General features: G+C 40.9%; 1 protein-coding gene, 1 long non-coding RNA gene, 1 other non-coding gene and 1 pseudogene across 4 annotated transcripts; all 4 read left to right on the forward strand.

Annotated features, from left to right (window-relative positions):
• The first annotated feature begins 67,912 nt into the window (after positions 1-67,912).
• Positions 67,913-114,914, forward strand: KIF5B (kinesin family member 5B). Of its 2 annotated transcripts, none has more exons than XM_015099603.3 (26): positions 67,913-68,444; positions 75,338-75,425; positions 82,730-82,803; positions 83,793-83,897; positions 84,377-84,425; positions 84,937-84,992; positions 85,078-85,165; positions 85,305-85,429; positions 86,721-86,825; positions 87,070-87,215; positions 87,846-87,994; positions 88,408-88,601; positions 89,460-89,528; positions 93,450-93,656; positions 95,531-95,674; positions 102,418-102,606; positions 103,264-103,381; positions 104,105-104,166; positions 104,263-104,372; positions 105,392-105,493; positions 106,257-106,317; positions 106,427-106,498; positions 106,854-106,958; positions 108,021-108,237; positions 108,748-108,874; positions 112,454-114,914. In XM_015099603.3, the coding sequence occupies exons 1-26, from the start codon at positions 68,319-68,321 to the stop codon at positions 112,458-112,460; spliced, it is 2,895 nt and encodes a 964-aa protein (XP_014955089.1). In that variant the 5' UTR covers positions 67,913-68,318; the 3' UTR covers positions 112,461-114,914. The 2 variants fall into 2 exon arrangements, with proteins under 2 accessions (XP_014955089.1, XP_014955090.1); XM_015099604.3 differs by having other exon boundaries at positions 102,421-102,606.
• On the forward strand, positions 68,470-74,355 carry LOC132657622 (uncharacterized). The gene is made up of 2 exons (XR_009596046.1): positions 68,470-70,672; positions 71,650-74,355. It is a non-coding gene; the product is annotated as an uncharacterized LOC132657622 (long non-coding RNA).
• A 2,628-nt stretch (positions 114,915-117,542) lies between the features above and the next one.
• Positions 117,543-117,646, forward strand: LOC114117670 (U2 spliceosomal RNA; annotated as a pseudogene).
• A 3,173-nt stretch (positions 117,647-120,819) lies between these two features.
• On the forward strand, positions 120,820-120,929 carry LOC114117700 (U6 spliceosomal RNA). Its single transcript, XR_003591358.1, has one exon. It is a non-coding gene; the product is annotated as a U6 spliceosomal RNA (small nuclear RNA).
• Positions 120,930-121,896: the final 967 nt, after the last annotated feature.

Genomic DNA, 121,896 nt, shown 5'->3' on the forward strand with positions numbered 1-121,896 from the left:
GGAATCTTCCTCAGCCATTAAAAATAATGAAATAATGCCATTCGCAGCAGCACGGATGCTCCCAGAGGTTATCATACTATCTGAAATCAGACAAACACAAATATCATATGATATCACATGCGGAATCTTAAAAAAAATGATACAAATGAACTTATTTATAGAAATAGACTCACAGACATAGAAAACAAACTTAACAATTATCAAAGGGGATAACAGGAGGAGGAGAGATATAAGTTATGGGTTTGGAATTAACGTATACACGCTACAATATATAAAATAGTAAACAACAAGGACCTACTATTACTGCATTGTAAACAACTGTGGGTAGCTCAAATGGTATGAATCTGCTTGCAGTGTGGGAGACCTGGGTTCGGTCCGTGGGTCAGGAAGACCCCCTGGAGAAGGGCTTGGCAACCCACTCCAGGATTCTTGCCTGGAGAATCCCACGGATAGACGAACCTGGTGGGCTACAGCCCACGGGGTTGCAAAAGGTCAGACATGACTGAGCAACTAACACACACGGAGGAGCACAGGGAGCTATATTCAAGGTATCTTCTCAGTTCAGTTCAGTCGCTCAGTCGTGTCCAACTCTGCGACCCCATGGACTGCAGCACGCCAGGCTTCCCTCTCCATCACCAACTCCTGGAGCTTGAAGGTATCTCGTAATAATCTATAATGGAAAAGAAAAATGTACATATATAGATATATCTGAATCACTTTGCTGTTTACTTGAAACTAACACATTATAAGTTAACTATACTTCAATTAAAAACAACTAAAAAAGATGTGTGTACATAACAGCACACTAATAACAACACATTTCAAACACTATACAGAGTTACACGATGGACTGTGTCAGTACCTAGAGTGTTTCTATAAACCAACAGTACATGAAAGAGAGTAAAATTTTTAAAAAATGGAAACCACTTGATGGTAGGATCATGCAGCCGTGGCCCCATAACCCCGGTGATAATAGAATAAATTTGTATAGCATGTATGCACTTAAGAGAGGATGGCAGCATTGTAACTGAGTGTGTAACAGTCCAACTCCATTGCAACAGGAGAGGATTAGAGCCGTGTTGTGGAGGCTCGAACTTCATGCTGTGTCTAAGGAGAGCTGCAGAGTGGTTTTCAAGAAGCAACTTGATGACAGCAGTATTACGGGGAGTCTCGATGATCATTTGGATAAAGTTGAATGTGGCATAGAGATGGCTCCAGCATCCCCAGACCTGGAAACTGGCAGGAGATTGAGAGTGAACGATTCTCCATTTATACAGTAACAGTCTGAAATGTGTATTAATAAATAGTATCAAGCTTGACATTAATTCTGTTTCTGAAAATTGAGTAAACTTCTACTTTGGTATTCATCTTTTTATATATTTTTATTGAAAAGTACAGTTGAATTACAATGTTGTGTTAACGTCTGCTATACAGCAAAGTGATTCAGTTACACATATACATTTTTTCATGTTCTTTTCCATTATGGTTTATCACAGGATATTGAATGTTGTTCTCTGTGCCATGCCAGTAGGACCTTGCTTTCTTCTTATTATTTTTATGCTTATTTATCTGTCTGGCTGTGTTGGGTCTTAGTTGTGGCATGCAGGATCTTCACTGCATCGTGTGAGATCTTTCCTTGTGGTGCGTGAACTCTAGTTGTGAACTCTCGTGCTCCAGAGCTCATGGGCTTAGTTGACCTATAGCATGTGGGATCTTAGTTCCCTGACCAGGGATCAAACCTATGTCTGCACTGGGTGGCAGATTTTTAACCACTGGACCACCAGGGAAGTACAGAATCTTGTTGTTTTAACAGTCTTTCTGTTTAAGTGAAAATATCTCGGCTTTGCCTGGGATTATCACTAGAGGGCAACCTCATCCCACACAGTGGACATCTTTGGAGCCTGCCTGGTCTAGTGCAGCCCTGGGTCCAGCAACATCAGCCTCACCAGGGTGCTTATTAGAAGTACAAGTTCTGGGGCTCCCTTGAGGCCCACAGAATCAGAACCTGTTCCTTGACAAGCTCTCCAGTGACTGAAATGCACATCGGACCATGAGAAGTGCTGCCTGGGGCACACAGACCTCGCCCTCCTTCTTTGTGAATGACATGGCAGCCTTGGTCACTTGTTTGCTTTATCTTGCTCATCCCCACCCTGTTCCTCCATGTTTCCCTGTGGCCTCTATCCACTTTCGTTTTTAACCCACAGTGGCATGCCTGCATGCCTGAGTGCTCACTCCCTTCAGTCATGGCTGACTCTTTGCGACCCTGTGGACTGTAGCCCACCAGGCTCCTCTGTCCATGGGGTTCTCCAGGCAAGAATACTGGAGTGGGTTGTTGTACCCTCCTCCAGGGGATCTTCCCAACTCAGGAATCGAACCCAGGGCCTCCTGCATCTTCTGTATCACAGGCAGATTCTTTAGTGCTGAGCCACTGGGGAAGCCCCAAACAGTGGCATATGTCCATGGAAAGCAGGACAGGAGGAGGTTTAGGAGCTGATCCAGTGGAGCCCTCCCCAACCCCTGCCAGCTGCTCAGCCCTTTCCGAGGACCAGGGCTTTTTAAGGCCAACACAGAACAGCTGTCTCCACCTTCTTGCATTTCTGCAGGATGAGAAGATCCATTCTGTTTTTTATTTACCAAAACAGAAATAGACGACAGCTGCCTTTTAAAGTGTGTTGACCACGGAGGTCACATTTTAAAGTCGGATTTAGCTCTTGAAACCAGGCTGCCCAGAAAACCAAACAGCATCAACAGCCACCTCCCCGCCCCATTCTAAGTAAAGGGCAGGAAGGGAAGAAGGGAAGGGGTCTTTGGACTGGGTGGGACTGGATCTTGCGGAGCAGGAGCCTCTTCTTTGTCTCCACCAGGTACTGCCGGGTTTGGGGCAATATGGTAACTCTTGGCTCCATTTCTGCCTGTTATGCTAATGGCATCCTATCAGCCCACATCCATATTCCCTGACATCTTACTGCTCTGAAAGAGGCAGCCTCAGCTTACCCTTGACACAGGGAGAAGGGCTTGCAGTGAGGAGTGGACACAGCAGACTCTAGAGTCTTATCCCCTTCCCTCTATTAACATTTCAACTCCATTCTAAGAATCTAGTACAGCAATCCTCAAACTTTCTAGGGCATCAGAGTCCCCTAGAGGGCCTGTGAAAACACAGATTACTGGGCCCCACCTACAAAGTGATTTAGTGGAACCTGAGAAGGTGCATTTCTACCACGTTTCCTGGAGGCCATGGGAAGACAAACGTAGACAGCATATTAAAAAGCAGAGGCATCACTTTGCTGATAAAGGTCCATATAGTCAAAGCTATGATTTTTCCAGTAGTCATGTATGGATGTGAGAGCTGGACCATAAAGAAGGCTGAGCACGAAGAATCAATGCTTTTGAACTGTGGTGCTTGAGAAGACTCTTGAGAGTCCCTGGGACTGCAAGAAGATCAAACCAGTCAGTCCTACTGGAAATCAACCATGAATATTCATTGGAAGGACTGATGCTGCAGCTGAAGCTCCAATACTTTGGCCACCTGATAGAGCTGACTCATTGAAAAAGACCCTGATGCTGTGAAAGATTGAAGGCAGGAGAAGGGGGCGACAGAAGGTGAAATGGTTGGATGGCATCACTGACTCAATGGACATGAGTTTGAGCAAACTCTGGGAGATGGTAAAGGACAGGGAAGCTTGGCTTGCTGCAGTCCATGAGGTCACAAAGAGTTGGACACCACTTATGACTGAATTACAACAACCACGTTTCTAGATGATGTTGTTGCTGATTGGTGATAACATGTTGAACAGTATGAAGACGCTCTAAAGCATCATTTGTAAAAATATGTATTTATTTGGCTGCGATGGGTCTTAGCTGCAGCGCAAGGATCTTTGATCTTCATTGCAGGCTGCGGGATCTAGTTCCCTGACCAGGGATGGAACCTGAGGCCCCTGGACTGGGAGCACAGAGTCTTAGCCACTGGACCACCAGGGAAGTGCCTCTAAAGCACCTTAATGCACTACACCATGTTCCTGCAAAAAGTTGTGGAAGGCCTGGGGAACTCGAGTCGACGTTAGCCAGCAATTCTGGCTTTTGCTCCTCATTGAGAAGTCCATTTTAAACTGTGCATGGAACTGAATACAGACTACCTGATTTAGCCCAACTCCACCAAAATATGACCTGATTTAGCCCAGCTCCATCAAAGGGCTGAATTAGTCTCTGGATTTTGGTCTCGTTTTGCAGGCAAATAGGCCTCCTGCTAAAGAACCCACCTCTTATCTCTCCCTCCAGAACTCACAAGGTGGGACTACTGGGCTGCCGCAAAGAATGCTGGGAAAATCCCCATGAGGTGAGGACATCAGTCATGGTCCTAAGGATACCAGAGACATCTTAACTTCAGCTTACAACTGTGAATGTTTCAGGTTACCCATAACCAGTAGCACAGTGTGACCCCAAGAACTCCTGATGGAAAGGTAATCAAGTGATCTGTGGCTTGCAACCCCCCGCAACATGATTATTTCACAGGATATATTCCTGCAAATGCAGTTAGCTCCTAAACATGATGTAAGCACTGTCGCCAGGTGATACTGAGGACACTGGGAGGTAAATAAACATTTAACTTTCAATAAGCAGTGATTACTCCTCCGACACAGAGTTACTTGCCAAGTACTGGCCAGGACACTGCTTTAGACAGTTTTCCTGCCTAACAGCTCATTGCTGCCCACATATTTACGTTTGCCATTATTCAGGACCCAAACAAATAGATTTATATTACTTTGACACATTAAGAGCCACCATGTCATACAGGTAGGGAGAACTCTAGAAATCTTTTAAGGTGTGAGTTTATCAGAGTAGTTTTTGAACCAAAAGTCTGCCATCTGGTGGAAGGAAGGATTAGTGCAGTCAAATGGGTTGCAAAGAAAAAAGTGAGAAGGGTTTTAAGGGCCTAGAGTGTGCCACGCATTGCAATTAGCAGTTTATTTCTTTGCACCATTCAGTCTTCTCCACTCTTCTTTGTTATGAATATGTTACTGCTATAACTCATTTTCATGAGCAGAGGATGAAAAGCAAAAGAGAAACTTCTCCTAAATTGTATATGTAGATAAAAGAAAAAGCAGAGAGAGACAGAATTAGGGAGTTCAAAGACTCACAGATGTAAGCACCTTTTTCCTTGACCATGTAAATTAAATAAAGTAACAGATATAAACAGGGATGTCCCTGGTGGTCCAGTGAGTGGTTAAGACCATGTGGGTTTGATCGCTGGTTGGTGAACTAAGATCCCACATGCCATGCAGCACAGCCAAAACAAAAAGAAAACAGCAACAAAAAGCAGATATAAACATTGTCTGGAACATAAGCATTTCCCACAGGGCAGCTACAATGATGATGTTGATGATTCTATAATCAGCTTCTTTAGGCAGAGACCACATTATATATGACTGTATCTCTACCTTCCTCACTTTAGTCTGAGCAAGACAGGTGTGTGTGTTCCCCTTGAGAACCCTCTGGCTGAAAGTTAGTCCTTCCCTGGGCTTCCTGGGTAGCTCAGTGGCAAAGAATCCATCTGCCAATGCAAGAGCAACAGGACATGTGGGTTTGATCCCTGGGTTGGGAAGATCCCCTGGAGAAGGAAATGACAACCCACTCTAGTGTTCTTGCCTGGGAAATCCTTGTGGACCGAGGAGCCTGGCAGGCTACAGCTCATTGTGTCACAAAGAGTCAGACACAACTGAGCATGCACACAATCCCTCCCTGACCACTTTCATTTTCAGCGGATGTTCAAAGGAAGGGTCTTTCCTCAAAGAGAAGTGCCCTTATTTTTCAGAAGAGATTTTTTGGAATCTTTTCCCCTAAACTCACTATTGCTATAGCTTCTCCTTCCAAATCAAAAACAGAAATTACATTACAATCTACCTCCCAATTATATATTTAGCTACTTTAGATGTGTAGATATTTGAGATGATCTCACCCATTTTCCTCGTTTTAAAAGTGGAGAGTGAGACCCGAGGCCATCTGTAAGGTCCCACAATTTATCAGTGGTCCCTGCCTCTGGGCCTCCAGCTTCATGCCCCGCCCTGTGCTCCACACAGCCTCCCCCGGATTCTAAGGCCTGTGATGGAGCTGCTGTCCCCGGCCTCTCACCCTGGTACAATCCCAGGGTTCTGCTGCGTCTTGATTTTTTATTGATGGATTTAAAATCTCTAGGGGTAAAATTATAAATGGACCTGGCAAATGCCCATCCTGGAAGCGAGGATCATAAATCCCTTTGACTAAATTTTTTTGGAACAGAGATTTTTTTTTTTAAAGGTATTTGGGAACGGCAAATTAAAGGAAAGAAGGAAGGAAAAATCTGGGGAAATGAAAGTCAGTTCGTTTACCTCAAGAGCTGGGAAAATAAGATATTGATTCTATAGTCACCTTGATAGAACAGCATGAAATGAAGGAGGCAGCATGTTCCCTCTTAGACAATATATCACGTTAAATTAACCAGATATTGTTGATAAGATTACAAAGGTACTACATAGAATCGCGTGTTAGATATTGTACATCTGTACATGGTGGATTTCAGAGAAGTGGAGACAATTCTCATTGCATGTCGCGTGGATTTCGGCAGTTGCCTCAACTCAGACCTAGATGGGAACTGCTTGTAAATAGATCATCCTATGGCAGCCCACTCCAGTATTCTTATCTGGAAAATCCCATGGACCACAGAGCCTGGTAGGTTACCATCCATGGGGTCGCAAAGAGTCGGACATGACTGAGCGACTTCACTAAGCACAAACCAGGAAGCCGCTCACCTCAGGGTTAGGTTAGTAAGTGACTGGCAGCAAGGAGGCCAGCTCCTTTCTGAGCTGGGCCCCCTAACACCATGTCTGTGGTCTCATGGACACAATGGGAGAAGTCACGCCTCTGTACCCCTGCCCCCCATCCTACAGGGACTGCCTGAGCAATGGCTGAGTGAAGTGTTCAGCTGGCATCTTGTTACCCTCAAGGGCTTGTCTCCTAGCAACCGTCTGGGCTCCTCCTCCTGCAGATCCCTGACGCGCTGGTGAGTGATCCCAGGTTGGGAAGGTGTTCTATGTATACATATATATTGGTTGCACTATGTCTCCATTGCTGAGCACAGTCTTTCTCTAGTTGCCGAGAGCAGGAGCTACTCGTTGCAGTGGCTTCTTCTGTTGCAGAGCATAAGCTCTGGGGAACACCAGCTTCAGTAGTTGTAGCACATGGACTCAGTTGTCCTGAGACATGTGGGACTAGGGATCGAACCCCTGTCCCTTGCCTTGGAAGCGGACTCTTAATCACTGGACCACCAGGGAAGCCTGGGGAAGGTTTTCCAGCTGCAGGGAGCATTGTTGGAACCTCTGCCATTCTCCAGCTGCGTTCTGCAGCCTGTCCCTGGCCCTCCTTCCTTGTTTCCTGTGTATGGTTCCCTCTGCAGGCTCTTCCTTCCAACTTCGGAGGGTACTTTCATCTTTCAAGGGGCGCTTTCATCTTTCAAGGGGCACTTCCCAATTCGGTGAGGCTCTTTTGCTAGGCTGTCTCTCTGGAGTCCCATCCCTGTGTATCCATCTCCTTGCAGGGAGTGTGTCCCCCTGTGTGTTGTGGGACCTCCCCCGACCCCAGAGTGCTGCGGGAGCAGTAGCCATAGGCATGAGCTGGGACTGTGATCTGACCACCCTCCAGCCCTCTGTGCTGGGTGGGCAGGTGGATGTCTCTGCTAAGGGGCCGTGATTTCGCCCCTTGAGGCTGAGGGTTTGGGGACTGATGCTGGTTATAGTTTCAACTCGGTTGGAATTGAAGCTACATTTTTCTAGAAGAAACATTTTTGGGCATTCGCTGGCAGTCCAGTGGTTAGGGGGCTTTCCAGGTAGTGCTAGTGGTAAAGAACCTGCCTACCAGGGCAGAGGATTTAAGAGATGTGAGTTTGATCCCTGGGTGGGGAAGATCCCCTGGAGATGGGAATGGCAACCCACTCCAGTATTCTTGCCTGGAGAATCTCGTGGACAGAGGAGCCTGGAGGGCTAAAGTCCATGGCGTCGCAAAGAGTCAGACATGGCTGAAGCGGCTTAGCACACACGCCAGTATTAGGACTCTGCGCTTTCACTGTCAAGGGCCTGGGTTCAGCCTGATCAGGTAACTAAGATCCCATAAGCTACACAGCCAAAAAAGACAAAGAAAGAAAAAAACCAAACATGTTTGAGGTTGTTTATGTTATGACCTACCTGAGACAAGTTGGCAGTTCACAACTATCAGGCCCTGGTAAGGATTTGTGGCTGTGGGTCACCACACAAAGATAGACGTAGGTGAGTTTGTTCTGTGAAACCACTCTGTATCAGGCAGATAGTTACAATGAAAGCAAATCTCAAAGAACTGTCACACCTACAAATATTTACTAGCGAGCTGGCAGAGCCTGGATGTGGAGCTTGTTCTGTAAGTTTCCTGAAGCGGCAGCTCTGCTGTTCTGTACCTTGCATGAAAGGTTTGGCTAAGTCAGGCCCCATGGTATCCTAGCAGAAGGATTGGGCAGACACAGTCAATACCGGTTGAGAGATGTCTCCAGAAGCCTGGACACAGGACTGTGTCTGGAACCTTGGGCTCCATTCCAGTGTATACAGCAGTGGGCTTATAGGGGCAGGAGGACCCCAGCCAGGCAGTGATGTTGGAAGCCAGCTCACAGGGCTTCATCCCACTCATTTCACTTAAATCAAGTCAGTTAATAAAACTCATCACTCCAGTGATCACATCCCTGCAATGATCAGAGAGAGAGAAAGCTAACCGAAGGGCCTAGAGTTTTTCACTCTGGAATGTGCATTTCTGATTAGTCTCTCATTCTAAGTAAGCACTCTCAATCAAAGCCTCATTTAAGAACGGTGAAGAGCAAAATTTACACACATACAACCCACCTTTGCTGAAGTGCACGCATGCTCAGTCACTCAGTCGTGTCCGATTCTTTTCTGACCCATGGACTGTAGCCCACCAGGCTCCTCTGTCCATGGAATCTTCCAGATGAGAATACTGGAGTGGGTTGCCATTTCCTCCTCCAGAGGAACTTCCTAAACCTGTGGCTCCTGCAGAAGTACTTAAAAGTTAAACTACGGACATATAACAGCTGACAGCCTTTCAAATGCCTTTTTAAATGTATTTTTATTGAAGTATAGTTGAATTACAATGTTGTGTTAATTACTGCTGTACAGCAGAAGCAACTTAGTTATACAGATACATTCTTACATATTAATTGCTATTATGGTTTATCACAGGTTGCTGAATATAGTTCCCTGTGCTTGACAGTAGGACCTCGTTGTTTATCCCAAATGCCTTTTTGGACATCCAAATCAGAATTTTTTAAAAAAGCCTTGTACACTTCATTCATATTGGTTAAATCTTGACATCAGTAGACTGTGATAAGTCATGCATGTAACAGGTTAGCACAGAGAGATATCCGTGGATGATCGAGTCCAATCATTGGCCCTCCATATTTGGGGTTCCACATCTGATTCAACTAACTGTGAATAGGGTAGCACTGCACTTACTATTGAAGAAAACCTGTGTGTAAGTGGACCCATGCAGTTCAAGGGTCAACTGTATTTCAACATAAAAAGTCTTTTCCCAAAGTGAACATAGGACACCATGATGACATGCGTGGAAGGCTACTTGGGATGTCTACTAGACATTCTTAAAAATGAGGGTATATCTTAATCAGGACTTTCTTGGCTGCAAGGGGCAGAAGTCTGAATTCAGCCAGTTCATACAAACGAGAAATATATTAGCTCACATAGCTTCATCACTTAGCTTTGCTTCTCTCTGTGAGGTGGTCTCATTTTATCCTAGAGTAGCCAGGCTTCCTTCTATCTTCCCTCTAAGATGGGGTAAAGAGCAACCATCTTAGAGCCCTAGATCCAAGGGGACAAGGGAGTCTGCCTGTCTCTCTGTCTATCTAAATACAACACCCCAGAAAAGGACCCTGATTTGCCTGGCCTCTCACGAGCCCATCCTGGGCCCATCACTGTTTTCGGGAGGTGGGCTAGAGTGACTGACAGCCTGCTTCACCCCCTCTCCATCCACAAAATGGGAGGGAAATGCTCTTAACAGAAGGGAGAAATGCTCGGTGTGCAAATACATGTTAGCTGTCCACTGCAGAGTGTCCACTTGCCCTATAGGGATTATAAAAGTGAAGTGGATGATATGGTTTTTAAAGGAGAGTGAGAGGGTCCCTAGACCTAATTCCATCCCACACCAGCAAGCAATTTGTGGATGCCAGCAGTGTGTCTGAGAATTCAGCTTAATTCTGACATCTTCTACCTGGATATAGATGTCACAGGTAAAGGGCTCAGTCCCACAAAACTGCCCCTCACTACAGATGCTGTTGCAATCCTGTATTTCTGATCCCCTTGTTATAAATAAGAGGTTCCCCACCCCCTGCCCTTTGGGTTCAATTAAATTGCTAGAATGGCTCATGAAACTCAGGAAAACCCACTTACTCCCTAGATTTCTGACTTACTGTAAAAGGATACTGGGGCTTCCCTGGTGGTCCAGTGGTTAAGACTTTCTGCTTCAAATGCAGGGAGCATGGGTTCTTTTCTGGTTGGGGAACTAAAATCCTACATGCCACACAGAACAGCCAAAAATAAAATAAAAAATAAAAGTTTATTGAAGAATACTAGTCAACAGCCAGATGAAGAGATGCATAGGGTGAAGTCCTGAACAAAAGAACCCCTGTCCTTGTGAAGCATGGGGCCAGCATGGTGGCACGTGGATGCGTTCTGACTCCCACATGTTTAAGCTCTCCCAGAAAAAAGGGTTGGAAAACTCTGGGTTTGGTTTTATTTTTAATGGAGACGTCATTATGTAGCCATGATTGACTAAACCCATTGGCCAATGGTGATGGATTCAACCTTCAGCCCCTCTCCCCTTCCTGGAAATCAAGGAAAATGCCAACCTGTAACTATAGGGTTGTGGTTCTCCTGGCAACAAGCCCCCATCCTTAGGTGCTTCCAAAAGTCACCACATTCACATATAACACCTCGATCACTCTCAATACTTAGGAAATTCCAAGAGTTTGAGGGGCTGTGGACAAAGACAAAACATAGATGCGAAATATATTTTTGTCATCTGAATGACCAAATATCTATATCTATATATAATTTTTCCAAATTTGCTGGCATATGGAGTGCAGCACTTTCACAGCATCATCTTTCAGGATTTGAAACAGCTCAATTGGAATTCCATCACCTGCACTAGCTTTGTTTGTAGTGATGCTTTCTAAGGCCCACTTGACTTCACATTCCAGGATGTCTGCTTCTAGATTAGTGATCACATCATCATGACTATCTGGGTTGTGAAGATCTTTTTTGTACAGTTCTTCCATGTATTCTTCTTAATATCTTCTGCTTCTGTTAGGTCCATACCATTTCTGTCCTTTATTGAGCCCATCTTTGCATGAAATGTTCCCTTGGTATCTCTAATTTTCTTGAAGAGATCTCTAGTCTTTCCCAATCTGTTATTTTCCTCTATTTCTTTGCATTGTTCACTGAAGAAGGCTTTCTTATCTCTTCATGCTATTCTTTGGAACTCTGCATTTAGATGCCTATATCTTTCCTTTTCTCGTTTCTTCTCTTCACAGCTATTTGTAAGGCCTCCCCAGACAGCCATTTTGCTTTTTTGCATTTCTTTTCCATGGGGGTGGTCTTGATCCAAATTTGGAAAACTCAGCAGTGGCCACAGGACTGGAAAAGGTCAGTTTTCATTCCAATTCCAAAGAAAGGCAATACCAAAGAATGTTCAAACTACCGCACAATTGCACTCATTTCACACGCTAGTAAAGTAATTTTCAAAATTCTCCAAGCCAGACTTCAGCAATACGTGAACCGTGAACTCCCTGATGTTCAAGCTGGTTTTAAAAAAGGCAGAGGAACCAGAGATCAAATTGCCAACATCCGCTGGATCATGGAAAAAGCAAGAGAGTTCTAGAAAAACATCTATTTCTGCTTTATTGACTATGCCAAAGCCTTTCACTGTGTGGATCACAATAAACTGTGGAAAATTCTGAGAGAGATGGGAATACAGACCACCTGACCTGCCTCTTGAGAAATCTGTATGCAGGTCAGGAAGCAACAGTTAGAACTGTACATGGAACAACACACTGGTTCCAAATAGGAAAAGGACTATGTCAAGGCTGTATATTGTCACCCTGCTTATTTAACTTCTATGCAGAGTACATCATGAGAAACGCTGGACTGGAAGAAACACAAGCTGGAATCAAGATTGCTGGGAGAAATATCAATAACCTCAGATATGTAGATGACACCACCCTTATGGCAGAAAGTGAAGAGGAGCTAAAAAGCCTCTTGATGAAAGTGAAAGAGGAGAGTGAAAAAGTTGGCTTAAAGCTCACCATTCAGAAAACGAAGATCATGGCATCTGGTCCCATCACTTCATGGGAAATAGATGGGGAAATAGTGGAAACAGTGTCAGACTTTATTTTTTTGGGCTCCAAAATCACTGCAGATGGTGACTGCAGCCATGAAATTAAAAGACGCCTACTCCTTGGAAGAAAAGTTATGACCAACCTAGATAGCATATTCAAAAGCAGAGACATTACTTTGCCGACTAAGGTCCGTCTAGTCAAGGCTATGGTTTTTCCTGTGGTCATGTATGGATGTGAGAGTTGGACTGTGAAGAAGGCTGAGCGCCAAAGAATTGATGTTTTTGAATTGTGGTGTTGGAGAAAACTCTTGAGAGTCCCTTGGACTGCAAGGAGATCCAACCAGTCCATTCTGAAGATCAACCCTGGGATTTCTCTGGAAGGAATGATGCTAAAGCTGAAGCTCCAGTACTTTGGCCACCTCATGAGAAGAGTTGACTCATTGGAAACAACTCTGATGCTGGGAGGGATTGGGGGCAGGAGGAGAAGGGGACGACCAAGGATGAGATAGCTGGATGGCATCACGGACTTGATGGATGTGAGTCTGAGTGAACTCCGGGAGATGGTGATGGACAGAGAGGCCTGGCGTGCTGCAATTCATGGGGTCGCAAAGAGTCGGACACAACTGAGCGACTGAACTGAACTGAACTGATATATAATTTTTTTTAATAAATCAAAATTGTGCAAAGAGAAAGACCACAGAAGACATGAGACAGTGCATAAAAGAGGCAGGAGGGTAAATATCAGAAACAGAGGAAGCAGCAGGGCTGGCTCCTTCAGGCCCAGGAAGGGAGCCTGTCCAGCTTTCATGGAGATATTTGAGATAAGAGTCCAAAGAGCTTCTTGGAATTTTAAAGAGTTGTTACAAATTCCCTTTTTGGAATTCAGAAACCCTAGCAAGTTGTAGGCAGAAGATAAATGGGAATGATTTAATTTATAGTTAGGGGAAAGACAAAGTGAAAACCATAGGAAACTGTTTTCAGCGTGTGGACCAGTCTGCAGATAACACAGAGCTAAGTGCAAGCCACATCAGATGGATTAACAGGCAGAGAAAAAGCAACAGCAAAAGGAATCGGATGGGAGGGGGTGGCATGAAGCAGACCTGTGTCACCAGAGGACACATGGTGAAGGCCATCGGGTGTGAGTTCAAATTTAATTCTTGAATCTCACCTGTTAATTGTGTCAGAGAAAGAAGATGTCCTGGACTATGGACCCCACAGCCTCTGAGAGGAGGCCAGGTCAACAACACTCCTGTTAGATGACTTGGTTGGAGGGTTCGACATACTTCCTGGAAACTCCCAGGTGTGCAGGGCTTCACTGTGAAGTGGTAGCTATAAACCGCCCCCACCTGCCTCAAACTATAACCAGCAGGATCAACAACTTCCTCTTCATTTTTGCTTTTCTTTCTTTCTTTCTTTTTTTTTACTGTGAACAACATGGAGTTTTTTGTTTTGTTTTGCTTTTTGTAAGGCTGAAGTTTACTTGTAAAAGAATGGACAACTAATAAGAGTATAAATTAAGGTACAAAAGTATTCATCTAGAATGAGAAAATAAATCACAATTGACAATTTTTTTTTAATTTTTTGAAGCTGCCAAATATCACTAACATTGCAAAATTCAGAAAAATAAAATATTTGTATTAGCTTACTGCCTGACTTACCACTCTGTTTTATCTACGTTTGATTGTGTCACCTTTGCTTCTACATACGACAATTTTTTGTTATTTTTTTCTGATTGTGGTAAAACTCACATAATATAAAACATTATTTTAATCATATTTAACTGTACATTTCAGTGGCATCAAGTACATTCACATTGCTGTGCATACATGCTCAGTCTTGTCCAACTCTCTGAGATCCCACCAGGCTCCTCTGTCCATGGGATTTCCCAGGCAAGAATACTGGAGTGGGTTGCCATTTCCTTCTCCAGGAGATCTTCCTGGCCAGGGATTGAACCCTTGTCTCCTGCATTGGCAGGCGGATTCTTTACCGCTGAGACACCAGAGAAGCCTTGTTGTGCATATGTGTTTGCAAATACAAGCATTAATAACAATCACCTGCCTTTGCTGTGTACCTGTGGGGCCAGGACTTTTCATCTCACTGGATCACTCGGGCAGCCCTCCGAAGGGGTCCTATTATTGTTGCCTACAGAGGAGGGCACTAGGGTAGAGAGCCAATATTCAAACATGGATGCCAGAGGCTGCATTCTCAGCTTCTTCCCCAAGGCTTTCTTCTGAAAGAAATTCTAGCTATTTTCCCCCAGTGCATGTGAGTCTGCTTTTTCACCAGTACACAACTGACACTTTAAAAAAAAAAAAAAAAGACATTTTATTATTTTATTTTTTTGTCTGTGCCACATAGCATGTGGGATCTTAGTTCCCCAACCAGGGATGGAACCCACACCCCCTGCTGTGGAAGTCCAGAGTCTTCACTACTGGACCACCAGGGCAGTCCCCACAATTGACAGTTTCTTGAGGCAGGGGGTAAATTAGGGAGAACTTAGCAACGCACTGGGATATTTTTGTACCAAGTAGAAACTAAAGTCCCAGCAATTCGCTGCTGGTTATCAAAACAGAGATGAACAGTCTGAGTCATGCAGTCATTTATTTCCATTTTGGCTTCAGCATGCATTGCTAAGTAATTTCAAAAGCGGGCCAGAGGCGTGGGAATGGCTTGAGTGATGTCATGATTAGGCAACACAATTCCCACCCTGGGAGGCTGAGGCCTGGATTCCAACCATTGGGCTTACCTCTTGCCACCCCTCCCCCCAGACACACCCATCCATCCAAGTTCAGATTAAGCAAGTTGCTCCCCGTTTTGTGGTTTTTATCTCCTAGTTGTGCAGCTGCCTGACATACTCTCTTTCAGGCCGAGTTGCCAATTTTCCACTCCTAACTCCAGAATTAAGACAAAGAATTAAAGAGTGAGTTGCCATTCCCTTCTCCAGGGGATCTTCCTGACCCAGGGATCGAACCAGGGTCTCCCATATTGCAGGCAGACGCTTTACTGCCTGAGCTACCAGGGAATCTACTTAACAGGTTTGCGGGGAGGATTAATGAGAGAAGGGGCGTGCCTCAGAGACCCTGCCCACAGGAAGCAGTAGAAGAGGTAGTTCTTGGTGGGGACGTTGGTCCCAATTACCTGCGTCAGAAATCCGTTACTACCAGTTTACTTGCCCGGGTGAATGGAGGAAGTGATTTGACCTTTCAGTGCCTGCATGCCTTTATCCAAAATGGAGTGGAAATGATAGTAATAGTAACTCTTCCTAAGGCTGTTGTAGGTATACAATGTGTGAAGCATCTAGAATCATCCTGAGCACATAGTATGTCCTTTATAAGTGTTTTCTACCTTTCTTTTAATAAGTGTCCAATAGATGGTTTGTAAGGATGTATTATTAGGGCAGATGGATTCCTTTTATGTAATTCTGCATGTTGTCTTTAACCCTACAGGTTAGCATTTTAACCTACAGATGGCTTCAGATAGGCATGGTCATCTTTGCTGGTATGTAGAATCAGTATATGGCTACTGGGTCTGAGTTCAGGGGGGAAAAAGATAAATAATATTTGGTGGTGGTTTACTCATTAAGTCATGTCCAACTCTTGCAAATGTAGCCCACCAGGTTCACCTGTTCGTGGAATCTAGCAGGCAGTACTGGAGTGGGTTGCCATTTCCTTCTCAAGACAGAAGGCAGAAAAAAAACATGAACTTTTAGCGTCAGATCAGTCTTCAGATCCTGTCCTTGTCCTTTTCCTGCTTTGTGATTTGGAGTCAATGATTTCTCAGCATTTATTCTCATCTACAGTACATTACAGTACAGAATTTAGCAACTGAACAACAATAGTACATGTACCTTCAGGGTTATCATGAGGCTTGATTGAGCCTATACACGTGAAGTATCTGGCACATGGTAGTTCCTCAGTAAAGCACTCCTGCCTTGGAAAGGACCTCAGACTGAAGATCTATCTCCCCCTGCTCAGTGATGCCTAACCTCACTTTTAACAGGAGGCAAGGTCTTTCACTCCATGTGAGACCATTAAAGAGGCAGACACCCCTTGCTGACAAGAATTCCCACTAAAGTGTGAACATCCGATGCAAGATCCTTTCCTGCTGTCAGATTTGACTGTAGCAGGAACAAAAGGACACTGATCTCAGGAAAGGGACGCAGGATCGAGTTTACGTCACGACTCAGTGCTTTCCTGCTCAGTGTTACTTGCTCTATAACACTATGATTTTTAATGTCTGCTGCTTGTGGAGTTGGCAAACTTTAAATCATCTATCTATTCTTTCTAAGTGTATGTCCCATGCAATATTTATAGCATACTAAGCTGGGAGGGATTGGGGGCAGGAGGAGACGGGGATGACAGAGGATGAGATGGCTGGAGGGCATCACCGACTCGATGGACATAAGTTTGAGTGAACTCCAGGAGTTGGTGATGGACAGGGAGGCCTGGCGTGCTGCGACTCATGGGGTCGCAAAGAGTCAGACATGACTGAGCGACTGAACTGAACTGAACTGAAAAAGTTTTTTTTTTAATTTGAAATTTCAGTTTAACAGGGTATCTTGTATTTTACCTGGCAACCCTAGTTCCTTGACCTGAAAGCTTTCCACTGGGATATCACCCAGACAGAAGGGCTAAAGACACCATCATGAAGCATCCTGAGTTGGAGAAACAGTCCCAGAGCCTTCCTAGCCCGCAAGCTTAAAGTGAACTTTGAGCTACACTACACTCAGGAGCATGTGGGCTGGGCCTGGCAACAGCCTGTGCCCATCTCCAGACCTGCTGCCCAAGGGAGTGGTTACCAGATGGAGTGAAGGGAGGAAGAGGAGGAAGGGGCAAGATGGGTCCTCACTCTGCTTTTTAAAATTTTTACCGGAGTATAGTTGCTATATAGTTACAATATTATGTTAGTTTCTGTGCTGTGCTTAGTCGTCAAGTCCTGTCCGACTCTTTGTGATCCCATGGACTGTAGCCGACCATGCTCTTCTGTCCATGGGGATTCTCCAGACAAGAATAGTGGAGTGGGTTGCCATGCCCTCCTCCAGGGGATCTTCCTAACCCAGTGATCTAACCCAGGTCTCCCGCACTGCAGTCAGATTCTTTGCCATCTGAGCCACCAGGGAAGCCCGTGAATACAGTACTGCAGTGGGTAGCCTATCCCTTCTCCGAGGAATCTTCTGACCCAGGAATCAAACTGGGGTCTCCTGCATTGCAAGCAGATTCTTTACCAGCTGAGCTACCAGGGAAGCCCACGTTAGTTTCCGCTGTACAGCAAAAGTGAATCAATTATACATATACGTGTATCTACTCTCTTTTAGATTCTTTTCCCATAGAGGTCATTACACAGTACTTTAATAGAGTTCCCTGTGTTATACAGTAAGTCCTTATTAGTTATGTATTAAGCTCTCATGTTAGTTTTTTATTGCTACAAATTATGACAAACACTACCCACTTATTATCACAATTTCTTTAAGTCACCTCTCCAGGTAGGCTTTACCAGATTCTCTGCTTAGGGTCTCAAGAATCTGAAATCAGAGTCAGCCAGCCTGGGCTCTTATCTGGAGGCCCTGTATCTTGTTCACCTGTCAGCCAGGGGCTATTCCCACTTTCTGGAGGCTCCCCCCACCCCCACCCCGCTTCACCAGCTCACCACCCTCTCCGAATCAAAGCCAGCACCAGTGCATCAAAGCCTCATCAAGCTTCCAACCAGTCTAACTTCTGCTGCATTTTTCTGAGTTTCTGCTTTCCTCTCATGCTAAAACTCATGGAATTACATTGGGCCCATCTAGGTAATTCAGGATAATCTCCTTATTTTAAGGTTGACTGATTAATAATATTAATTACATCTGCAAAGTCCCTCTTGCTGTATAATGTAGTACACAGGCATAACCCTGGGGACAGAGGTAATGGGGCCAAAATTCTGCCTACACCAACAGACTTTGAAAGTCGACGGCTCATCCTGGTTAGGGTTGGATGACCTCCCAAAGCTGAAGCAACTTCCTCGACATCAGGGGCGACAAGTGCTCACTTACCCACTTCTGGTCCAGTGCAAAATAATCAAGGTAGAACCAAAAGAATTCTGTTCTGATCCCAGCTCTGCACCTACCAGACAAAGTCAACTTAGACAAGGGGGCTGACGCCCTGCATCTACTGCAGCTTTCTCTGTCTGATGTAACAAACTGGAGGAAGAGTCTAGCTCTTGGCCAAGCACCCACATGTGGTTTTTAGGCCTGACCCTAGGCTCTACCTTCCAGGCCTCATGCATTGCCCCCTCCAAGGGAGCTGCAGTCAAGGACTTGCATGCCCCAGCCAGTCTTGCACTTACACTTGTCTGCGTTCCCACCCCTATCTAGAGGCATCTTTATTGAAGAGCTTCAGCAGATGTCTTCTTCAGGAGACAGCTAAGCCCTCTTAATGGAGGAATCTTGAACACAGCTTTACTCTGTGCTGACTTAGTATTCAGTACTCTTCCACACCTCCTACCCTCTGTCTGCCTGCCCCCATCCCAGTCCTGGGTCCATAAAGCTGCAGGCACCTTTTTCTCAGGGCTTCCCCAGTAGGGAGGAAGAGCTGCCACTCCTGACCCTTGCTTGGTGCTATTCAAGGGAAAAATGGGATAGCAGGAATTCCCTGATGGTCCAGTGGTTAAGAATCCACCTGCCAGTGCAAGGGAACCGGTTCCATCCTTGGTCCAATTCCGCAGGGCAACTAAGCTCATGCGCCACAATTACTGAGCCAGTGCTCTGCAACAAGAGAAGCCACTGCAATGAGAAGCCTATGCACCCCAATAAAGAGTAGCCCCCAGCTCGCTGCAACTAGAAAAAGCCTGAACATAGCAGTGAAGACCCAGTGAAGCCAAAAACAAAGAAACAGATAAAAATTTTAAAAAGAAAAGAAAATGGAACTGTAGGCACCAGCTTGCACCCCAGCTCAGTCTCTTGCTTCTACAATGGCAATAAATGGTCAGAGCCTTCACTCTGAAGGTCACTGTCATTGTCTTAATGGGTTGCTCCAATACCTCGAAGTTCAGCTGTCCAGCCCAGCCGAGCTCTTGATGACGCAGGTCAGCCCAGTGGCTCTAGGAGCAATGTGAGCTTCCTGGCTCACTCATTCACTTATTCAGTTACATTTATTTGGGGCTGTAATGGGTGGGGCCTTGGCGGGGTGCCAGGTATGCAGAGTCGAGTGAGATCCACTCCTTCTCTGGCAGGAAGGTTACACTGCCCTTGAGGCACGTGACCCATGAATGATGACACAGTGTAGTTAATTCTCCCATCAAGGATTTTATTGAAAGCCTCACTTCTCCTTTGAGATCTCACATAATCCTCAGAAAGACTCTTTTCAAAAGGTGTTTATGTATTTGTTTTTGGCTGCACGGGGTCTTCATCGCTGCACGTGGACTTTTCCCTAGTTGTGGCAAGTGGGGGTTGCTCTCTAGTTGCAGTGTGCCGGCTTCTCGCTGCAGAGGTTTCTCCTGTCGCGGAGCATGGGCTCCAGGCACGCAGGCTTCAGTAGTTGTGGTTCCCAGGCTCTAGAGCTGTGACTCACGGGCTTAGTTGCTCCTTGGCATGTGGGATCTTCCCTGACCAGGGATCCAAGCCCATGTCCCCTGCACTGGTAGATGGATTCTTCACCGCTGGACCACCAGAGAAGTCCAGAATAACTCTTTGAGATCAGTTCTATCATTATCTTTACCAATAAGTAAACCAAGGTTCAGACCATGAAATGTTTTGTTTGGGGTCTCACAGTCAGGCAGTGAGAGATCAGGCTTCAAGCTCAGGACCTCATTTAACCTGAGTGCCCTCTTTGCTTCATCCCAGGTGGATGTAAGTTCTACTGGGACACAGAGAGGGGACCGATTCTTCGTGGGGTTAAAGAAGGAGAGGAATGCTGTAATTCCGCAGTACTTTGGAAAAGTAGAGTGTTGTATGCGACGGTTGCTGCTGTATCATCGCAGTTTATGCTCAGTATCAATACTTTTTAAAAAATTGAAGTATAGTTGATTTATGACTCAGGTGTACAGCTACACACGCACATGTATTCTTTTTAGATCCTTCTCCACTGTGGGTTATCACAAGATATTGAATATAGTTCCCTGCGCTATACAGTGGGTCCTTGTTGTTTATTTATTTCACATATAGCAGTGTGTATCTCTAACCCCTGATTTATCCCTTCCCCACAGCCGTCTTCTTTGGTAACCAACATTTTCTTTTCTATGTCTGTGAGTCTATTTTTTTTCTTATAAATAAGTTCATTTGTAGTTTTTTATATTCTGAATATAAGATATCATATATTTGACTTTCTCTACCTTACTTCTAGGTGAGTGATCATACCATCGTGATTATCTGGGTTGCGAAGATCTTTTTTGTATAGTTCTTCTGTGTATTCTTGACAACTCTTCCTAATATCTTCTGCTTCTATTAGGTCCATACCATTTCTGTCATTTATTGTGCCCATCTTTGGATGAAATACAAAGATACCTTCCCTTGGTATTTATAATTTTCTTGAAGAGATCTCTAGTCTTTCCCATTCTGTTGTTTTCCTCTATTTCTTTGCACTGATCACTGAGGAAGGCTTTCTTATCTCTCCTTGCTATTCTTTGGAACTCTGCATTAAAATGGGTATATCTTTCCTTTTCTCCTTTGCTTTTCATTTCTCTTCCTTTCACAGCTATTTCTAAGGACTCCTTAAAGAGCCATTTTGCTTTTTTAAAATTTCTTTTTCTTGGGGACGGTCTTGATCCCTGTCTCCTATACAATGTCATGAACCTCCATCCACAGTTCTTCAGGCACTCTATCAGATCTAATCCCTTGAATCTATTTGTCACTTGCACTGTATAATCATAAGGGATTTGATTTAGATTATACCTGAATGGTATAGTGGTTTTCCCTACTGTCTTCAATTTAAGTCTGAATTTGGTAGTAAGGAGTTCATGATCTGAGCCATAGTCAGCTCCCGGTCTTGTTTTTGCTGACTATATAGAGCTTCTCCATCTTTCGCTGCAAAGAATATAATCAGTCTGATTTCGGTATTGACCATCTGATGATGTCCATGTGTAGAGTCTTCTCTTGTGTTGTTGGAAGAGGGTGTTTGCTATGACCAGTGTGTTCTCTCGGCAAAACTCTATCAGCCTTTACCCTGCTTCATTCTGTACTCCAAGGCCAAATTTGCCTGTTACTTTAGGTGTTTCTTGACTTCCTCCTTTTGTCTTCCAGGTCCCTATGATGAAAAGGATATCTTTTCTGGGTGTTAGTTCTAAGAAGGTCTTGCAGGTCTTCATAGAACCATTCAACTTCAGCTTCTTCAGCATTACTGCTTGGGGCATAGACTTGGATTACTGTTATATTGAATGCTTGGCCCTGGAAATGAACACAGATAATCTAACTGGTATGATTACTCACCCAGAGTCAGACATTCTGGGATGCGAAGTCAAGTGGGCCTTAGGAAGCATCACTATGAACAAAGCTAATGGAGGTGATAGAATTCCAGTTGAGCTATTTCAAATCCTGAAGGATGATGCTGTGAAAGTGCTGCAGTCAATATGTCAGCAAATTTGGAAAACTCAGCAGTGGTCACAGGACTGGAAAAGGTCAGTTTTCATTCCAATCCCAAAGAAAGGCAACACCAAGGAATGTTCAAACTATCACACAACTGCACTCATGTTACACACTAGTACAGTAATGCTCAAAATTCTCCAAGCCAGGCCTCAACAGTATGTGAACTGTGAACTTCCAGATGTTCAATCTAGATTTAGAAAAGGCAGAGGTACCAGAGATCAAATTTCCAACATCTGCTGGATCATCGAAAAAGCAAGCGAGTTCCAGAAAAACATCTATTTCTGCTTTCTTGACTATGCCAAAGACTTTCACTGTGTGGATCACAATAAACTGTGGAAAATTCTGAGAGAGATGGGAATACAGACCACCTGACCTGCCTCTTGAGAAATCTGCATGCAGGTCAGGAAGCAACAGTTAGAACTGGACATGGAACAACAGACTGGTTCCAAATAGGAAAAGGAGTACGTCAAGACTGGAAATTATCACCCTGCTTATTTAACTTCTATGCAGAGTACATCATGAGAAACACTGGGCTGGATGAAGCACAAGCTGAAATCAAGATTGCCGGGAGAAATATCAATGACCTCAGATATGCAGATGACACCACTCTTATGCCAGAAAGTGAAGAAGAACTAAAGAGCTTCTTGATGAAAGTGAAAGGGGAGAGTGAAAAAGTTGGCTTAAAGCTCAACATTCAGAAAATTAAGATCATGGCACCTGGTCCCATCACTTCATGGCAAATAGATGGGGAAATAGTGGAAACAGTGTCAGACTTTATTTTGGGAGGCTCCAAAATCACTGCAGATGGTGACTGCAGCCATGAAATTAAAAGACGCTTGCTTCTTGGAAGAAAAGTTATCACCAACCTAGACAGCATATTAATAAGCAGAGACATTACTTTACCAACAAAGGTCCATCTAGTCAAAGCTATGGTTTTTCCAGTAGTCGTGTATGGATGTGAGAGTTGGGCTATTTAGAAAGCTGAGTGTTGAAGAATTGATGCTTTTGAACTGTGGTGCTGGAGAAGACTCTTGAGAGTCCCTTGGACTACAAGGAGATCAAACCAGTCCATCCTAAAGGAAGTTCAGTTCAGTTCAGTCGCTCAGTCATGTCCGACTCTTTGCGACCCCAAGAATCGCAGCACACCAGGCCTACCTGTCAGCACCATCTCCCGGAGTTCACTCAGACTCACGTCCATCGAGTCCATGATGCCATCCAGCCATCTCATCCTCTGTCGTCCCCTTCTCCTCCTGCCCCCAATCCCTCCCAGCATCAGAGTTGTTTCCAATGAGTCAACTCTTCTCATGAGGTGGCCAAAGTACTGGAGCTTCAGCTTTAGCATCATTCCTTCCAGAGAAATCCCAGGGTTGATCTTCAGAATGGACTGGTTGGATCTCCTTGCAGTCCAAGGGACCCTCAAGAGTCTTCTCCAACACCACAGTTCAAACGCATCAATTCTTCGGCACTCAGCCTTCTTCACAGTCCAACTCTCACATCCATACATGACCACAGGAAAAACCATAGCCTTGACTAGGCAGACCTTAGTCAGCAAAGTAATGTCTCTGCTTTTGAATATGCTATCTAGGTTGGCCATAACTTTTCTTCCAAGGAGTAAGCGTCTTTTAATTTCATGGCTGCTGTCACCATCTGCAGTGATTTTGGAGCCCCAAAAAATAAAGTCTGACACTGTTTCCACTGTTTCCCATCTATTTCCCATGAAGTGATGGGACTGGAAGCCATGATCTTCGTTTTCTGAATGGTGAGCTTTAAGCCAACTTTTTCACTCTCCTCTTTCACTTTCATCAAGAGGCTTTTTAGTTCCTCTTCACTTTCTGCCATAAGGGTGGTGTCATGTACATATCTGAGGTTATTGATATTCTCCCGGCAATCTTGATTTCAGCTTGTGCTTCATCCAGCCCAGTGTTTCTCATGATGTACTCTGCATAGAAGTTAAATAAGCAGGGTGATAATTTCCAGTCTTGACGTACTCCTTTTCCTATTTGGAACCAGTCTGTTGTTCCATGTCCAGTTCTAACTGTTGCTTCCTGACCTGCATGCAGATTTCTCAAGAGGCAGGTCAGGTGGTCTGGTATTCCCATCTCTCTCAGAATTTTCCACAGTTTATTGTGATCCACACAGTGAAAGTCTTTGGCATAGTCAAGAAAGCAGAAATAGATGTTTTTCTGGAACTTGCTTGCTTTTTCGATGATCCAGTGGATGTTGGCAATTTGAACTCTGGTTCCTCTACTTTTTCTAAAACCAGCTTGAACATCAGGGAGTTCACAGTTCACGTATTGCTGAAGCCCGGCTTGGAGAATTTTAAGCATTACTTTACTAGCGTGTGAGATGAGTGCAATTGTGCGGTAGTTTGAGCATTCTTTGGCATTGCCTTTCTTTGGAATTGGAATGAAAACTGATCTTTTCCAGTCCTGTGACCACTGCTGAGTTTTCCAAATTTGCTGACATATTGAGTGCAGCACTTTCACAGCATCATCTTTCAGGATTTGAAACAGCTCAACTGGAATTCCATCACCTCCACTAGCTTTGTTCGTAGTGATGCTTTCTAAGGCCCACTTGACTTCACATTCCAAGATGTCTGGCTCTAGATTAGTGATCACATCATCATGATTATCTGGGTCGTGAAGATCTTTTTTGTACAGTTCTTCTGTGTATTCTTGCCACCTCTTCTTAATATCTTCTGCTTCTGTTAGGTCCATACCATTTCTGTCCTTTATCGAGCCCATCTTTGCATGAAATGTTCCCTTGGTATCTCTAATTTTCTTGAAGAGATCTCTAGTCTTTCCCATTCTGTTCTTTTCCTCTATTTCTTTGCATTGTTCACTGAAGAAGGCTTTCTTATCTCTTTGTGCTATTATTTGGAACTCTGCATTCAGATGCTCATATCTTTCCTTTTCTCCTTTGTTTTTCACCTCTCTTCTTTTTACAGCTATTTGTAAGGCCTCCCCAGACAGCCATTTTGCTTTTTTGCATTTCTTTTCCATGGGGATGGTCTTGATCCCTGTCTCCTGTACAATGTCACGAACCTCCGTCCATAGTTCATCAGGCGCTCTATCTATCAGATCTAGGCCCTTAAATCTATTTCTCACTTCCACTGTATAATCATAAGGGATTTGCTTTAGGTCATACCTGAATGGTCTAGCGGTTTTCCTATTTTCTTCAATTTAAGTCTGAATTTGGCAATAAGGAGTTCATGATCTGAGCCACAGTCAGCTCCTAGCCTTGTTTTTGTTGACTGTATAGAGCCTCTCTATCTTTGGCTGCAAAGAATATAATCAGTCTGATTTCGGTGTTGACCATCTGACGATGTCCATGTGTAGAGTCTTCTCTTGTGTTGTTGGAAGAGGGTGTTTGCTATGACCAGTGCATTTTCTTGGCAAAACTCTATTAGTCTTTGCCCTGCTTCATTCTACATTCCAAGGCCAAATTTGCCTGTTCCTCCAGGTGTTTCTTGACTTCCTACTTTTGCATTCCAGTCCCCTATAATGAAAAGGACATCTTTTTTGGGTGTTAGTTCTAAAAGGTCTTGTAGGTCTTCATAAAACCATTCAACTTCAGTTTCTTCAGCGTTACTGGTTGGGGCATAGACTTGGATAACTGTGATATTGAATGGTTTGCCTTGGAGATGAACAGAGATCATTCTGTCGTTTTTGAGACGGCATCCAAGTACTGCAGTTCGGACTCTTTTGTTGACCATGATGGCTACTGCATTTCTTCCGAGGGATTCCTGCCCGCAGTAGTAGATATAATGGTCATCTGAGTTAAATTCACCCATTCCAGTCCATTTTAGTTAGCTGATTCCTAGAATGTCGATGTTCACTCTTGCCATCTCTTGTTTGACCACTTCCAATTTGCCTTGATTCATGGACCTGACATTCCAGGTTCCTATGCAATATTGCTCTTTACAGCATTGGACCTTGCTTCTATCACCAGTCACATCCACAGCTGGGTATTGTTTTTGCTTTGGCTCCATCCCTTCATTCTTTCTGGAGTTATTTCTCCACTGATCTCCAGTAGCATATTGGGCACCTAATGACCTGGGGAGTTCCTCTTTTGGTATCCTCTCATTTTGCCTTTTTATACTGTTCATGGGGTTCTCAAGGCAAGAATACTGAAGTGGCTTGCCATTCCCTTCTCCAGTGGACCACATTCTGTCAGGCCTCTTCACCATGACCCGCCCGTCTTGGGTTGCCCCACAGGCATGGCTTGGTTTCATTGAGTTAGACAAGGCTATGGTCCTAGTGTGATTAGATTGACTAGTTTTCTGAGTATGGTTTCAGTGTGTCTGCCCTCTGATGCCCTCTTGCAACACGTACAATCTTACTTGGGTTTCTCTTACCCTGGGCGTGGGGTATCTCTTCACGGCTGCTCCAGCAAGGCACAGCTGCTGCTCCTTACCTTGGAGAAGGTTATCTCCTTACTGCCGCCGTTCCTGACCTTCAATGGGGATAGCTCCTCTAGGCCCTCCTGTGCCTGCGCAGCCACCCCTCCTCGGGTTGCTCCTCCAGGCCGCCACCCCTGACCTCGGATGTGGGGTGTCTCCTCCCGGCCGCCACTGACCTCGGACGCAGGGTAGCTCCTCTCCGCCGCGCTTAAGTGCGCTGGCTCGCAGCCGCAGTCCTGAATATTCATTGGAAGGACTGATGCTGAAGCTGAAACTGCAATACTTTGGCCACCTGATGCCAAGAACTGACTCATTTGAAAAGATCCTGATGCTGGGAAAGATTGAGGGCAGGAGGAGAAGGGGATGACAGAGGATTAGATGGTTAGATGGCCTCATCAAAGCAATGGACATAGTTTGAGTAAACTCCAGGAGTTCGCAATGGACCAGGAGGCCTGGCATGCTGCAGTCCATGGGGTCACAAAAAGTCGGACTTGACTGAGTAACTGAACTGAACTGAACTGAACCTTACTTCACTTAGTGTGATAACCTGTAGGTCCATCCTTGTTGCTCAAATGGCATTATTTCATCCTTTTTTTTTTTTATGGCTAAGGAATGTTCCATTGTATATTTGTACCACATCTTTATTCGTTCCCCTCCTTCCTCTGTTGATGGATACTCTCATGTCTTGGCTGTGTAAATAGTATTGCTATGAACATTGGAGTGCATGTATCTTTTTGTATTAGGGTTTTTGTCTCTTCCAGATATATGCCAAGTACTGGGATTGCAGGATCATATAGGAGCTCTATTTTTAGTTTTTTAAAGGAACCTCCCATGCTGTTCTCCAGGGCTTCTCTCGTGGCTCGGTGGTAAAGAATCTTCCTGCAATGCAGGAGATGGGGTTTGATGCCTTGGTTAAGAAGATCCCATGGAGGAAATCCCTGGAAGGAAATGGCAACCCACTCCAGTATTCTTGCCTGGAAAATTTCATGGACAGAGGAGCCTGGCAGGCTATAGTCCATAGGTTAGTAAAGAGTCAGACTCGACTGAGTGACTGAGCACGCATGCATACTGTTCTCCACAGTGACTACACCAGCTCCCATTCCTACCAACACTGTGGGAGGATTCATTGTTCTTCATACCCTGTCTAGCATGTGTTATCTGTGGAATTTTGACGATGGCCATTCTGACCAATGCGAGCACCTCACTGTAATTTTATTTGTATTTCTCCACTAATTAGTGAAGCTACTCTTAGTAGTTTTAATAAATAAGGTGAAATAAAAGGTCCAAGTCATCTCTAAGCCATCATGCAAAGACGCGCCTCCTCTCTGCAATGGAAAGTCCCCTGTGGTCTCTGTCACCAACCTCATCCTCAGTCACTTCTTTGGAGCCTGTGCCAATGACACCAATATTCAAAACAGTGGTGCAGGAATTCCCTGGTGGCCCAGTGGTTAAGACTCTGCACTTCCAATGCAGGGGGCGTGGGTTTGATCCCTGGTCAGGCATGCTGCAGTCCACGAGTTGGTAAAGAGTCTCACACAACTTAGTGACTGAACAACAACAGGGAACTAAGATCCTGCATGCCCTGTAGTGGCCCCACCCCCTAAAAAAGACAGTGCTGCACATGGCCTTCTCCAGGAGGGATTTTGGAAAGTCTGTTTATACGTAAAAACCCATTAAACACAATGACTTTCAAAAACGCTGCCCCTTCAATGAGGTCCTTTAAGGATCAGACTCCTCTCTGCACATAAAGCAATCCATTTATTTCATCTCACCCATTTGAAGGGAAATCGAAATGTGGGTGTTCGCAGAATTCAGGGTGACAATACAGGGCGCAGCCCTCAGAGTCAGGAGGAGGGCGGAAGCCAGCATGATGTAATCGTCTCCTCCCTAGAATATTTCCTCTCAGTTTCCAGTGAGGGTGAAGTTGTTGGCAAAAATTTCAGATAAGTGCTCTCCTTAGGATCCACTCACTGGTGCTGGAGAACGTGTTCGGGCAGAGACGGACGCCATGGGGCCCAGCCCTGGCATGCACCCTCAAAGGTGGCATCTTAGTCTCCTTTGTTTACCCCACCCAACTTCCCACCCTTCTTCCTTTCCAGACTGAAAAAGGCACAGTCCACACGGACTCCGGAGGCCCTGCCCCTTGGCTTTGCATCTGCCCGCAGAAACAGTCTGCAGCCACAGAGCAAATGCAATGTTCTTCTTTTTAATTTTTACTGGACTACAGTTGATTTATAATGTTGTGTTAGTTGCAAGTGTACAACAAAGTGAATCAGCCATGTTTATACATATGCCCACTCTTATTTTAGACTCTTTTCCCATATAAGTCATCACGGGATATTGAGTAGAGTTCCCTGTGCTGTACAGGAGGTCCTTATACAGTAATGTATAAGTCCTGTTACAGTCCTTTCCACAGTGTTCTGCAACCGCCATTTCCTGAAGAATAAATCCTGTCTTAATCTCTGAGCCTTCAGACAAGTATCTGAGGGAAGAACACACAGGTATGACCAAGAAACTAAATGTTATTGCTGTTTAATTGCTAAGTCGTGTCCCACTCTGGCAACCACATGGACTGTAGCTTGCCAGGCTCCTCTGTCCATGGGATTTCCCAGGCAAGAATACTGGAGTGGTTGCCATTTCCTTCTCCAGGGTCTTCTTCCCTATCCAGAGATTGAATTCAAGTCTCCTGCAGCGCAGGAGGATTCTTCACCGCTGAGCCACCAGAGAAGCCCTGTAGTAGTGTGTATATGTTAATTCCAACCTCCCAATCTAAACCATAAGTTTGTTTCCTACATCTGTGGCTCGATTTCTGTTTTGTAGATAAGTTTATTTGTACTGTCCCTTTTTTTTGGAAAAAAAAAAAAGCAGTTCCAATGTTCTTGTCTCAGGTCAGCTCAGATGGACCTAAATCAGCTGTCCCCGATGACCGCTTATGATATGCTTTTCCCTCTTAGATCTCTGTTCCTCCTGGACTGTAGAGCTTCAAAGTACAAACAAAAAAGACCGAATTTTAGTCTGCCAGGTTTGATGGTAGTCACACCATAACTTCACTCAACATCCACCTTCCTCGTTATCAGATCAGACTAGTACGTGCAATTTTTAAAAATAATTTTATTTATTATTTACTTTTGGTCTTGCTGGGTCTTTGTTAACTGTGAGTGAGCTTTCTGTAGTCACAGCACTCAGGCCTTCTCACTGCAGTGCCTTCTCTTGTTGCAGAGCCTGTGGGATCCTCCCAGATCAAGGGTCGAACCCGTGTCCCCAGCGTTGGCAGGCAGATTGTTAACCTCTGGGCCACCAGTGAAGCCGGCACGTGCATTTGTTATCTGGAACTTTATACAGTATTTTAAGTTTCCTGCAGAAGGGTTTGTTGCAGAGTGTGGTGCTGCTCTTGTTCGCTATTGAGTAGAAACAGCAATCATTGGAAACCCCGTTTATTTGCACTCCTTCTCTTAATAAGCATCTATTGAGCACCCACTGCATGCAGGGCCCTCTGCTGGACACCCATGGGGCACAGAGACACAGCCTCCATCTTTCCAGGACTTAGCATTTCCTACTGAGAGCAAGCAAAGCAGAGTACAGGAAGGAGCCTGGGGTCCTGAGTGATGTGTCCTATTGGTTCCGCAGAACTTAACACTGAACCACCAAACAAGGCTGATGCTGACACAGGTACCTCTTTAACCATTCTAGGGGCCAGGCCCTGGAAAGCCCCAGGGCTTTAGAGCTCGCAGGGGTTTGTCCTCTGGTGTCTGCCAAAGGCCAACATAGTACGTTTCAGGCTTATGGGCTCTTTGGGCCTTTGAGCCCTAATGCAGTCATTTTAAATTCATGAGATGCAAAGGAGAAACAGCTGGTTTTCCAGCCTCATCAGGCCAGCCTGAGCATTTGGGAAGAGATGGGAGGAATCACGCCTCAGTGGGGCTGAGAAAGTGATGATTCACCCTGAGCCATTAGGTAGGGCAGGAAACAGATGATTCCGGGCGGGGCCTGCCTCCCCTGGTGGACAGGTTGCCTTAGGAACTTGGCAAGAGTTTAACTGCAGCTCTCTCTCCTTCTTGGGTTCTTCCTGGGAATTTGGGGAATGAGAGTTGAGCAATAGGATGAGGTAAGCTAGATAAACAGGAAGAAACTGTGGGCTCAGCCATCCCCTCTAAGTGACAGCAAATCGGAACTGTGGAGCCTCTCAGGGAGGTGAGAGGAGAGGAGAGGGAACACAAGAGAGGAGGAACACAGGACACACAACCAGTCCTTTCTGCCCCGTTGGCTTGGGAGTTCAGAGCACCTGGTGAGAGCCCCGAAGTTGTTTCCCAGGAACCGCTGGCAGCCTGGTGAGACCCCCTTGTGTGAGCTCTGCTGGCTGGAACCTCGGCTTGGCCATGGTGACCTTAGCTGACTTCCATTCTCTGCATCTCAAACATCCTCATTTGTAAAATAAGGTTAGTAATATAAGCCAGGATTTCCCCGGTTGCTCAAGTGGTAAAAAATCCACCTGCCAATGCAGGAGACATAGTTTTCATCCCTGGTCCAGGAAGCTCCCACATGCCATGGAGCAACTAAGCCCACGTGCCCCAATTACTGAGTCTGTGCTCTAGGGCCCAGGAGCCGCACTGCTGAGCCCACGTGCCACAACCGCTGAAGTCGCACCTAGAGTCTGTGCTCTGCAACAAGAGAAGCCTCTGCAATGAGAAGCCTGCACTCCGAAACTAGAGAAAAAAACCTACACAGCAACAAAGACCCGGCACAGCCAAAAATAAATAAATTTTTAAAAATGGAACGTTGAGTGAACTTCAATAGGTGAAAAGATCTTTCTCTGACTATATTGAAAAATAATGATTTAAGAACTTGTTATGTTTGATGAAGAGGAAGTTTTCTCAGGTTAAAAATTACATCCATGTCTTTAGCTTTCTTCCAGGGTGTTCCAAACAATCTTTGATTTCTGCCAGCACTTTCTTGGATGTGGTTCACTTGTGAAACATCCTGGGTGAATAGTGATGAGCCTTTCACCCATATCAGTGACAAAAACTGACTCTCATCCAGAGCACGGAGCTGGATTCTAGACAGGGGCTTTAAAATTGACATGAAGAGAAAGTCAGTCCTCCGTGTCAACGCTCTTTAGTGAGAAATGAGTCAGTGCTCTTAACTGCCATTTTAAAACCTTTTTATCAGAATATAGTTGATTTACAATGTTGTGTTAGTTTCACATGTATAGCAGATAAATCAGTTATACATATACATAAATCCATCCTTTTTCAGATTCTGTTCCTATGCAGGTTGTTACAGAATATTGGGTAGATTTCTCTTCCCTGCCTTTGATGTTACATGTAACAGATCAATTTCAATGGTCCCTGAGTTACTGTAGTGACTTTAGAAAGGACATGGCGTGTTTGTTGACACTTTGCATTTTTAACATGTAAATACTTGGAACTATTGGCAACACTATACATAGGTAAAGAGCTTTTGTATTAGCTCTAGTTTTATGTTTTATATATATAACTACAGTTATGAGAAATCCCTACTTCAAAACAGAATATCAACTTGAATTTATTAAACAATATGTTCTTAATGCTTCCCTTTTATGTGAGTAGCAAGTACTTTCTATATCCACATTGCTTTTATTCACCATATTATAGGAATGAGATATATTGAGAGACTACCCAATATATACCCTTACACTATGCTACCAAGATATGTGTGTTGAAACGAACATGTATTGAATAAGAACGATTCCAATGAATGCAGGTAGTCCTAACCACTGAGCCGCCACGGAATTCCGTCCACCCCCAACACACTCTTTTATTTTTAGAATGATTCAATTCTTTCAGTTCAGTTCAGTCGCTCAGTCGTGTCCGACTCTTTGCGACCCCATGAATCACAGCACGCCAGGCCTCCCTGTCCATCACCATCTCCCGGAGTTCACTCAGACTCACGTCCATCGAGTCGGTGATGCCATCCAGCCATCTCATCCTCTGTCGTCCCCTTCTCCTCCTGCCCCCAATCCCTCCCAGCATCAGAGTTGTTTCCAATGAGTCAACTCTTCTCATGAGGTGGCCAAAGTACTGGAGCTTCAGCTTTAGCATTATTCCTTCCAAAGAAATCCCAGGGTTGATCTCCTTCAGAATGGACTGGTTGGATCTCCTTGCAGTCCAAGGGACCCTCAAGAGTCTTCTCCAACACCACAGTTCAAACGCATCAATTCTTCGGCACTCAGCCTTCTTCACAGTCCAACTCTCACATCCATACATGACCACTGGAAAAACCATAGCCTTGGCTAGGCGGACCTTAGTCGGCAAAGTAATGTCTCTGCTTTTGAATATACTGTCTAGGTTGGTCATAACTTTTCTTCCAAGGAGTAAGCATCTTTTAATTTCATGGCTGCAGTTCTTATCCAAGGACAAAACTGAGTTTCCTGCTATAGTGAGTAGTGAAAGCGGGCCTTTACAATCAACAGTCACATAGAAATTAAAGTGGGATTAAACGTTAAATGCCTTAGACAACAGACTATAAAATATAGGAATCTTGGACATCTTATTTATTATAACACAGGACTTACTAGATTAATTCTCAGATGAGGAAGGGTTCTAGTGGGCCAAGGAATAAAGGTATATTTGGCAACCCACCCTAGTATTCTTGCCTGGGAAATCCCATGCACAGAGGAGCCTGGTGGGCTACAGTCCATGAGGTGGCAAGAGTCAGAGATGACTTAGAGACTACACCACCACCACCCTTTAATTGCCCTTTCTGGCTATCTCTGTACTCCAGCTGTTAGAAAAGTTTTATTTCTTTGTATATCCCCTGTTTTCTTCCACTGGAAAAATATCTCCCTTTAACTGGTCATCAGAGGTACCCATGCAGGATGTGATGGAGACACCAAGCAACACACACAGAGTTCCTTCCCACAGGCGACTTAGGCTGTAGCTGGGGAGACAGTCCCACACGGATAAAGCGACGAGCAGAACGAAAGTGACTGAAAGCCACTCACCAGGCACCCAAAAAAAGCTAGTGTTTGACTTCAAGAAGGAAAGGGGAATAAAAAAATCTCAATGAGGATTCGTTGCAGGAAGAGGGACTCCTTCTGGGACCCGAGAGTGGGTTCTTGTCTGATACTCAGAGATGAATTTTACAAGGAGACACACATCCTGACAAAGCAAAAGACTTTATTGGGAAGGGGCATCTGGGGCAAAGCAACAGAGTGAGAGAACCCAGGAGGACTGCTCTGCCACATAGCTTGAAGTCTCAGCTTTTATGGTCACGGGGTTAGTTTCTAGGTGGTCTCTTGGCCAATCAGCTTGCTTGGCCCCTATCTGGTGGCTTGGGGTCCTTCCTGGTGGTACCTGTGTCTCTCAGCCAAGATGGATTCCAGCGGGAGGGTTTCTGGGAGGTTAGGGCAGGACACATTGTCTCCTCCCTTGTCCTTTTGCCCGCTCCCAAATTCTCCCAGTTAGTTTTCGGTGGCAGCACCACGTTCTTTATCAGGACTTCCTGATGTGAGACAACTCTTGCAAACGATTATCATCATGCCTGGCCAGGGCGGGCAGTTTCAGTCAACAGTTCCCTCACAGATTCACGATGTAAGACTAAAGGCTGGAAAATAACTGCGGAAAACCAGGCCAACATACTGAGCATCCTGGGAGAGTTTATCTGGCAATAATAGCTCATTTAGGCAAAAGCAGTCTGGTACACAGGCCACAAATGTGAGTTCTCCTGAAATGCCCTTGACAAAGCTCGTTATTGTACACATACTGGACAGGCTAGTGGCTCTTCAGTGGTACTAGGACCTACACATGGCAACCTGGATATGTTCTGGCTAGAAGAGACAGAGGAGTGTATATAGGGATCACCAACTCTGGAGTAACACAAGAATCTGAGGTCCGGTGCTTGGACCTGAATCAGATGGAGCTGGGTCATCAGGAGCTCATCCAAGCTCTTCTGTGGCCTTTGAAGCTGTGTCCTTTCATTTCATTAATTGCCTCTCAGAGAAAGCAGTGGGTAATGTTCGGTCAGGTCCAAGTAAGGACACTTCTTTGACCGTCAGCCTTGAGGGAAAAGTTGGATTAAACCTATGGTGGTTTTATATAGTACTTTTTGGGAGTTATATCTTGGCATTGTGAGTTGCATTCTTGATAAAGCCTATTCTCAAAAGCATGTTGCTGAGGTTGAGATGAAAGCAAGAAATAAAAGCCAAGGAACAGTTACGTTCTTAGGAAATGCCACCGGAGCTGAAGAATAAGAAACAAGAGTACGGCCTTGAGGACTTCCCTGGCAGTCCAGGAGTTAGCATTTCACCTTCCTGTTTAGGGGGTGCAGTTCCTCCCCAGGTCGGAGCTACGATCCCACATGCCAAAAGCCAAAGCATAAGACCAGAAACAACATTGTAACAAATTCAATAAAGATCCACATTTAAAAAAAAAAAGTGTGGCCTTGACAGATAGTTAAACCTTAGAGAATAAACAAGATGAAAATACTAAGTACACTGAAGAATTTTTTTCTAAATTCATGGCTATATGTTAATGAGATCAAATAGAAAATGACTCATGGTAAGATCTACAATAGCAGAGATAAGATACAAAAACATGTCTGAGAACTAAGGGGAGATTGTGTCTGCATGGCCACACAAACAGATTTGAAAGGTTAAAAATTCACACAAACAATTACTTTCTTCACTTATGCAAAGGCCCAGATTGCTGCCTTTCCCACTAAATTGGTGAATAGGAGCTTTGTCTCAAGGATCCTTGAGATTCAGCCTTTGTTGAGAATCCCTGGGGGATGGGGAGGAGCAAGTAGGGGCAAGAGAGGAAGTATAAGGTGGTTTAGAATACAAGATAATTTTTTTAATGGAACAGATTTTATTTTTCTCTTCTTTAAGGTTTCTAATCAGTTGACTTTATTCTTTCCATTACATTTTTAAAATTTTTATGTTGAAATACAGTTGATGTACAATGTTGTGTTAGTTTCAGATGTACAGCAAAGTGATTCAGTTATACACATACATGTATCCTTTTTCAGATTCTTTCCCCATATAGGTTATTACAGAGTATTGAGTAGAATTCTCTGTTATACAATAGGTCCTTGTTGATTATCTATTTTATGTATAATCAATTTTGGGGGGGAGCACGCCACACCACTTTTGGAATCTTAGTTCCTGGACCAGGGATAGAACTTAAGCCCTTGGCAGTGAAATCGAGAAGTCCTCATCACTGGACCACCAGAAAATTCCCCGAAAGACAAGATAATTCTTAATGCAACTAAGTACTTTTTCTTAGAGTCCCAGGATATGTCCCAAATTGTGGAGGCCTACCAAAGCACACTTTTCAGAAAGCATTGCTGGCTCTGTGTGACCCCTAAGCTGAGAGCTCTCTGTGCACTGCCCACCCTTCCTGTATTGGGGCTACTTGTCACTCTGCAGTCCAGGGTCCAAGGCCTTGAGTGATCATTGTGATCCTCTAGCCAGCTAAACATACCTGAAATGTGATTAAAGAGAAAAAAAGAAATAAAAAGACATCAGGATTCGGATTTCATTGTTGATTACTGAGAGAAAACAATGGTACTGGATTGGTTAGGAGTATGAGATCCCCAACTCAAACTAGCTAAAGCAACATGATAAAGTTATTTCAGGATCGATCTGTCATTTTTTTTTAGTCACTGAGTTGTGGCTAACTCTTTTACAACCCCATGGACTGTAGCGCACCAGGCTCCTCTGTCCATGGGGTTTCCCAGGCAAGAATACTGGAGTGGGTAGCCATTTCCTTCTCCAGTGGGTCTTCCCAACCCAGGGATCAAATCCACATCTCCCTCTTGGCAGGCAGATTCTTTACCACTGAGCCACCAAGGAAGCCCCTAGTTTGTCTTGGTGTCTAACAATTACAGTTAAATTGTGTCTTATCCCTAGAACCACACTTTCAATATCACGGTGCTTTGCAGAGAGAAAGTAAGCACTGTATAAACAAAACTGCAGTCAAAGGGACATTTATGTTTTAATTTGGTGGAGTTGGGTTTTTTTTTTGTTACTTTGGTTGAATTACAGTCCTCCACTATTCAGAAAAGAACAAAAAGGAGCAGCTTCCTGATCCACCTGATAAAAAGCTTTTGGGCGTAGACTCTCTTTCATCGTCCATGGTATTGACTCTAAGAGTCAAAACATTAGGTTTAAATAGAAAAGAATGTGTTGCAAAAAGGCAAACAAGGTTCTAATTTTTAAAAAATGAAACCTGAAAGCAGGACTTGAAAGAGAGTCTGAGTATAAAATTCTGTGTGTAAAGCATGTTTATTGAATTTGTACTCTTTATTTTTTGTCTGGGCAAGAAGCAGTCCAGACTTCTCTTCAGAACATGAGCTGTGACATCATCATTTTAGGTGGACTTTGCATTTTCTTCCCCCATTAATAAGCAGTCTTGTTTTCTGAATGGTTATGACTTATTTACATAGAGAAGAAGTTTTGCATAAACTTTCGCTTACCAAGATGGGCTTCTCAGGTGGCACAGTAGTAATGAATCTAAAGAATCCTCCTGCCAAGCAGGAGACGTAGAATATTTTTTAAAATAGCCTCAGAGTTTTAGCTCATGGATAGCCTATGAGAATATCTTTTTTTTAATCTTTAAAAATCCATCAAAAAGTAGGCATTTATTGAAACCTTGCTGTGTACTCAGCATTGTTCTAAGCACAGCAAGGAGCTAAGTGCCCGTGTTGGGAAATGGTTAGGAATGAGGTCAAGGATGCAGGTTGGGGCCAGATCATAGGTGATATTAAAACTCATAGCAGGGGAGTTTAAACTTTATTTGCTTGGAAATGGAGAGCCTTTGAAGATTTCGGAATTTTGAGATAGCAAAATGAACTTCAGCTTCTCCAGCAAATTAACACAGGATGGTGGCAATTTCATTCACCTCTCTTAACACCTAACTCCTAGGATGGTAGAGAGATGAAGTCAATGAGTGAGCATTCTATACAGACCTCAACTGTGATGATAAAAGTATAAAGATTAGTTTATAAAAACTTGCTTTTAAGAGTCAACTGATGATAATACACATATTCTGCAAAGCAAGGGATATATATGGGGTTGACCAGAAAGTTCATCTGGTTTTTCTGTAAGATTTATGGAAAAATTCAAATGAATTTTCTGGCCAACCCAATACATATAACTGTATTTCAACACTCAATAAGAGGTTTTAACTAAAGGCTTTAAAATCATAAAGTAGATCAATAAGAGCATCCCTGATGGCCAGGAGAGATGGAGTAAAAGAAATTAACTATGAAGACTTAGACATTAGACATTTTCTAAATATACTTTGGTGAAGGATAGGGAAGCCCGATGTGCTGCAGTCCATGGGTTCACAAGGAGCCAGTCATGACTGAGTGACGGAACTGAACTGAAATATACCTTTAAGTTTTTTAGTTATATAAGTCTTCACCAATATTTTAAGATGATGAAGGACAGGGAAGCCTGGCATGCTGCAGTCCATGGGGTGGCAAAGAATCAGACATGATCAAGCAACTGAACAACAATAACCGATCCTGTAAAAGCCAAGTATATCAACAAACACTATATAAGGGAAATTTATCTCTTGTTATTTTAAACTAAAGGGATTACAAAATAAACCTAAGGCCTCATTAGAGGTCAAGTTTTCACAAAGATAGACACATTGAGCTGTGGTTGGCAGAGATGCATGCGACAGAATTTTGAAACACTTGTAATCTATGAGTCAGTACTTCTGGAATGTTGGAGAAAAAAGAATGGTGGTAATCAATCCAAGAGGACAAAAAGGCATGTGCTCTGAGAGCCGTTCCAAGTCTATTTTAGCAAGTGCACATGTCTTCAAAATGAAAGATACTCTCCAAATGGTCTAATGGCATCTGGATCATATAGGGTTCTTTTAAAAGACTTAAAAAAAAAAAAAAAAGAGCCCTATATGATCCAGATGCAAAGATACTGCAATATCTTTATTGCAGTAAAACACACGACTCTAAATCACTGAAAAGGCAGAAGATAGCTCACAAACTATTTTTTTAAATGTTATTGAAGTATTGTTGATTTACAATGTTTTGTTACTTTCTGCTGCATAGCAAAGTAACTCAGTTAAGCATATATATATATATACATATATATACACGCATATATATTCTTTTTCATATTATTTTCCTTGATGAACTATCACGAGATACTAAATATAGTTCCCTGTGCTATACAGTAAGACCTTGTTGTTTATCCGTATATATGACTAATATATGCATATACTAGTTTGCATCTGCTAATCCAAACTTCCAGTCCATCCCTCTCCCACTCCCCCTCCTCTTGGCAACCATGTCTGTTCTCTATGTCTGTAACTCATAGGTGTATTCATTTGTGTCACTGTTCAGATTCCACATATACATAATATCATATGGTATTTTTCTTTTTCAGATTTACTTTGCTTAGCATGATAATCTCTAGGTCCATCCATGTTGCTGCCAATGGCATTGTTCTATTCATTTTAATGGCTGAGTAATAGTCCATTGTATGTATGTACCTCTCCTTTTTCATCCACTCATCTGTCATTGGACATTTAGGTTCTTTCCACGTCTTGGATATTGTAAACAGTGCTGCTATGAACATAAGGGTGCATGTATCTTTTTGAGTTAAAGTTTTGTTCGTGTATGTGCCCAGGAGTGGGATTGCTAGATCATATGGTAGCTCTGTTTTTAGTTTCTTGAGAAACCTCCATACTGTTTATCACATTGGTGCACCAACATACATTCCCACCAACAGTGTAGGAGGGTTCCCTTTTCTCCACATCCTCTCCAGCATTTATTATTTGTAGACTTTTTAATGATGGCCATTCTGACTCGTGTGAGGTAATACCTCATTTTGGTTTTGATTTGCATTTCTCTAATAATTAGCCATGTTGAGCATCTTTTCATGGAACACAAGCTATTTTTGAAGTTAGTAGAAGACTGTGTTTTGTTTGGTGGCTCACCAGAAGGATTCTTAAGACTCAGTGGCAGGTCACACTGGTGACTAAAATTTGCTACAGCAAAGGATGCTGAGCCAAAGCAGCAGGAAACAGGTGTGCATCCGTGTGTCCTGAGAGGTTCAGCACAAGCTTCTGATGTCATTCCTCGAAGGTCACACAGCATCACGTACAACCCGACAAGCCAGTCAGTAGAGCACAATCCATTTTTCCAAGTACCTGTAACTAAATTACCTACAGCTAACAGAAAGAAGATTCCAGGGGCCACATTCTGCCATGCTGGTCAAAGGTCACTCATGGCTCCTTTGGAGACATGGAGAGAGTAAGTGTACAGGCCTGCTGTGAGAACTCTTCCATCAGTGATGTTTTGAAAAGAACCAAAGGGAGGAAGCCTGCAAAAAATGTCTTACTCCTGAAAACATGCCTTATTCATCCACCACTCTGCCTTTCTCAAAGCTTCTCCCCCAGCAAGACTGTCCTCCACTTTCTCTCCTGTCCTTATTTCTAAATCCCACATATGTGCTCTTAAACTCCCAAGGCATTGGTTGATGACCCAGAGACCAAGTCCAGCTGGTCATTTGTGCACTCAGGACCAGCAACATAATTTGTGTGTTATTCAAAAGTTGTTAAGAATTTCAATATAGTGACAGGAACTTCCCTGGTGGTCCAGTGGCTAAGACTCTGAGCTTCCAATACAAGGGAGCCTGGGTTTGATCCCTGGTCAGGGAACTAGATCCCTTGTGCCACAACTAAGAGTTCGAATGCTGCAACAAAGATCCCACATTCTGCAACTGAGACCCAGTGCAATAAAAACATATTAAAGAAAAATACAGCATTAAACCAAGTGGCTTTTCCTAGCACAGAGCCCCAGGGAGCTACACTGGTTGCACACCCATGAAGCTCGTCCTAAGTGCAATGATTATCTCCTGGAGGTTGACCTCTCCCAAGAGACCAAGTTACTGATCAAAAGGTGTGGGGACTTCCCTGGTGGTCCAGTGGTTAAAACTCTGCGTTTCCACTGCAGCAGATGTGGGTTCAAGCCCTGTTTGGGGAACTCAGGTCCACATACCATGTAGCCCCTCAAAACAAAAAAGACTTGGTAAGCCTAGAGTCAGGTAGGAAATGGGGCATTGCCTGGAAGCTCTGCATGATGCATTAACTTAGGGCGGTGGGGGCTTTTGGTGCATGTTAAGACAGCTAAGGGGTGGTGGAGAGTAGGCTTGCCGAGAAGTCAGAGTACCCGTAATTCTGTTCTTCCCAAGAAGTGTGACCTTAGAAAGTCACTTAGTTTCCCAGCCTCCACTTCTTCCTCAATAAAACAGACTTGATAATGGCATTGACTTTATGGAGGCAATTGTGAATGTTGAAAGAGATAATGTACACGAAGGCATTTTGTAAACTAAAGTACTGTGCAAATGTTATTAGCCTTCTCTCTGGAGCTATTTCCATCTAGATAACGAATATTGGTGTATGATTTCCTCTTCCTTGGACAGTACTGGAGACATGCTGGCAAATAGTTTTCTTTTTTTTTCCTCTCTCTCACTCTCTCATTTTTTATTGCGTGTAATTGATTTACAATGTTATGTTAGCTTCAGGTGTACAGCAAAGTAATTCAATTTTACATATACATATATCTGTTCTTTTTCAGATTCTTTTCCCGTATAGATCATTACAGAATATTCAGTAGAGTTACCTGCACCATACAGTAGGTCCTTATTAGTTATCTATTTTATATATAGTGGTATGTATATGTCAATCCCAAACTTCCAATTTATCCTTCCCCCACTTCTGTCTCTGGTAACCGTATGATTGTTTTCTACATCTGTGACTCTATTTCTGTTTTGTAATTAAGTTCATTTGTACCATTTGCAAATACTTTTTTCTAACTATTTTTCCCCAGATAATAATGCTTCTGTCATTGCAGCATTACAACACAACCTTGTATTCTGTTTCCCCAAGTCACAAAATAAAGCTACAGTTATGGTGGATATTTCAGGGGAGACTGATACGTTCATATCATCCAGATTGAGTAACTCCTATTGATGGCTAGTCTTACGGACTTTTTTGTTCGAATGGACTTCCAATTCAGAGAATGTCATTGTGAGAACTCATCCCTAAATCATGGGTTTGTCACACTCTATAATACCTGTTGCTGCTGCTGCTGCTGCTGCTGCTAAGTCGCTTCAGTCATGTCCTACTCTGTGCGACCCCATAGACGGCAGCCCATCAGGCTCCACCGTCCCTGGGATTCTCCAGGCAAGAACATTGGAGTGGGTTGCCATTTCCTTCTCCAACGCATGAAAGTGAAGTTGCTCAATCGCGACCCCATGGACTGCAGCCCACCAGGCTCCTCCATCCATGGGATTTTCCTGGCAAGAGTACTGGAGTGGGGTGCCATTGCCTTCTCCCTATGTACAAAATACATTTTGTCCTTATTAATCCTTTAGCTTCTTAACTACTGCTCTGTACACATGAAGATCTTGATAAATTTTTGCTAAGTCAATGAATTAGTGAAGGAATAAATCCAAGAAAGAGATCACTATCTGGAGATACCAAAGGATTCAATGCTGAAACTTGTTTCTGAAACAAACATGATTTCTTTGATGTCTGAGATACTAGTTCTTCTGCACATGTTCGTGCTCAGTCGTGTCTTTCTCTTTGCGACCCCATGCACTGTAGCCCGCCAGCCTCCTCTGTCCACAGAGTTCTCTAGGCAAGAATGCTGGAGTGGGTTACCATTTCCTTCTCCAAGGGGTTTTCCTGATTCAGGGATTGAACCTGTGTCTCCTACGTGTCTCTGGCATTCCAGGCAATTTTTTTTCTTCCCACCACTGAGCCACCTGGGAATCCCACTAGTTCTACGTGTTCCCTGAAGACTTGGAGTGAATGGAAATACACCCCAGGCAGTTGGGGTATTGATCCCAGGAAAGATGCGGCACTAGTGAAAGCAGCTGCCTGAACTCCTGCTTTCCCCTGATGGGAAAATAGCTCCCACCTTGGGGTCCTGAGTCTGTTTCAGGGTGGCCTAAGGGGTCCTCCCCAGGCCAGATGTGGGTGCTGATCCCTCTAGGAAGGGCCTGTCTGGCTGTCTGTGGTCCTCTCACTTCCTGACTTTGCTTTTCATTTTCCATCTCCCCTTTCTTTTTCCTCCCACTATATAACAAACACACAATCAGGGCCACTGCTGATGGATCTGAGGCCAGATTCAAACAGTGAGTCATCGCAAGGGCTGACCCTGTTCTCATGGAACAACTGATGAGCTGAACTGGTCCTCATAGAAGTACCGCACTACAGCCTTGGCTCTGAAAGACTAGGCTAGCTTTTGGAGGTGGCCTAGAGGAAAGAAACAAATGGTTCTCCTCTCCAAACCTCTATTTCCTATACCTATTCGGGCCAGGAGTATCATAAAGACTTAATAAATGTGTTGACAAGCTGAGTAGCACTTTCTTCTCTGGGCAATTCACAGAAATGGAACTCATAGTTGAGAATGTGGCTGTGCTCTCAGTTAAGTCGCTTGGCCTGGATGTTGGGAAACTACCCAAGAAATGCCAACAGAAGTAAATTGCCTGCTCTGAAAATGGAAGCGTTCAGTTTATAATGTTATGAAAGAGACATGTGAATGATTCAGAGCACTCAGCCTTTGGATGATTTCAGTTCAGTTCAGTTCAGTTCAGTCGCTCAGTCGTGTCCGACTCTTTGTGACCCCATGAATCACAGTACACCAGGCCTCCCTGTCCATCACCAACTCTCGGAGTTCACTCATGGGAACTTATGTGCATCGAGTTGGTGATGCCTCTCACCCTCTGTCGTCCCCTTCTCCTGCCCCCAATCCCTCCCAGCATCAGGGTCTTTTCCAATGAGTCAACTCTTCTCATGAGGTGGCCAAAGTATTGGAGTTTCAGCCTCAGTATCAGTCCTTCCAATAAACATCCAGGACTGGTCTCCTTTAGGATGGACTGGTTGGATCTCCTTGCAGTCCATGGGACTCTCAAGAGTCTTCTCCAACATCACAGTTCAAAAGCATCAATTCTTCGGTGCTCAGCCTTCTTCACAGTCCAACTCTCACATCCATACATGACCACAGGAAAAACCATAGCCTTGACTAGACAGACCTTTGTTGGCAAAGTAGTATCTCTGCTTTTGAATATGCTATCTAGGTTGTCATAACTTTCTTTCCAAGGAGTAAGCGTCTTTTAATTTTATGGCTGCAGTCACCATCTGCAATGATTTTGGAGCCCAAAAAAATAAAGTCTGACACTGTTCCCACTGTTTTCCCATCTATTTCCCATGGATGATTTAAGAAACCCCAGATGATGATGACACAAAGCCCTTGAATGAGAATTGGGAGTCATCTGCAAAACCTTCGGGCAAGCTAAAATTTTCATGACTTGTGCTCCCAAGGTCCCTGGAAAACAAAGTGAAAATCATTTAAGCTTGGGTATTGTAACTCTGACAGCACTCACGATTTTGGAAATGATCTATAGCCCTAGAAAGTTCAGAATGCTTTAGTTATAGTACTAATAATTAAATAGAGTAATAAGTCAAAACAGATGATTCTGGAAGAGCTAATGTTCCCTAGGAGTGGTTTTGGTGAATTGAATTTCAGCAGTTAGAATGAGATTGTCCCTGTTGCAAAGGAGTGGCCTTTCTTAGCTATGCAAAGATGAAACTCGCTGTTGATAAGAAAAAGAGATTATAGTAACATATATTGAGATGGAAAAATCAGCATGAACTCTGGCTTTAAAAAGGCATATATTGTCACTAGAGAAGCCCCCATGTGCTGCAACGAAGACCTAGCACAGCCAAAACAATAACAAAAAATACATACATTTTCTAGTTCTTTCACAATTAACTTTGGCCCCACAACAATGGCATCATATTTATTTTCTTACTACAACTGTTGGTACCTAATATTATTCTCTACTATTAGAAGAAAAGAATCCTGGAGATACCTGATTCCATGTCTTGGGACAAGAAAAATCAGGATGGGTTTGGAACATCATGTTTTGCCAGAAAGCAAGAATGCTTTCAAGGAGGCTAGAAACAAAGCTAAAGGGCAAAGCAACTTGCTTTAAAGAGTCTCCCACTGTGAAAAGAGCCTCTGGAACAACACATGTTATTGTTAATGCAGTTAGGACAAGCTGAATCAAGAAAGACCATCCAGTTTAGGACACCCCCAAAGAAACAGCAACATAAACTATACAAAAGGTCATTGTAGTGCACTTTCAAAGGAATAGGTGGTTGCTTTTTATGGCTTGGCAAACAAGAAGAAAGGCAATTCTATGTTCAGAAGTACCTCCTTCACTCAGAGATAAATAAAGCTATTTCTTAGCAGCTCTAAGTGACACCTCACACTGACTGGTGGTGGCAATAGGGCAGAAGTGACCTGTTTCTCCTCTAGGTCAACTTGACGGGTCTTTAAGATAGTGGGAAAGCGCCAACCTTAGAGCAACTTGAAGGTGGATGCTGGAGAAAGAGGTGAGGCACATGAGGCTGGCGCAAGATATGGAGCGAAAGATCAGACCATCAGGTAATGCTGTAGGCGGAATCATGTCCCTCTCAAATCCTTATATGAAGCCCTAATCCCCAGGACATCACAGTGTGACCATATTTGGAGGTGATTAAGTTAAAATGCGGCCATGAAAGTGGGCCCATATCATATCTGGCTGGAGTTCTTATAAGAGGAAACGAGGACACACAGAGGGGCCCTGGGGGTGTGTGTACGCAGAGGAAAAGCTATGTGAAGACACATTGAGAAGGTGGCTGTCTGCAAGCCAAGAAGAGGGGCCCCAGAAGAAGCCAACCTGCTGACACCTTGCTCTTAAACTTTGAGTCTCCAGAACTGTGAGAAATAAGTCTCTGTTGTTTAAGCCTCCAGTCTGTGGTATTTGATTATCGCGGGAAACTAATACATGTAGGATTAGCTAACAGAGGGCTTCGAAGACCACAACACAGTTAAAAATGAAGATGTATCATTTCATTGATGATACCATTTTAAAAATAAAATTAAAAAGGAGAAATCTAGAAAAATGGCATAGATAATATTATTTGCAAAATAGAAATAGAGACACAGACACAGAGAACAAACCTATGGACACCAAGGTGTGAAGGGCTGGGTGGGTGGGATGAATCGGGAGACTGGGATTGACACATATGCACTATGGATACTGTGTGTAAAATAGATAACTAATGAGAACCTACTGTATAGGACACGGAACTCTATTCAATGCTCTCTGGTGACCTAGATGGGAAGGAAGTTCAGAAGGGAGGGGATAGGTGTATATTGGGTTTCCCTGGTGGCTCAGATGGTAAAGAATCTGCCTGCAGTGTAGGAGACCTGGGTTCAGTCCCTGCATTAGGAAGATCTCCTGCAGGAGGAAATGGAAATCCACTCCAATACTCTTGCCAGGGAAATCCCATAGACAGAAGAACCTGGCAGGCTACAGTCCATGGTGCCATGAAGACTCAGACATGACTGAAGCGGCTTAGCACAAATACACCTGCATAAAGGAAGATGTCTGCAAGGAAGCGGTTGCAGGAATCCAGGCAGGAACATGTGGGAATCAGAATGAAGAGCTCAGAGTTGAAATGGGTGACTTCGAATTGCACCAGAGAAAGAGGATGGCGATTTAAATAGTTCTCATTCTCTAACAGCACACATCCATTGTCTCTTTTAAACTTCCCAATCCCTGAGGAGGAGAGGGTGTCATCACTGCTTTCCAGAGAATCCACTCCAAGAAGTTAGGAAAACCCTAGGAGCCTGGAGAGAGGTCTCAGATGGGCTGCTGTCAGGTATCAGGACTTGTTTCCTGTTAGAATCCTTTCCATTGATTTTCCTGTCATATGATCTTCCTTGGTTATACTATTTTATATTGTAGAATGAGCTTTTGTATAAAATATAACAGGATTAGCTATCAGGCTAACTCTTCCATTTTAAAACTTATAGACTGTAAATCTCAGAGATGAACAGCAAACTGTTCATCAATCTCCAGACCTAGACAATACACCTCACAATCACATGAAGGGAAAAGAAACCCCAAACATTCCCAAGTCAGACGTTTGTAATGCCTTATTTTATTATTAATATTTGGCTTGCTGTGCAGCATGTGGGATCTTAGTTCCCTGACCAGGGATCAAACCCAGGTCCCCTGCATTGAAAGTTCAGAGTCTTAACCCCTGGACCTCTAGGGAACTCCTCATAATGGTTTATTTTTTAAAATGCCTGATTACTGAAGGCCGTAGGTTTCATGCTTCTCCGTATCCCCCATGGTGTCCAGCATCAGGCATTTTTCTTACCTGAAGTACAATTATTTCTTAGTTGATTGACCTTGACTAAAGTTTTTATTTATTTGATTTGGAAAAACATAAAGGCATTTCTCAAACTGGAGCAGACTTTAATAGTACCACAAAAGTAATTTTTTTAATTTGTAGATGCCACTGTAAGAAAGCTATGACAAACCTAGACAGCTTATTAAAAAGCAGAGACATTACTTTGTCAACATAACTTTGGCCATCTAGTCTAAGTTATGCCTTTTCCAGTAGTTGTGTATGGATGTGAGTTGGACTGTAAAGAAGGCTGAGCACCTAAGAATTCATGCTTTCAAACTTCGGTGTTAGAGAAGACTCTTGAGAGTCCCTTGGACTGCAAGGAAATCAAACCAGTCAATCCTAAAGGGAATCAACCCTGACTATTCATTGGAAGGACTGATGCTGAGGCTGAAGCTCCAATACTTTGTCCACCTGATGGGAAGAGTAGACTCATTGGAAAAGACCCTGATGCTGGGAAAGATAGAAGGCAGGAGGATAAGGGGATGACAGGAGACGAGACGGTTGGATGACATCACCTACACAATGGACACGAGTTTGAGCAAACTCTGGCAGATAGTGAAGGACAGGGAAGCCTGATATGCTGCAGTCCACAGGGTCACAAAGAGCTGGACACAACTGAGCGAATGAACTACAACTGTAAGAATGAACCATCTCATGGGAAATTCAGCTTATTCCTGTTCACCTGTAACTGTACACACAAGACTGAAGGGATGACTTCTTACATGAATGTAGAATGGCACCAACTGGATGTCTATTTATGCAAGCATTTATTATAAAGCCTGCTTTCCTTAATAGATGGGAGAGTGTCCCTTATTTACGGTGTTCCTGACACATTTAACCAGCTGTTGACAGAACGTGCTTGTTGCTACCTGATGACATGGGCATTTTGTATGTGATTTTGTTGAATTTTCTCAATAGCTCCAATGATACAAATCATTCTCATTGGGCAGATGAGTAACCATGAGAGCTGACTTATTAGAGATCATAAAGAAAGTAATTAACTTCATCCAATAGGAGTTTGAAACCAGGGCTAGGGACTCTCCTGGTGGCCCGGTGGTTAAGAATCCACCTTCCAATGCAGAGAACTTGGGTTCAATTCCTGGGCAACTAAGTCTTCATGCTGCAGCTAGAGAAACCCAAGCCATAGCTTCTGAGCCCTCACATTCCAGAGCCCCACACCACAGCTAGAAAGAATCCCTTGTGCCCCAGTGAGCCAGCACAACCAAATAAAAAAGAGAGAGAGAATGCCTGGGCTCTCTCCACTGACTAAAAATCAGGGGACCTCCCAGGAACCACTTATGGACCTGGAGACATTATTAAATCCTCCACTCCTCCTCCCCTTCCCCTTGACCCCCTAGAAAAAGACCCACATACATACTGTTTTCAGTGTCCCACTCACTGGATGATAACTGTAATTTCATATTTAGATTTTCTTTTTTGTTGTTTTTTTTAAATTAATTTTTATTGGAGTACAGTGATTCACAATGTTGTGTTAGCTTCTGCTGTACAGCAAAGTGAATCAGCTATACATATACACGGACCCACTCTTTTTTTAGATTCTTTTCCCATATAGGTCACCACAGAGCACTGAGTTCCCTGTGCTGTACAGTAGGTTCTCATTAGTTATCTATTTTATATATAGTAGTGTGTATATGTCAATCCAACTTTATTCTCCCCACGTCCCACATTTAGATTTTCTCTAAGTCATGAGTTAAAAACCAGCAGGCAACAGACGGAATCTGATCGAGTAACATATCTTGTTTAGCATGGTGATTTTTTAAAACTCGAGTTTGAATTTTTATACAACTTCCACTGGACCCTGTGGTCTCGGACTAGGTTGTTTTGCTCATCTGTGTTACATGTTAGAGGCAGCCCTATAGAATTTAAATTAAAACCGAGTCCCAGTTAAAGTGAAAATATGTCTGGGGTAGGCTAATACTTCCAACTGTTATTAATTCGTACCTTGTTGTGACTAAGTTTAAAATCCTCTACTGAGGAGAGGTTTTGAAGGGAGAAGTGAGGATGGCAGGGTGGGAAACCTCAGTTCTTCTGTACGTTTTTTTTTCTGTCTCTCCATCCTCTCTACATCTCAAAGTTCTCCTTTGTTTCTCTGTCTAAGTCTCAAGCACAAATTCCCAGTCAATAGTTTCCCGATAGGTAGCATTCATTTCTCTGAAAAATTAACCACAATAACTAGACAACAAGTGAACAGTATTCTGTAATAATCTGTGACTCAGCTATGCCCAGTGCCTCAACCTTTAATGTTCACTTCCTTTACACCAAAATAGGAATAGTCTGAGCCTCCAGCAGAAGTCCAGTATTCTTACTATTAATATTAACTTTTATTAATGACTTATTACGTACCGGGTACTTTCATACTAGTTTAAACAAGAACCCACGGACACACATACACATCTGCATGAATAGTCAATCATTTTCAAGGACAGAAAAGAGCAAAAGCACATTTAAGTAAGAAACTGAAAATGGATCAAGGCCACCTTCTTTTCAATGCAGTCAGGAAGCCCTGAAGGGGGCGCTCTCACCCACCACAGCTTACGGACCCCAGCCTTCTGACCCAGCTGCTCACCATCTGCAGCCAATGAAGAACCACCCAGCCCACCCCAACTTCCTCCTTCCCCAATAAGAGCAAGTCCCTCTCCAGTGTTTCCCCACTTGCCTGTGGTTCACCATTACTTTCCATTGCTTTGCTGGTCCCAAATTGTGATTCTCTGCTATTCTTGAATAAACTCATTTTGCTGGTTATTTTACCAGCATGGCTCTTTTGCCCAACATTACATGATCTTAGGCCTTACAAGATCTCTTAATTTAGAAAAGAAGAGAAGCTAAAGGCAAAGCAGAAAAGGAAAGATATACCCATTTGAATGCAGAATTCTAAAGAATAGCAAGGAGAGATAAGAAAGCCTTCCTCAGTGATCAAAGCAAAGAAATAGAGAAAAACAATACAATGGGAAAGACTAGAGATCTCTTCAAGAAAATTAGAGATACCAAGGGAACATTTCATGCAAAGATGGGCACAATAAAGGGCAGAAATGGTAAGGACCTAAGAGAAGCAGAAGATATTAAGAAGAGGTGGCAAAAATAAACAGAACTATACAAATAAGATCTCCATGACCCAGATAACCATGATGGTCTGATCACTAACCTAGAGCCGAACTTCCTGGAATGCGAAGTCAAGTGGGCCTTAGGAAGCATCACTACGAACAAAGCTAGTGGAGGTGATGGAATTGCAGTTGAGCTATTTCAAATCCTGAAAGATGATGCTGTGAAAGTGCTGCACTCAATATACCAGCAAATTTGGAAAACTCAGCAGTGGCATAGGACTGGAAAAGGTCAGTTTTCATTCCAATCCCAAAGAAAGGCAATGCCAAAGAATGCTCAAACTACTGCACAGTTGCCTTCATCTCATATGCTAGCAAAGTAATGCTCAAAATTCTCCAAACCAGGCTTCAACAGTATGTGAACCATGAACTTCCAGATGTTCAAGCTGGATTTAGGAAAGGCTGAGGAACTGTTGGATCGTTGAAAAAGCAAGAGAGTTCCAGAAAAACATCTATTTCTGCTTTATTGACTATGCCAAAGCCTTTGACTATGTGGATCACAACAAACTGTGGAAAATTCTTCAAGAGATGTGAATATCAGACCACCTTACCTGCCTCCTGAGAAATCGTGTGCAGGTCAAGAAGCAACAGTTAGAACCAGACATGAAACAACAGACTGGTTCCAAATTGGGAAAGGAGTACATCAAGGCTGTATATTGTCACCCTGCTTATTTAACTTATATGCAGATTACATCATGAGAAACGCTGGGCTGGAAGAAGCATAGCTGGAATCAAGATTGCCGGGAGAAATATCAATAACTTCAGATACACAGATGACACCACCCTTATGGCAGAAAATGAAGAGGAACTAAAGAGCCTCTCAATGAAAGTGAAAGAGGAGAGTGAAAAAGCTGGCTTAAAACACAACATTCAAAAAACTAAGATCATGGCATCCAGTCCCATCTCTCCATGGCAAATAGATGGGGAAACAGTGGAAACAGTGGCAGACTTTATTTTTAGGGGCTCCAAAATCGCTGCAGATGGTGACTGCAGCCATGAATTTAAAAGACACTTGGTCCTTGGAAGAAAAGGTATGACCAACCTAGACAGCATATTAAAAAGCAGAGACATTACTTTGCTGACAAAGGTCCATCTAGTCAAAGCTATGGTTTTTCCAGTAGTCGTGTATGAATGTGAGAGTTGGACTATAAACACAGCTGAGTACCGAAGAATTGATGCGTTTGAACTGTGGTGTTGGAGAAGACTCTTGAGAGTCCCTTGGACTGCAAGGAGATCCAACCAGTCCATCCTAAAGGAAATCAGTCCTGACTATTCATTGGAAGGACTGATGCTGAAACTCCAATACTTTGGCCACCTGATGTGAAGACCTGCCCTCATGGGAAAAGACCCTGATGCTGGGAAAGATTGAAGGCAGGAGGAGAAGGGGATGACAGAGGATGAGACGGTTGGATGGCATCACTGACTCGATGGACATGAGTTTGAGCAAGCTCCATGATTTGGTGATGGACAGGAATGCCTGGCACGCTGCAGTCCATGGGGTCACAAAGAGTTGGACACGACTGAGCGACTGAACTAAACATGATCTTAAAGAAATCATATTTCTTTATAGAAAATAATGGAAGAGGACTTCCCTGGTGATTGAGTGATTAAGACTCCATGCTTCCAATGCAGGGGGCATGGGTTCCTTCCCTGGTGGGGGAACTAACATTCCACATGGCCCAATCAAAAATTTTTTTGTAAAAAAGAAAAGAATGGAAGGACTCAGATTTGCAGGGATGTAATGCCCAGATGTGGGAAATACTACTCAGAACAGTGTAGTTCCTCATTATCTTGGATCTGTTTATTACAGAATAGGATCTTTCTTTACCAAAAAGTCTGTTCACATGTTTTTCTAAGAATAGAGGAACAAGAGAATAGTCTGCCCTCAGAGATAAGTTCACGCCTCCTCCTCTGGCAACATGAAACTGAATAATTGAAACTACAAATATCTCAGTTGTAAAGATCCCAGGGACTCAGATAGTCAGAGTAAAGTTATCTGAACTCCTCCCCTTCCAGATGATCTAGAATCAAGAGCCTGGGTTTGGGAGGAGCATAAGCTCTATTTACCTTGATCCAGCAAGACTTCAAGTTTCCAACTATTTGATTTTTCAGTCTTAATAGGAAATTACTTTGAATATCAAAATTTCTTAGACATATAATTGAACATTTCAGTTGTGATAACTGCAAAACTATAACCTTACTATATAAAATTATAATAATTTAAAAAGTGTAGTGTTGTATTTAGGGAATGGTGTATTGATGCCTGCAATTTATTTGGAAATACACCAAAGAAAAGATGGATCAATGGATAGTTGGATAGAGTAATGGACAGCTGGATGGATACATGATAAAGTATAGCAAAGCATCAGTGAATGTAGAATCTCCATGATAGCTATGCCCTTGTTCATTATACAGTTCTTTTGACTTTGCTGTAAGTTTAAAATTTTATTTTTATTTTTTAGAATTTGCTTTAAATTTAAAAAATTAAAACTGAAGGAATATACAAATAGATCAACAGAATGCTTAATCATAGAGAGCCCAGAAATATACCCAAGAGCATACAGGATCTTGGTATATGACAGTAGCAATATGCAGCAGTGGGGAATAATTAACTATTTAATAAATGGTCCTGTGAAAGGCAGTTGTCCATAAAAAATGGATCCCTACCTTGATTATCCCCATGGTCTAGTATTTTGCACTGAACTGCTTCAGGTCTTTTTTTTTTTTTTTTTTTCCTCTCTCTGTTGTAACTCCAGGGCCTGGTATCTACTAGGTGGAGAGTAAATCTTTGTTGAATGAAGACCTTGGTCCTGGGAGATATGCTGGAGGTTGGAGGATGTCTGTAATCCATTCTGTGCCCGAGGGTTGGAGCCAGGAAACTCAGGCTTGAGTCCACCCTCTTTTCTGTTCCCCATCAGCTGCGCTAAAGCAACTGTCACGTTGAGTCCAGATTGCAAATAAACACACAGCAATGAGTGATGCAAGGTTGCCCTGACTTCATTCCGTGACTGAAAGAGCTTCCTTGAAGATCTGCAGTGACAGACTGTTACTGGCTGTTTGCTCTTGCAGAGATTATTAAGGGCATTTCCCTGGTGGCGCAGTGGTAAAGAATCCACCTGCCACTGCAGGAGATGCAGGTTCGATCCCTGGGTGGGGAAGGTCCCCTGGAGAAGGAAATGGCAACCCTGTCCAGGATTCTTTTTAAAAAATTTTATTTATTTATTATTTTTGGTTGCACTGGGTCTTCGTTGCTGTGCAGGCTTTTTCTAGTTGCGGTGAGCAGGGGCTACTCTAGTTGAGATGCGCAGGCTTCTCCTGTTGTAGAGCATAGGATCTAGGTGCGCACGCTTCAACAGCTGCGGCTGCTGGACTTGGTTGCTCTGAGGCATGCGGAATTTTCCCGGACCAGGGATTGAACCCGTGTTCCCTGCACTGGCAGGCAGATTCTTATCCACTGTATCACCAGGAAAGTCCCCCAATCCAGTATTCTTGCCTGGGAAATCCCATGGGCAGAGGAGCCTGGTGGGCTACAGTCCATGGAGTCACAAAAGAGTTGGACATGACTTAGCAACTAAAGAACAACAGCAAGGTTATTAAAAGAGGGGACAGGGGACTAGGATTTGGGGTGGGAGTAAAGAGGCAATAATAATGTAGAAATATATGATGGACCTCAAGTTACAGATTATATGTACATACAACATATATCACAAATACATGTATCATAGATGTATGTATATATGTTCACATGTTACATATGTATGTGAGTTTGAGAGCATGTACGGTAGTGGGATTTCCCTGATGGTCCAGCAGCTGGGACTCTGCACTTCCACTGCAGGCGCAGCAGTTAGATCCCTGGCTGGGGAACAAAGACCTCGCCATGCAGTTCAGCCAAAAGATAATTTAAAAAAATTTTTTTAAAGCGAGAGATAGCAGAGAGTTCTATATGAGCTTGGCTAGATCTTGCACACCTTTTCCTTATAGGCCTAAAGTAGCAGAGCAAGTTATTTTACAGTGAGTCCAGTTTGGCAGAAAATACTTTGAACTACTTTCATCTATTGATTTGAAGATTCTGTAGTCAGGACACATGTTGTACTCTGATGCCAATAAGTCATGCGCTTGTTCTCAGCCCACCAATGGTAAAATGGAAAAGCTGCATGTGTAGTATTTCTCTGCCTTTTCATTATATTTTTTTAAACTTATTGTGTTTGAGGTCTCCTTTTCCCAGGCTTCAAGGAAAGTTGAATTCTTTCCTTGAAGAAGGTTGAATTCGTTCTTCCTTTCGGTTTCTGCCCTCCTAAGGTTGGTCCAGTAGTTTGTGTAAGCTTTGTATAGGGTGAGATTTGTGTTGAGTTTTTCTTTGTTTGTTTGTTTTTCCTCTAATGGGCAAGGCTGTGTGAGGTGATAATCCTGTCTGCTGATGATTTGGTTTGTATTTTTGTTTTGTTTGTTGTTTAGATGAGGCATCCTGCACAGAGTGCTACTGGTGGTTGGATGATGCCGGGTCTTGTATTCAAGGAAACTTGTATTCAAGTTTCCTTTGTGTGAGTTCTCACTATTTTATACTCCCTAGGGTCAGTTCTCTGGTAGTCTAGAGTCTTGATTTCTCCCTAGGATGTCCTCCAACACTGTGCTGATCTCTAGACCTGCTGTGGGGGCAGCTCAGATTCTAATCTGGTCCTACTCCTGTGTGTTCTTGCCTCCAACGTCCACAGCTATCAGAACTAATCGTTTCCTTTTGTGGGAGCTCTCAATGCCCTTTTATATATTCCATAGACACAGAGTCTGCCTAACTGATCTTGTGGATTTAACCTGCACTTCATAGCTGGTGGGAAGGTTTGGGTCTTCTTCCTTAGCCACACTGTCCTTGGGTTTCAATTGTGGCTCTGTTTCCACCTCTACATGTGGGTCGTCCACTGGGGTTTAGCTCGTGAGGCTGCCCTCGAGGACTTGGGTTTGCCCCTATGAGGGCCAGGTGTGGAGGTGGTGCAGCTGCTTGGGTCACAGGGGTTCTGGCAGCACCAGGTATTGAGCGGGGTTGGTAGCTAGGGCAGCAGGAAATATAGTGCTCTAGGAGGGTATGGCAACCAGTATTGGCCAATATGCTCCAGTGTTCTTGCCTGGAAAACCCCCCTCCCTGACAGAGAAGCCGGGCAGGCCACAGTCTATGGGGCTGCAAAGAGTCGGATATGACCGAAGTGACCCTGCACGCATAGACGCAAGACTTTTTTTGCCCGTGGCAGCTCTGCCACTGCATGTGAATTATAGATACCCTATTACGCTTTCCATTCTGACCTGCTAATTCAGTCAAAGTGTGTTTTGTTCCATTTTATGGCAAATGTTAGTATCTACATTTTGGTGTCATCTAACATTTTTACAAGTCTTCTAAATTTTTAGAGGAATAACTCAAATAAAAGTGCTTTGTAGACCTTTGATTTTCCTTAGGTATAACATAAGTTCACATGGAAACTTGGCAACTGTTCTCCGTATTTGAGTATCCTATAGACCGGGTATTACACTGACAACTAATATGAAAAATGCATGCTTCCATAAAAAGAATAGAGCCAATTTTGTGTTTGCTTAAGTCAACCAAATATATCAGCACGGTTACTCTTCCGTTTATTTTAATACATACATCCAAATAACCTTTATTTATTTATTTTTTTAATATATATATATTTTTTAATTTAAAAAATAAAAAAAAAATTAATTCTTTTCTTATTTTTTTTTTTTTTAAGTCGAACTTTCAATAGATCGCAGCCAAATAACCTTTAGAGTAAAGCTAAGAAGATGAAGAGTTGCCAACAAAAAAAAATGCTTAATGCCAGATTCCTCCTACCCAAAAAGCTTTGTTTTTACTATTGATTTGAATGAAACAGCCCATTTTCCTTCTAGTGGTTTCTTCATTTATCAATAGCTCTTTATCCTCGTGAGCGTGAGAACCACCAACTGCAAATGGGCTGAGTACAAACCACCTTTAGAAACTTTGAACAATCACATCCATTTTAATGTTGAATAAAAAGTTTGAAACCTAATAGGTTCATCTAGCCAGCAAGCCATTATACACTATTTTACTGCCAGTTTTCTTTAATTACCACTCATACATGATATATTTACAGTTCTGGGAAATTACACCCATACATGATATATTTACAGTTCCAGGATCTTGAAAAAGACCACAACTCTTATAAAGATTGTGTTTATACAGCTTTGCCATTGTAAGTTACTTGATCACTTTGCGTATTTGTACAGCTGAACCCCAGAGGTAGGACACTCCTGCAAAAGGCTTAACTGGAATAGACATGTTATACCATGGTTAGGATTAGGGTGAGAGATATGTCATTTTCTTGACTTAAAGATGTTCCTACATTACCTGTCTATACTGCTCTCCACCCGGGTGCCCTTTCCCAATAAAATCTCTTGCATTGTCAGCACATGTGCTCTTCGCACAATTCATTTCCGAGTGTTAGACAAGAGTCCAGTTTTGGGCCCTGGAAGGGATCCGCCTTCCTGCAACAAATGGCAACTCTGGTGGGATTCTTCTTCGCTGAGACTGACACCCTGACCACTCGGGGTACTCAGGGGCCAGCTTACCTGCCAATGGACCAGACCCAGCGGCCGCAACTGGGACCCTTTTTTCCCTGGTCTCCTGACATGGACAACTGGCCAGAGTGTCCCGACCGGTAAGGAACAAGAGACCTTATTGACCTCTCTCCCCTCCCCTCTCTTTTCCCTCTCCTTAACCCTTCCTATCCTTCCCTGTTTTTCTAGTTCCCCACTTCTGGACGCAGGAATCTGGTCGAAGGGCCCTCAGCCTGAGCTGAAGATTGGAGATTGATTACCTTCTATTGGCAGAGAACTCGAATTCTGGTTCTGGTCTGGTCTGATTTCTGGTAGGGCCGAGTTCCAGTCCTCCCTTCTCTGGAGGCCCAGGGAAAAGTCCCATAACGCCTGGGCATCTGAACGTGGCAGGAGACATCTGTAAGTCCACCCCTTTTGCCCCCCTCTCCCGCCTCCTCCCCCTTCTTTCAACCTGGCTTCCTTTCCTCCCTTGAAATCTTTGATGTTAGTACTTGGATCTGAAGTTCTGTGTCTCTATAGGAGGTTTTCTGAGAGACTGTACTCTTGTATTTAAGGGATTCCCTGGTGGTGCAGAGTTTAAAGCATCTGCCTGCAATGTGAGAGACCTGGGTTCGATCCCTGGGTCGGGAAGATCCCCTGGAGAAGGAAATGACAACCCACTCCAGTATTCTTGCCTGGAGAATCCCATGGACAGAGGAGCTTGGTAGGCTACAGTCCACAGGTCGCAAAGAGTTGGACACGACTGAGCGACTTCACTTTCACTTTCATGATAAAATATCAGATCCTTTGCATGGTAATTATCATACTTCAGGGCCTCCAAAATAAGAGAGAAAATTGCATTACCTTTCCAGATAGGCTCTGTCCTGACTTCTAGTCTTCTGGGGTGACAGTAAAAAACAGAACTGAAAGGCAGGTGGGCAGAAAGTGTCTGAACTCCAGGAAAGTATTCACTGAGAATGGATTTCGAGTTGTCTACCTTGCAGTTCCGCTATTCAGAGATTTGGTTTCTGTTGTGTTTTTGATAAAAGAGGAGTGCACGGAAAGGCATAGACTGACCATTCCTTACTGTATTTCTTTGCAGAAACAGACAGTATAAAGGCTTCCTAAGTGCCTTACAACATTGGTTTAGAGGATACTGTGATGCACCATTCAAGCTCCCAAGTTCCGCATTTTTGCCTGAGGCTGATGGCAGCTCACCATGTCTGTGGGAACTGCCCTGCACAGGGCAAGCTGCTTCATCTAAGATTAGGTTCCCTCTCCAGGGGCAGCCAGTATCCAATGATTGGCCCTCTATCTCAACAACTCCCATGGATGGCTCTAGAGACTGTCATACAAGGTTCAGAAAAGCAAACATCATACATTAATGCACACATGTGGAATCTAGGAAAATGGTACATATGAACTTATTTGCAAGGCAGAAACAGAGACACAGATGTGGAGAACAAATGTATGGACGCCAAGGGGGGAGGGGAGGGGGAGGTAGGGTGGATTGGGAGATGGGGATTTATACGCTACCGATACTATGTACAATAAAATAGGTAACTAATGAGAACCTACAGTAGAGCTCAGCAAACTCTACTCAGTGCTCTGTGGTGACTTAAATGGGAAAGAAATCTAAGGACGAGGGGATATATGTATGGTTGATTTACTTTGCTGTACAGCAGAAAATAACACAACATTGTAAGGCAACTATACTCCACTAACAAATAAATGTGTATGTGTGTGTTAGTTGCTCAGTCATATCCGACTCTTTGTGACCTACCAGGCTTCTCTGTCCATGGAATTCTGCAGGCAAGAATATTGGAGTGAATTGCCATTCCCTTCTCCAGAGGATCTTCCCGACCCAGGGATCGAACCCTCATCTCCTGCCTTGCAGGCAGATTCTTTACTGTTTGAGCTACAGGAAAGTCCTAATAAATAAATCAATACTTTTTTTAAAAAAACAACTCTGACAGGCCATGCCTACTCCAGAGCTTTCCCATAAAATCACTTGAGGCCTCTTTTGAGCCAGCAACACAGGTCAACTCTGCTTAACCCTTCCGTAAGCAGTGCTGTCAAGAGTACTCCCTGCAAGCAAATTTCGGCCTCAGAGACTTCCCCCCTCAAACCCGACCTAAGACATAAAACAAAATTCTTTGGCAGAATTAAAGATGACCATTTTTATCTCATGGTAGATTATTGCTCAATTAACCTGGCTTGAATGAATGAACTGGCCACAGTTAAATTCCTGCTAGCTTTCCTGTGGATCAGTGTGTGGATCCTTTGGGGGTACAGACTTGGTTGTGTATATGTCCCTTTGAAAAGGAGTAAAAATATTTAAGCATTGTAGAATATATACAAGTCTGATATTTAAAAAGTAATGTTTGTCAAATCATAGTAAATATATGAATGAATAGGAGAGACTCTTTAGTTTTTACTTTAGTTTCTACTTTCTCAATTATGTATATTTTCCTTGTAACACAATACATTGTTAATATCGAGTGACTCTCTGAATAAGAATGAAACTTTGGGCATTGAAGACATGACCAAGACATACCTGGTCCTGTAGCGATGTTGATGAACCTAGAATCAGTCATACAGAGTGAAGTAAGTCAGAAAGAGAAAAATAAATATTGTATATTAACACATATACATGGAATCTAGAAAAATTTTACAGGTGAACCTATCTGCAGGGCAGGAATAGAGATGCTGACATAGAGAATGGACTTTTGGACACAGCAGGGGAAGGAGCTGCTGCTGCTGCTGCTAAGTCGCTTCAGTCATGTCTGACTCTGTGCGACCCCATAGACGGCAGCCCACCAAGGCTCCCCCATCCCTGGGAGAGGGTGGGATAAATTGAGAGAGTAGCAGTGACATATATACACTGCTGCTGCTGTTGCTGCTAAGTCACTTCAGTCATGTGCGACCCCATAGCTGGCAGCCCACAAGGCTCCGCCGTCCCTGGGATTCTCCAGGCAAGAACTCTGGAGTGGGTTGCCATTTCCTTCTCCAATGCATGAAAGTGAAAAGTGAAAGTGAAGTCGCTCAGTTGTATCCGACTCTTCGAGACCCCGTGGACTGCAGCCTACCAGGCTCCTCCGTCCATGGGAGTTTCCAGGCAAGAGTACTGGAGTGGGGTGCCAGTGCCTTCTCCGATATATACATTACTGTGCATAAAATAAATGGCTAGTGGGAAGCTGCCATATAGCACCGGGAGCTCCGCTCAGTGCCCTGTACTGACCCAGAGGAGTGAGCTGGAGAGAGTAGGAGGAAGACTCAAGAGTCAGGGGACGTATATATACTTACAGCTGATTAACGTTGTCATACAGCAGAAACTAATACAACGTTGTAAAGCAACTATGTGCTCAGTTGCTCAGTCATGGACTGTAGCCTGCCAGGCTCCTCAGTCGGCGGAATTTGCCAGGCAAGAATACTGGAGCAAGTTGCCATTTCTTCCTCTAGGGGATCTTCCCAACCCAGGGACTGAACCCTCATCTCCTGTGTCTCCTGCATTGGCAGGCGGATTCTTTACCACTGTGCCACCTGGGAAGCCCAAAGCAATTATACTCCAGTTAAACAACAACAAAAAAAGATAGACCTGGTCAAACCATGGTTTATCCAGCCCAATGTTCTGGAAGATTCTGTGAAAGATCTTGACAGTCATTCCTGACATAGACTTCAAAGTGTCAGGAAGTTTACCCCAAATATGTATGCTTTGTGCTGTCATGGCCCTGCTTTTACATAAACTATTTCTGTGATATATACTTATTCTAAATCCCCCACTAGACTAGGACTTCCTCAGTGGGAAATTATTTACATCTGTATCCCTCCCCTCTTAAGCACAGTGATTAATAGGCCCCTATTGAATTCCAGTTTCAATCAACACAGGATTTATTAGCACTTATGAGATCCTGGGCACCAAGCTAAACATTGTTTGAGAAAATGAGTCACAGTTAACTACCACCCAGGAACTTATTAAATACCTGGGGTTATAACACACTTAAACAGCTGGAGACCATTTGTTGTTGTTGTTTAGTCACTAAGTTGTGTTTGACTCTTTTTCAACCCCAGGGACTATAGCCCACCAGGCTCCTCTGTCTGTGGAATTACCAAGGCAAGCATACTGGAGTGAGTTGTTATTTCCTTCCCCAGGGAATGTTCCTGACCCAGGGATCAAACACTTGTCTCCTGATTGGCAGGCAAATTCTTTACTACTGAGCCACTTGGAAGCCCTAGAGTCCATTTAATGGTGGCCAATCAAATATGGTAGGTGAAATATTCACAGTAATCTTTGATTTATTCTGATGCTCCAGTCAAGTAACAGTACAGAAATGCAAAAACCCTAAAGCCACAAATGTAGAGAAAACTTGAGAAAAGATCATTGGCAAACAGGATTTCAGTGAAACGTTGGAAGTGTGTAACTGCCTAAAAAGCTGGAAGATGGCTAAAACCTAAGCTATCTGGGAAGAAAGCCAAGAAGTCAGTCATTTTCCATACAGAATACTACCAGGAAGCTTGCAGACACAAGGAGGGAGGGCTGTAGGGTAAAGCTGAAAACGGGAAAATTTATTTGGCAGTTTATATAGGGATCTGTTAAAATGCAACTCCCCCAACCAAAGAGCCAGAAGATTGCAGCCTTCCCAACAAAACAGAGGGAAGGAAGCTCACTGTGGAGAAGTTGAACCAGGAAATCCGTGGATTCGGGGACACCAGACTCAACTGAAAAGAAGGGTGAGTCTGACTGAAAACAGGGAAACAAAATAAAGTCTACAAACTGAATGCTGACATCCCTCAAACTTACTCACCCTGATGAAAAGTGGCCACCAGACTCACGTTGACCTCATAAGAAACTGGAGAATTCCTCTCTTAGGAAACCAGTCCAAAAGAAATGTCTACATTGGACTTCCCTAGCGCAGTGGATAAGAATCCGCCTGCCAATGTAGGGAACACGGGTTTGATCCCTGGCCAGGGAAGATTCCACACGCCACAGAGCAACTAAAGGCCTGCACCACAACTGCTGAAGCCCATGCACCCCAACTAGAGAGCAGCCCCTTCTCTCTGAACTAGAGAAAGACCCAGCAAAGCTGCCCCCACCCCCAACAGAAAAGAAATGTGTACGTAAAGTGACAACTTAGAGTTTTCCTGATGAAATAGGGCCTGCCCAGTCCCACAGTGGTGAAAGCCATCAATCTCCAAACTCTGCTCACGTGTACAGAGCTTCTGAGTGTTTCTCACTCAACATATTAGGACACCAAGGGCTACCACATGTTTGAGAAAATCCTCTAACATGACTGACAGGGACCAAAACAAATCACAGAGAATATTTAGAAAACTAAAAACAAAACAGAGTTTCAGAATAAGAGAAGATACTGTTCTATCAAGCAAGAAGTGATTTCACTAAAAAATCCATTTGCAGAATAAAAATTCAGAAAATTATGTCTATATACATATATAACCAACAGAACAGTTGAAAGTAAAGTTGAGAGAATCTCTCAAAAAGGAGAACAAAAACCAAGGAAATGGAAAATAGGAAAGAAAAGAGAAGTATAGATGAAATGATACTAAAAACGTGCCTGGAAGAAAATGCAGATCCTGAGCAAATGATCAGGCTCAGGAAGAATCAGACTTCTCCACCACAACAGGAGCCAGCAGACAGTGGACAAATGCCTTCAAACTGTCAAGGGTAGCTTTTTTCTTCCAATGAAGATTTGGAATGCATCATCAGCAAACAACTGGGGAAAAATAAGGCAATTATTAACTCCAGGAACAACAAAAAGTTGTACAAGACAGGAAATGTAATAATGGTATACTACATGGCTAAGCTGTGAATAATGATTACTTCGAATGTAAACGTGGCCTACTAATTTTAAAATGGTGACAAATACATTGGAAAGATGAAAAGGAAGAAAATGTGTGTGTTGATTCTGATGAAGGGCAGTGTAAAGGAGTTAGGACTTCATTTAACAATAAAAAATAATAAACCAATAAACAACAGTAAAAGAATGTTATTTAGAAATATGAAGGGATTATCATACAAAGTAAGCCAAAGACAAATATCGTATGATATCACTTATATGTGGAGTCTTAAAAGATACGAATGAACTTACTTACAAAACAGAAAGAGACTCACAGATATAGAAAACAAACTTAAAGTTACCAAAGGGGAAAGGGAGGGAGGAAGGTTAAATTAGGAGTTTGGAATTAACATATACACACAGTTCAGTTCAGTTCAGTTCAGTCGCTCAGTCGTGTCCGACTCTTTGTGACCCCATGAATTGCAGCACATCAGGCCTCTCTGTCCATCACCAACTCCCGGAGTTCACTCAGACTTAACGTCCATCAACTTGGTGTTGCCATCCAGCCATCTCATCCTCTGTCGTCCCCTCTTCCTCCTGCCCCCAGTCCCTCCCAGCATCAGAGTCTTTTCCAATGAGTCAACTGTTCTCATCAGGTGGCCAAAGTACTGGAGTTTCAGCTTTAGCACCATTCCTTCCAAAGAACACCCAGGGCTGATCTCCTTTAGAATGGACTGGTTGGATCTCCTTGCAGTCCAAGGGACCCTCAAGAGTCTTCTCCAACACCACAGTTCAAAAGCATCAATTCTTCGGCGCTCAGCTTTCTTCACAGTCCAACTCTCACATCCATACATGACCACAGGAAAAACCATAGCCTTGACTAGACAGACCTATATATATATAATAGATAACCAATAACCAACAAGCATCTACTGTAAACACAGGGTATTATTGAGTACAAAATACTCAATATTTAGTAATACTGTATAAGGAGAAAGAATCTAGTTCCCTGATCAGGGATTGAACCCAGGCCCATGCATTGGGAGCATGGAGTCTTAGCCACTAGACCACCAGGGAAATCCCAGGAATAGGTATGTATTTGTTTGTTTCATTAAATATGAGACAAATTTTCCAATTGTTCAGTCACTAACTTGTGTCTGACTCTGACACCCCATGGACTGCAGCACACCAGCCTTCCCTGTCCTTCACTATCTCCCAGAATTTGCTCAAGCTCATGTCCATTGATTCAGTGATGCCATCCAACCATCTCATCCTCTGTCCCACCCATCTCCTCCTGCCCTCACTCTTTCCCAGCATCAAGGTCTTTTCCAATTAATCAGTTCTTTGCATCAGATGGCCAAAGTATTGTAGCTCCAGCTTCAACACCAGTCCTTTCAATGAATATTCAGGACTGATTTCCTTTAGGATCGACTGGTTTCATCTCCTTGCTGTCCAAGGGACCCTCAAGAGTCTTCTCCAGCATGTCATAAACAGTGGTTATATTCTCAGACCCCCTCCAACTATTTAAAATTAATCTACAATGTAATCCAACCTAAATGCATTTATTATACATAAGCAATATTTTATAGGACTATTTCCAGGAGATAAATTTTAGGTTCCAAGCTGTAGGTAAATACTCCAGTTATCTTTTGCTATATAACAAGTTTTTGAAACTGAGTAGTTTAGGGACTTCCCTGGTAGCCCAGTGATTAAGAATCTGCCTTCCGGTGTGGGAGACATAGGTTTGATCCCTGTTTAGGGAGCTAAGATCTCACATACAGTGGGGCAACTGAGCCCATGTACCGCAAGTACTGGGTCTGAAGGCCTCAAAGAAACATCCCACATGATGCAACGAACATCCAGTACCGCAAAAAAAAGAAAAAAAAAACACTTTTAAAAAAAGAAATCGAGTAGCTTGAACAATAACCATTTTATTACATCTCATGATTTCATGGGTCAGGAATTTGGGCAGGCCTCAGCTGGGTGATTCTTCTGCTCCAAGGGTTCCAACTGGGATTACTCACTGGTACTCAACTGTCGAGTGTGCTGGTCTGGACAGTTCAAGGTTCCTCCCTTGTCTGATGCCTGGGTGGGGATGGCTGGCAGGTTGGGATCAGCTGGGTCTATTGACTCTGACATGGTACTCTCTTTGTAATTGGTCTTCTCACGTGACATGTTAAAATTCCTCAAAAGAGTGTTTCAAGAGACCTAAGCGGAAGCTACAAGACTTCTCACCTAGTTTCAGATAGCATGCAATATCACACTTCTACCACCTTGTACTGGTTCCAAGTGAGTTAAAAGAACTACCAAGATTCAAGAAGAGAGTGGGGACTTCCCTAGTGGTCCAGGGATTAAGAATCTGCCTTGTAATGCAGGAGATTTGTATTCAATCTCTGGTCCGGGAACTAAGATCCTGCCTGCTGCAGGGCAACTAAGCCCACATGCCACAACTAGAGAGTCTGTTCGCCACAACGAAAGATCCCCATGATGCAACAGAGATCCTGAGTGCTGCAACTGTAGGCCTGCGACCCCTTGGAGGAGCGCATGGCAACCCAGTGTTCTTGCCTGGAGAACCCCATGGACAGGGGAACCTGGTGGGCTACAGTCTATAGGATTACACAGAGTGAGACATGGCTGAACAACTTAGCACACACACATGCACCACCAAATAAATAAGTGAATAGATAAAAAAAGATTCAAGGAAAATGGCTGCACAACAATGAGATACAAGTAGGCATGGGTCACTAGAGCACCATCTTTGGAGGCTACCTCCACAATGGAGATTTAATGCTCTAAATCTGTATAGGTGAAATACCGCTCACATTTTCATAAGGAAAAAAATTATGTTAGTGAGTCTCAAACTGTAGTCTTACGGAAACCTACTGTCTCACTGTTGATGTTGAATTATGTTGATCTTTCATATATTTGGAATAAAAACTGAGATGAATCATTTTTTAAAAATCAATCTTTTGTTTCCCTATGAAAATATTACTTAAACCCTATTGTTTGATATTCCTCACTTGTGTGATGGAACAATTTTTTGAAATATTTTGTTTTTGGGAATTCCTTGGTGGTCCAGTGATTAAAACAGTGTGTTTACTGCCAGGACCCAGGTTCAGGCCCCTTGAGGAACTATTAATAAGACCCTGCAAGCCACTTTGTGTGGCCAAAAAACAAGAAAAAGAAACATTTTGTTTTTCACATAGCCTTTTTTCCTTCCTGGTTCTGTGTGGAGTCAGGCTCTTTGCGCTCACTCGCCTAGAAGTGGGGTGTGTGTCAGATTCCAAAGCAGAAAGCTCTCGTAGATACTTCCCTTTCTGGATTTTGTTTTCATAAAGCCTGAGCTTCCAGAATCTGTCGTGCACAAAGAGGAAAGAGGTGAGAGTTGAAAGGCAACTAAAGGACGCTGAACAGCAGAGCTTCCCAGAGCTTCACAGCTTAGCCCTTCCGTCCACCTCGTTTCTCTCACCAGACCTGTGAAACCACCCGAGTCACTTCTTTGTATCCTCTACTCCATGGAGCAGTCTGAAAATCACAGCTGTAGAACAATCATTGCTCAGATCTGAGTTGGGGAACAACTGGGAATGGTGGAATGGAAGTTGAGGAACTTCAGGTACACAGACGCCCATGTTTCTCTTCTGTAGATTTTTAAAAAATTATTTAATTGGAGGCTAATTACAATATTGTAGTGGTTTTTGCCATACATTGACATGAATCAGCCATGGGTGTACATATGTCCCCCATTCTGAACCCCCCTCCCACCTCTGAGATGAAGAAAACAGTGGAGTTACAGGTGACTGGAACTGTTTAAGCCTGGAAGTATGGAAGAATGTTGATGCTGATCATCAAAAACGGAGAGCTGAGTAGTTGTACTCACTATTAGCAGGGAGTAATTTCATCTTTGGAATACTAATAAATCTGAGGTTAACGGAAAGCATCCTAAACAAGGTGGCCTGCACACAGCTGGAGAGATGGGAACGTCACTCAGGTGAAAAGCTCAGGGCTATAGAGAAGAGACCCCAGCAGTTGTTGAAGTGAGCTCCAACAGCAAAGAGCAGAAGACTGAGGACAGAACCTTAATGAGATCCTGCTACAAAGGTTGAAAATCGGTGACCCGCGGGCTACAACCACCTTCTTCTTTGACTATTGCTTTCTTACTGAAAACGTTGTTCTTTAATATCATAGACTGTCAGAAACTGCCACCCAGAGTTACATCAGTAAGAAGAGAATATTCCATTCTTACCTAAGATTTTAGGACACAGAGAGGTAGCCTCGATTGATTCTCAAGCCAGGTGCAGAGCTGTGGAAAAGGGGTTTCTGGAGACAATACTCCACATCTATCTTAACTTTGTAGTTAAAAGGAAACAAGACTTTTTGGGTACACTTGTAGTCCAGATCTGGTATCACACAGCAGTGCTTTGTTGGAACCAATCAAAATACAGATTCATTTAAATTTACCTAAACACCACAATTTCCCCAAAGCTCTGTAACAACTCCATCCTTTTCTGTGTTTGGTGCGATGTCCCAAGATGCCTAAGGTGTGAACTCTTCCCCCTTTGCTGTGGATCAATAAACCTGAATCTTAGACTGGATTCATTTCTGCAGACATTAGCATGATCAGGGGAGGACAGAGAACAACTGGAGGCTCTCATAGTACACTCCTTTAGGATTGATCGGTTTGATCTCCTTGCTGTCCAGCAGACTCTCAAGAGTCCTCTCCAGTCAATCCTAAAGGAAATCAACCCTGAATATTCACTGGAAGGACTAAAGCTGAAACTCTAATATTTTGGCCACTTGATCCGACGAGCTGACTCATTGGGAAAGACCCTGATGCTGGGAAAGATTGAGGGCAGGAGAAGGTAGCGGCAGAGGATGAGATGGTTGGACAGCATTACTGATTCATTGGACATCACTTTGAGCAAACTCCAGGAGATATTGAAGGACAGGGAAGGCTGGGGTGCTTCAGACTGTGGGGCTGCAGAGTCCCACACGACTTAGCGACTAAACAATAGTACACGCCTCTTTTTTTTTTTTTTAAATTTTTGGCCACGCTGCAGCAGCATGTTGGGTGGGATCTTAGTTTCTCCACGTGGGATGGAACCCCTGCCCCCTGCATTGCAAGACGGATTCTTAACTACTGGAGCACTAGGTAAGTCCTACACTCTTCCATTTTACGAACAAAAATCGGGGACTAGGATTAGCGGTCCTAGTCGTCTTTGCAGTTTTTCTGTCTTCACACTCCAGATGTGGAGACTGATGAGTTCCATAGGATTATTACGGAGTCATTGGGACCGCCAGTTCTCCGGGGGTCTTCTCCCACCTTACCCTACTGTTGCACTTTTCTTCAGCACCTTCTAGTCCTCAGACGAAACTTCCTTTTTCTTATTCCTGTCCCCCAACCCCCTCTCTTAGGAATGAGCAACCACTTGAACCATAAGCCACGTCCCGCCCTTCATTCAAATCTTCCTTTTTCTGGCAAAGCGCTCTAAAAAGGTGGGCTAGAAATCAATGTATCTCCAGACAAAACAGAAAGCGAACACGTCCTAACAGGAATATAGTTTTTCACTTAAACTACAACGTCAAGCACTTTTAACAAGGTCCCTTGTCCTCTACAGAAAAAAACGTTAGGGCATCGCTTAACTCCGCGGAATCCCCTGCGGGGTCGATAGCTCACTCTGCGCTTGCGCGTCCGGTAACTTGGCCCTGCAACCCCGGCGTGGAGCAGCGGCGCGGCCGCGGATTGGTCGCCGGGGCGCCGGTCCGCCGCGCGTGCGCAGTTCTCCGTCCGCGCCGCCCATCCCGCCGCCAGTCCGCGGCCTCAGGAGTGGTCAGGCTGCAGCCGGCGAGCCGGCGAGCCGACAGCCGGGCAGGCTGAAGGTGGGCTCGGCCTGCTGTCTCCCAGGAAGACAGGGGGGCTCGCGCTCCCGGTCTCCGGGATCCGTCAGCCCAGCAACCTGCCCCGCCAGTCAAGGGAGAAGCTGAGGAGGCCCCGCCGCCGCCATGGCTGCCATGATGGGTCGGAAGTGAGCCTGTGGGTGACCGTGCCGGCCCGGGCGCTGCCGCCCAGGTCCCGGCCGCCCCGCCGGTGAAGCGCGACGCTGCGGACCGCGGGCCCTCGGCCTTCGCCACGCTAGCCCCCTCGGCTCGGCCTACTTCCTCCAAGACTGAGCGGCGGGGAGTGGCTCCCGGCCTCCGGCCCCGGCAGCCGGGAAGATGGCGGACCCGGCCGAGTGCAACATCAAAGTGATGTGTCGCTTCAGACCGCTCAACGAGTCGGAGGTGAACCGCGGCGATAAGTACATCGCCAAGTTTCAGGGAGAAGACACGGTCATGATCGCGGTGAGTGCCCCTGCCCCCACCCAGGCTCCCTCCTTCGGGCCCGGCCGCCCCGGGAGCTGAGAGAAGTGGGGAGTGAGCGGAGAGCGAGCTTTGGGGCGCCCCAGCCTCCCCAGTGGGGTCCGACGGCCCAGGGGAGGGGCTCGGCGCCTCGTCGGGTGCTCCGGGGTCTCCCCACCCCGGTCTGCAGCGCCGGGGACGGGAGGCACCCGCCCTGGGTCCCGGGCACTCCCCTACCTGGGGCGCGGGTGGAGCTGTCGGGGAACCAGTTGAGTGCTCGTTCGCCGGCTTTCTGTGCGCCTGCAGGTTCTGATGTAGATGTAGTCGGTGTGTCGGACCCCCTTCCCCTCAGATTTATCATTCATAAATCAGAGTTCGGCCGAGAACGTTGGGATCTGCCTTACCGAACTTTAAATAGTAATGATATTTAGTCTTAAAAGAAATCTTTAAGGTGCGTTAGGCCGTCTTGTTTCCTCCGTGGAGAAGGAAAACCATAACTAACAGTCGCAGTTATGCTGGTACCTTCAGTGTTCACCCAACCCGCTTTTTGAGTTTACAGTCACAAATGGCTAATCCAGGACTTGTAGAAAGGAGTTTTCTTTAGAAATCGAAGCGCTCGATTTTGTCTCATCCACCAACGGATCTCGCCGATCAACGCTGGGTTAAATAAGTAACCAAGAGACTAACTGGGTTTTATGGGGTAGCACTCCGGGAAAGAGTGTTAACTTTTCGTGTGTATATCAAAATATTATAAAAGCAAACTTAAAAAATATATATATATAAAAATTTAATCAGTAAACTAGATTTCTTGTTAGTATCAGATTCCTACTTCTACAATTAGGATCTGCCTTGAAGAAAAATGACTTCGATAATCACAAAGATGGTGAGATAATGTCTTTTGTAACGTGAAACATAACGTGAAAGGTCTTGAAAATAATTCCCAATTCAAGGAGATTAAAATGGAGAGTAAGATAACTGCCTACAGAACAGTGAACTCTGACAAAAAATTAAATTCCTCTTTCTTGCTGATGCCATCTTTCTACATTGCTATCACGCCTCCCAATTTTAGTGTTAACTTTTTCACCTTACCATTTAGCATAAGTTTAAATATCTTAATGTAGAAATGGGACAGAAGTATCACAGGAGATGGAACATTGAAGGTTAGAAGCATTGACATGTAAGACAGAACTCAAGTTCCTTGAATTTTTATGTGAAAGTTTCCAAGTTCTGCTCTAGAAGATTAATGTCATAGCTCCACATTGCTTGGGAGGGTTTTGGCAAACAAGTCATTAGGTTCCTAATAACTGCCAGCTCTTACTGTGTGAAGACTGTCAGGCTGGTTCTTTGTTAACAAGTCCACAGAAAAACCCTTGCTATACATGACATCATGGAGAGGCCAAGAAGTTATACACAAAACTAATCATCCTTTTCCTTCAGGATGAGATATTTCACATGATTTTAGAGGATGCTCACTAGGCCTGGATTGTTAGTTGGCCAACACTAGTAGGCTGTTAGTTTCTCATATGATTTTTGTGATTACTCAGCCTCTATAGTGGTTGACATAACCAAGCTATTTTCCTTTCAGATTTGTGTTAAGGCTGTTTTATTTCTTCAGATTTTTTTTTGTATGTGGGTATTTACACAAACCTATAGTATTATGAAAATTTATTTGTTGTAATGGTAAGATTTAGGATTCACAAAATGTTTTATGGTTAGGTTAGAAGATAGCCTTCTGTTGCGGGCCAAATATGACATAAGATAGGAGGAAAGAGTTAAAAGAAAATAAACAATTAGCACAGGAAGCACACATTTATTTTAGGTTCTTTTCCTTTGGATAAAGTTATTTTAAGTTCCTTACTTAGGTTTCCTTAGTACTTAAGTCAATTCAAGTGGTGATATTAAACATCATGGACAGGTAATTTAGTCATAAACCAGTAATGTACAGTTAGTTGACTTTTACATAAACTGGTAAGCATTTTAGTCGTTTCGGGTTTTTATTTTTTTAAGTATAAGCAGAAGTATATGACAACTGAGTGTGATAGAGCTTTAGAAAGTGTAAGGCGACATGTTTAGTTCATTAGTTTCAGAAACCAGTCTTCTGCATGTAGAAGTCATTAATTACTCTGAGATCTCTCTTAAAAAATTTTTTTTAAGTGCATTCTTTAATGTTTTCTTTTAAAGTTATCTGAGAATTTGTAACGGCAGCTAGAAGTGGAAATAGAAACCTCTAGGTAAAGTCATCTCTTGTTTTTTCTTCATTTTACTGGATACTCACCCTGATTCAAAGTAAATAGATTAAGAAGGAACTGCTGCGGTGCAGCATTTAAAATTAAATTGTCTGAAATAATTTAAAAACATTTTGTACACAGCCTTCTGGTTAAATCAAAATTTAAAAAATAAGTATTTTAGGGTGTTACCGAATTGTAGGTATAATCAGTGCTCACAAGGAAGGTAATTTTTTAGGATTCTGATTTTCATCTAAGTTTAGTTTCCAATATATTGTCCGAACTTTTTTCCTGTTACTCACGTAGTCAGTGATTTTAATGTGATGTGACCCCATAGCTGTGTAATCTTGCAGTGTTTTTCTGTGCTTTGCAGCCTTTGTACAGATATATATATATATATATATATATATATATTTTTGGTAATTAAATGCTCAGTGAAGTGCTATACATATCACATATTGAATGAAATAGAAATGTGTTATTTTTTGAAGATCTTTGACAGTGATATGGTAAAACTCTTTGCTTTAGATAAGCAAACTTGTGATCCACAAAAACTGGGGCACAGGGGAAACGCCTTCTGGAGTTCAAAGGAGCCAGCTGAAAACACTGAATAAAAGAAATCAATAAGAAAAGTTATTCCTTCATCTGTTTATGCATCATAAAAGTGGAACATGCATACATGCATCACGTATCTTTACTATCTATCATTCCTTAAATGGTATACTGTAGAGGCCGCCAGAATCCAAACGGACTGTTGTGGTTCATTGAAATTAGACCTAGTTCTTACCTCCAACACAGCACAGTTTCCCTTTCAAATGAATGATGATTTGATGTTCGATCCTGATTACCTTATATATGAAAATTGAAAAAAGGAGCTATCATAATATACCTTTACAGCTGCAGAATGTTAGCCCACAATCAGTGTCTAACTAAGGAAAATCTAATATGATGTAATCCCATGTGATCTGAAAATCACTATTCAGAATTCCAGAGAAAGACATATTCCTGCCAGAAGTGTGTCCTTTGTAACCAAATTTGGTGTTCAGCCTGGTCTGTGCAGATTCAGATAGGAACCACTCAACTTAAGAAATCTAAGGTAAATAAACATTCCTGTTTGGTTTTGTCTCCTTGAAGCCTAAGTTAGATGTGAATACATCTTGTGTGTTGGAGTATTTTTGAAGATACACATTTTTAAAGGCTGCATAATGTATATTTCAAGACCAAGGACCAAATTTTTAAAGATATGGATATCCAGATCATGAGTATTTAATTTATTTGAAAGATTATTTAAGAAAATTATAATTCAGTTTTGGAATTAAAGTAAGGCTATTTTGTCAACTTAATAGTAAGCACTGAAGGTAGTTTTTTATTTAACAGTGGTATAACTTCAGATACAACTTAGCCACTAAACCATCACCAACAACTTTAAAAAGTCACTCAATCCCAGCTTTATTATCTTTATATCTGCATGTTCATATTCTTATTCTAATACAGTGGTAGTTTGCATATTTGGTGTGAGGTGATGCCTGAATAAACAGCTGCATAAAGTATCAGCTTTTGAGGCAGACTTTATATTACCTGTTATTTTTGGCATATCTTTTTTTAAATGTTGTGAGCAGTTTAGTCGATGTAAAACTGAAGATAGGACTTCAGTGGTGTTTGTTCTTTTTATCGTTTAAATGTTTATTTTAATAAAATAATCATTTGCCTTATTTTGGAAGGATGCAGTTGTCATACTGTTACCTGACTTCTACTGATTAACTTGTTTCTTCAAGCAAAATTAGAATTATTCGTGAATTCACTAATCATGGGGGCTGTCTCTGTTTCAATTCAGTTAACATTGCTGATCACTTATATTCAGTTCTCCTATATAAGTGCTTAGCTTACTGTTCGAGAATTTATCCAGCCTTCTCCTCTGTTGTTCTTTGTGCCCTACTCTCATACTAATTAAATGTCATTTCTAAAATTGTGTTACTCGCTTACAATATCTCATACCATGTCGTCATTTGGTCACTAAGTCATGGCTGATTCTTTGCAACCCCATGGACTCCAGCATGCCAGGATTCCCTGTCCTTCATGATCTGCTGGAATTTGCTCAAACTCTTTTCCACTGAATCGGTGATGCCATCCATCTCATCCTCTGTTTTCTTCTGCTCCTGCCTTCAATCTTTCCCAACATCAGGGTCTTTTCCAATGAGTTGCTCTTTGTATCAGGTGGCCAGAGTATTGGAGCTTCAGCATTAGTTCTCATACCTTATAGATTCTAAATAAATGTTTGCTGAGTAAATGAAGAGAGAAAAATACTTTTTTTTTGATAGAACAAAATATAAGTATAGTTTATTTCTGTTATTTTGTACTTGTGTTTTCAGAATTATCCTGAATACGTCTTGTGCCATCAGTGAAATAGTAGATTGTCTTTTATTAGCCACACCTGTAGATTTGAATGTCAGTGTCTCGGAATCTTAGCAGAAGGACACTGTGTGTGTTGTAGCCAAAGAATAATCAGATGTTGAGAAGCCTACATTTAATTGATGCCAAAGGGAGGTCATCTGAGTATATCCTTCAGGAATGCTTTCAGCTGCAGAGAGAAAACAAACAAACAGATGGTGGTTTAAATAAATAAGAGGTTATTTTTCTTACATAGGAAGTCTGGAGATGGACCTTTACTTCTTGCTGACTCAGTTACCCTCTGTCATCCTTAGTTATTGACTTGTCATCATCATATCTGTCTTGTTTGCAAGATGCATGCTCCAGTTCCAGACATTCATCCCAGAAAGGAGAAAGGGCAGCTTTGGCTGAATTGATTCTCAGACACCTCCCAGCAGACTGTCACTTCATAGTGTCTAGAGCTGGGTCATGTGGCCAGTAGTTACAAGGAGACTCAGGTAGCAAGTGGTTAGTTTCCAGCCTGTCTGGTGGGAGGCCAGAAGGGGAATTGGGAATGGCTTTGGCCTTTAGGGGCTGTTTGTGTCATTGTTAGTGTTATTCCAAGCTTTGGGGAGGGGAATTGTGGGGTATAGTTTCTAAAAACTATGATCTTTTTTAGCTAAGACCCTAGGCAGTATTCTACAAGGTGAAGGATTTTTTCTGGGGTCATGATTGTTTATTTTGGGGCCCAGCTCCCTTCCTTTACTTTAGAAGAGACTAGAGAGCTGGCACGGAGAAGGCAATGGCAGCCCACTCCAGTACTCTTGCCTGGAGAATCCCAGGGAGCCTGGTGGGCTGCTGTCTGTGGGGTCGCACAGAGTTGGACATGACTGAAGAGACTTAGCAGCAGCAGCAGAGAGCTGGCACACACTTACTTCCAGTTCTGAGAACCCTTGTGCTCCCTCACTCATCTTTAGATGCTTACTTTCTCTCTCAGATTACTAATTGTTCCTGCCAGCTTTTAAACTTGCTCGGATCTTGCCCATCATAAAACATAGCTTTCTTTGAGCCACAGCTAGATTTCTGTTCAGTTACCTCCTGTTCTTTTTTTACCTCTTTCCAATCTGATCTTTGTCATTGGAGTCTTCAATTTTGCCTTGACCTCTCCACTATGTATGAGATAGTCACTTCCTTGAAAATTCTTCCTTAACTTGCATGGATAGTATATGCTCTGATTTTCATTTCATGCCTCTGGCTCCTTCCCAAGCTGTATCAGCTGTGCTCAAATTGTGTTCTCTAGGCCCTTTAAGGGACCCACAAAATCAAAACTATTAAAAATAATGTTAAAATGTGTTAGTTGCCTTTTTAACCATGTTGACATTTGATTTGTGCATCCTTGCACTTGAGATTGAAAAACATCGTTTGGTTTCTTGACTCTCCAAGTTCTTTGAACCTCGGGATCCATAAGCATCTTGTTCCCAGTGCCTGGAGTGCTTCCCCACACTCACTGTCTCCCGTGAGTAGCATTGACGAGACTGACAGTTGGTGTGCTCTTTATTCTTTGGTTTACTAACATCCCTTCTCCAGAGTGCTTCTCTGCTGTTCTTCTGCCTTCCCCAGTCTTAGGTTCTCCCCTAAGTGCTGTCATAGCCCTTCTGAAGTACCCTGTTGTGCAGGATGGAATTCTAGTCACTTAATTATTTGTCTGATACCTGCCCCGCTGTTACTTCCACTAAAGCAGAGAGTGAATCTGTCATGGTCATCCTTGTAGTGTGGTGTCCAGCATAACTGGCATTCCATAAATACTTCAGTGGATGAACGGTTGAAATGCTGTTGCACTGCACTGAAAAGCTGAATGGGATAATGGAAGGAAACCTGAACTGAAAGGAGACTTGAGATTGAATTTTAATTTTATCGTTTACATATTTGGACCTTTCACGATTCTAATTCCTTATCTGCAGGATGAGTTAGTGTTGAAAACAGAGTCTCTGTCTGCCAGAAAAGAGACTCATTAAGTAAAAATCACTCAACAGTATGAGTGCCCACCATAGTAACACTTAATTTCTGTGCTGGGCCTTGGAAATAGAACAAAGATTAAGACAGACATACTTTGTTTTGTGGAGTTTATTTAGTGGGTTTGTTCCTGGGCCCTAAGTAAGGACTTTTCCGGAAAGGTTCTAAGTGATGCATCGTAGGTATCCTATTTTGAAGGTTAAATATATGGTGATGTCTTTAAAGGAAGGGCTTAGAAATGTCTGTTCACATTTAATTTGTGTAGTTGAAACTTTTGTTTCTGTTTTTTAGTCCAAGCCTTATGCATTTGACCGAGTGTTCCAGTCAAACACATCTCAAGAGCAAGTGTATAATGACTGTGCAAAGAAGATTGTTAAAGGTAAATATATTATACCTTCTAAGTCATCCCAGCAGTAAGTCCAGTTTTGTTTGTGATCTCCTCAGTTTACCCAGCTTCTTTTTTTTTCATTTTACCTTCCCTTTCTTTTTAGTTAGTTGCAGAAGTTCAAATAATAAAAAGGTCAAATATAGTTAAACCATATTGCTCAAATTTCATGAAATAATTTATGTAATGTTGTACACATATCCTTGGAATATGCAGTTCTATTAAATATTCCCAAGAGTTTCTAAGGTAGCTGTTCTAGAAATATAGCAGCATGAGAATGAAGACAAAATTACTAGACAAGTTTCTAAAAAGTAATAGGAAATGGCAGCCTGTCATTCTCCTGTTCCAGTGTTATTCCTTCCCCAGGGACTTGCCCTGTAGTCAAATGAGAGACCCTTGAGGAATTCACCAGAGGTGCCAAAGATGAGAAAAGTGTGTACATTGCTATTAATACCATTAACCTATGCTAAGATATTTTCTAAAAACAGAATCTTAGAGCTGAGAGGACGTTGTGATTATCTGGATTTATTAATAAACTTTATAAAAATAAGTGCAGAAATATATCAAAAGGATCTGATGATTAAATAACTATTGCTTTGTGAAATGATTTCTTTCACTCTTTGACAGCTCTAATTGTTAACAAATACTTCTCAGATTGAGGTAGCATCTGTCGTCTTATATTGTTCACCGAGCTAGTGGGATTGGGATTCAGTATCAGGTGGTTAGGTTAGGATTAAGTAGGAACACAGACATTTCATCCAGTAACAGGAGGAAACAGTTCTATGGGTAGAAGAAGTAGGTCCATACCTGTGATGGAAGGAAAATGTTCATTTCCTATTAATTTCATTTTGTCTCTGATACAGGGAACAGAGTTGTTAACAGAGGGGGGATGGGGGAGGAAGTGTGAGGAAAAGGTATGAAGTCGTCTAGCAGTGTGGAAGTGAATGGATTAGGGAGATGTGGCAAGATTGCCAGGTAGCATTTAGAACGCACTTGAGGTTAGCTGCCAGAGAGTTGAGTTTACCCACTTGTGGGTTTACCCAGTCCCTGTGAGTTTGCCAGGAAGTACACAAGAAGGAGAGGAGGGCAGGAGATGTAGTCAGGAGAGTGATGCTAATGGTGAACTGTGGAATCTAAGCTGGCTGAGGGGGAGAAGGATGCAGGTTGCTAGGGAAGGGGGTGATTTACTATGGGACAGTGAAAAAAGGTGGTAAAATTACAGTCTCAGTGGAGTGAAAGGTTTGCTGAAATCAGGGTAATAGAAGGAGTAAAAGGAAGTGAATACTTGATGCTCGGAAGGCAGTGCAGTTGGTAGTGAAAGGAGTGTGACCATGGACTTGGTATCTAAAGGAGAAAAGGATAAGACCGTGGAGAAAATGAGGGTAAGGATCTGAGAGGCCAGGATGTCGTCTAGTACACGGACATCTAGTAATGGGATCACTCACTACTTAGACGTGAAACCACCAAGAGTTATAGCAGGAATGGGATCGGTGTGAGAAGGTGGACAGGAGGGAGAATTAACTGGGATTCTGTAAACAATTGCAAGAAAGAGGAATAGACAGCATTATCTTTTGTTGTAAGCGTCAACTAGTTTTCCAGAGGGATCTCTCTGTCAGGGACGCAGTTATGCTACGTTCTTTGATTTTGGTGTAGTTTTGTCATCAGTACAGCATAAGATTACTTTAGTTTTTTTAATAATATAAAGTTATTGATTCATGAATTCACGGGCAGTTTAAATGTATGAATCATTTTCATATCCGCTCCAGCCAGCATTAGACCCAGTCTGCACTTGAGTATTGTAGATTTTAAAATCTGCATGCAAGCCTTTAAAGTGCAGATTCTATTCTGTCATTTTAGCTCATAATCCTATTTTGAGTTTTGTTCTTACAGTTGTATTACTAGGGATCTAAATTGGCTATCAGCCTGTTTTGATAAGTCTGTTACAGTGTCAAGGATATTGAAGGCACTTTTTTTTTTTAAGGTCATTAAGCACACTGGAGTTTGGAAAGTATCACTATGAATCATTTAAAAGTGCTTAATGGACCATGGTCCTTAGCCTAATCTTCTAAAAATGGAATATGGCTGTTGGCGGTTATTTAATCACACTGGATATTTAACTAACTTAAAATTCTCTTACCTGTACATTTGTCTAATTCTTAGCTTGGCAACATATTCTCAAGAATATGATGGAAAGCTTGCAGCCTTTTGTGAAATCATGGTGCATGACTGGTTTTTCCTCACATACTAGTTGAGTGACCAGTAAATGAGATTAGTTCAGCCATAGTTTTTCCTTAGTGAAATTTTGGTGTACTTGTCTGCTGTTCCCAGAATCTATCGTTTTTCACTTTTTGAAAATGAGTGTAGTATTTGCAAGTTAGTCATCTTCTTTTACCTTTGTTCTCTGTGACTTTTGTGAAACGTTTGTCCTTGGGATGTAATTCTCTTAAAACTAGATACTTGAGCTCATTTAAAACCATTCTTTGACCATCCTACCCACCTCAATCCCAAACTCCCTCTTAGCAGTGTTTTTTCTGTTCATTTTGCAGATGATGTTGTAGAAAATGGTAATACGTCATTTACTGACATAGGCATCTCTTTTAGGCATTGCAGGTCTACTCATTCGTTATTCTTCTTCTGAACATTTTAAAAGCTCTCTTTAGGGCCTTAGTTTTTGTTTTTGTAAAATTCGTTTATCCCGGGCTTAACCTTTCTCACATTGTGATTTTATCTCTTTTGTACTTTTCTCAGTGATGTAGTCTCTTAACAAGAGGCTCATACCTGCTTTCTCAGAACTCTGTGGTCTGTTGTCCTGACGTCTAGAGTACTTGTTTCTACTACCTTATATTCTTTTCCATTACTATTTACAACTCTTAAGATGACTTCATTCTTTCTTTCTTTTTTTTTTTTTTTTTAATCTCTGTCCTTTTCCTTAACATTTTGATCCCTTTTACTTTTTACCTTTTACAGAAGATTTCGGCTTTACTGTTTGGAACCGAGTTCTGAGTGGCAGTTCCCTTCTTAGCAATGTGATTAAGAGCACAGGCTTTGGAATCAGACAAACGGGGTTGAAGTCTAGGCTTTACCACTATTTAGCTTTGTGACTTGTGGCAAGTCCCTCAAGCTTTCCAAATCTTTATTTCCTCTATAATAAGCGTAGTGTAAGGATTTTAAAAGATAAAGGTCTTCACTCAGGACCTGGTATGAAGTAAACAATATAACAGATAGCAACTGCTGTTCATTTCCTTTATCCTCTAAGAAAAGAAATTACTTTCTTAGTTCACTCTGAACTAAGGATAATTACTTAGCCACAACTGAACTTGAGATAATTCATAACCTGTATAGATACTTTCACTCTATAAAATTAGATTTCAAACAAGTTACAATAGAAGGTTTCTGTCTCTGTCTCCCTGTGCCGGCTTTGTAATTTATAGAAAGATATCATGGGGCTATGACATTTTCCTTTTATTTTCACCCAGAAACTCTCTACCACTTTGGAGGAGCCTGGTTGTAGTAGCTGGTAGAACTTGTCCTGGACAAGATACAAGTGAGGTAGAGTTTCTAATAAATACATAGATTTAAGGAGAGTGACACGGTGGGGGAGAATGATGAGGTGTGAGGACAGAAAAATCAGTTAAATCATGGCAGGTTGGACTTGGGACACTCATTGGCACACAGATCAAGTAGAGGGCCGTGGTTAGAAACTGGTAGGCAGGGATCAAAACAGTGTTGGGTGAGCTGGTGTTTCTCCTGAGATGTGGACTCGAGGAGCAAGCTGCCAGGTGTGAGATGAGAGCAGCTAGTGTTCTCTGGATCCCTCAGCATCCACCAGGGTTGCGTTGTTTCATAAATTTAGCTTATGTGTAGGGCTATAACCTTTTCCTTTTTGTAGATTCATTAGATCAATTTTTTTTTTTTCTTTTGAACATGGTTTATCCACTTGCATTCTCTTGAGTTCTGAACCTGAGTGATGTCTACCAGTTGGTTTCCCTGGTGTAAAGTAGTAGTCATTTATTTAGCATTTGCTGTTTGCCAGGCATCTTACCAGGCCTCCTCCGATTCCCTAGTTTCCCACCATAGCTTCCTTCCCTGGACTGTCTGCCACTGTATCCATTTTAATTTTTCCAGATGTAGCCTGCCATGTGTTTATTTTGGTTCCTCTGTTCCTTGAGAGTGTAGTGTGGTAGCTAAGAGAACATGTCTTTGGAGCCAAGACTGGCTGGAATGCCTCCCAGCTCTACCTTACTAGCTGTGGAACTGTAGGCCACAGTTTCTCAGTTTTCTCATCTGTAAAATGGGAATAAAATAGTGCCTTGCATAGAGTTTTGTGAGGATTAAATACATTAATACATGAAAGATTATTAGAGCCTCAGGGCTTCCCTGGTGGCTCAGTGGTAAAGAATCCACCTGCCAATGCAGGAGTTGCAGATTCTATCCCTGGGGCTGGAAGATGCCCTGGAAGAAGGAAATGGCATACCTCTCCAATATTCTTAGCTGGGAAATCCCACGGACAGAGGAGCATGGTGGGCTACAGTCCATGTGTGGCAAAGAGTTAGACATGATTTAACAACTGAACAGCATAGAACCTGACATATAATGCCTTCAAATGTTAGCAGTAATAATTTTATATGACTTCTAATGTTCACAGCCTTACCCTGAGCAGCCATTTTTGCTGATGAGAAAGCTGAAGTTCAGAGAGATTAAGTGACTTTATGAGGTTGTAAGCTATTGCCTGACTTGCTAAGTGTGTTTCTCTTGTTTACAAAGTATGAAAGTATTATTTGTCCATAGTTCCACCTCCATCTGTTTCTCACAAGAAAGGCAAAAGTATAGAGGGGCGGGACTCTTCAGAAAGGTGAGGGAGATTCTCTGTTTTAGTGTTAATAATAGTCATTCAACAAGTATTTGACTTGATCCTAAGTGCCAGGCACTGTGCTAGGAGTTAAACACAGCCCTGGCCTCAAGGATTTTATAGGCTCATGAGGAAGACAGTGGTCAGTATTATGATAAAATGTAGGTGCTACAAGAACACATAGGGTGGGACTCTTACCCAGATTAAAGCCTAAGCTAGTCTCAAGGGTGCACAGGAATAGGAAGGAGAGTGAGGTGTGCCCTCCAGACAGATGCCTGTGGGCTAAGACTGTCCACGTGTTGAGGGAAGACATACATTGTGGTATGACTGTGATGTTGAACCATCTGAAATGGTCAGATTCAGCCATTTTTTTTAGCAATAAAAACAGTGTGAGGGGAAGGATAATGGGAGATAGAGTTGAAAAGGCAAACAAGAGTCAGTTCCAAAGGTGCCTAATTTTATTGTTTATAGATGCATACTCTGGGGTTTTCAAAGAGAAGAATATTTTATTTGTGTTTATTTGTTAAAGGTCTATACTTTTAAAATAATCGTTGTATGTAAATTTTACCTCTGAAGAACAAAACTGCGAAACATTGAGTTCTAGCCAGTGGTGTATGCATGCTGGAGTATTTAGATGGAAATGTACTAAAATCTCTGAAATACATTGAATAAATAAAATGGGTGGATGGATACATGATTAAAGCAAACAGTAAAACGATAAAATGTTACTGATAGAATCTTAGTACTGATTATAGGGTTGTTTACTGTAAAATTCATTGTTTTTCTGTATGTTTACACTTTTTTATAAAAAACATTGACAGATTACTCTAGAAAGCAAAAGTCAGGAATGGATTTGGAGGTAGGCAGGAAGGGATTATTTTTCTAATTGATAACACTGTTATTACTTTAATGATAGCCTGGTGCCTCTATAAATCAGCTAATCCTGGTTCTATCCATTGCTCCCAGGACAGAGAGCCTAGATTATAGTTTTCAGTAAACATTTAAAGATTGACTATTCCATAATCTCTGTTATCATATAAAAGATTTAAGCTTTGCTGAAAGTCCCAAATACAAACATATTGCATACATTTTTTATCCTACAAGCCCTCATGTAATGTGTTTCACCTAACACATATATTTTTAATATCATATAGACATACACTATTTATATGATCTTAGGAACGTCATTTATTCATTCATCTACCAGTATTTATTAAGTAGTTATTGTGGTGCTAGGTAATTGGATCATAGCATGGATGAACATTCATGTATAGATCTACCAAAGTTTTGGAGTTTATCCTTAGATTTTGTGTGATCGATTAAAAGATCTTTTGCAGAGGGTGTGACATTGATATACAGAGATCAGTTATATATATAAGAAGTAGATTGGAAAGGGTCTAGTGCTTCTTTTTTAGCCCAGACGATTTTGTCTTCAGAATTATTAACAGAAATACTGCAATCTTAATCTGTTTTAACTGTAATTCCTGAAATTATTTTGCTTCTCTTCATGAAACTGGAAAGATATTGAATGAAAGTTTCAAATGTTTGAGATCTCTTAAAATCTTGCCAGAGAAGTAAGTACTAATACCTTCTTTTTCTTATAAATCAATATTTCTATAGCAAATCTAATATCTAGTTAGTCGTGACCAATGTTGGGACCTTTTTTTCTTTTTCTTTTTTCTTTTTATAAATAGTCAACTTAAAAAAAGACAAGGATTTGCTTGCTTATTACAAATTTATTTTCCACTGTTACCATCTGCTGTTTCCAGCAGAGGCCTCAGTTTGTACTTTGGCTTCCTCTAAAATAGTATATGATTTTATAGTACCTTTCTTTTTACGAAAACAAGGAAAAACAATTTTAAAAGTCCCCAACAAACTGAATCCCCAAAACTGGAAACCAGAAGTCACCTTGCTCACTCACATTCCACCACTACTCCTTAGCCTAGCAAAAGAAGCTGCTTAAATGTTAATGGTAGGTCTTGGGGTACACAAAGGGCTAGAAAAAAAAATTGTGTGGTGGTTTTTTTTTTTTAATTCCATAGAAACTCCCTGATAATTGATTTTGAGATGGGACTGGGCTTGTTATACTTTGTATAATGAGGAATATTGTGGATTTTAACCACCTGTAGGCAACCAGTCTTCTAAAAGCTAGTTCATGTCTGTACATAAACTGGCAGAGCATTTTTTTTCCTTTTAGGTCATGCAAAGCTGTAGAATACTGTTGCATTGACATCTAAGATGTACATTGACAGGAGAGATGATTATAAGCAATGGAATTTAAAATTTGTTTCTTACTGACAATAGACAGTAGTTTGGGCTAAAGAGAAAGGAATTCCTTAGGTGAATCTTCAGTAAGAAAATTACTATTGTATATTCTTACTAATTTCCCTTAATGGTCTTGCTTAAGGAAAAAAGCCCCCTATGTATTAAATCTCTTATTTTCTCATAGACGTACTTGAAGGCTACAATGGAACCATATTTGCATATGGACAAACATCCTCTGGGAAGACACACACAATGGAGGTAATGTTTTTTAATCAGTATTTGGATGTAGTTTGCAGCACATACCGTGTATTCATTCATTATTTGTGACATTTTATCATGCTTAAACAGCTTTATTTACTCTTTACTGCTTTGTCTCATACAAATTATATATGAGTACCATGGTTAGATTCTAATCAGTTCCTGAGTTTGAATAGAAATTGTATATATGAAATCATATTGAGCTTTGTTTTATCTACATAACCACAAAATTGTGCATGTCTTAGAATTAAATAAGAATTCTCTGTCACCTTATAATGGGGAATTTTGAAATTTTTAATGTTTATGTGTTTTCAGTTCTATTTGGAGCACTTAGGTTTTTCTTTCTCTCCTTGGTCGTGTCTCTGCATCTGTCTCATTTCCCAACCTCTAGCCAGGTACTTGTCCCTCTTTGATAATAAGGGCTCCAAAATTATCAGCGCTGCTATTAATAATGAATGTAAACCTGCTCGAGCTTGGCTTCTAGAAAACATCCTATAACCTGCCTCTGGTACAGAGTGTCTGCTTTTATCATTTATCTGAGCATTCTACATATGTAAAGTAAATGATTGCTTATTTTGGAGTCACTCATTTATTTTCATCATGTTAAAGTCAGGTAACAGACATTCTTAGCACTTAGATGAATTTGACTTGAAGTAGATAGAATGATGCAGATTTAAATGGTGAGCAACTCACAAACATTTTCCTGGAATGTGTTTATTCACAAATTGCATCATCTGAATCTAATGATTAAAGAAAAGGCTAAGCTCAATTGGTAACCTGATTAGCATACATTATTTATATGTAACTTACCAAAATATCTAACAGTTGAATTGGTTTTTTTTAGGTATTTGTACAGCCACATTTTTTCACCAAAAAAATAGCAACAATTAGAATTCCTATCCTCTCTTGACTATGAATTGTAAATTAAGTTTTGATTTTTAATTTGTATGTTACAGTTTATTTAGGAACTCTAGTTTTGTTTTGTTTAGGGTAAACTTCATGATCCAGAAGGCATGGGAATTATTCCAAGAATAGTGCAAGATATTTTTAATTATATTTACTCCATGGATGAAAATTTGGAATTTCATATTAAGGTAAAATATTGGGGAAAGGTGGTATTTTATTTTATATCTAGAATAATTCTGTTCAGTATTTTTTATTTAAAAAATATTTTAGAAATTATGGGCAGGTGTAGTTGAAAGATTATTAGAATTAGTAAACTCAGACCCTTCCTCTGACATAGTAAAGGAGTAAGCCAAGTCTTTCTTGCCTTAGCTGCCTCCCCTTTAAGATAAAAGAGTTTGTTTTGGTACAAAGCTCAAAAGTTCTGACTAATTAGACCTAATGAGTCTAATTTTAGATGAAGATACCTAGTGGAAAATGCACTTTAGTTACATAAAAGAGCTGAGTGATTTTAAGGCTTCCCATCAGAATATGAGCTGTAGCTGAGTTGTCCCTGGCACTGGTACCTGGCACTCAGGCTGGAATAAGTATTTGATGAATAAGTAAATAAATTACTTTGTAATTTTAAGTGGTTGATTTTTTCCCCCCCTTTGTTTCCTCTGCCCTTTAGGTTTCATATTTTGAGATTTATTTGGATAAGATAAGGGACCTATTAGATGGTAAGTTAAATTCTTGCTCTTCGAGTTACTGTTTTTAGTTGTAAATGTGAGACCATTTCTCAATAACCTATATGAAACTGACTTGAACTACAGGAAACATTGAAAAATGTTTCTTACAAAGTTTTAATTGAATCAATTTTAACTTATTTAAAGCATATATTTGTGGGCGTTTCATAGGTAGTAATTAGACAGTTGGACTGGAGTTCCAGAGCCTGAGTCCTATGCTCTTGTCTTTTCTCACCTGTCAGACATTGTCCTTGGCAAACCGCAGAACCAGTCTGACTTAGTGTTCCTATCTTCAGAATATGAGTGGCAGAGGTTGGCCTGGACCTAAACTTCTCTAACTCTTGGTTCTATAGACTCTTGCTTTTGCAGTGATATTTTCATGTTTTTTTAAGTTCGTTGTTATTAGGCTGCATGGGGAGAGAAACAAGAAACAATTGAATTAACTATTTCACAGCCATTGTTAGCAGTTAGGAAAATGTTAATATTATTTATTTTTCTTTTTCAGTTTCAAAGACCAATCTTTCAGTTCATGAAGATAAAAATCGAGTTCCCTATGTAAAAGTAGGTATAATTCAGAATGTTTAGAAAAGCCCTATAATAACATTTTTTAAAGGGTGATGACATTCTTTAAAAATTTATTTTACAGGGATGTACAGAGCGTTTTGTATGTAGTCCAGATGAAGTTATGGACACCATAGATGAAGGAAAATCTAACAGACATGTAGCAGTTACAAGTAAGTGGCATATTTAGTAATACTAGTTAAGGCATAGACTGCTTTAAAGTTGATTTTTCTTAGGTGAAATAATGCTTTAGAAATTATTAGTAAGGGAAAGCCTTGTTTGTTGATATTTGGTTGTGTGATTTCTTTGTAGATATGAATGAACATAGCTCTAGGAGTCACAGTATATTTCTTATTAATGTAAAACAAGAGAACACGCAAACGGAACAAAAGCTGAGTGGAAAACTTTATCTGGTGGATTTAGCTGGTAGTGAAAAGGTAAAATCTTTATATTCCGATGGAAGCATTTTTAATGAACTTCAGCTCAGATTTGGGCTTATGTATTTTTCATTGTTAAATCTTGAAAATGTGTGTCAAACTGGGTTTGGTAGTATTTTTGAGAGTTTTAAGCATTTATGTCAGTGTCTCGTCATTGCAAACTACTGTCATTTAGGCCATAATCCAATTCTGCCAATAAGTGTTATCTTGATGTAGTTGTATGCTTTATTGATAATGTGTTGAATGTATGTCATTAAGAATTTTACTAGGTATCCTTTTCCTAATTTTTGGAGTCTATTTTATTCACACTGACAATGGCCTCTCTCTAAAAACTGCCCATTAATTAATCCTTTTGGATTTCGCCGTACTCCTTTTAGAGGATTATTTAAGTATTATATTGTAGTCCTATACAATCTGATTCTGATTTATGTCAAAATCAAAATAAGTTCAAATGTCTTAATACTGACCTATTTGACCTTTTTTTGTTGTTTGTTCTGCTAATTTGTTTTTTCTTCTGATTAACATACCTGCTCCCTTCTACACAAAAATCTTACACACATCCTTCAAAGTCTATCTCTAATTTTGCAAATACTGAGAAGCTGCTTCTTTAGGCATCATTGCTGACATATTATTCTGTTATCTTTATGTATTTTACATTTTTTTAATAGAAGCAAGTTTGCTTATATAAAATTGATATATATAAATTCCGTCTCTCTCTAACCATCACAACATCAACATTGTGCTTTAGTAAATTTTTTAGTTTCGTTTTCCCAGTGCATCAAAGGGGGTTAACAAATTAGTAAGCTGTCAATACAAACCTACATGTAAGTAGGTTAATTTCATGAGCACACCTAAAAATAAAATTTGGTATCTCCTTAATCCCATTTTTGTCATGCAAAAAAACCCAAGGTCTCAGAAAAGTCATATTTGATAAATACTGATAGCTTAGAGTAAATACTGGGGCTTCCCTGGTGTCTCAGCTGGTAAAGAATCTGCCTGCAATGCGGGAGATATGGGTTCGATCCTTGGGTGGGGAAGATTTCCCTGGAGAAGGAAAAGGCTACCCACCTCACTATTCTGGCCTGGAGGATTCCATGGAGGTCGCAAAAAGAGTTGGACACAACTGAGTGACTTTCACTACTACTACTAGAGTAAATACTTGGCAAACGAAGTCTTGAAGCCTTCCCTTTTCTTTTTTACTAGTTATTGATGACCTCTGAATGTTTTAGAAAATTAGAATCACTGAAACATAATTTTGTTTTATTCTTTTGCAATCTTATGTATTGTATAGGTTAGTAAAACTGGTGCTGAAGGTGCTGTGCTGGATGAAGCCAAGAACATCAACAAGTCCCTTTCTGCTCTTGGAAATGTCATTTCTGCTTTGGCTGAGGGTAGTGTGAGTACACTTGTTTTCTATTTCCCTGTTATCTAATGGGAAGTTAAACATAGATAACATACATACCTGTGGATGTGAGTGAGAGGGATTCACTGGATGAATAGGTATGAATAAGTTGTCTTTTAGGGATTTATTTTATAGTATTAGTGTGTATATCCTAATTCCCATTTTAATAACTACAACATATTTTATTACTGAGAAACCCATTTGTCTTCTTTGGTTTTTTGTTTGTTTTTATATGTAGACATATGTTCCATATCGTGATAGTAAAATGACGAGAATCCTTCAAGATTCCTTAGGTGGGAACTGTAGAACCACTATTGTAATTTGCTGCTCTCCATCATCGTACAATGAATCTGAAACAAAATCTACACTCCTGTTTGGTCAGAGGTTTGTTTTTGTTCAGAAAATACAAAGTCTAAATGTAGATAGGCATTTCATTTATTAAATCTAGGTAAGTTTCAGGATAGATATATTCAAATCAGTATGCATTATTAGTGTGCTAGAAAACATTCAAGTCAAGTGTTAACTCGAGTCAGATTTATGTGAGAAGCTTCAGTTCAGTATTAAACATTTGAATCAGATAATAAAGCAAAAACCTGAGGGATATAATTGTATGTTAAGCCTATTGACATATGTGACCTGTTCAAATAATGGGATAACTATATGAGGTGGTTAGCCTAGGAAAATCAATAATGATGACTTTGACTGTCATTGATAATTGCTTTTCTTAATTCTGCCTTACAAGTGAGTTGGAAAAATAATGGGCCCATTTTTTTTTCTTATCAGGTTGCTGATTTTTTTTTTTTTTAAGCTATTCAGAGTTGTTGCAACTGACCCATATCTAATGGGTTGTGAATAAACACTATACTAAGTACAGCTCCTAGAATTTAGTCAGAGATAACTAGACAAGAATAGTTAAAATTACCTAGCCACATATGCTTATATTACAGAGATACAGATATCAATTGAAAATAATTAAGTCACATTCTTCCCCTCTCCCCCAACTACTTGTCTTAGGGCCAAAACAATTAAGAACACAGTTTGTGTCAATGTAGAGTTAACCGCAGAACAGTGGAAAAAGAAGTATGAAAGAGAAAAAGAAAAAAATAAAACCCTCCGGAACACCATTCAGTGGCTTGAAAATGAACTCAACCGATGGCGTAATGGTAATAACTGAATTTGTTATTTAGAGTTTGTGGAATAGAGATTCAGAGTTATTTTATAAATTTGAGACTCTGATATAAATGAAAATAACAACATATTAGGGATCATCAAATAAAAATGAATAAAATCTTTTACTTTAAATTCTGATTTTTACCTGGAAAAATAAATAGAGGCATAGAGGCCAGCTAGCTGGCTGTTGAAGTCTCAAGATGGCAAGATGTTTAGCTTAGGATGAAATCAATTAAAAATGCAAGATTTGATGACTGGCTTTAGAAGATAAAGGGGACAGTCAAAGATAATTCCAACTTTTCAGATCTTAGGGACTAAGCAGATAAAATTTATAGAGCTGCTGAAATTGAATAAAATTAATTTTCAACAGGTGGGTTTTATTAACCATTCTGTTGTCTTATTTTAGGAGAGACAGTGCCTGTTGATGAACAGTTTGACAAAGAGAAAGCCAACTTGGAAGCTTTTGCAGTGGATAAGGATATTACTATTACCAATGATAAACCAGCAGCCACAATTGGAGTTACTGGAAACTTTACTGATGCTGAAAGAAGAAAGTGTGAAGAAGAAATTGCTAAACTGTACAAACAGCTTGATGACAAGGTAAGTATTATTTGTGTTCTATTTTGTTTTAGAACATTATTGACATATTTTTATTTTCTAATTTCAATATTAATGGGTCATCATGACCTATGTACATATTCCTAGGTTTCTGTTAACTTTCTCAACATCATTATATTAACAAAAAATATAAAATGACAGTTTCTGTTTCTATGCAGAAACTATGTATAAGGCATACCTTTCTTCCCCTTCTCTTTCAGCTAATAGAACTTTCAAAAGGAAATTTGACACAGTCCTTGGAGAGTCTTAATGAAATGACCTTTTAGAATCAGCCCTCTGTGGCGCTAATGATAAAAATGATGCAAAAGATTAGACTGAGGGAACAGAATCAAGTGGAAATACTGTCTTCTACTTTGATGATATCAGTAGTATGAAAAATAGCACAGTTATGAAGCAAATAAAAAGGATGGGAAAAACAATAGTAAAGAGACTAGAAAAAATTGTTCTGATGTTGTCTTTGATTTTTTTTCTTAGTAGGTGATGTTTTTAATGTATTTTAAACAGGGATGGTAGGTAGGTTTGAAGTGGTTCCATGGCATTATTTTCAGTAATAGCTTTAAACATGTTTATTATTTTTAGCATTTAAAGTATTTTGTGAATAACTTTCATAAACATAAGCCTTTTTTCTTATTGCATGATAAGGACGTTACAGTTACTGATAATTGAAGGAAGCTCCATTTGTTTCAGCATCTTTCTAAGATAAGAGATTAGAATAAGCTATGTCCAATTTGGGGAAAACAACTTTGAAATACTGGGGAGTGGGTAGTAATCTTACAGTTTGTGTTAGGAAACAGAACCAGGTTGTGAGCTATTCTGTTAACTTGTAACTGAAAATTCTAGGATGAAGAAATTAATCAACAGAGCCAATTGGTAGAAAAACTGAAGACGCAAATGCTGGATCAGGAAGAGGTAAATTAAATACTGCTTCCAGAAAAGCTGTATAGTTTATCATTGTCACTTAAAAGATGAAGGCATCTACAAAGCTCAGAACACACTCCAGTACATTTAAAATTTTTTTGAGTATGTCCATGCTTCACCGTGGAATCCTATGGGAGCAGTACATCATACAGACAGAAGCAAAGATTGACTTCTTCAGGCTTTTTGGGGTTGGGTTTTTTGGGTTTTTTAAGTTTGAGTTAAGTCTAACTGGAGGGCAGAGGATGATTTTCTTTTTTTGCATTTATTCTTTAATATATGTCTCTTGGGGTTTTCAACTCTGTCTTTTGCTTTCCTTGTACAGTGCTACTTTGTCTTATTCTCCCCCAAACACTTCTTATTGATCCTTGGACTGGAGTAACCTTAGGTTCCCCCTCCCTTTATGAAAAGTATTTCCACATGGAAATGATGAAGGAAGGAGTATAAAAAACACTTCAGCCCCGATATATGTCCAAAGGGATTGTTAAAGAAAAGACTTATTTCTGAATCACTTTGGCTTTGTTTTTAGGAATTCATATTTCAGGGTATGATTTTTATCATAGAAATGAGAATGTCAGTGAATAAGATTATTTTTTACTCTACCATTTCTACCCTCCCCTGACCTGTTTCTCATTTCTGTGATCTTCACTTTCATCTTGTTTCTTTCAAGTTCCTTCTCTCTAGTTTGTCACTTTGGACCCTCATTTTACCTTACTTGGCAGTCAGTTCAGTCTCTCAGTCATGACTTTTTCCCACCCCATAATCCACAGCACTCCAGGCCTCCCTGTCCATCACCAACTCCTGCAGTCTACCCAAACCCATGTCCATTGAGTCAGTGATGCCATCCAACCATCTCATCTTCTGTTGTCCCCTTTTCCTCCTGTCCTCAATCTTTCCCAGCATCAGGGTCTTTTCAAATGAGTCAGCTCTTCGCATGAGGTGGCCAAAGTATTGGAGTTTCAGCTTCAACATCAGTCTCCAATGAACACCCAGGACTGATCTCCTTTAGAATGGACTGGTTGGATCTCCTTGCAGTCCAAGGGACTCTCAAGAGTCTTCTCCAACACCACAGTTCAAACGCATCAATTCCTCGGCACTCAGCTTTCTCTATAGTCCCAACTCTCACATCCATCCATGACTACTGGAAAAACCATAGCCTTGACTAGACGGACTTTCATTGAGAAAGTAATGTCTCTGCTTTTTAATATGCTGTCTAGGTTGGTTATAACTTGCCTTCCAAGGAGTAAGCAGTTTTTAATTTCATGGCTGCAGTCACCATCTGCAGTGATCTTGGAACCCCCCAAAAATAAAGTCAGCCACTGTTTCCCCATCTATTTGCCATGAAGTGATGGGACTGGATACCATGATCTTCGTTTTCTGAATGTTGAGCTTTAAGTCAGCTTTTTCACTCTGCTCTTTCACTTTTATCAAGAGGCTCTTTTAATTCTTCATTTTCTGCCATAAGGGTGGTATCATCTGCAATCTCAGGTTATTGATATTTCTCCTGGTAAACTTGATTCCAGCTTGTGCTTCATCCAGCCTAGCGTTTCTCATGATGTACTCTGCATATAAGTTAAATAAGCAGGGTGACAATATACAGCCTTGACATACTCTTTTTCCTATTTGGAACCAGTCTGTTGTTCCATTTCCAGTTCAAACTGTTGCTTCCTGACCTGCATACAGGTTTCTCAGGAGGCAGGTTAGGTGGTCTGGTATTCCCATCTCCTTCAGAATTTTCCACAGTTTATTGTGATCCACACAGTCAGAGGCTTTGGCATAGTCAATAAAGCAGAAATAGATGTTTTTGTAGAACTCTCTTGCTTTTTTGATCATCCAGTAGATGTTGGCAATTTGACCTCTAGTTCCTCTGCCTTTTCTAAAACCAGCTTGAACATCTGGAAGTTCACGGTTCACGTATTGCTAAAGCCTGGCTTGGAGAACTTTGAGCATTACTTTACTAGCATGTGAGATGAGTGCAATTGTGTGGTAGTTTGAGCATTCTTTGGCATTGGCTTTCGTTGGGATTTGAATGAAAATGGACCTTTTCCAGTCCTATGACCACTGCTGAGTTTTCCAAATTTGCTGGTGTATTGAGTACAGCACTTTCACAGCATCATCTTTTAGGATTTGAAATAGCTGAAATGGAATTCTATCACCTCCACTAGCTTTGTTCGTAGTGATGCTTCCTAAGGCCCGCTTGACTTCACATTCCAGGATGTCTGCCTCTAGGTGAGTGTAAGTGATCACACGATTGTGATTATCTGGGTCGTGAAGATCTTTTTTGTACAGATCTATGTATTCTTGCCGCTTCTTAATATCTTCTGCTTCTGTTAAGTCCATACCATTTCTGTCCTTTATCACGCCCATCTTTGCATGAAATGTTCCCTTGGTATCTCTAATTTTCTTGAAGAGATCTCTAGTCTTTACCATTCTATTGTTTTCTTCTTATTTCTTTGCATTGATCGCTGAGGAAGGCTTTCTTATCTCTCCTTGCTATTCTTTGGAACTCTGTATTCAAATGGGAATATCTTTCCTTTTCTCCTTTGCTTTTCATTTCTCTTCTTTTCACAGCTATTTGTAAGGCCTCCCCAGAGAGCCATTTTGCTTTTTTGCATTTCTTTTTCTTGGAAATGGTCTTGATTCCAGGCTCCTGTAAAATGTCATGAACCTCCATCCATAGTTCATCAGGCACTGTCTATCAGATCTAGTCCCTTAAATCTATTTCTCACTTCTGCTGTACAGTCATAAGGGGATTTGATTTAGATCATACGTGAATGGTCTAGTGGTTTCCCCCAATTTCTTTAATTTAAGAATGGGGGATAATTGAAAAGTGGTCCTTTGTTTGAGGTTCGTTCTGGGGGTTGGAGCAAAGACTTATAACTTCAGTAAGAGGTGTCTGAAAAGTGAAAGTGAAAGTCACTCAGTAGTGTCCAACTGTTTGCGACCCCAGAGACTATACAGTCCATGGAATTCTTGAGGCCTGAATACTGGGGTAGGTAGCCTCTCTCTTCTCCAGGGGATCTTCCCAACCCAGGGATCGAGCCCAAGTCTCCTGAATTACAGGCGGATTCTTTACTAGCTGAGTTACAAGGAAAGCCCAGGAGATGTCTACCATCAGTCAAATTAATCCTGGTTGAATCATCTTATTTTTTTCTACTCTAGTAGCATTGTTTCTCCAAGGGACCCTGGTATCATTTGCATAATTCTTCATTTATATTGTTCTGTCCACTTTACAGGACAGTTGGCATCCCTGGCTCCCCCTTCTGAGTGGCATTAGCACTCTGCCTCTTTAGAAAACTACAAATTCCAGATGCCCCTACTTCAGCTGACCCACATGATCTCAGTATCCTCGTAAGAGTCTCTTGGCTTCTTCCAGTTTAGATTTTATTTGCTGATACCATGTTTTCCTCAGACATAGCTCAGATGCCCCCCGCTGTTGCCCAAAGAAAACCTAAACTTTTAAAGCATCTACTCATTTCTTTTTTTCTGTGCATGGTTAGGAGCCTTGTGTGTCTTTTTCTGTTAGAGTGCACCTGACAATAATTTTCCTATTCTAGCCTCCTTCTCCGTGAATACTCATCCAGAAATATCCCCTTTCCTTACACTGCCAAGCACTTTGTCATGTCCTGTCTCCATTATGGCTCTAACATTTCATTTCGTATTGCATTCGTTTGTGTATCTGTCTTCCACTAGATTTTTCCATCTCCCACAATGTTGAGCACAGAATGTGCACACAGTAGGTATTCAGTAAATCTGTTGAATAAGTAAATGTTACCATGTATAGTAATGTCCACATTTCATTCCCTTTTTGGTGAGCAGGTGATAAAAAGTTTTTTTTTTTAACTTGTGTATGTTTTAAAAACCAGTTACTCAGTGTTCTTTGGATAAAATAGATATTTTTATTCCTTCCTACAGCTTCTGGCATCTACCAGAAGAGATCAAGATAATATGCAGACTGAACTGAATCGCCTTCAGGCAGAAAATGATGCCTCTAAGGAAGAAGTAAAGGAAGTTTTACAAGCCTTGGAAGAACTTGCTGTCAACTATGATCAGAAGTCTCAGGAAGTTGAAGACAAAACTAAGGAATATGAATTACTTAGTGATGAGCTGAATCAGAAATCGGTAGGATACAGTTTTTTTTCTTAATACTTTGGTAAAGTTTTCTTAATTGAAAAGTTACCTGAGTAACTTATTTCTGTAAAAGCTTAAGACTGATAACATCGATTCTTCAAGAACTCAAGTGTCAACTTTATTTTCTCCTATATATGAAGCTTTAAGGTGGAGGAAGAGGGTTATTTTCTTAGTTTCTAAAGGTCTATTAATATGTAATTAAAGTGGTATTTTAATTGGCTACATATTGGCTACTCCAGATATTCTACTGTTCAAAGAAAAAAAAGTTGACTACTAGTTGCCCAGTAAAATTATTAGCCAACTGTTCAAACTATGATTTTTAAAATGTGCACAAAAAGCAAACTAGCAGGATATATGACTTCATGTAACTTATATTTTGTTCACTGTTAAATTTCTAATACCTGGGCCAGTGTCTTCTGGGACATGTAATAGCTTCATCATGGTTCCCCAGGAAATGAAGATTTTTGTTTTCATCACTGTAAGGCAAGAATCCCTGCCCTCTGGCAGTGATGCCAGAAATAGTATACAGCTGTGACTGCTTCTGCGATATTTTGAGCATCACCATGGATGAGCTCTCTTTTTCTTAAAGTTTTGTTGTTAATGCTGGCTTCTTGTTTAGAAATCATATTTAAAGTTGGACATAGGATCAGTGCTCACTAGTTGTTTCCTTGTCACATCAAGTGTTTAAAGGAAAGCAATCAGTGCTATGAAATGACAATTTTGAAAGCCTTTCTGCTCCTGGAGAAGTTCCTTTTCCCTTTTTGATCTCCCAAGTTACATTTAGCTTGAAGTTATAATTAATACCATGGAAATACCTTTATAACTCTTAACTGAGTTGCATTATTAGCAAACCTAATTTCTGTTTGGACAAATGATAGGAGTTTCTTAAAACTCTGTAAACTGTAAGTTGGTTCTTAGCTACTGATTTCAGCCTTTATGACTATTCTGTTTGTGTCCCAGTTTTAATATGACCATTGTATTGGTAAGGAGTTAGAAACCCCTGAAGTGGTCTGCATCTCTTTATATACTTGAGTATTGCTGTTCGGTTGTTAGAGATATTGTCTGGTAATTTGGACTTGGTAGTATATTGTAGATCAAACTGAGTGAACTCACAATCTGCTGGTTTTCAGACACTTAAGGAAATGACCAGAAGAAATGAGCAGCTGAAACAATGGTATCTTTACTAAAAGATTCTGATTAAAAGTCAGTAACTTGCATTTAAAATACAGTATATGATCTGTGACACAACTAACAGTTTTAAAGCAGCCAGATTCAGTTGAATTTTCAAAATTGTGGTGACTTTGTTGCTGGTAAGCCAGCTACTATTTTAAATTTATAATTATAGTAATTAAATTCATATAGTAATGCTACTTCACTGTCTCCTGGATAATTGCATGTATCATAGTACAAAAGTAGTAGTAATTATCAGGTGAATTCTTCTCAGAAACTAAATACTATATAAAAAGCAGATAAAACTTAATCAGCCATCTAGAAGATTTAGCAATTCCATACTAACATATATTTTCTCAGACTGTTTCCAAAGGTAATAAATGAAAATCAAATCTAGTTAATTTGAAAGTTTTCCATTTCTAGGTAGAAAACATCCAATCTCAAAAATTTAGTGAAGTAATACAAACTGTCTGCTCTTGATGGAGCTACAATATGGCTACTTTCCATGCTCCTCTTAGGCCTAAAATACATTTTAAATTTGAGCTGAGAGCTAGCCCAGAACTCAGTAGAGAATTCAAGAAAATGAAAGCAGAAAATAATGGTTTTGTGAGTACTGAATGAAAATATCTGTCAAAATTTGAGTTGATCTTTCATTTAATAGATTTCACTGTACTTTTTATATTTTATTCTATTAGGCAAGTTTAGCAAGTATAGATGCTGAGCTTCAGAAACTTAAGGAAATGACCAACCACCAGAAAAAAAGAGCAGCAGAGATGATGGCATCTTTACTAAAAGACCTGGCAGAAATAGGAATTGCTGTGGGAAACAACGACGTAAAGGTAATTATAACTACCTGAGAGTAAGCATGATTATCTGTATAGAACTCACACTTTCATTTTTCACAAAGTTCTTTTCATATCCATCATCTCCTCCTCCAAGACCCATCTGTAGTAGAGGGTATTGGCTTCATTTTAAATACATGAGGAAGAGGGAGAGGATAAAGGGTCCTCAAGGAGACATATGCTCAGTCAGTAGTGTTTATCTGGACTACGTGTTTGGTTTTCTCCTCTATGTAAAGGTTTTTGCACTTAGAAATTATTGTTAATAAATTATGAAAGTGTGTAATTGAAACAATAGCTCCAGGAGTAAACTGTAAGTAAATTAGCTTCTGGTTGCTGTAAGTGTTTAAAAAGGTAAAAGGTGAGCACTGCTAATTAATTCTTTTTTTTTTAATTAATTCTTTATATTTGGAAATTTTTTAAACATACAGTAGTAAACAGGACAATATTGTGAACCTTAGAGTTAATCAGTTATCAAAATTTTGTTACATTTTTTCTTTTCTAATAATCTTTTTCAGGGTGCAGATACTTAGTTATATCAGCACTAGTGTGTAGTTAAAAAAAAAATTGCAACCTGGTAGATTTTAAAACTTAAATCAGAAATACAAACTAGATTCTTAACTGAAAAAATGTGCACATAACATGAAAGGTTTATATGTTGCAGTAGGTATTTGTATGGACTTCCTTTTTTTAAAATTAAAATTAATTATAGTGACAAGGAGAGCAAATTTATACTTGAGTTTGTAGTGAAAGTCAGCTAAGCCAGCCCTGTTTAACAAGAGTTGGAAATGAAATAAAAGCTTTCACCGTGGAGCACACTTTCCTTCTGTTGTTATTCCGAACTATTGTTTGTTGATGGAGGCAAGGATTCATTCTCATAATTGTGTCGTTTCTTAATGCTGGCTCACCTGATCAGAACAAAAAAGCGTTGTTAAACATTGAATGATGTAACTTGCTCTTTCTTCACTGTCAGTCTGAACATCCTGCCCTGTCGTGTTTGTCGTGAAGTATGTGAGATTGATTACGTTCTGTTGGAATCTTCCGGGATTAAAAAAAAGTAGATTTCCTTCATATTCTGAACACTGGAAACATGTTCAAATTTTTCTTTGTAAATTTGTGGCTTGTTTTTAGAAAAATCCATCCATTTCATTGGAGAAGAAAATGACAACCCACTCGAGTATTCTTGCCTGGAGAATTCCATGGACAGAGGAGCCTGGCAGGCTAGAGTCCATGGCGTCACAAAGAGTGGGACATGACTGAGCAACTAACACTTTTCACTTTTTCCATCCATTTCATGTTCAAATAATTCAGTATGTGAAAAAGTGGTAAAGGTAGAGAAAATAAAGAGTAAGACTGGCTTATGTCTTATGGCACAGCCAGTGATAACCAGACATCTAAACCGCTTTTGTCACTGAACCATTGTAGTATTTGAAAACAAGTCAGACTTGCAAATAGGTAAAGAGAAAATGGACCCTCAGTATTCTTGGGTTTTGCAGGTTATTCTCTTCCTGTTAAACACATCAGTAAGCGCTGCTTGAGTTCTCCATGTTTTGCATGTTTTGCATTATGTTTCACTGTTTGTGTTATACTAGTCTCTGGATTTTGATGAACACATAATATAGATCCACCATTGCAGTATCAGAATCATTTCACTGTTCTAACAAGTTGCTTGTGCTTTATCTGCTCATCCCTCTCCCCTGAATCACTAGCAAACATTGATTTTTTTAACTGTCTCTAGTTGTGCCATTTGCAGAATGTCATATAAATGGAGTCATACAGAATTAGCTGTTTCAGACTGGCTTCTTTTACTTCAGTTCAGTTCAGTAGCTCAGCTGTGTCCGACTGTTTGCAACCCCATGAATTGCAGCACACCAGGCCTCCCTGTCCATCACCAACTCTCAAGAGTTCACTCAAACTCACGTCCATCGAGTCGGTGATGCCATCCAGCCATCTCACCCTCTTTCGTCCCCTTCTTCTCCTGCCCCCAATCCCTCCCAGCATCAGAGTCTTTTCCAATGAGTCAACTTTTCACATGAGGTGGCCAAAGTATTGGAGTTTCAGCTTTAGCATCATTCCTTCCAAAGAACACCCAGGACCAATCTCCTTTAGAATGGCGTGGTTGGATCTCCTTGCAGTCCAAGGGACCCTCAAGAGTCTTCAACACCACAGTTCAAAACCATCAATTATTCAGCACTCAGCTTTCTTCACAGTCCAACTCTCACATCCATATGTGACCACTGGAAAAACCATAGCCTTGACTAGATGGACCTTTGTTGGCAAAGTAATGTCTCTGCTTTTGAATATGCTGTCTAGGTTGGTCATAACTTCCCTTTCAAGGAGTAAGCGTCTTTTAATTTCGTGGCTGCAGTCACCATCTGCAGTGATTTTGGAGCCCCAAAAAGTCTTGACACCGTTTCCACTGTTTCCCCATCTATTTCCCATGAAGTGATGGGACTGGATGCCATGATCTTCGTTTTCTGAATGTTGAGCTTTAAGCCAACTTTTTCACTCTCCTCTTTGACTTTCATCAAGAGGCTTTTTAGTTCCTCTTCACTTTCTGCCATAAGGGTGGTGTCATCTGCATATCTGAGGTTACTGATATTTCTCCCGGCAATCTTGATTCCAGCTTGTGCTTCTTGCAGCCCAGCGTTTCTCATGATGTACTCTGCATATAAGTTAAATAAGCAGGGTGACAATATACAGCCTTGACGTACTCCTTTTCCTATTTGGAACTAGTCTGTTGTTCCATGTCTAGTTCTTATTGTTGCTTCCTGACCTGCATGCAGATTTCTCAAGAGGCAGGTCAGGTGGTCTGTATTCCCATCTCTCTCAGAATTTTCCACAGTTTATTGTGATGCACATTTAAGGTTTTTCCATGTCGTCTTTTAGCTTGATAGCTCATTTCATTTTTGTGTGTAAAAGAAAGTGAAAGTATTAGTTGCTCAGTCGTGTCTGACTCTTTCCAACCCCATGGACTGTAGCCCGCCAGGCTCTGTCCACGGAATTCTCCAGGCAAGAATACTGGAGTGGGTTGTCATTCCCTTCTCCTGGGGATCTTCCAGACCCAGGGATTGAACCTGGTGCCCTTTTGTATGTAGGTCTACTTTGGTTACCTCCAGTTTAAAGCTGCTGTAAACAGACACTCATGTGCAAGTTTTTCTGAGTACCTAAGTTTTTGATTCAGTGGGTTAAAATAACTAAGAGCATGATTGCTAGATCATAGGTTAAGACTATATTAACTTAGTAAGAAACTCCCAAACTGTGTTTGAAATTGGCTTGTAGCATTTTTTGCTCCCACCAACAATAAATGAAAGTTCTGTTAATTCACATCCTCACCAGTATTTGATGGCATCAATTTTTTGGTTAGAGCCTTTTTAACAGGTATGTGACATTGTCACACAGTTTTGGTTTTTTTGTTTTTAATTGAAGGATAATTGCTTTACAATATTGTGTTGGTGTCTGCTATACATGAACATGAGTCAGTCATAGCACGCTGTTGTTTAATCTGCATTTTGGACTCTTATTTTCTTACCTTGAATTTTAAGAGTTCTGTTTGTGTGTTTTGAATAATAGGCCTTCGTTAGGTTTGTGTTTGGCAGATGTTTCTCCCAGTCTGGCTTATCTTTTTAATGAAGTCTAGTTTGCCATTCTCTTTCTTCATGGATTGTGGTTTTGGTGTTACACTTTAAAACCTCATCTCCAAACCCATGGTCACCTAGATTTTCTCATTTATTATCTTCTAGAAGTTTTTTGGTTTTGCATTTACATTTAGGTATATGATCCATTGGGAGTTCATTTTTTTCTATGAGTATTTACATGTGGATGACTAGTTTTTCCAGCAGTTTAATGAAAAGACTGTCTATTTTCTATTGAATTCCCTCTGTCCTCTGTCAGAGATAAATTGACGGTACTGTGTATGCTATTCCTGGCTTTCGATTCTTTTCTAATAACCTATTTGTTCTTTTGTCAGTACCATGTCATCGTGATAACTGTAGCTTTAGTAAGTCTTGAAGTTGGGTAGTGACAGTCCTCCAACTTTGTTGTTCTTCAGTATTACATTGGCTGTTTCTTTTAAGTGATAATACGAATGACATCAGAAAGAGAGGTTTTTTGTTTCAGATTCCCTTGTTTCTTTGTTTTGCTAGTATATTGGAAAGTGATTGACTTTTTTGTAAATTAATCTTGTATCCTGTAATGTTGCTATAAAGTCTTGTTAGTTCCAGAAGTTTTTCTTTAAACAATCATGTCATCTGCACACAAAGACAGGTTTATTTCTTTCTTCTCAAGCTCCTTATTTTTAAGTTGAAGTATAGTTGATTTACAATATTGTGTTAATTTCTCCTGTAAACCAGGGTGATTGGTTTATACATAGATACACATTCTTTTTCATATACTTTTTCCATTATGATTTAGCACTGAATATTTAAGATATATCCCTGTGCTATACAGTAGGACCTTGTTGTTTATCCAGTGTATATATACTAGTTTACATCTGCTAATCTCAACCTCCCACTTCCTCCCCCCCACCCCACACCCCGCTGCCCCTTGGCAAATACTAGATGATGCCCAGAAGTGGGACTGACTGCTGGATCATATGGTAATTCTATTTTTAGTTTATTTTGAGAAACCTCCATAGTGTTCTCCATAGTGGCTGCACCAGTATACATTCTCACCAGCAGTGTAAGAGGGTTCCCTTTTCTCCACACCCTCTCCAGCATTTGTTATTTGTAGACTTTTTAATGTAGACTGTTCTGACCAATATTAGGTGGTACCGCATTGTATTTTTGATTTGTATTTCTCTAATAATTAGTGGTATTAAGCATCTTTTCATGTGCCTTTTGGCCATCTGTATTTCCTCTTTGGAGAGATGTCTGTTTAAGTCTTCTGCCTCTTAATGGGGGGTGAGGTGTTTGTTTTGTTGTTGAGTTGTATGAGCTGTTTGTGTATTTTGGAAATTAAGCCCTTGATGGTCTCATCATTTGCAAATATTTTCTGCCATTCTGTATATTGTCTTTTTGTTTTGATTATGGTTTCCTTTTTGCGAAAGCTTGTAAGTTTGATTAGGTCCCATTTGTTTGCTTTTGCTTTTATTTCTGCTGCCTTGGGATACTGAACTTAAGGAAACATTGCTATGATTTGTCAGAGAATATTTTGCCTATAATCTCTTCTAGTTTTATGGTGTCATGTCTAATGTTTAAGTCTTTAAGCCCTTTTGAGTTTATTTTTGTGCATGGTATGAAGGAGTGTCTTAACTTCATTGATTCATCTAGCTGTCCAACTTTCTCAACACCATTTGCTAAAAGACTTTTTCCCGCTGTATGTTCTTGTCATCTTTGTTAGAGGTTAATTGTCCATAGATGTGGGTTTATTTCTGGGTTCTCTGTGCCAGTATCATCCTTTTTCGCTGACTGTAGCTTTGTAGTATTATCTGAAGTCTGGGAGGGTTATACCTCCTGCTTTTTCCTTAGGATTGCTTTGGCAATTCTAGATCTTATGGTTCCATATAAATTTTAGGATTATTTAGTTCTGTGATGAATGTCATGGGTAATTTGATAGTAATCCCATTAAATCTATAGCTTACTCTGGGTAATATGGCCATTTTAACAGTATTAATTCTTTCAGTTCAAGAACATGGAATATCTTTCCATTTCTTTGAATAGACATCAGTTTCCTTTATTAATGTTTTGTAGTTTTCAGCATGTAAGTCTTCTGCCTCCATGGTTCAGGTTATTCCTGTTTTATATGTTTATTGATATGATTTTAAAGGATACTGGGGTTTTTTACATTGCCTTTCTGATATTTTATTATTAATGTAAAGAAATGCGACCAGTTTCTATATATTAATTTATATCCTGCTACCTTGCTGAATTCATTTCATCAATTCTAGTTTTTGTGTGGATTCTTTAGGGTTTTCTATATATAGTATATTATCTACATATGATAGTTTTACCTGTTTCCTTTCAGTTTGGATATCTTTTGTTTGTTGTCTGATTGACGTGGTTAGAACTTCCAGTGCTATATTGAATAGAACTGGTGAGGATAGGCATTCTTGTCTTGTTCCAGATGTTAGTGGGAGGGTCAGGCTCTTTTTTTTGTTTATTATTTTTGTGTTTTTGGGTTTGGGGAATTTCTTTGGTCATACATGTGGCTTGTAGGATCTTAGTTCCCCAACCAGGGATTGAACCTGGGCTCCAGCAGTGAAAGTGAGTCCTAAGCTCTCAGCCACTGGGGAATTGACCCGCGCTCCTTATTTTTTTGACACTGAATATTGTACTGGAATTTTGTAATGAAACTCAGGAAGGTTACTAAGGAATGTGCACTGACCACAGTTCCTCCTTAGTGAACTTAAAAGTCATTCTTTGCCAGCCACCTAAACCTCATTATTTGTTAGTTTTGAACTGGACTTACACATAAACAGTAAATTTACTGAGCGCCTTTGAGGAAGAAATCCACAAATTGAAAGAGACAGAGTTCATTAGTTTTGTTTGTTTATATGTTATATTTTTTTCCCTGTAGGCGTGTGTTAACATTAAGTTTAGAAGGTAAGGAAGGCAAAAATTAAGCTCTCCTTTACTTACCCTTTGGTAAAAACAATATTTAATAAAAAGTTCCAAACTTCCTACAAATGTTGAGGAATATTAAAAGTACTTAATTTTGTTTAAGATTTTAGAACCTAATTGGGTAAACACACACACAAAAAAGACTTTTTTCATCTTTCATTTCTATTTTTCCTTTTCTCACAGCAGCCTGAGGGAACTGGCATGATAGATGAAGAATTCACTGTTGCAAGGCTCTACATTAGCAAAATGAAGTCAGAAGTAAAAACTATGGTAAAACGGTGCAAACAGTTAGAAAGCACACAAACTGAGAGCAACAAAAAAATGGAAGAAAATGAAAAGGAGTTAGCAGCATGCCAGCTTCGTATCTCTCAAGTATGTGTTACAGAACAAACCTTCCTCATTTTTTTGAACAGCCACATATAAATTTTATTTATTGTTAAAGTTCTAAGAAAAATGACCTTTTGTAGGTTATTTTGAGTAACAACATAAAGCAGTTAATTCAGCTACTTTTTCCTACTCTAGCTGCAGTGTGATAACACGAATGATTTAACCGGGTTATATTTGGTGACATGTATATGTTAAGTATAGGAATTTACTAGAAAGCTATGACTGATGACTATTGAATCTGGAATAATTCTAGCATAAGCAAAACTGCAGGGCCAGTTATATGGCTTTGGCAACTAAATGGATGAGACCATTCAGCAGGATAGGAATTGGAGGAGAAAGGTAGAGGTTAATGTTAGTTGGAGATAACAGTAAGAATATTACTTCATAAATCAGCCTTTAAAGTGCCTTATTTTGTAAGTGTTAGAAACTGCACAGATGACCATTTCATGGATTAAATTCTTTATCATTATAAAAACTTGCCCTTGAACATTTTGGTCTTAAGTACCTTGTTCTGTAAGTTTATTTTGTTTAATATATTGATAAATCTTGCTTACTGTCAAATATTCTGAACAACTGAGTGTGTATGAGCGGTTTGCCTCCATTCATTGGCTCCACTTCATAACAGTTTATTTTCCTCAAAAGCATGAAGCCAAAATCAAATCATTGACTGAGTATCTTCAAAATGTGGAGCAAAAGAAAAGACAGCTGGAGGAGTCTGTTGATTCCCTCAGTGAAGAGCTAGTCCAGCTTCGAGCACAAGGTACTCTGTTCCAGTTATTCATGAGTTATATCTATGTTATGAACTGTTACTGACTTCAGTATGATTGTAGTAAACATATTCACACTGATGGAGAATACATTAGTAGGAATACAGACCAATTGGAATAGTAAATATTACATTTTAGTGTGGCTTTGAAACATAGTTTTGAAATTGTTTTTGAATATGGAAATAACCAATCTAGGAATTTCTAAGTTGTGTGTGTGTGTGCACACGCGCGTGTACGTGTGCCATGTGCATGTGTCCTGACACAGGGGACTTAGAAAGCTGTCTCTTGTTTCCCTAGACATGGTAGCCCATCTATTCCAGAATTTGGCAAAAAAAAAATGAAACCGTAATATCAATACAGAGAATATAACTATGGTTACTAATCAGTATGTCCTGAGTGAAATTTACTATGTGGCATTTGGGTAATTTAAAGTCAAGTACTATTAAGGAAAGTTGTTTAGTCAGTCAGTCGTGTCTGACTATAGATTGCCAGTTTCCTCTGTCCATGGGATTTTCCAGGCAAGAATACTAGAGTGGTTTGCCATTTCCTTCTCCAAGGGACCTTGCCCACCCAGGGATTGAACCCATGTCTCCTGCTTTGGCAGGAGGATTCTTTACCACTGAGCCACCAGAGAAAGCCCATTAAACCCATAAAACCCATTTGCCCCTTGGTTTGTATCAAGAACTCTCTTCTGTTTTCTCTTCCCACCCAAACAGAGAAAGTGCATGAAATGGAAAAGGAGCACTTGAATAAGGTTCAGACGGCAAATGAAGTTAAGGTAAGTTTGGTGTAACATTGGACTCTAATGGTTTTAATTCATCATTATTAATCATGATTAATCTGACTTAAAATCCTTTTCCCCCAATTATTTTAGCAAGCTGTTGAACAGCAGATCCAAAGCCATAGAGAAACTCATCAAAAACAAATCAGTAGTTTGAGAGATGAAGTCGAGGCAAAAGAAAAACTTATTACTGATCTTCAAGAGTAAGTGTGCTTTCCTTTCTTCTGAGGTAGTAGAAACTAACTTGGAAAGACTTAACTGTTTAGACAGGAAGACATAAAAGGTCACTGGTGGGTAATGTTTCTAACCTGCATTTTTCTGTGAAACAATTTTTGACTTGAAAATAAAGAATCTTCATTTGTGAGTGGAACTTCTAGTTCCAGTGGAAGTTTTTGAAATTTTTTCTTAGGTCTTTTGATGTAATAGTCAATAAAAAAAAAATTCCCCAACTTTAACCATTATTTCAGATACACATCACTATCTTCTCCAGATCCTTTCCTTAACGTTTTTAAAAAATAATTATTTATTTTAGGCTGCATTGGCTCCTGTTTGGGGCATGCAGCCCTCTCTAACTGTGGTGCATGGCTGTAGGGAGTCTGGGCTCTGTAGTTTGTAGCACTCGGGCTCTCTGGTTGAGGCATGAGAGCTCAGTTGCCCCACGGCATATGGGGTCTTAGTTCCCCAACCAAGGATTGAACCCGAGTTCCTCCACTGCAAGGTGGATTCTTAATCACTGGACCACCAGGGAATTCCTGAGAAAAACTTTTTGAAAATTGTGGTTTTAAAAATGTTTCTTTAAATAGTAGTGGTTGTCTTAGTTTTTCTAGAACATATTTTTCTTACTTCCACAGCCATACACATACAGCATAGACTTGATAGAAATTTGAGGTCTTTGACCAAATCATGATTTGAGTAGGAGGCAAAGGAGAGTAACAAAAAATGATGACAAAGCTTGGGGCATCGAATTTTCTGTTAATGAATTTAGGGAAAGAATTCAGGAGAATGAAACATAGGAAATCAAGATGTTTCAGACCAAACTGAAAAATATCATATGGCTGAATGTGGCCATATCCTCTTTCTGCCTCTGTGGACGGCAGCCTAAAAGAGGAGGCCTGGTGTATGTGAATGGTGGGACTACAGAATTTAAGACTTTGAAAATTTTCAAATACAGCATTCAGAAAATGATGGTTTTGATCTTGTGAGGTGTTTTTTATTTTGTCAGCCAAAACCAGAAAATGATGTTAGAGCAAGAACGCCTAAGAGTAGAACATGAAAAGTTGAAAGCTACAGATCAGGAAAAGAGCAGAAAACTACATGAACTTACGTGAGTAGATGTTTTGATTCAAGTTTAAAAATAAAAAACTAAATTAGAGAATTGCAGGCATTGCTCTGTTATATTCAGTGGATTAATGTTTCACTTTGTGTAGGTGAAGAGGTGTTTTTCTTAAACCTTCTGAGTTGGTTTGTTTTATACCTAAAAACATACAGTGCATTCTTGTACTTTAGTGAAACCAAGGTCTTATATTTCACTGATAATTAAGATTCAGATTACTTCAAGATCCATCATAAAAACAAACTTAAAGCATGACATTTAGAAATTTAGATTTCTACAAAAATTTAGATTTCTACAAAATTTAGATTTCTGCCACAAAAACTGTTTTTGTCAGATTTGGTCTTGCATAAAAACACATTCTTTTTTGTCTTCAGTAATTTATAATCTGTAATTTTCCTTTAGTCAGAGTTGTTTCTGATATGCTATATGATAATACATATTCTAAAATTCAGAAAGAACCACTCCTTATTCCTTAAATTCTGCCACATATTCTTTCATCTCTCCCATTGCTATATTATGACAGTTCTTTCCTGATAACCTATAGATTTTAGAAGATTATAAGGCATATAGAAATTTCTTTGAAAGGCTAAACATTGGTAAATTTTTTCAAAATAAGATCTTTTTCATATATGAATTTAAGCATTGATCCTGTCAGATAAAAATATTTGATTGAATACTTGTACTAAATAAAACTAGAATTTATGGACTCAAAGTTGAGCCCATATTTATTGTATTTGTATATTCTACTGTTCAGGGTTATGCAAGATAGACGAGAACAAGCAAGACAAGACTTGAAAGGTTTGGAAGAGACAGTGGTAAGAAAAACTTGGAAATAAATAGGATTGGGGAATATTAATGGATTCTTCCCCTGGTTTTAGTAAATTTGAAGACCAGCTTCTAAAAATACTGCTTTCTTAATTCAAGGCAAAGGAACTTCAGACTTTACACAACCTGCGGAAGCTCTTTGTTCAGGACTTGGCCACCAGGGTTAAAAAGGTAATAATGCCAGGGTGGATATTGATGTAGTGGTGCTTGTTGTTTTTGTTGTTCATCGCTAAGCCATGTCTGACTCTTTGCAACACCATGGACTGCAGCACACCTTGTTCCTCTGACCTCCTCTGTCTCCCAGAGTTTGCTCAAATTCATGTCCATTGAGCCAATGATCCTATCTAACCATCACATCCTCTGCCACCCCCTTCTCCTTTTGCCTTACAGTAGTGCTTTCTGTGTCTAATTGTATTCACAAGGGAAATAACTTTACATTGTCGTAACAGCTTTGGTAGTAGTTAAACTTAGACCTTTTATTTGATCCAGTAATATTTCTTCATAGCATTGATTGATCTTTTTCTAGAGTGCCGAGATTGATTCAGATGACACAGGAGGCAGTGCTGCTCAGAAGCAGAAAATCTCCTTTCTTGAAAATAATCTGGAACAACTCACCAAAGTCCACAAACAGGTAGTAAAGAGTCTATTCCAGTGTCGCTGCAATAAAAACTGAGGAGTGACAAGCATTTGAATCTTAAGAGTCCTAAGGATTTTCATACCCTGAGCCATTCTGTTACTCTGTCATGCAATTATATAAATAAACCACTAGCAATTTTTACATTAGTTACTATTTTTAACAGCTTTTTATCAAGAGGCCAAGAAAAGATGGGTTGTTATTTTCTTTGTAGGGCTTCAGATCTATCAGTTTCCTTAATTCATGGTCATTTTTAAATCTCTGGGAGACAAGTCTTTAAGTTAAAATACCGTTTGTTTGTTTGTTTGTTTGTTTTAGTCTTCATACAGTTAATAGCTCAGAGTGTGAAATATATAAAATAACAAGGCAGTTCACTTTTTTTTTTAAAGTAGGGACTTCCCTAGCAGTCCAGTGGTTAGAACTCTACATGTCCGTTATGGGGGTCCAGATTCGATCCCTGGTCAGGGAACCTAAGATCCCGCAAGCTGTGCAGTGTGGCCCAAAAAGAGGAATACTTACTGTGGGGTTTGTTTGGTTTACTTTTTTCTTTTATTAAGGCTTGATAACATGATTCAGTTACTTATTTTTTAAGCTCCGTGGCATACTTAATTGTTGTATGCCTTTGTTACTATAAACCTGGTGTTTGCACTAGAGTGAGATTCAGGAAATTTCAGCCTTTCTTTCAGCACTTATTAAGGACTTGTTAAGTTTACGTTTAGTTGTGGATCTTACTGTATCTAAAAGGATTTTCATGTCCACTAGATGAGTCTCTTAATGAAGAGACCTAATGCTGTGTTATAACATATTGTCATGGGGGGAAAGAACAGTCACCAGCCCCTCAGTATTGAATGAAATTATATTTTGGGGGAGACGTGAGTATATTTATAGATATATGTATTATCTGGATGTTGCTGCCTAAATTAAACTAGCTGTGGGAAAACCTTAACATAAAATGTAGTGTTTTTTCTTTTTTTTTTCCCCAAGAGAAGTTTCTAAATGTTTATATTTTTGCAAATCATCAGTAAAGCCAGAATCCTTGTTTTCTGTGCCTTCCTTTAGCTGGTACGTGACAATGCAGATCTTCGCTGTGAGCTCCCTAAGCTGGAAAAGCGACTCAGAGCTACAGCTGAGAGGGTGAAAGCTTTGGAGTCTGCGCTGAAAGAAGCCAAAGAAAATGCATCTCGCGATCGCAAACGTTATCAGCAGGAAGTAGATCGTATAAAGGAAGCAGTCAGGTCAAAGAATATGGCCAGAAGAGGACATTCTGCACAGATTGGTTAGTAGGACGTGATAAACCCATGAAACTTTGGTTTGAATATTTTTATTTACTTGAGAATGTAATCTGATCTGTCATATGGTATTTGTTAACATTTTCTAGTTTACTAGAGGGTGGCACTGTTGGGAGTGAAGAGCATTAAGGCATAGCCACCTTAGCAGGGGAAGGAGCTAAGTCAGAACTCGGTGAGCAAGACTGGTCAGGTTTAGAGAAACTAAGAAGAGTACTGTTATTAAAGCAAGAAGAGACTTGCAAGAAAATGTCATCCAATATCTCGTGCTTTAATTGTAAAGCAGTGATAACAGGAATAAGGTTTTTAAGAGGTTATTAAATTTAACCTTTCAACAAGATTTTTAAGGATTGTGTAGGTCCTCGACAAAAGGATGTAACTGAAAAGAAAAAGAGAGATGGAAGGATTTGCTGAGAAACAAAAAGCCAAAGAAAAAACCTTTGGGAATTTGTTGTAAATAAAGAGAAGAGACTAAAGTAAGCATTTGTTTTTCATACTAGCTAAACCTATTCGTCCCGGGCAACATCCAGCAGCTTCTCCAACTCATCCAAGTGCGATTCGTGGAGGAGGTGCATTTGTTCAGAACAGCCAGCCGGTGGCTGTGCGAGGTGGAGGAGGCAAGCAGGTGTAAGCTCCCCACGACACCCGCGGGTTTGTGAGCTCTCTCTGGCTTTTGAATCACAGCTATCCATGGGAGGTGTTCAGCCACTGGTGGTTAAATACTTTTTGGATTCTAACATTAGTAGCATGTTTTCTTTTTATATATGGGATTCTGAAAGTAACTTACCATGGTTTCCTTTAGAGTTTTTTCATAATTCAGATCATAGTATCTGCATATTCAAATTTGTGTTCTTAATGTTTTTCACCTAATATTGGGTCATTTTTTAAAAACTGTTACTTAACTGTTATCTAGTATAAATACCATGCATGGTTTATGGCTATTTTACTGGATATTTAATTATGTTAATTTTTTCATACTTGGAATTTTCCAGTGTTGAAATTTTCATGTATGAAATTTGAAGTAATGAAAACATCTTTTTATACCTCCTTACTTTCAGATTATTTCCAGAAGATTCCCATAAGTGGAATCACAAGAAAGTGAACATTTGTAAGATTCTTGACACATATTAACACACTGCTATTCCATGGCTATGCTAAATTATATCATAGCCAAGGACACTGTCTATTTTGTTGCATCTTTGCTGGTATTAATAGTTTTTAAGTGTCCAGTTTAATAGGCTGGAATAAGCATCTCATTGATTTGTGAATGAAATGTTTGTTGGCCCATTTATATAAGTTTTTTTTCTGGGTCCTTTGCCGTTTTACTGTTGTGAGTGGTTTTTCTGACTGATTTATGAGTTCTTACTTGTTTCTTTCTAAATACAAGTAATAGCTGCACCCGGTCGAAGGATAGACAATTATCACAAACCAAGAAAATAGATCTGGAAATACCACCCAATATATATATCCTTCTGGAACTTTCTTTAAATATAACTTTTAAATTAGGAAGGTTAAAATATAAATAACTGTAACATACTACCAGTATACTATGCTATTCTGAATATGCTGATAGCCTGATTTTTTAACTTGGCAATATATTGTGAACATTTTCTTAGTACAGCGTGACTAATTATAGCTGCCTATTATTTTATCAGATTTAATTCTTAGCAAGTCCCAAGTGTGTAGGTGGTTTGGAAACTAAGGAAGCTAAAAAATACAGTATAATATGAGATACTTTCCTGGTTTTGTTTCTGACAAACACTAAAGTTGTTTTATTTTAATCTCCCTTGTTTTTACTTTGTCATTTTTGCATAACATTGGCTTGCAATTTGAGTAGAATATTAAGCAGCATTCTGGAGAATTCACATTTCCATAAATTTAATACAGTTTTTTGTCCACATAATAGAAGTTTCAAGAGAGTGACACAGTGAAAGAGTTAATGGATATTGGAATCCACCTAAGTTTGAATTCTGATTTTTTTACTTTTAAGAACTTGAGCAAGTTACTTTTTTAACAGTTGATTGCTTGTTTTCACTCCTTTTTAAAAACTGTTAGGCATAAAAGTAAATTATGAAGTTTATGACCCATTTAATGTATCTCTGAAATAAAACATTTTTCTATATACCTCAACATTATCACAACTGACAAAATATTTTAATATTATATCAATCCATATTTGCAGAGAAGGCAATGGCAACCCACTCCAGTACTCTTGCCTGGAAAATCCCATGGATGGAAGAGTCTGGTAGGCTGCTGTCCATGGGGTCACTAAGAGTCAGACATGACTGAGCAACTTCACTTTCACTTTTCATTGTCATGTATTGGAGAAGGAAGTGGCAACCCACTCCAGTGTTCTGGCCTGGAGAATCCCAGGGACGGGGGAGCCTGGTAGGCTGCCATCTATGGGGTCGCACAGCGACTTAGCAGCAGCAGCAGCAGCAATCCATATTTGGAACTTTCTGATTACTTACTGACTTTTAAATCTTTTACAGCTGGTTTGTCTAAACCTGGGAATAATCCAGAACTGATGTTTACATTAGGTTATTTGCCTTAAGTCTCTCTTAATGCTAGAATAACACCCCACCCTCTTTTTTTTTGTTTGTTTAATGACATTGACTTACTAAATAGAAAAGGCCAATTTTCTGGAGCATATGCCACCTCTGGTGTTTGCTTGTTTCTAGATGCAGCTGCTGTGTTCCTCTGTTTCCTGTTTATTAAAAGCATTTATTGAATTCTTGTGCACATTTTTACAGGATTACATTGTAGGTGGTATGTGTTTAATATTGTGTCATATGGCAAACATTACAGTGGTTGTCCTGCCTCTGTTTTTCCCCCTTTGGATTAATAACTTGTTGAGCCTCTTTATTAATAAAATGAAAGTCATTCTTGAGAATTATACAAGTTAAGGCATCACTACCTAGTACAGAGCAGATGTTGAGGAAATGCAAGCTGCCTTTTCTGAAATTGAAGGTGGGCAAAAGAATTTTCAAAGGATACATATAAATAAATACAGGTAAAAGTTTATCTGTTTTGAATATTGTCCTCACATTAAAACTCACATGTGAACTTTGAACTCCTATCTCATTTGCAGATAGCATAGTCCATGACCTTTGTTAAGTAAAGCTAGGTTTTTGCAGCAGATTGCTTATCCAGTGTAATGACAGTGCTTAAGCACTTGAGGGAGTTGGCTAACCTAGCTAACACAGGTTTTCAAGACTTGAAGTAACTATAAAAGTATGATTACGTACAGGTTTGTTTCATTGCTGGTCCAAAGGATAATGGTTATTATTTTTAAAAATCTTGGAGTGATCAATCTTAAGCCCAGATTGAGGAATATATGATAACTACTTTGTAGAGATTTTTTAATTATTAAGAAAAGCATTTCAAAACACTGGATTTATTTTGGGGAGAGATGGCAATGTATGAATGACAGTGATACTTGCAGTACCAGTTTTACGTGGCTGGTTGGTTCTTCTAGCTGCATGATGCTTTGGACAGGTTGAGGTTTTCTAATAAACACAGAGGTAAGTAGGCAGTGGATTACAAGGATGCCTCCAGGTAACTCCTACTGGGATTGTTTACTTTTATTTTATTTTACTTCCTTTTTTTTTTCTTTTGGCCACACCTCACGGCTTTTGGGATTTTTAGTTCCCTGACCAGGGATTGAACTTTGGGCCACAGCAGTGAAAGTGCCCAGTCCTAACACTGGACCACAGGGGAAGTCTCTGGGATTGTTATTTCATTGTTGCCTTCCGTAGCACATGTACTTTGTGCTTATTGGTACACCCCACCTCTTTTTGTTTTTCACAGCTACCATGTATGTAACATTGCTAGTTAATTAGTGGTCCTTGGCTTAATGTCACTGACACTGTCTACTGACTGGCATTTTATTGACCATCTTTTTCTTTAAAAAAAAAAAAACAAAACTGTAATTTATATATCAGCTTACTCATAGGTCTTGGGGTAAGTAAAAGCAAATGCAGGGTTGACTTTTTCAATACTGTACTGTCCCTAGATAGCTCTGCTTAGGAGACAAATAAAAGGAAAAGAAATAAAATCATTCATTGTTGCAATCTTTTTAGTTTTGGGGGAAGTGGTCAAAGCTGTTGGTTAACTGTTTTTAAACTAATTGGTGTATTTCGTTTCATTTTTTTCAAACACAGGTTTTGTATAAATAATATTTCCTCTGCTTTTTTCCATCTTCAGGTGTTAAAAGTAATTGAAGTATGAAGAGGACATAATTCAATGACTGTAGCCTGTATCCCTTGGGAACTCTAGAATTATAACGTTTTTTAGTGTATAAATTGTACCTGGCCTGTACAGCTGTTTCCTACCCACTCTTGTAAACTCTGCTGCTTCCCAACACAACTAGAGTGCAATTCTGGCGTCTTAGGAGGGAAAAACGACAGTTTATAACTGTGGCCCTATTTATTACACAGTTTGTCTTTCATGTCTTAAATTTAGTCTTCACTGTGCCAAGCTAACTGTATCATATAGGACTGTGCTTTTTGTACTTGTTCGTGTTTATTTTTTAATCTTAGTTTAAGTTACCTAGCTGCTACTGCTTGTTTTCCTTTTCTTATAAAATAATATCTTATTTTAGGGGAAATGGAACTTTTAGATTAAATGTCTTAAATTTTACCACTTACAACACTACATGCCCACAAATTATATCAGGTCAGTACTGTACTTAAAAATCCTTTAAATGACTTCAGAGTTAAAATTACGTGCATCATCTCTGAAGTTTGCTTCTGAAAACTACTCTCTGAGCACTGAAACCTTTAAAACTGCCTAACTAGACACTTGAGACTGGGCAAGGCTTCTTAATTATCTTGTGAAATGCCTACTGCTGAATTATCTTGAATAGAAATATTTCACACTATCAAAAGCAAATCTTTTGCTTTTGTTTAAGAAAAACAGTTTGGAAAAGAAATTGATTTCTCTTCTTCCCAATGCTGTATACACATAGCTTGATGGAATGGAAACACCTTGCTTTGTGAGCCTGTTAGTTAATATATATTAAGAATTGGGTGGATAATCTGTCAACTTAATATAATGAAATGAACTAAGATATGGATATTATAGGATTAAACATAATTTTATATTAGTACTGTATTGGTTGATCTAAATTTATAGCATTTGGAAGTTGAGAAAACATGTGGAAGGATGGGACAAATAAATGGCGAATTTATAAATATATAGGTAAATTGTGGTCTGAAAATCCCTGAGGTGTCTTTAACCTCCTACACTAAATCATACACTATAACATACTTCTTATTTAGTCTAGGAGTAGTAAATTATTTGCAAGTCACTAATAATACTCAAATTATTTCGTTGGCGGTAGCTGGTAATTTTATAATTACGTGTATCTGTTTTTGCCACTTCTTCCTCAGATGATTAAACTAAGTCAACAGTTTATTTTAGAAACTATAAAAGTAATAGGGAACGAGATTTCAATATTTGCTTCACCACTTGGGAGTGGGTAACTGCAACTGTGTTAGCAGAAATTTGCAAAGACTGGGGATGTAAAGTTACTCAGAGGAGAAAGCTGGAAAGTTCTGTGTTAGGATCTGGGTGGCAGAATTAACTTTTTGAAAAAGTTTTATATACAGATATTTGTATTAAATTTGGAGCCATAGTCAGAAGACTCAGATCATAATTGGCTTATTTTTCTATTTCCTTAACTATTGTAATTTCCACTTTTATAATAATTTTGATTTAAAAGATAAATTTATTTATTTTTTTAACAGTCAAAAATCCTTGCTGTTCTGATCTGCAGCAACCTTTAAAATGATTGTATTGTTTTTAGGCTTGATCAAAAGAAACACTCCAAAAATTGAGATGAAAACTTGTAGAGCGGCAAGACTGAAGCAATGCAGTTAACTAAACCCGTGCTTCCGCCTGTTGGTGGTGATAGTTTTCTAAATGAAGAAATGTTTGGCTGCGTTCACACAGACATTTGTATTTTGTTTCCAAATGAGAGCTTGCTTTTTGGGGCAGTATTCTTAAATGAAGCAGAAATTTTTTTCTCTCTTTTGTCTGAATATAGGAGTTTCTTTCTTGTAAGATGTATCACAGGTATTGGTGCTGTGTAACAAACAATGAATTGTAACTAGTGTGTGGTTCAGAATACACAATGTTAGGGTTTTTAAAATATCTCAATGGGTTTTTCTATTTATAATTTCAGACTTTCACAAAATGTACAGAGAATTTCATAAATTTGTTTTAATTGAACTGCTTTTGCTATGGTAGGTCATTAAACACAGCCTTTACTCTTATAAGTGAAAATTTCTGATCACCTGGAACATTGATACTTATTTCAATTTACAGTGTCTTTTTTTTTTTTTTTTTTTTTGACTAAATAATGTTCGTCTGAATGGCATTGATAAATGGTTCAGAAAAGAAACTCAGTGAAATGAAAGTAATATTTATTCATGGTGATCAGTTAAATTATTTGCCTAATTTAAGAAAACTACTGTGTGTAACTCAATTTGGCAGGAGATGATAGAAGAGTCTGAGTCTGCCTGTGGAATACGTTGGTTTCTTTTCAGTGCTTGAAGATACATGCAGAGATAATTGGTTTGGGAAGACGCCATATAATTTTAAGTTGACCTGCATGCTGTAAATGTCTTTTATGTTTAAATAAAAAGGAAAAAATTTTTTGAAATGCAGTGACTTTCTTAAAATGTGATTCAGTGATATATCAGGTTGATTTTACATGACCAAGTGGCCTTTTTTCTTGACAGAATAGTCACTAGTGTGTCATTATGTTTAGTATATTTTGTTTCCTAATGAATTGCATGTGCTTTGGATATCAAGTATTAAATAGGCTAAAGAATTAAGAGCTAGAGATGAATCATCAATCTGTTATTTTACTGAACTGTGATAAGGACATGTCACTCTGTTATTCTTCCCCCAAAACCATAACCCTTGTCTGATCATGAGAAAAATACCACACAATCCAAATAGAGGGACATTCTAGCAAATACCTGGCCAGGACTCTTCCAAAGTGTCAAGATCATGGAAAACCAGGAGAGGACATATCTGAGGGGACTCTGGAGACTTGACAACTAGATGCAGTGATGTGGTATGGTGGCCTGGGTTGAGCCCTGGAACAGTAAAAAGACATCAGTTGGGGCTTCCTTTTTGGCTCTGGTAAAAATTCACCTGCCAATGCAGGGGAGGGGTTCAATTCCTGGCCTGGGAATATCCCACATGCCGCAGAGCAACTAAGCATGAGCACCACATCCATTGATCCTGCGCTCCACATGAAAAGAAGCCACCACAGTGAGAAGCCTGTGCACCAAAACTAGAGAGTACCCCTCATTCTCCGCAACTGGAGAAAAGCCTGCACAGCAGGGAAGACCCAGTACAGCCAAAATTACTTAAAGACATCAGTGGGGAAACTGGTGAAATCTGTTAGCAGTGGTGTGCTGGCTGACTTCTTGTGACCAAGGTGCAGTGGTGATGGAAGATAGCACTGTTAGGAGGAAGAGTTTGAGGGGATTCTCCGTATTACCTTTGCTACCCTGCTTTAAGTTAAAACTACTCTAAAAGGTACATTTACTGATTTATAAAGCCTCAAAGAACAGGAGACAACAAACTAACATTTGGGGCAGGAAAGCAACCTCAGCAGACCCCAGAAACCTGACTGGACAAGCAGTGGGGAATGCCAAGAAGCAACTTAGTATTCCCCTTGCCTCCAAAAGACCCCCCAAATGGTCATGAACGTGACCTTTGGTAGGTCTGGAAGTAGCGATAAAAGTAGCCTGAAGTGGGACTAATTGAAAGTCTGTCTAAACCGGAAACAGTTTGACCCCTGATGCTGGCTTCATTGCTGCACAGCTTGGCGACTGCCTCTCCAACACGCTAGCATGATCCTGTTATCTAGAGAGGGTAAAGGAGAGGGTGTCTGGATAGAAGAGCCGGGAATACTTGAGAGTGCCAGTTAGTGATGTATGATGCTTCTCCTCTCCAAATCTACCTTTATTATAGAGGACGTTTGACATGCACAGAGGGGAGGAAAAGGGAGAAGATGGCCATCTGCAAGCCAAGGAGAGGCCGGAAGAGCCCTCACAAGGAGCCAGCCCTGCCCACACCCTGGATTGCAGCTTGCAGCCTCCAGAACTGAAGCCATCCATCTCTAATTACCTCACCTTGTCTGTGGTGCTTGGTTTCCCTAGCCCCAGTAGACTGATAGGATGGCCAACATGGGCAGTGAGCTGGACCCTCGGCATTTCATTTCTCCTTTCTCTGCTCTGGCATGCTTTGGTTTCCTCTTGGGTTTGGTTTTGTTTTAATATTTGTTAGTCTTCGCTGCGTCGGGTCTTAGTTGCAGCACACAGGCTTCTAACTGTGGCATGGGCTTAGTTCCCCCAAGGCATATGGGATCTTAGTTCCCCCACCAGGGATTGAACTTGTTTCCCCTGCCTGCATTGGAAGGTGGGTTCTTAACCACTGAACCACCAGGGAAGTCCCGGGTTTGCCTCTTGTTTAATACCATCCTGTCATCAGTGACATGAAGGGGGTTTCAGTGTGGGCAGCACCCAGGGTGCACAGTCCCTTAGCTTGTGGCACTGGTCATGTGCCCACCTTTCTGGCAGCAGGCTGCGTCTCCTGTGTGTTTACTCTTCAGCAAACACAGGCATATCCTGTCCACCTGATCAATGGTCAGGGGTGGGAGGTGGGTGGCCTTGGACCACCTAGATCCCAGCGAAGGTGTTTCCTTCTGCCTGGTCCCAGCCAGCATCTTGACTTGGCCTGACCACCCTGCTTGCCTAGTGACTGTGGACCAGCTGTAGCCTGGGAAACCTAGCAAGCCTCTTCACCATCCCGTGGGCAGCAGCTACACTTTTACAATGAGATCTGAACCCCAAACACGGGTGAGGGGGGTGGAATTCAAGTCTGTTTCTTCCCTAGGTATTCTCCTTTAGCCCTAGAGTATTCTTGAAAATTCTCTGTACCCATTTATAGTTAATCCCCATGGACCTGGACTGATAATGGAGGGTGATATGAACGTTTGTGCTAAGAATATTTAGAACCTCAACCTTTTCGCCTTGCTTGGTTACCTGAGATTAAATTACTTGCAGATTAGAGATTCTGTGAAAAATTTGACGGCCATACAGGGAGTACCCAAAGAACTGTGGTTTCAGAAATGCCACAGTCAACATATGAACCAGTTGCTTCAGGTCAGCTTCATCATGTCTTTAGGATGAGAGAATCAAACAAGGAAAAAAAAATATGGAAGAAAGTGGGACTAGGAAAGGGGGAGAAGACATTTTAAAAACTAACGCTAATCGCTTCTCAGCCTTTTGGCTAAGATCAAGTGTAGTATCTGTTCTTATCAGTTTAATATCTGATACCTCCTCTATCCGAGGACAATATATTAATGAATCAGTTCTGATGAGATGGATGAAACTGGAGCCGATTATACAGAGTGAAGTAAGCCAGAAAGAAAAACACCAATACAGTATACTAACACATATATATGGAATTTAGAAAGATGGCAATGACGACCCTGTATGCAAGACAGCAAAAAAGACACAGATGTGTATAGCGGATTTTGGACTCAGAGGGAGAGGGAGAGGGTGGGATGATTTGGGAGAATGGCATTCTAATATGTATACTATCATGTAAGAATCGAATTGCCAGTCTATGTCTGACGCAGGATACAGCATGCTTGGGGCTGGTGCATGGGGATGACCCAGAGAGATGTTATGGGGAGGGAGGTGGGAGGGGGGTTCATGTTTGGGAACGCATGTAAGAATTAAAGATTTTAAAAATTTAAAAAAAAAAAAAAAACTAACACTAAGGGCTTCTCTGGTGGTCCAGTGGTTAGGAATCTGCCTGCCAATGCTGGAGACAGGTTTGATCCCTGATTCAAGAAAATTCCATGTACCACAGAGCAAGTAAGCCTACACTCAATAGAATCCATGGACCACAACTACAGGGAATCCAAGTGCAGCAATGAAGACCCAGCGCAGCCAAAAAAAAACTTTGGGGTGAGCTATTCCTCAACCAAGTGAGGAAAGAGGAAGATGTGGGACGTGCAAAACAAGGGATTACAAAGGTGAGAGCATCAAGAGCAACTGGTCCAGATGAGAGCATCCCAGTCAGAAGACTGCCAGAGTTATGTTTCCAAGACAGACAGACAGACATGGATGTGTTTGAAGATTTTGAGGGAAAAAAAGGTTTATAGCTGAAGATGAGTTTAGGGTTAAGTGATTGGCACATAGAACACTAAGGGAAAAAGAATTACTGATTCAAAGAAGGATCTTAAGTATAACCGCCCCCCCCCCCCCCAAAAAAGTAGACTCACAGGTATAGAGAACACACAAGTGATTACCAGTAGGGGGTGTGTGGGAGGCACAAACTATTGGGTATAAGATTGGCTCAAGGATGAGTTGTGCAACATGAGAAATGGAGTCAATTCTTGTACATGGAAACTAACTTTAAAAAATTGTTTGTTTTTAAAAAGTGCCAAAAAAAGAATCCTGATATGCAAGAAATGAAAAGTCACCATAGTGTATTACATAACTCAGCTGTAATTGGCACCTTGCATCATAGTAATGGAAGCATGGATTGATAAGTGAATGTACAACACGACCTTATTGAGAAGAGGGGTTGTGTATACGTGTTGATCATGGTGAAAGAGGGTTCAAGTTTCATCTTCCACAGGATGAGACAACTGGTATCACTCAACCATGAGTAATCAATAAGCAGAAATTTGGAGACAAAATGAAAAGTGCCTGTGTCTGCCTTATTTTTGACAAAGGAGGCAAGAATATACAATGAAGAAAAGAAAATCTCTTTAACAAGTGGTGCTGGGAAAACTGGTCAATCACCTGTAAAAGAATGAAACTAGAGTCCTTTCTAACACCATACACAAAAATAAACTCAAAATGGATTAAAGATGTAAGACCAGAAACTATAAAATTCCTAGAGGAAAACAGACAAAACACTGATAAATCACAGCAGGATCCTCTATTACCCACCTCCCAGAGTAATGGAAATAAAATCAGAAATAAACAAATGGGACCTAATTAAAAAGCTTTTGCACAATGAAGGAAACTATAAGCAAGGTGAAAAGATGGCCTTCAGAATGGGAGGAAAATAACAGCAAATGAGGCAACTGTTGACAATCTCAAAAACATACAAGCAGCTCATGCAGCTCAAAACCAGAAAAATAAATGACCCAATCAAAAAGTGGGGCAAAGAACTAAACAGACATTTCTCCAAAGAAGACATACAGTTGGCTAACAAACAAGAAAAGATGCTCAACATCACACATTATCAGAGAAATTCAAATCAAAACCACAATGAGGAACCATCTCACGCTGGTCAGAATGGCTGCTATCAAAGAGTCTACGAATAAATGCTGGAGAGGATGTGGAGAAAAGGAAACCCTCTTACACTATTGGTGGGAATGAAACTAGTACAGCCACTATGGAGATTCATTTAAAAACTTGAAATAGAGTTGCCGTATGACCCAGGAATCCCACTGTTGGGCATACAGACCAAGGAAACCAGAATTGAAAGAGACACATGTACCCCAGTGTTCATCGCAGCACTGTTTACAATAGCTAGGGTGTGGAAGCGACTAAACTGAACTGAACTGAAGGACATGGAAGCAACCTAGATGTCCATTGGCAGATGAATGGATAAGTTGTGGTATATATACATGATGGAAAATTACTCAACTATTAAAAAGAACACATTTGAATCAGTTCTAATGAGGTGGATGAAACTAGAGCCTATCATACAGAGTGAAGTAAGCTAGAAAGAAAAATACCAATACAGTATATTAATGCATATATATGGAATTTAGAAAGATGGTAACGATGACCCTATATGCAAGATAGCAAGAGATAAAGATAAAAGAACAGACTGTGGGACTCTGTGGGAGAAGGCGAGGGTGGGATGATTTGAGAGAATAGCACTGAAGCATGTATATTATCACATGTGAAGTAGATCACCAGTCCAAGTTTGATGAGTGAGTCAGGGCACCCAAAGCCAGTGCACTGGGACAGCCCAGAGGGACGGGATGGGGAGGGGGTGGGGGGGGGGTTCAGGATGCGGGACACATGTACACCCATGGCTGGTTCATGTGGCTGTATGGCAAAGACCACTACAATATTGTAAAGTAGCCTCCAGTTAAAATTAGATTTAAAAAATAAAATGAAAAAAGTGGAGGTAACTTTAGAAAAAATTATGTTTCATTAAATATTAAATTCTAATTTTGTCAATTAAAAAAAAGTGGTGTCTGGAGAGTGAGAAAGAGGTGAGGTGGGGCATGGGACTGCTGTTCCATTTTCTTTGGGCTGTGGGAATCACTGTTTTTGTATAAAGTGTTTTAGGCATGTTTGACTTTTTAGGGTTCTACTTGTATTCCATCGTCAGGTGGTTCTCCTCTGAGGATGGCTTCAGAAGCTAGTCCCGGATTCTTGACCCAACCTAGAATTCAACTTGCTCATTTGTAGAAAAACACTTGAAAACCTCGAGGTGATTGTTAGGCCCCTTGCTCTGTGTTTCTGTGATGCCAAGTCATCTTGTCTAGAGTTATAACATCTGGTGTTTACTTCAGCAGGACATATGCTAAAAATTAGAACAAGACAGAGAAGATTAACTAACATGGCTCCTGCACAAGGATGACACACAAATTCATGAAGCGTTACATATTTTTGAGTAAAATGTTTCTCTAAGTTCACAAAATATATGTATAGAGAGAGATTACATCTGAAGGGCTCACTTAAATTAAGCCTTCATAATCACTGACTTTATGGGAAAAGAAATCCACAGGCTCTCAAACTGAAATCAGCAATTCTTAAAAGTACTTCTTTCTTCAGTAAATGCATGCTTCCAAATTTCGAGGATTTGGAAGAGAGCTGGGTTTGGTTTTAATTGTGGTAAAATAAACATAAAATGTATCACCTTAATCATTTTTAAATGTACAGTTCAATAGTGTTGGAAGAGTCATTTTTTAAATTTGTGTGTGTGTATGTGCACAGAAATTAGCTCAGACTTGTAAATATTTGAGTCATGATCTACATCAAATATGTATTGTTCTTCAGTTCATATTAGTTTGATCGAATGATGTTAGTAACATTATAAACTTTCAAATATTTCCAGTGGAGGTAAAATCGGAACCAATGACAACTGTTTAAAATATTCAAGAAGTTAACTCATTTTTTTCACCCGCTTAGCAGCCAAGAACTATGGGAAATGAAAACTCAAAGTACTGCAACTAAATCTGAGAAATCCCAAATAATTGTCCATTGTTTCTTGAGAGACAGACAAGACATCACCAGTGTAAACGCCAGGAAACACCCACGTTACCATGTTGGATATAGTCTTTTCTCACTAGATAAAAAGTTAGGCACCCAGCTTTTATATACAATAACTGGAATTGTGCACAGGCCCCCTCCACACTGCTCTGAAAATGAACTTTTGTTTTATGCAAATGTAGGCGAACGAGAAGGAACAAAAGGCGCACATTTTAAGGCTGAGAGCATTCATCTGAAAATGAAAAGTGGATTTTTCTTCTGCTAGGAGACCAGCCATGTTTTGCAGTGGGCCGGCTGGGGGCAGACCTGAGGCCTCAGGAGTCCCCTCTTTGCAAGCGACTGTCCACTGGCAAGGACTTTCTAAAT

The sequence above is a fragment of the Ovis aries genome, chromosome 13 (genome assembly GCF_016772045.2).
Source record: "Ovis aries strain OAR_USU_Benz2616 breed Rambouillet chromosome 13, ARS-UI_Ramb_v3.0, whole genome shotgun sequence".
Classification (NCBI taxonomy): Eukaryota; Metazoa; Chordata; class Mammalia; order Artiodactyla; family Bovidae; genus Ovis; species Ovis aries.

Coding starts and splice junctions, on each gene's coding strand:
- KIF5B (XM_015099603.3), top strand. CDS start 68,319: ATGGCGGACCCGGCCGAGTGCAACATCAAAGTGATGTGTCGCTTCAGA. Junction 86,826..87,069: donor CTGCTTTGGCTGAGGGTAGT/GTGAGTACACTT, acceptor TTTTATATGTAG/ACATATGTTCCATATCGTGA. Junction 105,494..106,256: donor AGAAAACTACATGAACTTAC/GTGAGTAGATGT, acceptor TCTACTGTTCAG/GGTTATGCAAGATAGACGAG.